At 41.7% G+C, this 137,940-nt stretch overlaps 2 protein-coding genes and 1 long non-coding RNA gene across 5 annotated transcripts; 2 read left to right on the top strand and 1 right to left on the bottom strand.

Moving 5' to 3' along the window:
- The first annotated feature begins 24,460 nt into the window (after positions 1 to 24,460).
- On the top strand, positions 24,461 to 41,238 carry IDO1 (indoleamine 2,3-dioxygenase 1). The gene is made up of 10 exons (XM_057505223.1): positions 24,461 to 24,637; positions 29,462 to 29,557; positions 29,672 to 29,791; positions 34,784 to 34,902; positions 35,844 to 35,858; positions 37,377 to 37,476; positions 38,028 to 38,145; positions 39,194 to 39,245; positions 39,659 to 39,807; positions 40,668 to 41,238. The coding sequence occupies exons 1-10, from the start codon at positions 24,539 to 24,541 to the stop codon at positions 41,009 to 41,011; spliced, it is 1,212 nt and encodes a 403-aa protein (XP_057361206.1). The 5' UTR covers positions 24,461 to 24,538; the 3' UTR covers positions 41,012 to 41,238.
- A 10,030-nt stretch (positions 41,239 to 51,268) lies between these two features.
- Positions 51,269 to 113,093, top strand: IDO2 (indoleamine 2,3-dioxygenase 2). 3 transcript variants are annotated; one of them, XM_036877481.2, is made up of 11 exons: positions 51,269 to 51,479; positions 72,353 to 72,448; positions 72,527 to 72,571; positions 83,544 to 83,663; positions 86,769 to 86,887; positions 92,889 to 92,903; positions 93,130 to 93,229; positions 94,634 to 94,751; positions 105,933 to 105,984; positions 110,680 to 110,828; positions 111,983 to 113,093. In XM_036877481.2, exons 1-11 carry the CDS (start codon positions 51,381 to 51,383, stop codon positions 112,336 to 112,338), a joined length of 1,269 nt encoding a protein of 422 aa, XP_036733376.1. In that variant the 5' UTR covers positions 51,269 to 51,380; the 3' UTR covers positions 112,339 to 113,093. The 3 variants fall into 3 exon arrangements, with proteins under 3 accessions (XP_036733376.1, XP_036733377.1, XP_036733379.1); XM_036877482.2 differs by lacking the exon at positions 72,527 to 72,571; XM_036877484.2 differs by lacking the exons at positions 72,527 to 72,571; positions 83,544 to 83,663.
- Positions 88,651 to 94,626, bottom strand: LOC130684444 (uncharacterized). Its single transcript, XR_008998722.1, has 3 exons — positions 94,106 to 94,626; positions 93,404 to 93,568; positions 88,651 to 90,892 (listed from the first exon to the last, which is right to left on the bottom strand). It is a non-coding gene; the product is annotated as an uncharacterized LOC130684444 (long non-coding RNA).
- Positions 113,094 to 137,940: the final 24,847 nt, after the last annotated feature.

Here is a 137,940-nt window from a genome sequence, read left to right as displayed (position 1 = left end):
CTCCGATCCTTTATAAAAAGTAATGTAAAATGGATCATGTACTTAAATGTAAAATATGAAAACACACATTCTAGATATATCATAGCAGAAAATATTCAGGATTTAAGATTGACAAAGAATTCATACACAGGACCACAAAAGCATGATCCAAGAAGAAAAAAAAATAGACCTTACAAAGTAAGAATTAAAAAAACTTTGGTCTGAGAAAAAAATTTAGACTTGGAGAAGATATGTTCAAGTCACATAACCAACAAAATACATGTGACTTGACTAGAAAACAATAAAAAAATCTGAACTCAACATCTAAAAATACAAACAGTCCAATTAGAAAAAGATAAGAAATGGGCAAAAGACATGAACAGACTTTTCACTGAAGAGAATATAAAGATGCCAAGCTTACATCTTAATGATATGTGGCATAATTACCTATTAGGGGGATGCAAATTAAGACCCAATGAGATATTAATATACACCTAATAGAATGGCTAAAAGAAAATTAGTGGTATCATGAAACATTGGTGAGGATGCCAAAAAACTTGGTGATTCATGTATTATTGGTAGGAATATCAAATGTTACAGCCATTCTGAGCAATAGTTTGGTTTTAAAACTATAAATGGTTTACCATCAACACAGCAACTTCTCTCTTGAGATATTTCCACAGAACTAAAAAATTTACTTTCTTGCAGAATGTTCTGCACAAATGCTAACTGCAGATGTATTCAAGATAGGTAAAATTTGGAAGTGAGAGGCACCAAAATGTCCTTTTAGTGGGTGAATCATTAAATAAATGCTGACACATTCATACAAAGGAATGCAAGTCATCCCTAAAAAAGGAATGAAGTGTTCACACATGCGACAACCTGAGGTGGTTCATGGGGAAATTCTACGAGAGAAAAAAGCCAATCTCCAAGAGATACAAACTGTACAATTCCATTTATCTGATATTCATGAACTAACATAATTAGAAAGATGGGGAGCAGTGCCGCGGTTGTCAGGTGTTAGGAATGGGGGAGAGAGGGATCTGTGCAGCTGTATAAAGGGGTAACATATTAGGGGCCAGATAGTGATGGCACAGTTCATCTGCAAACAGTGACACTTTAACATCTTCTTTACCAATCGTGAAGCCTTTTATTTCTCTGTGTTGTCTGATGGCTGTGGCGAGGACTCCAGAACTATGTTGAATAAAAGTGGAGAGTGGGCATCCTTTTCTTGTTCCCGATCTTAAAGGAAAGGCTTTCAGTTTCTCACTGTCAAGTATGATATTGGCTGTGGGTTTGTCATATATGGCCTTTATTATGTTGAGGTACTTGCCCTCTATACCCATTTTGTTGAGAGTTTTTATCATGAATGGATGCTGAATTTTGTCAAATGCTTTTTCAGCGTCTATGGAGATGATCATGTAGTTTTTGTCCTTTTGTTGATGTGGTGGATGCTGCTGATGGATTTTTGAATGTTGTACCATCCTTGCATCCCTGAGATGAATCACACTTGAATATGGTGTATGATCCTCTTGATGTATTTTTGAATTTGGTTTGCTAATATTTTGTTGAGTATTTTTGCATCTATGTTCATCAGGGATGTTGGTCTGTAATTTTCTTTTTTGTGGTGGTTTGCCTGTTTTTTGGTATTAGAGTGATGCTGGCCTCATAGAATGAGTTTGGAAGTATTCCCTCCTTTTCTACTTTTTGGAAGACGTTATGGCAGGTGAGTATTAGGTCTTCTCTAAATGTCCAATAAAATTTGGTGATGAAGTCATCTGGTCCAGGGATTTTGTTCTTAGGTAGTTTTTTGATTACAAATTCAATTTCATTGCTGGTAATTGGTTCAGATTTTCTGTTTTTTCCTGGGTCAGTCTTGGAAAGTTGCATTTTTCTAGAAAGTTGTCCATTTCTTCTAGGTTATCTAATTTGTTGGCAAATAATTATTCATAGTATTCTCTAATAGTTCTTTGTATTTCTGTGGTGTCCATAGTGATTTTTCCTTTCTCATTTCTGATTCTGTTTATGTCTGTACACTCTTTTTCCTTGGTAAGTCTGCCTAGGGGTTTATCTATTTTGTTTATTTTCTTGAAGAACCAGCTCCTGGTTTCATTGATTCTTTCTGTTGTTTTATTCTTCTTAAGTTTATGTATTTCTGCTCTGATCTTTATTATCTCCTCCCTTCTACTGACTTCAGGCCTCATTTGTTCTTCTTTTTCTAGTTTCCTTAATTGTGAGTTTAAACTGTTCGTTTGGGATTGTTCTTTCTTGAGGTAAGCCTGTATTGCTATATACATTCCTCTTAGAACTGCCTTCACTGAATCCACAGTTTTTAGGGTGGTCGAGTTGTTGTTCTCATTTGTCTCCATATGTTGCTTGATTTTGGTTTTTATCTGGTCACTGACCCATTGATTATTTAGGAGCATGTTCTTAAGCCTCCATATGTTTATGGGCTTTTTTTTGTTTTCTTTGCATAATTTATTTCTAGTTTCATACCTTTGTGGTCTGAGAAGCTGGTTGGCATAATTTCAATCCTTTTTAATTTAATGAGGCTTTTTACATGGCCGAGTATGTGATCTATTCTGGAAAATGTTCTATATACACTTGAGAAGAATGTGTGTCCTGCTGCTTTTGGGTGGAATGTTCTGTAAATGTCCATGAGGTTCACCTGTTCTAATGAGTTGTTCAGTGCCTCTGTCTCCTTACTGATTTTCTGTCTGGTTGATCTTTTGGTGTGAGTGGTGTGTTGAAGTCTCCTAAAATGAATGCATTGCATTCTATTTCCCCCTTCAATTCTGTTAGTATTTGTTTCTCATGTTTACGTTCTCCTATATTAGATACATGTATATTTATAATGGTTATATTCTCTTGTTAGACTGACCCCTTTATCATTATGTAATATCCTTCTTTGTGTTTTTTTACTTTCTTTGTTTTGAAGTCTATTTTGTCTGATACAAGTACTGCAATTCTTGCTTTTTTCTCCTTATTAGTTGCATGAAACATCTTTTTCCATCCCTTCACTTTTAGTCTGTGTATGTGTTTGGGTTTGAAGGGATTCTCTTGTAAACAGCATCTAGATGGATCTTGTTTTTTTATTCATTCTGTGGCTCTATGTCTTTTGATTGGTGCATTAAGTCCATTTACATTTAGGATGATTATCAATAGATATGTACTTATTGCCATTGCAGGCTTTAGATTTGTCATTACCAAAGGTTTAAGGGCAGCTTCTTTACTATCTAACAATCTAACTAAACTCATTTATTATGTTATTTCAAACACAACCTAAGGGTTCTTTTTTTTCTCCTGTCTTCTTCTTCTTCCTCCTCTACTCTTTATATGTTAGGTATCATATTCTGTACTCTTTGTGTATCAGCTGACTCACCTTGTGGGTAGTTGTTTAAATTTTGCATTTGCTTAGTAATTAATTGGTCTACTTCTTTTACTGTAGGTTTATTTTCTCTGGTGACAGCTATTTAGCCTTAGGAGCACTTCCATCTATAGCAGTCCCTCCAAAATATACTGTGGAGATGGTTTGTGGGAGGTAAATTCCCTCAACTTTTGCTTATCTGGAAATTGTTTAATCCCTGCTTCAAATTCAAATGATAATCTTGTCAGGTAGAGTATTCTTGGTTTGAGGCCCCTGTTTCATTGCATTAAATACATCATGTCACTCCCTTTTGGCCTGTAATGTTTCTGCTGAGAAGTCTGCTTTTAGCTTGATAAGCTTTCCTTTATAAGTGATCTTTTTTCTCTCCCTGACTGTTTTTAATACTCTCTCCTGTCCTTGATTTTGCCATTTTAATTATTATGCAATATTTATACATAAACCAAATAATTGCTTTTTTTTTTTCAGTTTGTAAAAGGAAACCAAATAGAAAAATGGGTAGGACTAGTCTTTCCCTTTAAAAAAAGTATTCTTTTTTTCATGCTTTTTCTAATTCATAGTGTCTATTTATCAAGAAAATATTTATACAAGTAACAAAGGGTAACAGAAGAAAATGTAATTCAAAATAGCCAATTCTTTTTATTTCACCAACATATTTATAGCCTAACAGTTTTGCTTTGTTGTGATGACTGTTGTATACCATATTTACTTAATTTATTTAAATATTTCCATACATCTTAAAGTTAGTAGTTTTATCTTCTTTGCCAAATTATATGGAAATTGATGGTATTAACTATATCAGGATTAATAACGTTGCTTTTAAAGTAAAATGCCTTCCTGATTGTCTATAACCTGATAAAATTTGTGAAGTCTAATATATGTCACAGAGGCATGATAAATATTAAGTGGTTGTTTATAGTTCCACTAAAAATATCTGCTGCTCAGTCAAGTAACCAAATGGGGAAATACATATTTATTATTTAAATTCATTACTGTATTTGCATTGTTGATATTGACAGCTCAGTTTGAATGACTTATAGGTAGTCAAATCATTTGTATTTTCCTCAACAACTATTTTTCACATATTTACTACAAGCCGGGAACTAGGCAGATTTCAAAATATGTGTGACAGCATCCCTGTTTCCAAATGAATCACAAACTAACAGAAAACTGCACATGTACAAGAGATGCCATAGCTAGAAATGAAAAACTCTTTGTTGGTGGGATGTTCAAAGTTCTCTAGGAATGCAGCTAGGAGAATTTCATTTTCTCTACAGATAAGAAGTGAGGCTGAAGAGTAGCTATGACATTGCAGATCTGAGCCATGTTTGGGTAAGTGAAAGTCACACAATGTTAGTGCATGTTAGGACTTTATTCTTAAATGACTTAAAATCTCCTGAGAACATTAGTGCACATAAGTGTTGGATTTTTGTGTGAGAACGGTAACTTGTAATATTCTGGGGGTGGCAGGATTGAGATGATAAGGGCTGGAAGCAGTAAGTGTGTGAAGGGGACTTTTTCATCATGTGGGCCAGAATTGTCCACCTCCTCAGGATTAGAGAGTGGGAAGGAAAATAAAAGCAGTAAGGCCATCTGAGAGATATTCATGAAGAAAAATAGTTTTGTTGAATAACTGGATATGGAGGGTGATGAAATGGTTAAGATGACCAAGCCACTGGGGCCAGGGAGGCACCAATTTTAGGAGAGGCAGATGGAACAGAGAGTGGGAATAGAGTTCAGTTAAAGATCTGGTGAGTCGGAGGTACTTGAGGAACAGCAGGTATAGACAGTGGATGGGCACTGGGAAATATGAGTCTGATGCCCCACAGTGTGAGTTGAAATATAGAGATCTTTGAACACATAAGAAAAGAACCTGAGATAACAGTGAATAAAATCATCTAAAAGAAACGTGTGGAAAGAAAAGGAGGTCCAAAACAAAATTATGGGCTGTACAGATGTTTGGGGGATTCAGAGAAAAGACTCCAGATAGAAAATGGAAGTAACAAAGATTAAGGACTGTAAGAGTTAGAAGATGGCGATATTGTGGTGGCTACACGTAAAATAAAATAGCATGTCAGAGTGGAATATTAGCAGCAGCTTCCAAGGCTACTTGGAGATCAAGTAACATGAGAACAGGAGAGGTGATTACTGCATTTCCGGTAATACGTCAGTAACGAATGTCGCCGTGTGTTCTCCAGGAAGCAGATGCTGAGGTAGACTGAGAGCGGAATATTTTGTAGGGAGTGATATCCTTGAAAGAAAGGAGGCAGCAGAATTGGGTAAAGAGAACATAGGACCATAATAAAGCTCTTATAGTTTCTGCCAATCTAGAAGGGTTGCTCCAGAGCGAAGACTGAGAAGGACCAGAGCAGAGATTGCCCAACAAAGGAGACAAAGGTTAGGTCTTCATTTGGGTGGCTTGCTCAGTACCTGAACTTGCGTCCCCCAAAAGGTCATGCAGTGGGCACAGCAGCTAAGCGTTTGAGGTTGCCAGCTAGCCACACTCCTTCCTTGGGTAGCAAATCCTTCCTTGAAGGGGGTTTTGAACTGTGCATTTTTCTGTTAGCCAAATAGACCTTGCTAGAAGCTGGCAGAATAGCAGGGACAAAAGCCATCATGCAGAAAAGAAGGAAGGAAAGTGAGGTGAGGTGATGCAGATATTAGAAGAAGTAGCCTCTATTTTTAGCAGGGCCAAATACTTCAGAAATATTTTAGCATATATTTTTAAAAGGTCCAGTTAGGAAAGAAGAAACTTAGCAAGGGTGAAGGTGGATGAGAAGGAGTGTTTAGAAAATAAAATATGAAAGTACAAAGAAAATTAAATCACACTTTGAAAGAGGCATGATTTAAACAGTATATTAATAATCTATTACTATTTTTTGAAAAATAAGGGACAGAAGAACATTATGCCAAAAGATTTAAGATTTAAAGCATAATAAATGTAGCTTCCCAAATGTTAGAGAGGCAGTGTCTGTTGTGGGAACACAGAATATGGTAAATATAGTAACATTTTCCTAATTAGAATGCAATCTGCACTGTACGGGACAGCTGTATATTTTTTTAATGTCTACTTTTCTCACCATGCCTAGAACAATGTCTAGCATGTAGCAAGTACTCCACAACAACATGATGATTTAAAAACTCTTTGTTGATTTATTATACAGTTTGTTAAACTGTAATACATGCAAGGGGGGAAGAAAACATAGTTTGAGATAAATACTAAGAGTGGAATGAACCACAGTGCCATGACATATGCTGTAACAATTTCCCAACAATTTTCAATGGTTGATAAATGAAAACATTGCTATGGATTTGAGGCAAGAAGAAAAAAGATGCTAATGTGAAGGCAGTTTGCAATTTACAGGAAAAAAGGTGTATGTTCTCCTTGGTTTCCACCTATCTTCTTGATAGCAAATGTAAAGAGAAATTTGAATGCTCTGAAGACAAGCTATGTGAGGGCAGGAGCTGTGGATGATAGAGCAGAGTGCACCTGGACGTATAGTGACCCTCAATCTCTTCCAAGGTACAGAAATGATGGAATCAAGAGATTCTCAGAGACATAAATTATAAGCTATTATGTCAGATCATAAATATGTGATACCTCATTTAATACAGAAACTGGCTTCCCTATGACACAGGTGAATTCATTAAGATAGCTAAAGAAATTCTAGCGACACATATCCTGCAATGTGGAGAATGATATATTCTGGAAAAATTATTCTGGTACAAAATAAATGAAAATATTTGGTAAAATTACAATTATTTAAATATATGCATATAGACTCATTAAAAAAATTATAATCTCAAATGCATGCACTCATATGAAAAAGAAATCATCAACAGCAAAAACTGGAGACGTATAAATCTAAATGGTAAGTGGGCATTAAATTTTGAGATAACTAGATATTTTGCCTATTACTTTCTTTTCTTATAGGTTTATTTAGGCATAATCAATAGGGAACACCTTTCTTTGTATCTGTAAGATGACTTTGCCAGATAAAGCATTCTTGGTTGGCAAATTTCCCCTTGAATATGTTATGTTATTTCACTCCCTCCTGGACTGTAGACTTGTTAAGAAATCTCTTGAGAGCCTAATGGGGGCTCTTTGTACATTACTTTCTTTTCTTCCCTTGCTGTCTTTAAAATTCTTTTTTTATCATTGATTTCTGATAGTCTCGTGATGATGTGTCGTAGAGAAAGTCTTTTTGCATCGAGATAATAAGGTGTTCTATTAGCTTCATGAACTTGTATGTCCAATTCTTATCCCAGATTTAGGAAGGTCTCAGCTATTATATCTTTAAATAAACTCCCTGGTTCCTTCTCCCTTTCTCCTCCAATTATTCTGATAGACCAAGTATTCTTACCTATGTTCTCTATCCTCTTCTAACCGAATTATGTCTCTGTTCTTAACCTCCAAGTCATTTATTCTGTCTTCCACCTGGTCTTCTTTGTTACCTAAGCTTTCTATTGCATGTTTCATCTCATTCACTGAGTTCTTCAGTTCCAGAATTTCTGTTTGGTTCTTTTTTATTATTTCAGTCTCTTAGGTAAAGAACTCCTTCTGTTCATTCATTTTGTTCCTGACTTCCTTGAATTGCCCTTCTGAATTTTCTCATTGCTCACTGAATTGTTTCATAACAGCTATTTTGAATTCTTTATCAGTTAAGTCTCAGGGCTCCATGCCTCTGAGTTTGGTTGTTAGAGACTTACCATTTTGTTTTTATGATGCCATGTTTCCCTGATTCTTCATGTTGTTTGATGATACATGCTTCTGCTTTTGCATTTGAAGTAGAAGACACCTTCCAGCCTTAAGAATTTATGTCTACTTTGGTCCTTATGATTCAACAGGCTGGCAATTAGAAATCTTACTTTCCTATTCCAGGAGGTGGTGCCATAGGTCAAGTTGTGGTTTCTCCTGCTAGGGTTGGCTCTCTGGAATGCAACCAGGAGAATGCACAAGGAGCTGGCACCAGAATGGGAGAAGGTTGGGCTTAGCACGGGGGGCTGTGGGTATGTCCACAGGTCTGGTGGGAGGCTTTTTGACTGGGGCATTCCCAGAGGTCTCTGTGGATCTCCTGATGCAACTGCAAAACAGGCAGCAATAAACCTCTTCCCTCAGTGCTCATTAATCTTGTCTGCCTCCTTTCTTTTCCTCTCCTTCCTCTCAGTCACAGACATCCCTCCTAAGAAATCTGGGTGCTGCTGGAGAAAAACAAGTCCCTCCATCAGCAACGTGAACACTAGGGGGCCGGTTGGTCCCTCGCTGCTCTGCCTTCCACCTCACCTGCCAGGAGAGGTTGCCTTTCACTCTGCCATAAGCCCTGTGCCTTTCAGTACCCCCTGGGGAAGGAGACCAACTTGGCAAGTCCCTCCATCTCCTCTATCCTACTCAAATGGCATCTGGATTCTCCTGTCAGGCAGGCTGGGCCTCCACATAATCTCTGCAGCCATCTGCCCAGGTTTGTACCCTCCAGGTTCTCTTTGTCTTGATTGCAGTGAGTGGGGGTGAGGCAGGCTTATCCACCCTGTTGGAGCCACAGTCCCCACTGAGGTTCTGTCTGCCCACTTCTGGTTGCACAGGTGGGTAGACACCTCCTGGGTGTCCTGCGGTAATGTGCAGAGGCGCTCAGTTTAGGCTATGCATGTCTAGCTATTAAATTGAAGGGGAGAGGAAAAGGAATGCCTCATTCTACCACGATGCCAAAATCCTTATCAGTTAGCTTTTATAAATGCAGCTGTGAAAGCAGAGCCTACAGAAAGAAACAGAACATTACCATCGCATCTGGAATCCTACCATTATACTCATGTCTATTCATTACGCAGAAGTAACTATTATTTTGAATTCCATCACTATGTATTAGTTTGTCTTTTGCTGTTCCTTACATAACAAGATGAAACTGTATCTATCTTTTTGTATCTGGCACTCCTGCTCAACATATTTTTTTATCCATTCATTCATTTATGGACATTTGGTTAATTTCTTGTGGAGAGCTGCAATAAATAGTGACACATTGAGAACATTCCGGTTCATGTCTTTTGGTGAATATTTACATGCATTTCTGTTGGGAATATACAAAGGAATGAAATTGATGGGTCACAGAGTATGTATCAGTTAACTGTAGTACTACAAAACTCAGAAACACTCATTAATGTTTTGTTCCTGTTTCCTGCGAGGATCCTAAGTCAGGCTGCAGACCTGAGGATCATCTAGGTGGGCTTTGTGCCTAATGCCTTGCGCATTAGGGGTTCATCATTGGGGACTTAGTAGCTGCCCAAGTTAGAGTCTTTTCCTGGAGATGATTAACGTTTCAGAGGCCCGACTGTGAAAGCACATTTTAAAACTCTGACAGCATCACTACAGGTACATCTCAACAGTCAAAGCAAGTTTCATGGCAGAACCCAAAGTCAGGGAGCAAGGAAGTAAGTACATAACCACCACGAGGCCATAGAAAAGGGTAGTGGAGATTTTGAGATGATAATTTTATCTAAAACTGTATGCATTTGATGGAGGAAAGTAATGTCTGCAAAATGGTGAAATAGCAGTGTCCTACCATCATCACCACTGAACATCACTTCGGACGATCACCCACAGTTGAGAGTACCTTTGTGGGATTCCAGTGCAGTGGGAAAGTTCCAGCACTGCTGGAGCAATAGATTCTGAGAATGGGTGTATAAAAGAGAGTAAGAAAAACTGTTTCACTTTGTGCACATGATCCCCCCTGCCCAAGACACCACAGACCAGTGTCAAGAGAGACCCTCCTGGGCCCATGATTTCTCCTATGAAGAGGAGTGAGAGTGTGTGAGTGAACCTGGCTTCCCCAGTCATGCAGGACACTAAGAGACCCCATTCTTTCCTGGCCCTCTCAGTACTGAGGTGACCCGCATGGCTGAGGGGATGGGAGAAGCTGAGAGGACAGCAGTCAGGGCACAGAACTCATCAATGGGATGTGGGTCCTACTAAGCACTGTGTGAACTCCATTAGGAAGCCCACCCATGAGCTGTTGAGGTTGCCTTATCTGTGGACTCCTGCAACAAGCCCATAGGTATCCCCAAAGTCCATGCACCTCACTTACCCTGCCCCCATGGCTGGTGAGTACCAGTCTTGGCACATGACCAGAGAGCACATCTGGAAAGCTGGTCTGACTATGTAGCATTGGGAGAAGGCACACAAATGAGTATTTCAGGGCACCGGCTTAGGGAAAACACCCAGGAAGCTCTCAGCACTCTGCCTCACTGTGTAAGACTGAGAGAAAGCTTGAGAATTACCCCTCCAGAGGGAACAAATGTGGAGTAAGCACATCCACAGGAAAGGCCTGAGACCTTCAGAACCCCAAGCCAGATTCCCCAGGTCAGGGCTCCGTACTACAAGACTGCCCTCCACCCTCCACTCCAGACCCAAGCCGCAGGCCCCAGGCATTTACCCGTGCTTCTGACCTACCGGCTAAGACTGGCAGTTCCAAGGACCTCCTGCCTAGGTTCTATTAACTTGCTGGAGCAACTCACAGAACCAGGAAAGCACATGTACCAGTTTAATAATGAATACCACAAAGGATACAAGTTAACAGCAGATGAAGAGAGACATGGCAAGGTCCCCAATAAATGAGCTTCTGTCCTCGTGGGGCTGGGGGCTCACTGGAAGGTGGAGGCATTCTGGCTCTCCAAGCGTGGAAGCTCCCTCCACAGAGAAGCAGGGTCCAAGAGCATGAGAGGCTCTTCTCCAGGGCTTTTGTGAGGGCTTCATTGCATGGTCATGATTGACTAAATCATTGGCCGTTGGCTGATTCTACCTCGAGCTCCTGCCCTTGGGTGGGGGTCTAAAAGTTTCTCATTCACATGACAAGACACCCATTTTACTGTTAAGTCTCCGGACTGTGGACGAACACCATCCACAGGAAATGTGGGTGAAGACCAAATATACCTGGGAGGTACGCATTTGGTCATCTGAATGACCAAATATGTATTTTTTATGACTCATTATATTGCAGTGAGTCTCTAGATCCTATTAAAATCCTCTAGAGAATGCTGATTTTTTGTTTGTTAGTTTTAGCAGGCAATCATGCTGGTTAGGTTCAGACCTTGAATTCTATCTCACCTTCTGTGCAAAATAGTTTCAAAGTCAGTTCAAAGCCTTTTGTATGCTCTTTGGGCCTGCTGGGTGCATATAACACGCAAGGTTTAGTCTGTAATTTAGGCAGTCATTTATATTCAGTTCTTGAAAAGTTTACTATACTTCTTTGGATCTGTTCTGTGCATGCATAGCTCAGGGACAGTCCAGAACTTCTGTCAGCTCATACTAGAATAAGTGCATGCCATTTTTTAGCTCTTCTCTTTATGATTCCACCTATACTCTTGGATGCTGGGTCTAACTCCAGAGGGGAAAATCCCAGAGTAAACCACCTTTGAAACCAATATCAGCGTCTCTCCCTACCCGGCTGCAGAAGAAGAGGCCCCACCCAGCCTCTCCGGTCCCCCTTGTAATTACTTATTGATATAGAAATGGCCTACTTCTCTCCACCCCTGGAAACACCTACTGAGGTGGAGATGCACTAAGGCCAGGCAAGAGACTCTGGAAATATTGCAATTTTACCAACAGGCCCCCAGGCATCAGAGTTTTCCAGGTTCCCTCAGCTCTCCAAATGGGCAAAACAGCAGCCAGTCCCTGGCAGCCACTCAGAAAGCCCAGATTTTGGAGGCACACTCTGCTCGTTCCCTTCCTGGGGAGAAGCTGGGGTTGGGGAGTTGTCACCTGCTGGGCTCTGTGCTGACCCAGGGGAAGCAGTGATGCTGTTCAAACTGTCCACTTTCTTCTCAGTGTTCCTTAATCTGGGCCCTTTCCCATCAGTAGTCAGATTTAGTCAAGACAGAAACCAGTCCCTGGGCAGCCCCCCAGGTAGTCTGAATTTTGGACATATGGCTAGTCCTCTCCTTCCATCCTCAGAGAGAAGCTGGGAGCTGTGGGTTCCCCACCGATGGTGCGGCCCTGAGCAGGGGAGAGATTATACCATGAATTTTCCTCGTCTTCAATTCAGCTCTTTGTTTCCCCTGGGCCCCTGTGGCAATAGCATCTCAAGGGGTTTCTGGATCTGGTCCTGCTGCCGAATCAGTGTGTCTGTGAGGGTCTAGGGACCCCGGACAGGTGCCCTCAAATGTGCCACTTTGGCATCTTGATCACTTTGAACTGGCACAATTGGAGAAACAGCAGAAGCAGCAGGATTCTCTGACCCTGCTCTGTCCCCCTCAGCTTGAAACCAGGAAATAAATCTCCCCTGTGAAGGGTGCCCTTCCTGCCCGGGACCACAGGAGGCATGCTTATCACTGGAAGCAGGGAATTCAGAGCCGAGAAGGCTGCATAAACACACCTTGTTACTTTTTTTACTAATTTACTACCAGCCCAAATGCTATTTAGGATTCCTTACTAACTGATGCTCCCAAGCATGTTTTCTTTGTCTTGTCAATTCCTCCCAGATTTATGTTTCTTGGTGTAAAATGCATAAAAACTGCCTGCCTTGGTCATTTCTCTGGGTCTCAATTATATCACTGTGCCTCCACCTGTACGTAATTAAACTTAAATTTTTTTCTTCTGTTAATCTACCTCATGTCAGTTTGACTCTTAGACGAGCTAGAAGAACCTCAAGGGGTAGCAGAAATGTCTTCCTCCCCAGGGGCAGGTATAGTTGGTTGGGGACCTTAACTCCGTGGGGAGGGCTCGTCCCGAGGCTGCTGCAGCTGAAAGATTCGGGGACACGTGATGGCTGCGGGCAGAAGGTAAGATTTTGTATCATGCCAGTGCCCCGGAATCTCTGTCTGTGGGTCTAGGGATTTAATCTTTAAATTAGATTAGCAGGAGAAAATACTGGTGGGACGAGTTCCTTGGGCTTGGTTTCTCTTAGCAAGTGTGGTCGATCGCTCTTGGGTTTTTACTGATCCATTTCCTCCTGGAGAGGGTCTTTGTTTTCTTTGTGTCTTTTGTGTAATTTGTAAATGTGCACAGGAGGTCAAGGCTGTTGCTAAGGACAACTTGGAAGGCAGAGCTGCAGAATTTCTAGGCACTGGGCGAGCAGTTCAGAGCTGTTAGAGAGCTTGCCACCCCAAGAAGACCCCCGTGATGGGATGAGATGGTCAGGGCACGGGTTAGATAGATGCTACGTCGCCTGAAAACCTCAAGAAAATTTCTGTGCAATGAGGCACATTATAAAACACCATGCAGTCCCCGCCCCCATGGCATGTCCCTTCTAGGTATCAGTATGGCTTCTGAGAAGGCCCAAGGCTTAGCTAAGGCTGATCAGGTGCATAGAGGATGAAGTTTCCCTCCGTCTTGTTGCGTGTCTTGAGAGCCCGGCTTTGTGACCCATGAGAGTGCTCTCTCTGGTCTCTGACCCCCGAGGCTCCACGTACCTGCCACACCAGCTGGGCAGCCCCAGAGGCTGTGGATCTGAAACTTGTTCTTTGTCTGACTGCCAGCTCTCAGGGGAGTTTGTCATAAGAGGTTCCAGCCTATAAGGAGCCTTTGTAATCCCAACTTGGGTTGCTTATTGTTGCTGGAAAAGACCCATTCCAGTATCACCTGCCCGGTGTCACAAATTAGTGGGTCTGTGACATTTGTGAGAGACCGGAGACACATTCCCATTGCACCATCCTTACATCTTTACAAGGAAGGCCTCTACTCTCTCAGATTATGGGATCAACTTTTTAGATCGTCATCTACAGCCTCTAGGGACCCCTCCTGCATCCCTGGTTCAGGCCTGGAAGTTCCCTCTGGGTCTTGCCACAAAAAGGTTTATTGGATTGAGTCTCTATTAAGATCCTACTCATCATGGCCAGATGATGGATCCTTTAAATTGGCCATATTTCAAAGAAACATTCCTTATGGAAGAGCTCTCATTTGTACTAGTATAATGTCTATAAGGATTCCCTCGACAAGGTAAAAGAATGGAAATTAGACTTAGAACAAACATGAATGTCTGTCTCCAACATAAATTACCTTTGAAATCCAGCCCCATCTGTCTGTTCTAACTTCCTTTCCATAGAGACTTATAAGAATACTCTGACCTAATCTCTTGACCCAAAGAATACAGGTTACTCATGTAAATGCCAAAAGCCAGAAAATATATTTGACAGAAGCACCAGAGATTGACAGTAAGGCTTGCTTTGCTCACACCTTCCAGAGCTCTATAATCAGGCCCTGTTAACTTCAGGCATTCCTATACAGTGTTCTGAGCAAATGTATCTTAGACTCCCTACCAAAAAAAAAAAAGAAAGAAAGAAAGAAAGAAAAAATTCATGTTCCTTGAATAGAAGATCTTTTAAATTAAATTGTAAAGCCCTTCTACCTCCACTTTCAGAAGATCCTACTGAGTTTAGAGAGGAATTAGAAAGATAAATGGCTATTCCTGACTCCACATATAGAGACCTTGACTGGCTGCTGAGGGAAGTCCTTCTAGCCCATGGTTATTAAGGTAGAGGGCCTCTCCTGGACCCCCTCCCCAGCCCTTTACACACACACACAACCAGATAACCAAAATTTTTCCTAGGACCTCCTACAAATGATCTATGAAAGGACAATATTCAGGGGCTAGTAGAAGCCACATTTGAATTATATACTTTGAAAGGAGGCTTTTGTTAAAATGCTTTATACAGACTTTACAAAAGCATAAATCCTTTGATTCCCATCCTAGTTGAAATTCTCCCTAAAATAAAGAAGCAAATTCAGTTAAAAAGGTGGGCTAGTCCCTTGCCATTAAGACTGTAATTCAGTTCTTTGGGGGAAATTGTAAACAATTGTCTTTGTCTCATGTTATCTCTACAAAAAGAGGGATGTGACTTTATAAAAACGCATCAAAGCCCATATGCCCCCTTACCAATCCCCCATTGCCTGTACTTCTCAGAATGCTTGTAGATATTATAATAGATCAGGATGTTGAAACAGAATTGTCCTGTACTTAAGAAAAGGAAGAACATTTTAAATAGCAATTATCTCAAAACTCTTAGAAAAAAACAAAACACACTTGTGTTCTTTCTTCTGAAGTTGTAAATCTTATCAGGTCTTTAGAATATAAACACAGCTCACCATTGTCTGGGACTGAAGAAGAAAAAGAGGAGAGAAAGGCCTTTTTAAAAATACAAATAAGAGAGCTATTATGCCCAGACTTTAGCACCTCTGATAACAGACAAATATGCCTCCGCCACAAAATCAACAACCTTGCTAAAACTTGGATACTTTCTCTGTGTGTTCGTAATACACATTTTCTAACCCCATCTTCTCTAAACCTAAGAGTTATTCTTTGAGATGCAAACTTTAGAAAGAAGTTTCTCATCAGAAGGAAAAAGTAGAGAGAGAGGGAGGTATTCAGAAATTGGGTCTATTGTCCTCTCAACAAATATTAGTAAAATAAGAGCTATAAAATCTTTGTTTGCATTTGCCTATATGTTTCTCTGTGTGTGTCAATGTTGTCAATATGGAACATTTTTCTACCCCTGGATGGTATCACTAAAATTAATTTATAAAAGAGTTCTACTTAATTGTCATAAAACAATAAAAGCTTATATCAATTGACTATTCATGAAACTAACCCAAATGTTTTTCAAGTTCAGATGATTTGAAAATAATATTCAATATTAAAGCTAATTTAAGATTGATGGCTTATTTAAAATAGACACATCTTTAAAGTTATCAGCATTAAAATTAAAACTTTTATTCTAGTCTAGGCTTACTTAAAATCAAGTAGATGTTATCTCTGTTACAAAATGTTTTTAAAAAAAGGCTTGGGAGAAGGACTGGCTTTGGTCTCTTTCATGACATTTTTAAGGGTTATTTGAACATAATTGTTAAAAACAAATAAATCAAATATTAATAAGATAAAAAGGTTTGTAGGTTAACTTTTAAGTAGTTTTCTCAAATCTTTTTGATAATCTAAAACCTTAAAGTTTTCCTGAGGTGAGTGATAAATTAAGTTAAATTCATTAAATATCTGGATCATTTCCAAATAAGATAAAATAATGAAACATCAAGTATTAAATATAGGTTCATCCACTTCGGGTTTCCTTCTTACAGAGAAACTGAAGATAAATTTGGGTCTGTATATAAAGATGTTTTATGCTCTATTGAAAGATTGCACTATGAAGAAGAATATTTCTAGAAATTATGAAATGTATTCATAAATTTGCCAATCTAAAGAATACTGGTGTAACAGTTCAATTGCTTACTTTATAGTTTTCACTGGGAATTAAAGCCTCTAAGCATTTAAAATTCTAATTAGTAAGTGTAATTTAGACTACTGGAAATAAGATGGGAAACATTCCCATATGCAAGAAAGGTAGAATATATGCTTTAGGTAAAAGAAGGTGTGAGGAATGGAAAGGCATTTTTGTTGAAGGAAAGTAAGTAATTTTGTCATAAAGGAAAGCTGGTTATTTATAGAAGAAAAAGAGGACAAAGTCAGGAAGTAAAAAGAAAGCTGTAAATGAGTTACGGAAAAGGAAACTTCAAAATAATCTTCAAATGATGGAGTTGGATAAGAATGAATGCATTTGTTATAAGGGTTTTAAAATAAACTTTAATATTATAAATGTACTTAATGTAAAACTGGAACTTAATTCCCTTTCATCTACTAAAAGAGCAAAATTTTCTTGGACTATTAGTCTGCTCTTGATAGTAAGAGACAGTGAAGTGTTTTTCCTTGCTCTTAATTGTTTTATGAAAATAATTTCTTATGCTTTGTGTTGTCTCAGTTAGGTCTTTGATTACTTAAGACCATCGAATCTTCTCAATATTAGAAGAGCTAATGTTTGCTAACAACCATGTAACCTTCAGTATTTGTCTTTTGAAAATTTAAATTTTCTCTTTGGTTAAATGAAAAAGTACTGATTTGTAATTATCTGTGATCCTATTTAATCAAGTGGTCCAACAGTTTGGTATTTTTGACAACTTGCCAAATAAAATTCTAAATGCCCTTTTAACCTCTAACTAACTCTGAAATTTTTCAGACGGCCCCTGAAACATGCCAGGAGATTTTTCTTCTCATACGAGAGATAGTAAGCTAATTAGGCCTATTCGGTATGTTGAATTACATGGAAACCATTGTCAAATGAATAAGGCTCAAACTTGGTATTTGTGCAGCTATAAGTTATTAAAATAAGTGTTCCCAAAATTGTATGAAACTGCTAGAAATCTCATATGTCCTGGTATGTTATTAACTAAAAATGCTATGTGTCAATAGAAATAACCACATTTTTTGCATTATAATGAAATCTCATCAGATCTTTAACCCCTGCCATTTTTAAGTCTTCTGTCATTTATAGATATTTATTATTTTACTCAGATGCGTTTACAGAAGTGTCCCAACAAGGGACCTTCATCTTGAAGGAGACTGATAGAAAGGACTTCTGACAAATACAGGTTTCTGATAGCCTCAAGATCCTAGTGTGAATGGGTGGGAATTTCTAGAGCTAGTGGAAGGCTGGATTCAAGCAGAACAAGAATGAATAACATGGGACTGAAAGAGCTGAGGGAGATGATTATAATTTTTATGACTCCTGTTTGAAACATTGCTGGTTCTCTGATGTTTGCTCTTCCAGCTTTAAGGAAGCTTTTCCTTAAGCCTTTCATGACTTACAGTTTCTTGGTGTACCTTTGTAAACAAATATGGAAACTCTCAGTGAGTATTTTATATTTTTATGGCATATTTGTTTGCGTAAGCTCAGTAAGAAACCTGTTCTCCTTGTAGCACTGGTTATATTACCAGTGCTTTGACTGTGATGTCATATCTGAAAAAAAGATATATAGACGTAGACATGAGAACATGACACTCCAGTTTTAAGGAACTAAGGTTGACTTTACAGAGCCAATAGAGCCCCTTGAAAATAGTGGCCTGATACCTTGCTTACAGAGTTCTGAGCAGCCTTACCAGGTGAGGAAAGAAGGTCACTTTCTGCCAGGACATTCCAGAGACCTCCAGAAGAGACGACTTAACCCAAATCTGTAGGTATTCTAGGTGAAATTGGATGGCAAATATTTGGCTTCACTTCTGGCCTTGAGAGGTTTCAAAAGTTCAGTCCTTCTGAGAAGTTCCAGAAAGCACATTTAAAAGAGACTATATGATCCATTGTTACTCTTGCTGTACTTTTGTAAACAATCAGGCCAAGTTTTTAAAAGCTAAATTTATTTTACAAACAGATTAGTGTTAGTTTGGTTACCTCTGAAAAAAGTGAGGATGATTGTACAGAGAAAAATTATGTTTCCATAGCACACCTTTGGGGACATTAGATCCTAATGCTCTTCATTGCAAACTAGACTAGATCCTCAATTCTAGTTTCCTCCGATGTCTGGCTCCAACTCTCCAAACTAATGTTTGCAATGTTTCTCCCATCCTTCTGACTTGGAATCACTGAGAACTAAAACCGGCCTTTTTCCTGTGCAAACCAAATGTGAATGTCTTTAGAGAAATCACCCCAAGAGCCCATGTTTAGACAATCTTTGTGCCTGGTGCTGTTTGGACAACCCAAAAGGATCACCAGAGACATTTGAACTAAAAACCAGGAAAATCTGCCAGATTGCCACCACTCTGCCTGAAGATGTTTCAAGCCTGGAATCTAGAAATCTTCTCACTGGCAGCCCTCAGGCCTCAGACGCTGGGTTTAGAATTTGCACCAACCATCGGCTTTTTCTTCCTTCTTCCCTTTCCATAGAGATGTCTCTTTAATACCTGATCAACCTCACCCTAGGCCTAACTTTGGAAACAGGCCTGCATCACTGCCTTCAGCAATGAGTTCAGTAGGATTGACTTAATTTCAGAACTCTAGAGGCTGATTCAATGAGGCAGAATAACACTTCCATTTTTAATGTGAAACTTCCAGTGAAGTTTTGGAGGAGGGAACTGTGGGGACCGCGGTCAGGCTGCCCCCACATGTGCCACTTCGGCATATCAATTACTTTGAGTTGAAACAACTGGAGAAACAGCAGGGGCAGAAGGGGCTGTCTGACCCTCCTCTGTCCTTTTCACCCAGGAAATAAACCTTCCATGGGAAGGGTGCTGCCCCCCCTGCCCTGGGACCATAGAAGGCATCCTTCATCTGAGACAGGGATTGCAGAGCAGAGAAGGCTACATAAGCAAATCTAGTTACTTTTTTACTTATTTACCACCCCAGCCCATGCTGTTTACAATTCTTTACAAACGGAAGCTCCCAAGCGTAAGTTTTCTTTGTCCTGTCAATTCCTCCCAGATTTATGTTTGTTTGTGCAAACTGCATAATAGCTGCCTGCCTTGGTCACTTCTTTGGAGTCTCAGTTTCATTATTGAGTTTCTGTACGTATGTAATTAAACTTTGTTTTTTTCTCCTGTAATTGTTTTTTACTCTGATTCTTAGACCAGCTAGAAGAACCTTGAGAGAGAGGGGAAATTTCTTCCTCTGCCACGAGGACAAGGAGGGTCCCAGACTTCCTTTTCTGCCTCTTGCTGATTCCGATACCGTAACGTGGAGGACAGATTTAAATTTCTTGAAAAAATACGACTTTCCAAAACTGACCCAAGAATATATGTAAAATTGGAGTAGTTATAATTAGTTAAAGAAGTTGAAACCATAATTTAAAACTCCTACACGAAAGAGACTCCTAGCCCCATATTGCTTAGTCAGTACATTCTATGAAAAATTTCAAGTAAAATGTAATCAATTTTACCCAAACTCCTTCAGGGAATAAAGGAACAGGAAATACTTCCAACTCATTTTTCTGAAGACCAGTGTAATCCTAATATCAAAATCTGGCAAGGACAATACAAAACAAAAAACTTATTAAAAATGAAAGAAAGAAAACTAGGATCCAATATCCCTCCAGAACATAGATTTTTAAATAATCAACAAAACATTAGCAGATAGACTCTAACAATATATAAAAAAAATGATATATTATGACCAAGAGAGATTTAGTTTAAGAATCGAAGATGGCTGTAACATTAAAAAAATCTATCATTATAATTAAATGAATTATGTAGAAAAGCTATATAGCATTTCATGATTTCAAAATGTGCTCAATAATGTTAAAACCAATTTTTATTTTTAAAAAATTTCATCAACCCACAATAGAAAAAAAAAGCTTCCTCAAGTAACTAAAGAGTATCCACATGGAATATATATATATATATACAATCTATATAATACATATATATGTATTTTTTTCTGATACTCAGTGGTGAAATACTGAACCTTTTTGTTACTGGCTCAGATGCCATTTTTCCCAGGATCGTGCCTTGGAGGTGACGAAGAATGCAGCCAGCAGACGAGAGTTTGGAGCAACCAGCAAAGTTTTGAATGAGTGAAAAGGAAAGAATAAAAGACTCCCTGTAAACAGGAGGGCCTTCCAAGAGTGGAGGCCATTAGAGTGGCAGTGTCTAGGGTTTATAAACCAAAAAGAAGAAAGTTCTTGGGGCTGGCGGGCGCTTGTTGCTAGGAAGACCCCTTTGTGTTTTGGGCTGAATTCTTCCTGTGTTCAGGAGGTGGCGCCTTGTTTCTCATGCTGATTTCTCTAGATGTCCAGGATGTGGCTTCTTGTTTACTGTGAAGCCTTGGCCCTAGTTCCCTCCTGACTTCCCCTTACCAGGGCCATAAATGCTAAGGCTGCCTATGTCCCACCCTAGGTCAAAAACAAGGCAAGAATATGTACTCTTATCTATTTGTATTGGAGGAACTAATCATTGCACCAAGATTGTAAATTAGATGACAGGAGGAAATAAAACTGTATTTGCATAAGATGTCATTATTTACGCAGAACATCCAAAAGTATATACAAATAACCAACTAGAACAATTAAGTGTATCTGAAAAAGTCAAGTGACAATATACAAATATCAATTGTACTTACATACTAGAAAAAAGTTAAAAGATAAATTTAAGAGAAATTACTATTTATAGAAACATTACATACTTAGGCACAATTTTCAACACTACCACAGTGACTATTAACCAAAATTTTCAAGAGAACTTGAACAGATAATTAAATTGATAGAGCTATATTTATATTCATGGATCAAAGACTCAGTATTGTTAAGATATAAATTCTCCCTAAATTGATTTGAAGATTCAATGCAATGACAATCAATAACCAAGAAGGCTTTTGATTCTAGGTTAAAGAAATGAAATGTTGAGGATAGAGAATAGCACCCCCATTCCCCCCAAAAAAACTATAAAAGAGGAGTCATTTTAACTAATGGTGCTGGAACAATGGAATATTAATATAGTGAAAAAAATTAAAGAAATGGAAGAAGGAAAGGAATGGAAAGAAATGGAAAAGATTTTAACTTCAACAATATAAAAATTAATTGAAGATGAATCATAGACCTAAGTGTGAAATCTGTAACTACAAAGTTTTCTAGCAGAAAATATAGGAGTCTTCATGAACTTGGAGCAGGCAACATTTTCTTGGATATAACTCTGTAATTCCCCAAACATTAAAAAAAGGTCATATATTGGTCTTTAAAATGAAAGACTCCTCATCAAAATACATCATTAAGAAAGTAAAAAAACAAGCCAGAGAATTGGAGAAAATATTCTCCATACACATATCTGAAACAGTATGTGTACCCAGAATGAATTCACAACTGCGAATCAATCATAAAAAGAAAATCAAATTAAGTAAAAAGAGTTTACCAAGACTTGAATAGGCACACCATTAAAGATATCTGAGTGCTAAATAAGCATTCATCAAAAGTGCTCAATATTATTAGCCATAAGGGAAATGAAAATTGAATCCACATTACAATACCTCTTGTGTTTACTAAAGTGCTGAGGAAACATTGTTGGTGAGAATGTGGGGCTACAAATTTCATAATGTTGATGGAAATATAGAATGGAAAGCCACTTTGGAAAATTGTTTAGCTACATTACTATACAATAATCCTACTCTTAGCCAGGGACCTAAACACAATGAGTTCAGATATCCACACAAAGACTTGGATCAGAATGTTCACTGAACCTTTACTCATAATAATTTCCAAAAGCTGGAAACAAATGAAATATCCATTAATGGTTAAAGAGAACCATTAATGGTTAAAGAGAATGGTTAAACAATGCAACTGATGTATTCATATAATGGAAAGTTTCTGAGCAATAAGAAAAAGAACAAATCATCAATACATGTAACATGGATGAATCCCTGAAACATTATGTGGTGCTAAAGAGGCCAGACCCTGCAAATACATATTGTATGATTCCATTTATACTAAGTTCAAGACCAGACACACAGCAAATCTATAGTGATAAAAATCGGACTAGTGTTTGACCATGTTGGAAAGACCATTGAAGACTCCATGAGGGGGATTTTCTCCTCCATTTCCAACACAGCTGTGGTGACAGGGGATTATAAAGAGACAAAGGGTGCATTTTCAGATGATGGGAATATTCTCTGTCCTAATCTATGGGACAGTGTAATTTAATCTTGCCATGTTAAACTGTTATTTGTTGCCTCAATGACTCCTTGAGTGCCAGCAGTCACCCTCCAGCTCTGATTTTTATCTGATTATTTCCCATTTCTGGGTGCTCATCCCTAACGTGTGTTGAAGCAATAAATCTCAGGATGTCATCCCCATTTCGCCCCTTTTCTCTCTTCCACATTGATCTAGTTCCATTCGTGTAGTTCAAAGCCAGTGCTTCCATTACTACAAACTACCCCACCCAAGACCCTCACTAAAGGGGCTTGCCCACAGGTCCTCGCTCTGCTGTGACCAAAGTGAGGTCATGTGGCTCTTCGGGCCTGTTGTGCCTCCCTTTCTAGGACCTATGTGTATAATCAATTCTTTAATTGTATTTGCTTTTCAGAAGCCACGTTGGAAAGATCCTTGAAGACTCCAAGAGGGGGATTCACTCCTCTATTTCCAACACGAATTTCCAACTCTTAAAATTTATATAGCTTACTGTATATAAATATGTATCTATAAATGACGATTTCCACATGAAATTTAGATGTTGATAAAAAATAGTGTCCCAGTGTTCTTATTTTTGTGTTTGTTTTTTTCCCCCTTGGCCTGGTTTCAAAAGTATCAACCTCCTGAATCACTCCTTTTAAGGATGTTCAGTCATGGTTGTGTCTTTTCTGTGTAATTGTAGTTTCAGTTTTGCATCCTTTTATGGGACAGAAAAGATGTTCTTGTAAGACTACATCTTTAGGAAAAAAAGCTGTGATACAATAGGGAAGAAAAGAGTAGTATGAGAACTATTCTAGAAGGAAGCCAAAGCCATGGACCGTTAAAGTTTATTTGAAGTACTGATAAGCTGGATGACAAAATTGCATTATCTTTGAATGTACCAAGCACCACCTCCTTCTCTTTTTTGCTTTTAATCATCAAAAGGAACGATATGGTTTCTGCTTTGGCTTCAGCTTTGTTAGACTGAACAACACCTGCAACTGATCACGGACCTGCATGCACTCTGAAAACCTTTACCAAATACCATTTCTACCTCCTGCAAGAAACATTTTCAAGGCATTGTAACCTTTTTTTTTCTCCAACTTTTAATATATTACAAAGCTTCAGCAGTCCTAGCAGTCAGATATATAGTAGGGATGCAGGAAAATCTTTCTGAAAATGACTTACTAGGAACATAGAGAAGAACTGTGTCATTGTGAACCCAGGTAAAAGACTGCATAAGAAAAATGGGCAGGGGTAGAGGTCAGAATCTTTCTAAATTCCTCATGTGCTTCCATTTTTTCCTACTAATAGTTCACCAACCCACAGGCTGCATTTCATGACTACTACAAACAAGAGTTCCAAGAATCCTCGAAGCTTAAAAGAAAACTACATGATAGCTTAGAAATCTAGCTTTGGTCAAATTCATTATTTTAATTAGAAGATTTAGAAGTTTCCATACAATAAAAATGTTCTTTTCTGGTGACTTATTTTCCTGGTCTCTGTTATTTCAAGCAGGCCCTTCCTGACCTCACTAATGGCAGTAAGCAAATGATATGCTCAGTGATAAATATTTGATATGGAATATAAACTTTCAGTTTCTTCTTATGATGGATAATTATGCTCCTGTGGTTTTATTGTTTAGCAAATTCCAAATAAAGAAAATGAAACTACTCCAAAAGTGGAAGTCATTTCTCATTGTGGTCATTGGCTATGGCCACCTCTGTAATAAATAGATGTTCTGAAACTGCTCAGAGGCTGAGAGGACCACAGGAGAGGACTGGAAGATGGCATGTGATAAGGCATCTCTTATGGAAGATCCTCAGAAGATTTTTAAAGAATACGAAATAGATGAAGGTGTGGGATTCGCTCTGCCAAATCCACTGGTAAGAGAGGGAACCAAAATATGGGCAAAAACATTTTCTTGACCATTACTTACCTGGGCAAATTAACTTCTGTTGAACAGATTTGGTTCAGTAATTTCTATCTGAAGAAGACTGAAGCAGGATAAAGTGGAGCCAAAATTGGAGCAGAGCTTTGATAGATCACTTAATTTTCTTGAAATTTTCTGTCTAGAAAGGGAGACTTTGATATACTCCTTACTTATTTAACACAGATACAGAAAGCAATGAGATAAGGAAACTATAGGAGTGTTCTGGCTTAATAAAATTTTCATTTTTAGAAGGCATTTTGAAAAAAAAACAAAGTAAGAAATGATCCATGCATCAGAGGAACCCCCTTTCTTGGCTGATACACCTTAAATTGTATGAAGTATATGTTCCTACTTGAATTAGGGTTTGAGATGACACATTAGGCAATTTTGTGTTATATTAATATTCCTTGTTATTAAGCATAAGATTCAAGTGAGACTCTCAGCTACTATTTTTTTCTTCTGTTACAAGTTTTTCCTACAGAGTGTGAGACATGTAGAGTAAATGTTTACCCTAAATCCTACATTTCTCTACATTGTCTTCCAAAGAATACCATGAAAACCATCTAACCTTCAATTTTAATTATCAAACATTCATATGGTGTTTTCAACAACTTACAATATTAACTCATTGTATCTTCACAACCATCCTAAAAGATATGTATGGTATTAACCTCATTTTCCTGATGAGACATGTAAGCTGTGCAGAATTCAAGTGATTTTCCGAACTCACACAGCTAACTGGCAGAGAGGATGTGAGCTTAACTAGTCTGGCTCCAGACGGCATGACTTTAAAACCAGTATGCTATGCTGCCTCTCTGAAGAGAAGAGATCACAAGACATACCCACTCCCCCTCAGGCCTAATAAAGTGCATGAGATTTCAGGAGGGGGTTTCTAAGGAGCCAAATTAACATGTTGTGACAATCCTATATACCAGTGTATCTCTATTTGTGGATTAGTTAGAGTCCACACTCCAGAGAGTACCTTTAAGTGCAGCAAATTTATTTTAAATCAGAAACTACAACCTAACTGTACTTAGAAATACCATCCTTGTGTAATACCTTGTGTAAGACAGGCAAATCTAAAGCAACTTCTTCCTCCCCATCTACTTTTCCTCTTCTAATACTAAGTTAAGAAAAAGAATTAAACACTGTAATTGTATTGCTAAAAGCACCTAGTTTGCTTTATATTTGCAAGTTAGTTATTATTCAGACTTGCTCGGGCTCTGAATAAGCACACTGAGTTGCCAGAATTGGGTGGTTTTGATGTACTTATCAAATGTACAAGAAAAAAATATTTTTCAGAAACTAGAAACCTCCTATCAAGTCTATTCCTTTTTTTTCTTTTTCTTTTTCCAGGTTCAGTTCTCTTAGACACTGCAACAGTTTTAATCATGCAGACTTCTAGAACAGATTTCCAGGCCTAATGCAAAGCGCCCAAACAAAAGCAAAACAACTTTTCCTGAGCTACTTAAAAAAAAAAAGTACTGCTACTTGAAATGCTTAGGGAATTAGATTCAGTGTCCTGAAACAAGAAAAAAAAATGGGGACCTACTTTTATTTCTTCATGGAAGATCTTGCCTAGATATTACGAGCTCAAAAATGTCCATTCTGCCTTTTATAACCTGTCAGCTTTCTATTCCAAAGGAAAGTAATGTGTCTTCTGATCCCATATAGGTGCCCAAATGCTTCCTCTAACCTGGCAGAAAGTTGACTGGCCCTCTGTTACTCTTCACTAACTCATATCATACCATTTAGGCATCCTCTGAACCAAAAATATATTATTGATTGAATTTAATATTTGTTCGAAGTTCTGTCAGATAGGAACTAATCATGACATGTAACAACAAAAAGGTATTTATTATTTTGGGGAAAATAGCGACAACCCCAAATTTGGGTGTGCTACATAGTGAGGCACATAACAAAATAAATATATAGTGGTTTACTTGAAACACGAGCCCACAGCATTTGAGTGGCTAGGGAGAAAAATTTGGAGCACACAAGAAAGGTGACTGACTAGTGAATATAATTCCTGGATGTTTCATTGCTAAAAATCTGCCCTAACAGTTTTAGACTGTCCAGTTATCTGCAGCCCCTCAACATGTTTGAATTTTATGCTTTATTAATTTGTCTTCTTGTTTTATAACTTACCTCATATTAACTTTGTTTTGAAGCTTAAAACCTCGCCCTTGTTGGTTTGAGTTAATCTCTTGATTTGCACCCCATTCCTATCATTCAGTATTAATGACCCAAGGTGTGTCTGAAATGAAGCTTAATGAAGGAGGCTTGGGGAAAGGGCATATGGGGGTTATTCAGGGATTTGAATCTCATTTCAGGGTATTGCCTAGGTCTTTTGTGTTTATGTTTTCCTTTGGGGTGAGATTATAAATATGTTAAGATCCAGGGAGGCACTTTTATTTGGATTCCATTTGCACTTACTGGGCAAAAATAAGCCTATAGTACCAACCCAGGAGGTAATTGCCATGTATATGTGTACATCATCTCCTACCTGTCTAGTACTACACCAGGTCCTGTAAGAAACAGAGAATTTAAAGCATGATAAAATCCTTGCCATTGGGTAGTGAGATACAAAAAGGGCATTGATTTTTTGCAAGTTGGAAGCATTTATGATTAAATCATGATAAACTATACAAAGCAGGTTATGTAAACTGAGCCTTGCTTTTCTTATTTAGGATATGGAGATAATCATCAGCTTTTTAGGTCCTTATAATAGTTAAAATGAGAAATTATTGAGGAAAGAGTCTAGTCTACTACTGACATCTTATAAATGTCATTTTTCTTCCATTCCAAAAAAATTAAAATCTAGCCAAGGAGGAAGAAAAAAGCAGATAACAATAAATTACTTAATGTGGAAAGGTATAATCCACAGTGAGATAGGGCAGGGACATGGGATAAGCATCATGATTAACTTTCCCTGCCTACGATGAAACATGCTGAGATATAAACAATATAGTAAGAACAGGAGGGACCCCATCTTAAGGCTAACAATCCATTTTAAAAACCAGAGAATTAGTAGGTAAGATTCCTAACATATTTTTTGGTAATCAGACAATAACCCACCCTATGTTAAGGCAGGGCAAGCAGTCTCAATCAGTATGTTCCCAGTGCTTGAGGGTAACGACTACCTTAGAGAAGAACCAGATCAGTAAACTTCTGGTGTTGAGTTTTTCTTACACAATTACCTAGAGGACTGACCGTGGATGAGGATGCAGTATTCTCCACTGGAGAGACATCATGAGACCACAAGTCAAGCCTACACCCAGCACCCCCCACCACTGCCCTTTGCTCCATTCTTGGAAGCCTCAAACGACAGAATCCCCAACTTTTCAGCACACCTCCTCTCTGAGGATGCCAGCACTTTCTTTTAAGTGCTTACTTTTAAATAAAGCTTTCTCACTGCTCAAATTATTGCATTTTGTCTCTTTACTATTTCATTTTATTTCCAAGCCTTCACTCTGTCTCTGCTTTACTCCTGATACTCGGGGAGGGGCTGCTGAGCACTCTGAACGTGAGCCTGTGAGTTCCCACCCCCTGGGGGACCGGGACGGAACTGCAGCTGTGCAATCTGCTCTCAGGAGCCTGCCTGTAGGTTTGTGCTCCCAGAGCCCATCTCCAGGGCTGTTTGTTCAGCAGTCTCAGGCCTTCACCTCTTCCCCACTCCATTTCTCTCTCTCCCCACTGGTGAGCTGGGGTGGGGGAAGGGCTTGGGTCTCGCCAGATGGTGGCTTTGCTGCTTTAGCCTTTTCCGTGAGATCTTCTCTTTTCCCCACATGTACACAGTCTACCAGATGTAGTAAGTGGTCTTACCTGTCACTCTTTCAGGGTTAGTTGTATTTGCTATATTTTCATATAATATGTAGTTTTGGGAGGAGGTTTCTGTCTCACTTCTCACACCACCGTCTTTAATCCCATGAACCAGTAGCCTGCCTGAAAGTCTCCTTTTGTTGGGAAGGTCTCAGAACATCACGTCACTCCAACCTGTGCTCCACCACTCCCCCAAGCCCTAAGGTGGTAGGGGATAGTCCCCATGCTGTGCAGGTCCACGTGGACACCCGATGCCAGGTGACCCTGGCTTCAAGGGTTGGCAAGGGAACCTGCCCTAGGCTGAGAACTTTCTCTCTGCACTTTTCCAGTTCTCTGGTGCCTGCAAGGCCACTGCCCTTCCCTGCTGCTCTCATTTCAATGAATTCCTTTCTCACCTACTCAAGAATTCTTTCTCCTTCACAGTCAAGAACCCTCCCCTGTCCAGGCTGAGGCTTCACCTGGCATGCAGGGAGAGGCCTCCCCAGATGCAGCTGCCTGGCAACAAGAGGACTCGTAATTGGGGATGAGTGTAGACTGGGGTAATCAGTTGGATTTTAGTGGAAGTTTTGAGGTGAACTTTGAAAAAGAAGAAGATGAGAATGCTTTGGGGGAGGACCACAGAGATGGTCCTGTGCTCTGAATATGCAGGGGACAGTGCACGGGCTGGTGTCACTAGACAGCTAAGTGTGTGTCAGGACAGTGTTGCACAAAACTGATTTAGAGGCAAGATAGACAATCAATGGGGGGCTAAACTATTTTACAAAAACTTCCTCTAGTAAATAAAAGTCCTATTGCTTTTAAAAAAATTATTTTTATATTGACATACAGACAATAAAATGTACAGCTTGATGAATTTTAACATGTGTATATACTCATGTACCCATGACTCAGATCAAAATATTGAACATTCTCACTACATTTTTTTCCTCTTCAATTCTTTCTTTTTTTTTTCAAGGAGGAGCTACCTAAGCCTTATGATGCCTGGATTCTCATTGCCAAAAATCTGACGGAAGTGATTGAGACTGGCCAACTACGTGCAAGAGTTGAGGAGGTTTGAAGAAACTATTCCATTTGTCTTCTTCTAGGATAGTTTCTTAGCATTTTAAATTTGGTTTTGAAGCTATAATGTCACCCATGTTAAGTCAACCTGTCCTTTTACTCTCAGTTACCTATGCTCAGCATTGATGGCCTCCAAGGGTACAAGTCTCAGCGCCTTGCCCATCTGGTGCTGGGGTACATCACCATGGCATATGTGTGGAATCAAGGAGATGGAGATATTCGGAAGGTTTGCAGATTTTCCAGTATTTCTTACACTACTTGGATGTACGTCCAATTTACATTTAACCTAAAAGAATTCTTAAAGTACAATAGCTGCATTTTGTGAAGCTTGAGTAACAGGAAGAAAGGTAAAGGAAAACAATAAATCACTGACTTAACATGTCAACTCTTTCACTACTGGATTTTTAATCTTTTATTTCTGTAACACCTTTGCTCTGTCCTGTGTATATGCATGCATGTCCTGCTTCTTTCACTGAAAATATATTGTAATCACTTTTTAGTTACTGCACAGTGTTAAAAAAGCAAAATTAAGCTGAGTGCTTGAAGATCGAAAAGGCTTTATGGATTGGTTCATGAATCAGGCAGCTCCCCAGGTAGCAAGCAGACAAATGCTTCAGGGAGTTGTTTGAAATGGAGGGTTTCTACGGGAAAGAGGAGGTGGGTGCAGAGGGGGCAAGAAGTTATTAGCAAAAGAAAAGAAGGGATTGTTTCAGGCAAGGTCCCTTTCCCTTAGGGGAAGGAACAGGGGTTTCATGCAGATTAACTCACTTGTGGCGATTAGGGAATTCCAGATTGATTAGTTTAAAATTCCATTCCTTGGAGGGGCTGAAACTGTAATCCGGTTTAGCACGAAGTTCCAGCTTGGTGACCTGGCACTGCACTCTCTCTGGGACCTGGGGCTTCTAACAAAACCATCCCAGTCATCATTTGAAATCACTTTATAATTTTTTTCATTGAGTTCCTGAACTCTATCCAATACTTTATTGATAAATGTTCTGCTTGCTTTTAATATTTTACCATTGTAAATGACACTATAGTCAATATATTTGAATATGAAAGATTTCTCTCTGTTTATGACTTTGGGAGATAGGAACATTTTATGGCTCTTCTTAATGCTCATCTCACCCCATCAACATAGAAGAATATAGTGGTTTCACACCGCTCTCAGCAACAGCGGATAACTTTAGATTTAAAATACCGTCTTGTATTTTATCTGGCAACTCTAATCACATGAAACCAATATAAATTATAATAACCTTTAAAACACAAAGTGATAAAATAGATTCTGTAAGCACCTTCTGCCATTTAGTGAAAGGTTTTTTTTTTTCTTTTTGGACACATATAAAGGTTTTATTTTTCACACCTTGTTTAAAGATGTAACTGTTCGGGCAGAAAAATAGATATGAGCAGAGTGGAGGGAGAATAAGGCCAGTAAAGCCCACTAGAAGGGACTCAAAGAGTTAACCAGATAAAACTAGAGAGCCAGAAAAGATCACAGAGTTGATGAGTTTATCAGTTAAAGCTCCAAAGACCAGGAGCAACTTGGAATGTCAGGATCTTACCCAGATAAAGGAAAGTATCTGAGCAGCCCGAGTCTTCATTGTGTCAGTCAGAGCTAAGATTCACTTCAGCCTGCTGAAAGACCCAGCTTATTCTTTCACTTAACTTGTACGCTGTTTTTTCCTCCTCCTCCACCCCCTCATCAAGTAATTTGTAACCAGGACAGGAGACAAGCTTCAGGATTAATTTTCAAAAAAATCCAAAGATAAACAGTTATAGTAAGAACAGGAGGAATTCCACTCTAAAAACCAGGGAGTTAAGAAGTAAGGTTCCTAATGTATTCTTTAGTAAACAGACAGTACCTCTCAACCGACCTTAAAGCAAGGCCAACAGGCGTAACTGACATATCCGCAGAGAAAAGTCACCATCCTGGGGAGGATCCGGATCTTGGGTGAAGTTTATTTAGTAGAATCAGCTGGAGGACTGATAACGGAGTAGAGGAGATGTGGTGTCTCTCACCAGAGATAAGATTTTGAGACCATGTGACAAGTCTGTACCCCCTAGCCCTTTGTCACATTCCTGAGAAGTGCTTAAAAGACAGAAACCCCAGCCTTTCAGTGTACCTCCTCTCTCAAGACTCCCACACTTTTTCTTCTCTCTCTAAGTGTGTAACTAACTTTTAAGTAAATCTTTCTTGCCCTTCAACTTATAATATTTTGTCTCTGGGCTCTTCCAGCGGTGTCTTTGTTCCTTTGCTATTTCATTCTAACCCTCCAGACTTAACACCTTCACTCTCGGTCCTATTTCAGGTAAATAGGGAGGGGCTGCTGAGTGCTCTGCATTCGGCTTGCAAGTTCATGCTCCTTGGTAGCCTGCCCTTGTCTATCTTGACCTTGGCCCACTCCTCCCTGGGAGTGTAATCAAATAAACCTGCCGTATTTACCTACCATGGCTCAGGCCCGCTCCTCCCTGGGAGTGCATTCAAATAAAACTTTTACGCTGCTTCACCACTGTGTCTCTGCCCTTCAATTCTTTGTTGCAGCAGGAACAGGAATGAAGAAGACAAACTCAACCCTCCCGCAACAGAACAGCACATATAGTTTTCCTGTGTGATGACTCACTCTTAGAGAAGTTGCTTTGCACGATCATGGGAACACCTTGTCCCGTAGTTCCTTATGTTGGGGGTTGAGTTCATTCTCCTTGGTAACAAAGAAATTAAAGGCAGAGACACAGTAGTAAAGCAGAATGAAAGTTTTATTTGAATACAACCCAAAGAGGAGCAGGCCAGAGTCAAAGTAGATAAAGGCAGGTTTATTTGATTACTCTTGAAGGGAGGAGTGGGCCAGGGTCAAGGCAGACAAGGCAAGTTTGCTTACATTCCAAGGGAGGAAGAGGCCAGAGTCAAGGTAGGCAAAGGTAGGCTACTGTGAGGGTTCTTTTATGGGATTTTTGGCAGGGCACAGAAGTCCCTGATTGACATTCTTTGACCTTGGGGGCTTGATCTGATTGGAGTATAGAAGACATGGGCTGTGCGCTGACATTTTTATCTGGGGAATTTTTGTCATCTGGGGGGTTGCCTGTACTCTGAGGTTCCTTATCTGGGGAGTGTCTGTGCATTCAAGTCACTCTTGGTCCCTGTGGCTTTAATTAATCCTCTGAGTTATCTTTGGCTCTCTGGCTTTATCTGATCAACAACCTGAATTCTTGGTGGGCCTCACCCTCTTTTGATCCTGCTCAAGTCTGTCTTTCTGCCTAACACTTGCAGTCATTAAGGGTTTTGTCTAGATTCTGCGATGACATAAAAAGTTAAGATTAGTTATGGTCTTTACACCTAGCTTAGACTCTAGCTAAGCACACAGTCTGACTAGACTTCCTAGGATCTGAGACTAGCTAAGTGCACAGGCATTGTGCATCAATAATGACAGCAGGAGAGAACAGCTACATGATCATGGAAAGCTTCAGGGAAGAAGTGGGGCTGGAATTATTTCTTGGAAGATTGGTTGGGCTTATCCAAAGAGGAGAGGAGTAGAAAAGAAAGAGAAAGAGGACTAGCAAAAATGTGGAGACCAGATGTACATGGGATAATCAAAAGATAATTTGTCAGACTTAAGATCAGAATTATAAAATAAAACATGAAAATGTATTTTTAAAATTTATCCAGTTTTTGTATGCCACTTCATCTTGAAAAGGATTTTAGAAACTGGCAATAAAAATACATATAAAAAAATAAAAATATTTAAGTGACAGATTTGTAGGAAAGAGAAAAGAAATGGATAACAAATAAGATACCTCAATGAAGGCACATTTTGCTTGAGAATGGGCAAGAAATTAGCCTCTGATCTTCATAGTAGCCACATGAATGAATATAATACATTAAGATGTGTTTGAACCTTTCTTCATTTCTCTTAAGTCATTTCAATTAATTTTTCAATTAAACTTCCTCCCTTTTCATTTCCCTTTGATCTATCCCTAAATCAGAGAGGGCCAAATTTTATTTCCCTGTGAAACACACATAAATTATTTGCCAGCCAAAATGTTTTAATTCTCGGAGGCATAAGCTCTTCCATGGGAAGCCCACTTTCAGGTGCTACTTAGATAGTCAGTTATTTTATTCTTATATTTTGTTCTCCTGGTTAAAACCTCATCTGAAGTAGATGAAGCTAATCTGAAGTGACTTGGGTTGTAGCTCGCACGATTTTCACAGAACTGTGGAGCGGTTCTCTACCACTCAAGTCCTACCTCCCACTGCCCCGTTGGGGCCACACATCCCTGTCCTTTGCCCAGTTAGGTAAACTCCAATCATAGGCTCTGATGACAAGGACGATCTTAATAATGATTACATGGGATCATTTGATTAAAAACAAAATGATAGTTACATGAAGAAGTCAGGCAGATAAAGAATAAAATGCCAACTTCATGACAATAGAGCAGTTAGAGAACACAGCTTGGGTACACAAAGTGCACTTTCCCATCAGGATTGCCTGTGGGGTTTGGGGCGCCTTTTACTACGTGGAGTACAAATAACTCATAGGACCTTAGGAAGTCCAGGCTTCATCTTCTTTCTCTCTATGACCAATTTATGTCCACATCAACACAAATCTAAACTATAAACATTCAACAATTACTGGGATTAAGTTAAAGAATGAGGAAGAGAAACTTCCATTTGTTTTGTCTGTTAAGAACAAAACTGAACAGATTAAATTTGAAGATCTAATTGTCTTTATTAAACAATTCATGAATTGGGCAGTATGCCATCTAGTAAGTAGAGAGATGCTCCCAAGAACTGTATACAACACGGAAGGTTTTTACAGAAAAGGCGTGGGGGTGGGGAGTGGGTGGGGGGCAAGAAGTTATTAGCAAAAGAAAAGGTGTTTCATGAAAGGTTACCCTCGCGTAGGGAGAAGTAGGGGGTCTTAAGCAGATGACTTCTTCTTTTTTGAGGGGGAGGAGGATTGGAGAAGGCTCATGTGATGGATTACCTCCCTGGTGCTGACCAGAAAATTCCTGATTGACTGTTAGGGCTACTTTTCTGAGGGAGGTTGATAATTGTAATTAGGCTAAACCCTGGCTCAGCACAGGTGAATCACTCTTGGCCAGAGGCTTTCTCTTCAACAAATTTCAAGTGTTCATAGAACGGCTATTGTTTTGGCACTCAGAAAGCAGAAGAAAATGTGTAACATGCTTCAAAGGTTAACACTAAGTATTGTGTTTTAATTAGGTCCTGCCAAGAAACATTGCTATTCCTTACTGTGAACTCTCTAAGAAGCTGGGGCTGCCTCCCATTCTGGTTTATGCAGACTGTGTCTTGGCAAACTGGAAGAAAAAGGATCCCAGTGGGTGTGTACTCTGTAATTATTATGGGAATTACAGGACTGTATGCTATTTAAATCAGAAGGGAGTTAGTGGTTTAATTTGGGGCAGCACAGCTTTCCTCTGTGTTTTTGGGGTACAGTTTCTTTGGTATATTTATAACCACAAATGCATTGAACATGTATGAGAGAGATGTATATAAGTAACACCAATGAAATGCACCAATCTTAAGTGTTCATTTTGATGAATATGACTATTAGATACACATGTGTAACTGTAAACAAGATAAGAATATTTCTATCACTTCAGAAAATTCTTCCGTGGCTCTTTCCTTTCAGTTCTCTTCCCTACCCCCAGGCTAATATATTCTGACCTGTCATATCAAAAATTAGTTTTTTCTGTTATTAGATTTCATTGAAATCCTAGAGTATGTACTCTTTTGTGTCTGGCTTCCCTCTGCTTAGTTTTTGAGATTCTACACATTTAATTTTTAACTATCCAGTTGAGTTTAAGTGTCAGCACATCTTCAGCCATAGAGATGGCTACCTCTGGGCTTTCACACGAGCCTGCTGAGAATCTAGGCCCTGCACAATAAAGGGTCAAGAGAGTTGTGGTCTCCCAGGGCTCTCTCTGGGTGGGCATCTGTACAAGAGTATTCTAGACATGAGAATGCCACAAAACAAAAGGATTTTATCTAGAACAGTTTCTTATTAGTAACAACTAACTTTGACTATGCACATGTGTTCCTTGAGTATTTAATTTGTTAGTTCACTTATAAAGCCCTAAATAAAGTGTCTGAGATACCTACTTGAAAAATGTAAATAAATCTTTTTTTCCTCAGTCTGTCATGTCTTTTCATAGATCAGTAACATTCCATTGAACAACAGTAACTTAAAACCATTTGTTTTTAAATTGATTTTCTTTCTCTTCTTCCAACTGGTCCATTGCTTCACGACTACTTTCATAAGGCCCATGACTTATGAGTAAGTATTTGTTTCTCATTATATTCTAAGAATTGTTATTTAAGGTGAAAATAGATTTAAGTGTACTTTTTGAAAGACCAATTGAATTCAGGCAAGGAGAAATTCAAGTAATTGTTTAAAGAATAAAAAATCCCAGTCCTTAATTATATCTATGACTATGATATGACTGTATCTGTTGATATTATACTACAGATATATACAAAAATAGTTGCATATGTAAAATTCAAATTAATATGCATAAATATGAAATGCACATACATCTGTGTGTCTATGGTTTAGTGACCTCAGAAACGTAAATCTGTTCTTTTTGACCCAATCTGTACTATTTTGATCTGTATGCTAAGCAGAGGCTAAGAGCTAGGGAAACCAAGATAAATTTCATAGGCATAAGCCTGCCCTGGTGAAACCAGACTAATGGGGGGAAAAGCAGATATATGAAAGTTATGTAAATTGCTAGGTGGTTAAGAGAAGGTGTGAGAAGATAAACTACTAGAAATTCTAACCAAATGAAAGGGATGAAGGAGGAATCCTGTAGCAAGTTATTTAAGCTGAGTTCAGAAGAGTGAGTAGGCAATAGCTCGAAGGAGAAGACGACAGTGTTGACACTGGAAGCAGCAGCAAGGAGGAGGGCCTTTAGGTGGCAAATGCCCTGGTGCGTTAGGGAACTGAAGGAAGGCTAGTGTTGCTGATAAATCGTGAATGATGAAAAGAACAGCGTAGGAAAGGGATGAAGAAATAAACGTATGGAAAAAAGGTTATGTCGGACTTGGGCTATGATAAGGGATTTAACTATTTGTCTTGAAATACATGGAAAGCTATGGGTGGTTTTTCAATGCAAGAGTACTATCATCAGTCCCACTTTACAGATGGGTACACCGAGGCAGAAACCTCAAATTTCTTGTTCAATGTCACACAGCAAGCTACAGAAGTGGTCTGGCTTCAGAGACCTGAATTAACCACCATGAAACTCATAGATACACAGATACCATGTCTGCATCAATGCAAAATGTAAATAGCAAAAAAAATTGGGGCTAAGCAGCTCTTTCATTTCCTGGTCAATTCCTTTGTAAGGCAGATAAACCACTGAGAAACTGAATCAGGTTCACAGATAAAATTATAGATATGAATATATTTATTTAAGCAGACTACTCTTAAATTGAAACCTTTCACATGTCTTGATAAAGATTGAATATCTGCATATAAATATGGCAATATATATGTATGTGAAAAATTAATGAGGTAAAAGAAACAGAAAAAGTCTTGGAATTTCAAGGTCCAAGATCCAGAATGGAATCTCAAGTTCCAGTTTAACCTATTATTAATTATATTATCTTAGACAACGGGCCTAACATTAATATTCCCAGCTACATAATGGGGGTAGTAAAACCTGCCATACTTATCTCACAAGATTAGTTTGAAAATAAAATAGGATAAATAAAAATGCTTGAAAACTATAAAGTACTCAAAAGTGTACCAACATTTTTGCTAAATTCTTGACTCCCTTGACTAATTTTTTAGGAACATGGACATTCTGTTCTCACTTCCTGGCGGGGATTGCAGTAAGGGATTCTTCCTGGTTTCCCTGTTGGTGGAAATAGCAGCTGCTTCTGCAATCAAAGTATGTCCATCCCTACTGAAAATGTACATCTTGATACACATAAGCAGAGCAATCACTGAGTAACTAAGCTGTATCACACTTGAAATAACTTTATCCTGACTAAATACAGCATTTGCTTATTTAATTGGAGGTAAAGGATCATCTGGTAGAAATATTTTATTTATTTTTGTGGATCACCTAGAATACAAAATGTAAGAGCCATGAATTTAGAATCTTGAAATTAGAATCATGAATTTAGAACTTGAAACCCCAGTAAGAGAGAAATATTTTCAATGCAATTTGGCATGGAACTATATCACATATTGATATAAATCTAATAGTTTTGATTAGAAATAGAAATAAATCAAACTATATAAACTTATCTCTAGTAAATGAATAAAGACAACCCAAGCTCATTAATATAAGGAAATTCATCCAACTATCAGATACCCATCCCAAGAAAGAAAGAAATCCCAAATTTAGGGATTAAGATTTGGAGAATTTTATTCTACGCCAGTGTTTAGTGCCAGGAAATCTTAAGTGTTTGTCTTTTGTCTTTTTGATTTTTAAAGGTAATTCCTGCTATATTCAGTGCAATAAAACATGAGGACCATGGTATTTTGGAGAAGGCACTGCTTGAGATAACTTCTTGTCTGCGCAAAGCCCTTAAAGAGTTTCACCAAATGCATGGTAAGTATTGTATGACAGTCAAAGGTTTCTGATTATCTGAAACATAGAGTTGTTGAGAAATGGAAGCTAAACCAACTCTCATTTGGTGGGTATGTTTTCACCTGATCTATTTTATCTCTCTAAATCATTACACTCTCCTGTGGTAGGTTTTATTCAGTCCATTTTATTGATAAGAGAATTTAAGTTTGGAGTGACAAGATAGGTGACCTAATATTACATAAGTAATACCTTGGAGAAGCCAGAATTCCAAGATAGGTCTATTCATCTTTAAGAAATATCTTTGTCACCCACTAAAAACCATGGAGAAACTTGCCAAAGGTACTCACTTAATAGGTACATTTTTAAGTTGTGACGATTTTTGGCTCAGCTTGATAGGAGCTCTGCAAATTCTGCTTTACCACTAGTTCACTAGAAAACATATAGAAAACCAATTGAGCTCAAAAGTGTTTGCACAATTAGCAGCTAAAAAACACCAATAATGAAAAGAGTGAATAAACAAAAATGTGTAAAAGGAGATGTGTGCCACTTGACAGCCCCAACAAGTGTGTGCCTTGTGTGTTGCTGGGCTCTGCATTTCTGCTCTTCAGTACTTGGCAAGATTTATCTTCCAATCAAAGATGTTAGCAAGCTTTGGGGAAGGAGAGACCCAGGTATGTGGTCCGTAGGGAAACTGGGGTTTTTCTTTATGTTTTTGTTTAGGTTTGTTTCTTCCCTTAGGTATGTAGTTTCTCTGTTATATCAGTAAGCACATGAAGGGGCCTTAAAGAAACTGAAAGTTGAATTGACCTCGTGAGGGTGAGTGGTGGGAGGACTCAGGTGCTTTGACTCAAGCTGTTGGTTAGCCTTGTGGAAGACCCTGTGAAGTGGACACGGGCTCCCCTGGGAGAGGACAGATGAGTGAGAGCTTGTCCTCAGGACTTTATCTGCAGAGTGACCTAATGCCTCCCCTGCACCCTGTGCTAAAATCCCAAATTTGTTGTTTACAAGGGCTTGATTTCCTCTGATATCACTGATGCTGCTTAATTAAACACATTCTATCTCTTCACAGAATACGTGGACCCAAACCAGTTCTTCAATGTTCTTCGCATATACTTGTCTGGGTATGTGGTTTTACATGTGAAATTTGTTTTCTCTTAAACAATTAACATACAGCACACACCAAGTTCCCACTGATGGTCCTCCACTTGGGTTTAGGAAACAATTGGTAACCTAAAATCCACGCTGTAGAGAAAGAATAGACTATTCTGTCTGTTATTACTTGGCCAGACATATGCACTGGGGGATCTTCACTAGTGTAAAGATAAGGTTCCATTCACAGAATCCTTAGGCCAGATTTGCTCAGAACCATGTTCTTTATTATTCTCATGCATAAGGATGAGAGGAAGAGGGAGTGTGGAAGAATTTCGTGTCTCCTTCTATCTCTTGTCTCCTTCCATTCATCCTCTACTGCAAGATTTTATACCTGAAAATTTGGCAATTAATCCAAATGATTCTTCTTTCCTTCCTGGCCTAGCTGGAAAGGCAACCCCCTGCTGTCGGAGGGGCTGCTGTATGAAGGCGTCGAGAACACCCCACAGATGTTTGCAGGGGGCAGTGCAGCCCAAAGCAGCATCTTTCAGTGCTTCGACGTCCTGCTGGGCATCCAGCAGAACTCTGGTAAAAGTGAGTGGATAACAACAAATAATAATCATCTTGTACGTTAATGCAATAATATTTTATATATATAAAAAGTCCTTTCCATCAGCATCTCCTCTGAGCTCATCTGATGCTTTCAGGAGAATCAGGAAAGTAGAGACTTTATTGCCGTCATTCCATTTCATAGATCAAGCAGCAGAAATTTAAAGGAGAGAGGTGACTGGCTGCCTGTTAACCAGCTAGAAAGCAGGGAAGCCAGAACTCGAATGCAAGTTCATCACCCTCTCAGTCTTGATACTTGAATATGTACATAAGTTCTGATCAACTGTGGTAGAGCCAGAAGCACTTGTCTGAAAATGCACAGCAGATTTAGAAGGAGAAAGTCACCTGCAAATGAGATAGGACAGGGAGTTGAATTGGGAAATGGAGACCTCGGCATCAAGGAGAGGCTTAGCACTGCTCTCGTTCAGCCATCCTGCTGCCTGGACAGTCCCGTTCTTTCTGTTTTTGCTTTTTTAAGTACCACCCTTCATTGCAATTTTGGATAGTTCCTTCTAATCTTTTGTTTACTTCATGGATTTTAAGTGCTTCCATACAAATATGTCTGAACAAAAAACAGAAGGAAAGTGAGAAAGGAAGAGCTAGCAAAAGTCTTAGCATGAAAGAATGAGTTGAGCTCACATGGTTTTCAGAATTAACTATATTTTACAATGATTACCTTACTGGTAGCAAGATGAGAGTCTTCTAATAGGACTGCTTTGAATGCATTGCCTCATGCTGTGCTTTGGGCCTGTGATCTCTCACCAGCTGACCTCATTCTGCCCTTCTCCCTGGACTGGGGAATGCTTCAGCCTCCCTGCTAACTCATCTTTCTCTTGTTCCTTCAGAATCTGATGCTGAATTCCTTCAGGATATGAGAAAATATATGCCACCAGCTCACCAGAAATTTCTTGTCTCATTGGAGTCAGGCCTCTCAGTCCGTCAGTTTGTTCTTTTGAAAGGTGATGCCAGCCTGAAGGCGTCTTACAATAAGTGTGTCAAAGCTATGGTCTCCCTGAGAGAGTACCACCTGAAGATAGTAGAGAAGTACATTGTGAATCCTGCAAAGTCAGCCAAGAAGAACCAAACATCTGAAGAGCCATCGGAAATGGAAAATAAGGGAACTGGAGGCACTGATGTCATGGCTTTCCTAGGGAATGTAAAACAAACAACTGAAAGATTCCTATTGTAGGGGAATTAGTGTAACCCAAACAAGGGTACGTTTTGTCCAGACAAAGATGTTTATATATGTTAATGTCACTGTTCATTATATAAGCTCCATGAATGAAATGCAACAACTACTTAACAGTGTATTATAAAAGAATTCAAAATATCTTTTCTGATTCCTGCTCAGGCCCTGTATGAGAACACCAAGAGGTGATTCCATTAAAAACATTATCATCTATATTCTCTAATTACAATGTAATGTTGAAATTCAATAAAAGTTAGTAAAATCTCTAAAAGTTGCCTTATTCATAACTATAATCAACTATTCCTCCAGATGAGACCTACTCTGTACTGCTACACTTCAGCGAGTCTAATAGATTGCTGTACTTCCCCTGTAATAGAATCACATTTTTTTTTTTTTTTTTTTTTTGGTTTTCCAGTACATGTAAAAGTTATATTTACACTATACTGTATATAGTCCATTAAATGTGCAATAGCATTATGTCTAAAAAACATGTATGTACCTTAATTTAAAAATACTTCATTGCTAAAAAATGCTAGCCATAATCTGAACTTTTAGCCAGTTGTAATCTTTTTGCTGGTAGAGGGTCTCATCTCAACGTTGAGGACTGCTGACTAATCAGGATGATTGTGGCTGAAGGTTGGGGTGGCCTTTGGCTAGAATCACATTTTTTATGATTACCTGTTTACTTGTCTGTACTCTTGATACATGATGCCAGGGACACTCCGTACCGGTGACCAGACCCAGGTACCTCCAGTCTTTAGAAAATACTTAGCAAATATCTGTTGAGTGAATATACATAGAAGATTGAGTGAATTTATGAATAAATTAACCTGGGCTAACAAGAAGAGGTCACTTTTCTCTGGTCAGTTTCTCCTGGGAAGTCAAGGTTATCAGGCACTCACATTCTGGCACAAAGGTATTTAATGATGGAATGTAAGAAAGCTAGGTCTGGAGAGGAAATCATATGAGCCAGAGTCATTTTAAAGATGACAAAGTTGAGGCTCAGAGGAGGGAAGCAATGTACTTAGGGTCACATGATTAGGTAAAAATGGGAGAAGAATGTTATGGGTTTTGACAACTCTTTTTCACTTGACTTAGAATGGGTTAGAGAGGAAGGGAATTTTGGAAAGGGGATGGAGAGAAAAGGAGATGACTGACAGGATCTCATGAGATGCTAGATGCTCAGCCAGAACTTGGATGTGCTATTAAAGATGAGAAGAGACAAAAAGCAGAATGGCTGTCCAGGTGCAGGATCAGCAAGTCTCAAATCACAAAAAGCCCAGCGATAAGGAACTGCGTTGAGTGCACACAAGCATAGCTGAGGAAGGAAATATAGTCACATACTTATAAAGTCAAACTTCTGAAAACTGTTTGGACATTTTATTTCTCAAATACACCCTCACCCAATGATATCAAGTGAAATCTCTCTGCTCAGAACAAAATTTCACTTGATTCCTCGGAAAATACACCAAATGACAATAGTAAGAGTTTTTAGGGACACATTTTCTTCTTTATTCTCCTACCAATGTTGCTGCAATGAGCATATATAAAGTTAAAATGAAAAAAGTATGCATACATGCATACATACATCCCAAACACATATGTGTATGTGCACATGTGTACAATTCTTGAGGGATGGCCCAGAAGATAGATCATCATGCCACAGGGTTTGCTGCAGTTTAGAAAGCATTAAATTCAGTCAGGAGACCAAGGTCATGGATTCCACTTTGGACATCTATCAGCTTAGTGACCTTAGACAAGTCACTTGGTATTTGTGTAAGAAGGGCATGGTATGTGTCCTGCCTCATCACAAGTTTGCTATGAGGACTGAATGAAAGTTAATGCTGAAGTGTTAGGAACCTATAAAGTAATACTAGAACATAAGTGAGTAAATTGCTGAAGATTTATTGGTGCCAAGATTTTTTTCTGCCCTGTCGGCCTTACTGGTCAGTCTGACTCCACAACTACACAACACAGGGCTATCTCAGGCATTTCTCCCCCAGAGCCGGTTGCACCTAGTAGGTGTGGAATTGCCTGGAGATGCAGAGCATCTATGGCTCCCTCAGCAAGACCCTGCGCATGCACCTCCTCCTTTACATCACAGCTGCCTGACCTGAAGGAGGAGACATAGGCAGAAAGATCGCTGCTGACACTGCTCTATTGTTATACAGGTAATAGACTGAGTGAAATTGGCTCCAAGCTCTCCACAGAGAGTGTGGACACTTGTTCCTCAGTCTGTTATCTTCTGTATGTCCAAATACTAGATATTTGATGTTCCACTAACTAACTAACTATCTCTGGACGAGAAGAGGCTCAACAAAACACTGGGTATGTCTCTACAGAAGGCCTGCTACTGCTGCACTGCAGGCCATGTGGTCTCTGCTCATCCCAGTGGGTGCTGCTCTGCAGGGCCCGCGGAGGGGAGGGGAGTCTCCCACACTCCGAGGTTTTAGCTAGATGTAATGAGTTTGTAGCAACATGGATCCTGTGTGAATGGAATTAACGAGAATCCATTCCAGTCTATGTCCTTGTACAATTCGACACTTTCAGTTGTTTTCTCTAAGTGAGTAGAATTTAGCTTAAACTATGTATATTTTTAATATCTAGGGTTCAGAAAATGAGGTATTCTTTATCCCCTTCCTTCTATGATTAGCTTGCGCACAATTAATGACAAGTTTCTTATGTATAACTTATAACCCAGTTTTCTCACTCTAATACACAGAATATAATACTACATGGCACAGAGAGAATATTGTTCAATTCACATTGCCCTGAACTCCTCACATCCTCCTATACTCCTATAAGACCTGGTGCAAAGAGGCATACAGTCATTGTTGGTCAGCCATGAGCTGAAGATAGAAATGAGCTCATTTCCATGGAATTGTTTTATATTACAATAAACAATTGAAAAGTTAGAAATTTGGCATAGAAATATGCACTCAATGGTCTCGAAGATTCTTGCCAACTCAGTCACAATGGCCTATACAGCGCATGACTCCTTTTCCAAAGCCTCTGAAAATACAGCAAACTCTTATACACAGCTAATACATACCCATTCACTAGTCATTTCAGTGAGCCTTTGAGATAAGTACTACTACTTTTAAGAAATTGAGACCTGATGGAATTCAGCAGCTTTCAAAAGCTACACAGCTAGTATACGGCCTTAAATCCTTAGGCCAGATTTGCTATAAATATATGTATATGGTCATATAAGTATATGGTACATAAGTAGCAGATTAAACCCAGGCAATCTGACTCCAGCAAATGTCAAACTACCACACACTACAACCTCCCTGAAAGAAAAGTTTTCCTCACAAGGGGTGGTAAAAACCTGCTTTTGTTCCCATTGCTGCCCTGTGGGGCAACCAGCCCAAGCTGGTTTTTTTAAATGAGAGCTCGGCGGCTGCATACTCCTGGCCTGCAGATGCCCTGGAGACCTTTTTTTCTGGTTGTGCTTTTGCCACAGGAGTCACAGTCATGGAGGCTGAGCTTAATGGGGGCCTACCAGGCACTGAACCGGTGCCTGGAAATACGGCGACCTGGGTGGGAGAGAAGATGGGAAATTGGAAAGCTAGAACCTGCTCAGAAGAGGATCATTTGCTGGTGGCTACAGAGCTGAGTTCATTCACACTGGCTTGGAAGTTGCAGTCAAAATAATAGATAAGAAATTTTGGAGTGGTATAGAGTCCACACATTACCAAATGGAAGATCCTTCTACTTTGGTGCTTTATAACTATTTGGAAGATAGCGATGATGTGTACCTCATACTAGAAATGCACCATAATAGCAAAAGGAACACCTATCTAAAGAACAGGAATGAAAAGCCTTTTCAAAACGCAAAGCTTAAACTTCATGCACCAGATTGTCACAAGAATGTTGTATTTTTAGTTTCATGACATATTATATCAGAAACTGGTCTCTTACTTATGAATAATGGCCAAGTTTGGGCTATTAACTCAGTTGAAAATGCCATGTAAAAAGCACTCTATTTTATACAGAAGTCTTAATTACACACTCACCCCAGAAATTGCAACTCAAAGTGCACATGGACTTGGATAATGTTTGGTCTATTGGCTACATGCTTTATTTATTGGGAGGCTCCCTTTGGACACTGACACAGTAAAAAATGCATTCAATAAAGAGGTATTGGCAGATTATGAAATGCTAATTATTTTTTGCAGGATAAAGCAAAACCTGATGTGTAGAGCCTCCGTTAGATTATCAGAAATGTACTTTGTGAGCCATTACATCTCCTTTAACTATTTACATGTAAAATCAATCAGACTAAGAACCAAATGAAGTGGTGAATGTACTACAGTCGGAGAAGGTGTGTGCCAAGTTTCTAAAGCCATTGTTTGTGCACCTAGGGATGGAAATGTGATTAGCATTTATTACCCAGATGATAGAAAAGGCTTTCTCTTGCTGGTAGAATGTGGTCATCTACTGGAAACATCAGGAGGTACAATGCTTGACAATTCACCAGAAAATTATTGGAAGAAATAGGACTATGTTACCAGATTTGTTCAGCTTGTTAAATTTCAAGTCTCTAAAAAATCATCTCTTTTACAAGGTACTGTTAATGAATTTTTATGGAAAATTACCTTGGTGCTGATTTTGAGGTTTGGTTTTATGATGCGGCAAAAGTACCTAAAAGATAGTCAGTGACTCTGTAACATCTTTCTGTGTTGACAGATTGTAAATACACCAGTTGAGGTGAGGATTTAATAACATAGATAACTGTTGAATCACTGTCGTATACTTGAAACCAATATAATATTGTATATCATCTAACTTCAATTAAGGAAAAAAGTACCCAAAGGAGAAGATTTAAGTCAGATGGTTGAAAAAACTGAGAAATCTTATACCTTAACAGGAGAAAGTAAAGCTTATAGCTTGAAAGAGGACATAAAATATATGTGAGAGTATATAAACATATATTATATATTCCAAGGTAATGAGATTTTGATATAATAACTGTGTGTATGCACATATATATATATATATATATATATATATAAAGTTTACAAAGTGTTTTCACTCAGTGGCATTGTTTTAATTCTTTAACCCTTAACCCTGCCAGTTAGTCAGAAGAGGAGCTCTTTTTCTTGTTTTGTGGTGATTTACAAGTCTTGGAGGCAGTAGGAATGAGGAAGACAATACCAGAATAACCTGTCTTTGAGGAGAGTGGCTTTTGGAGAATACACAAACCAGATCCTCTAATTCTCCAGGTCAAGTCAAAGCCCCACGGACCTGGGAAGCGCCACAGTGATATGGCCGTGCTGCTACAACCGCCCGCCACCTGTCATTTCTATTTGGAAACCACTCTTCCAGGCCATTGTTCAAACCCAACTGAAGGATTAATTTGTGAAGAATTATCTCTCAGCTGTGTTCCCAGAGATTATTTTTTTCTCTTTTAGTATGTCATTTTTGCTCTCATGTAATGATTATGGCTGTGTGTGTGTGTGTGTGTGTGTGTGTGTTTATTTCTCTTGCCAATTTGTCAGTTCCCTATAGGTAGGATTCATGGCTTTTTCATCTCTGCATCATACACACACAGCACTGCGTTTTAAATATTGGCTGTTAAGAGAAGAAATATATGAATACTGTGTTGACTCAAGTATTGTTTCCCTAATGGGGTTAAAACTAACCCTACAAACATCAGAGTCTCTACCCTAATTACTCATTTGTTCAATAACCATTTAATAAGCAACCATACTATTCTAGTTTCTGCACTACACAGTAGAGATAGAAAGACTGAGGGTACCAGCCCTACCTTTAAGGAGCTCACTAGTGGGGAAATGGTCACATGGATTATCTCAACACAATGGAATAAGAGCCAAAAATATAAAGAGAGAGTCCAAGGGCATACAGCGGTTCTTTCTGACTCCGACTAAGGGGTGGGAGAGGGAAAATGGGGCTTTCCATGGACACAACAGGGATGGAGAGGGCAACATCGCAAAGAGTGTGTGGTAAGAATAGACTTTCCTAGATGAGTAGTATGCGAGATGAGTTTTAAAGGGTGATTAGTATATATGCAAATGAAATAAAATTCAGAAAATTCCAGGTAGAGAACGAAGGATGTGAAAACAACGGCAGCTCATGGTGGTCTCTTTGAGGAAGTACACGTGTTTCCACATGGTTGAACGGTAAAAGAACAAGGTTGACAGGTCAGGGAAGCTAAACTGTTCCTGACTTCAAGGGCTGTGCACTGAAGTAGTTTCAATTTATCCTGAAAACAAAGGGAAAGATTTTAAGCAGAAAAAGGACTTTATTATATTTGCCTATTCAAATCATATTTAAATGAAGAGATTTAATAAATAAATAAATATTTAAATGACTGGTAATAGAAAAATCATAGGGGTGGGATAAAGGCAGGGTGACAAACTTGGAGACTGTAAAAGTCATCCAAGTCTGAAAAGATGGGAAAGCATTTTGGGGTTAGATTTGAGGCAGAGATCAGTTAGGGGTTTATTATGATATAATATTCTAATAGTAAATGGCAAGGGATGGAAAACAATGGTGTTGGGATCGGGGATAAAGGGAAACATGGGAAATATTAGGTCAGGAGAACTGGCAAGATTGGAGCTCTGTTGGATGCAAGGTGCACATGCTTCCCAGGTCTCTAACTGGTCAGCTGTGGCCACAGAGGTATTAGGGCCAGCTTCATGGGCACTCAACTTATGCAGTCATGTAGGGACTTGCAGAAGGTCCCCACACTTGGCTTAGGGCCCTACTATCAGTGTCTTAAAATTCTGAATAATTTTGAACAAGGGTTCTTAGGTCTTCATTCTTCACTGGGCCCCTCAAACTGAGAGACACCACTCCCCAAGACACGGACAAGATGAGGAAGATGGGCATTTTTCTAATGAAGAGGGAATGAGTGTTAAGTATAGCAGGAGACTGGCCACTAGGCAGCAGGATCTCTGCTCAAGCCCTTGAGCTGGGCGCTGGGGGTTTTATAAGCCTTTGCTCTTCCGGTAACGGGGAAGGTACCTATTATATGGTTGATGTGTCAAGATATTTCAGAGGGAGCTCTGTAGAGCAGTCAAGTGAAGATGTCTAGGAGATGGTAGGAGAAATCCAACTAGAGACAAAACGTTGGGAGTCATTGGAGATGACAGCTGAAGTCTCTGAGTAGATGTGATCACCCAGGAAAGGGAACAAATTGGGAAGAGAGGGAGTTAGGACCGGAACTGTAGAGACCACCAACAGTAAACTGATGTCAAAAAGAGAAGGAAAAAAAAAGGGAGGCAAAATGCCAGATGCCTGAAAGTTGACCAGAAGAGACTGGGAAGTCCCACGGAATTTATGAACAAAGAAGTAATTACTGGGCAATACAAGGATAGTCTCAGTGTTCTAGCGTCATCTGGGCTGACTGCTTCTGACTTTTCAGATTTTGGATTTTGTCAGTTTGAAACTGAAGCTAAATCTATCTGAAAGTGCCATCCAGTAAACATGTAAATGACCTCTTAAAAATTTCCGTTGGGAATTTTTTTCTCCTTTTTGTGAATACTGCCTGCTCCATTTCCAAAGGCCCTGGCAGCCAGTCTAAAACAAACAACCTTTCTTAAGTACTGATACTCCTGCAAGTCATGTGCAAGCTAATCATAAAACCCAGGACTCTGAAACTCTGAGCCTGACTGGTAAGACAGGAAGTTTCTAGGCATGCTTATGTTTAACCACCTTCCTCTTGATAAACAAGATGCCAAGCAGAGCTTCCTGGAGTGTGTGGCCGCTGTGCTCCATACTGAAGAGTAAGTCTCTGGGGCTGGGCTGACAGTAGTACAACAGAGATGAGCACACACTATTACTGGCTTGAAGCCCCCAGTTCTAAAAATATAGTCCACAGTGAGACTGTGAGAGGTCATTCATATAACAAGCATTTCTTGAGCACCAGACCCTGGCTTGCTGCTAAAGAAAAATACAAAATTGGGTTCGATGTGGATTCTTCAAGGGGCTTACAATTTAACAGAAAGGATGAGACAAGGGTATGGGTAATAGTCAAAGCAGCTAGAACTTGAAACGTGAGGTGAAAGAGTCCAAGGTGACTGCAGAATTTTGCACAGCTAGAAAGGTGCTTGGGGTCAGGTATGGACATCTTTGAATGCCAGGCCAAGGATATTTGAACTTTTTTTACTTTACAGTGAGAAGCTCTTGAAAGACTTTTTATGGCAGGACCCAAGGTGTCTGCTGACCCACAGGTACCATGCATCTAAACCTTGGCAACAAAAAAAGTCAAGACTGAATATGCAAACTTGGGAAACTGGGCATAGAATTGATGGTTAAGATCAGGGAGAAATACATAAGAACACAGAGGTAGAAAAATGTTTATAATAACACCGCAAATATCTATATGTTCAGGGCTGAAATATAAATAGGAGACAGCAACTGACATAAAAAAGATATTATAACCAGAATGATAGAAAAGAAAACCAGAAAAACATGATATTAAAAAAGGATTTTCAGAATTTAGCAAAAAGAGCAGGAGAAAAATAACATTTACTGTTGTCTAACCAGTGCTTCACTTTTGATTTCTCATTTATTCATCACAAAATGTCCCCGAGACGAACATTATTATTCCAGATGTGGAAATAAGCTTGCAATTTTAAACCACATCTGTTAAAAAGCCACGTAGCTGATAGGTGATAGAGCAGAGATTCGTCTGTGGGCAGTCCTGGCTAAGTTAACAGTGAGAGTACTGACTGGGCTGTGACGCAGGAAGTCAAAATTCTAGTCCAGTTCTGATGCGAACTGCTGGGGTGACATTTGAGAAGTCATTTCACTTTCAAAAGTCTCAGCTTTTCCCTGTATTTAATTAGGGTGTCGAATGAGATCTTTTACTAAAATGTTTCTTTCAGTTCTGACGGTTTATATTCTATGCTTTTATAATGTTACAGTAAATTCTTGAGAGGGTGCAGAGGGAATGGAGGAAAGTGACATGACAGCATAAACAAAAATAACTGGGCCATCTTTTCATCTGACATTCATGGAAAGAACAAGAAGATGATAGCAAGTTTGAGAAATTACATTTAGGAGGCATAAGACACTGATCTCTGAGCTGGTTGGATACTGAGTGGGGGGAGCGGGATTACCGAGGATTGTGCAAGTGCCTGCAGAGCCATAAACCAGTTAGGCTACTTTTGACATACAACCTTCAAAGCTGAACCCTCGGGGGGAATTGTTAATGAATTATCAGATCACTTCCCACGTTTAGCTTTCACATTTATCTTAGAAAACGGGTGAGAATAGAGCAGTTAGTTTTCAAATAAATTTGTTTTCAACCTATGACTAAATTCAGGCGCCACTAGAAAAGGCAAAGCCTGAAGAATTTGCCCAGTGCAGATCTCCAAGCTGGGACCTGTCACTGGCTCCGTGCGAAGTGAATTCAAACCATCACGGTACTTCTGGCAAAGAGCCTGGCAGCCCGATGGACAGAGCAATGGCTTGGAAATCAAGCTACCTCGCCTCCAGTCCTCACTTGGCTGATAATCAGTGGACAATGGATGGCAGTGGATGAAGACAATGACCATATTCACGTGTGTGTGCCTCAGATTATTAACCTGCCAAATTAGTAAGAGTGGTATCTACTTCTAGGTAAAATCACCCACCTTACTGGTAGGTTCCCAAAAGATGTTGGATGAAAGAAGAGGGGTAAATCAAATGATCTGATCTGTTTAGGCTCTTCTCAAGTTTGTTATCCACTACCTCATTGGCTAAACTTAAAAAAATATATACATATCCTCCTTTAACGCAATTGGAGATTTGAAAAAGTGATTATAAGTATTATTTCTTTAAGTAGATCAAAGCACTCATAACCTTGAAATATGTTTTTCCAACTACGTGCAGACACCTGACTTATGGAGAGAGTTGGAGTTGGTCTTCCGCCCCACTCTACTGTACACCCATTCAGAATATCTGTTTAAATGTAAGTAACTTCTAGTTGTAATGGTTCACTCCTTTGGGATAAATTTGTCAAATTTCATTGTGGACCAGATTCCTGGCAGGGCATTCGGGATCAGTCACAACTTAAGGTCTGGGTCATTTCCCTTTTCTGAGGTAGAATTTTATCTCTGCATTTAAAACCAGTCTTTTTATATACAAGTGTAGGACAAAAATGGAGGGATTCTTTTCTGAGGTGCTTTGGCTGGCCTGTTTGTTTTAATCAGCTGTCGAATTGTTTACTCAGCCTTGCATCAGAGTCTGCTCTGATGGAGGGTCAACCTCGGTCCAAAGTTCCCCCCATTGCTGAGACACAGTTTGACTAACTACAATGAAAATATGCCTTTCAAGCTCCCTTGACTGAGGTCTTCAGTGCATTTGGAGCAGCTCTCTCAGTAGCCACTTCAGTGCCGATACTTCGAAGAAAATTATGGAGCTTCCAAGTCAGAATTTGAAGACACCACTGTTATTGACTTTAGGAAGATTTCACATTTCTGAAGATTACGGCTTTCTTCTTCCAAATCCTCTGGTAAGGATAAAGTCTCGGATCAGGTCAGAATAGGTTCCTTGAACTGCTGATTTGTTTGTTTGTTTAATTTATGTAATCATTAAGAGACATGTCATATAAAAGCATGGAAAAGGAGCTTCAAAGAGCTCTGTGTGACTAACAAAAGAGAAGTGGTGGTAACAGCAGAGGAGTGTTTAGTAGAATGTTCTAATATCAGTTATTTAAAAACACAAAATAGATTGTTGATTGGCTCAGTAAACTTCTGAGAAAACTGAAGTCATCCAGAAAAAGACAGAACTTCAATAGAGAGCAATAATCTGAGCAAATCAGTTTATCATGACTTGTTAGGGGGAGAAAAGAGTGAACACAATATGCCTGGGGTGCTTTCAGGGCCTGGGAGGAGGAATTAGGTGTTTTCAGAAATTGTTCAGAAGAGAAAGGAACGCTTGAGAACAAACAGTACTTATTTCTTAATTCTACTGAGGCTCATCTGGTAATGCCATTCTGTTCCATCAGTTAACCCTTATCAACACTTTACCCTTTGAATGTAAACATTAAAACTTAGGAGTCCTTAGAAACGTAGGAGTCCTTAGAAACCATCTGGGCCCTTTAACTTTGGGGCCAGCTGAAGTCGCGAGGAAGTAGGCTTGTCCAAAGTCTACTTTATTTGGGACTAGTATTTGGGACTCTTGACATCTATTTTTCCACTACACCATAAACAAGGGCCAGGACTACCTGGCTAAGGGCCCAGGGATCTAAGATTGTAGTCCCTGCCAGAACTTACTAGATCCAATTTTTCCCTCCTAAGCCTAATTTGCCAGTTAACGGTGATCAAAGAATGGCCTGGAATTTGGTGAGCTTTGATTGAATACCTTCTCCAGTGTTTCTTCACCTCTGAGCGTTAATACGAACACGAGTGAAGGTCTGACCTGTTTGCTGACCCCCATGGTTTCCCAGAGAACTGTTGGTTGTGAGATCTGCAGGTCCATTGAGTCTCGAAAAGAATGACTTCAGGGTGTCATGTGGAGTCGAGTTGTAGCCCCTGTACTGGACTGTGTTCTCTGACACTGCCACCAGCCTGACCAAGGGTCTCCATTTGCTGGACCACAGGGGTCCCCAATGAAAGGAAAGGAGCGACACACAGCAGCAATTCACCAGAGAATTCTGCTTTATTAGGGAAAGGTGCTGGGTTATATAGGAAGGGGCATGGGGTGATTGTGGTGTCACTTCTACGGGGCTGGTGGCTATTGGTTAGGTGCTGGGATTAGGGGGGTGAGGGGTGATTGGGCTTCAGGTGGCGCTGGCGGGAACCGAGGACCCGGAAGAGAAGCAGGAATTTCGCCATCTTATGGGTGGGGGCCATTCATTCCCCCCTTTCTCCTCTAGGGGGTTGTGGACTTTGCTTTCTCTCTGACTGCTTCCTGCTGAACGGGGGCAGAGAAGGGAGTGAGGGCTTGAGGACTGGGAGGAAAGGGTTGATAGGACTCCCCACAGTAAGGATGAGTAGATGTGGACTTCTTCAGGTTGGAAATCAATGAAGGTTCCCTGTAACCATAGGTCGAGGACTTGTTGATTCTAATGGTGCCAAGAGGATACGGGTGCCAGAAGCCAGGCATCTGCGGCCATTGTTTCTAGGAACAGTTTCCAGCAGAGAGAGGGGTCCTTCTCAGCGTGTGGTGAGGAGGTTACGTGAGGGTGAGGGATCTTCCGTGGCTAAAAGCTGGTAGTTCCTGAGTAAAAGCTGGTTGAACATTTGATTAGAGATTTTACCAACTTGGGATCTGATAAACTTTATAAGGCAGGAAGAGACAGGCGAGGAGAATGATTATTATAGGGCCTGCAATGGGCCAAAGCCAGGTAAGGAAAGGGTTTGTTAGTATTGAAGAGAATGGGTTGGAGGAGTAATACTGTGGGTACTGGGAGTTACCCATGTAGTGAATGGTGTAAGACCAGTAGGGACATCCCTGTAGGTGTCTGGCCATCGCCTGCAACAGGCTTGTTTTTGGTCATAGAGGAGGCAGAGGTATGGAGAATAAAGGTAGCTGCTAGTGAACACTTCGGTGGAGGGAGGAAAGTGGAGGTATAAAGGCTCGGAGCAGCCTTTCAGAGGGCAGTCTGCTGTGGCAATGAGGGCAGTAATTTTTGTTTGATGCTGTGTGTAAGTCTGTCTGACTTTGAATCGCCATACAAAGGAGGCTGGGGTGGCGGGGAAGACAATAGGAATGAGGAAAAAAAGCGAGAGAGCAGTAAAGGAGGAAAAAGTCATGATTCGGGTATGGATGGCAAAGGGGGTGAACGGGAGATGCGGAGTTTCAAGGGATCAGAGGGATGAAGCGTGGTAGAGTAGACAGCATCTTGGGCTGTATCCGAAGGACTCTGGATTGTGACCAATGGGTCTTGGGTGTCCAGAGAAGGTGGGTCCTGGGTGTTTGGTTTCAACCTGGAGATATGAATCCAAGGGGTGACAGAGTTATCAGGCAGTAAGAGCTTGGCGGCTGAGGGGGTGCAGAGAATAACTGGGTGTGGGCCTTCCCATTTTGGGGTGAGAGAGGGCTGTAAGACAGGAGGATTTTGGGAGGTGGATGGATCAGGAAGGAGCCAATCCTGATATTTCCACAATTCAGTGCGGAGGAGAGAGAGCTGCGGAAGGGCCATATTGGGAGGAATCGGTCCTTTGTGGAAAGGGAGCCCTGGGGGTAGAATTGGGCGGCCGTACATGATCTCAAAGGGTGACAAGAAGGAAGGTTTCTTTGGGAGGGCCTGAATGCGGAGTAGAGCTAAGGGAAGTAGGAGAACCCACTCAAGGTGTAGTTCTAGAGATAGTTTGGTCAGGATGTCTTTTAGAGTCCTATTGGCTCTTTCTACTTTTCCCGAAGCCTGTGGTCGATAAGGACAGTGTAGATGCCAGGGGAGTGAGAGCGACTTGGAGAGGTTCTGAATGATTTTGGGCAGTGAACTCAGGGCCGTTATCTGATTGGAGGGAAGTGGGCATCCCGAACCTAGGAAGGATCTGGGTGAGGAGGATAGAGGCAACCGCGGACGATCATTTGTTAGTGGTGGGGAAAGCCTCGACCCATCCTGAAAATGTATCTACTAACACGAGTAGGTATCTGGTATGCCGTACGGGAGGCATGTTAGTGAAGTCTATTTGCCAATCTGCGGCGGGGACATTACCCCATGCTTGATGAGCCGGGAAGGGTCAGGCCTTGAGGGGGGTATTAGGGTTAATGCATTGGCAAATGGTGCACCTGCAGGTGATTTGGTCAAGTAGGGTTTTGTCTTCAGGAGAGAGATAAAAAAAGGATTGTAAAAAATGGATTAAGGATTGGGGGCTAGGATGGAACAGATCGTGTAAGAGGCGGAAGAGAGACTCTCTGTCCTGGGAACAGAGGGTGTCTTGTGATAAGGCTAAAACCGCAGGGGCAGACGGATCGCTGTCCGGTGCTTCTTCTGATAGGGCAACCGACCGGACTACTCTGTCAGCTTCATTGTTACCTCTTGTAATGGGAGAGTCGTCCTTTTGATGTGATTTGCAGTGGACTATGCCCAGTCGGTGTGGGAGTTGTGAAGCCTCTAGAAGTTTAGAAATTAAGGCTGAATTAGTGATGGAATTTCCTTTTGTGGTGAGGAGGCCTCATTCTTTCCATACTGCCACGTGAGACAAGAGAATGTGGAATACGTATTTGGAGTCAGTGTACAGTGCGAGAGACGTGTCCCGGGCCAGAGTGCAAGCTCTGGTGGCTGCAATGAGTTCGGCCTGTTGATTGGTTGTACCGGGGGGTAGGGCTCGTGCCTCGATGATGTCTTCGAGGGAGACTACTGCGTATCCTGCGTAATGGGTGCCCTCATGTTTAAAGGAGGACCCATCAGTAAACCAGATGAGGTCGGAGTGTGAGAGGGCTCCTTTGGAGATCGTGGAGTGGCACGGAAGGAAGTTGTGAAGGGCCTCCAGGCAATCATGCAAGGGAGTATGAGGAGAGTACGGTAGAGGAAGAAGAGTGGCCAGATTCAGGGGCGGGCAGGGGAGGAAAGAAATGTCTGGATTTTGGAGTAAAGAGGACAGTAAGGTCAAAAGTCTGGAGGGAGGGAGAGTCTGTAAACTTTTGTAGGTTAAGAGGTCTTTTAGGTGATGTGGGGACAGACTGGTAAGGGGCACCCCGAATGTCAGTTTATGAGCTTCCTTCTGCAAGAGCTGTCCAGCAACTACTGTCCGTAGGCAGGGGGCCCATCCCCGAACTGTGGGGTCTAATTGCTTGGAAAGATAAGCTACTGGGGCAAAGGATGGGCCATAATATTGGCCTAGGACCCCTAGAGCTTGACTGGACCTCTCATGAATGTATAATGAGAAGGGTTTCGACAAATCAGGAAGATGGAGAGCTGGGGCTTCCACAAGGGCTCGACGGAGCTTAATGAAGGAGTGTCGGGGTGAGGAGGATAATGGTTCTTCAGGGGGGCCCTTGCTGAGGTCGTATAGGGGTCTTACCAACAGGGAGAATTTAGGGATCCACGCTCTAAAATACCCAGCCAGGCCTAGAAAGGAAAGGATTTCTGTCTTGGTTTTGGGAATGGGCAGGTCAGAGAGGAGCTGTTTTCTGTCTAAGGTAATGGACTTTCTTTGTTGAGATAGAAGAAATCCGAGGTAAGTGACAGAAGGGGAAGAGATTTGAGCTTTGACAGGGGATACCCCGTAACCTCTGGAAGCTAGAAGGTTAAGTAGGGAGGCAGTGTCAAGTTGAGACTGTTCCCATGAGGGACTGCAGAGTAGAAGATCGTCCACGTATTGTAATAAGGTGGACTCGGAGTGATCATGATGCAACTGTTTGAGGTCCTGAGATAGGACCTGTCCAAAAATATGGGGACTATCTCGGAAGCCTTGTGGCAAAACTGTTCAAGTGAGTTGTTCAGAATGTCTTGTGTATGGGTCCGTCCAGGTGAAGGTGAAAAAATCTTAGGAGGAGGGGTCTAGAGGGATAGCAAAAAATGCACCCTTGAGATCTAGGACTGGGAAGTGGGAGGCCGAGGCAGGGATCTGCGATAAAAGGGTGTATGGATTTGGGACTAAGGGATGGATAGGGACGATGGCCATGTTGATGAGGCGAAAGTCTTGGACGAGGAGGAAAGATCCGTTGGTTTTTTTAACAGCTAATATGGGGGTATTAAACGGGGAGTGAGTGGGTCTGAGGCAATTTTTGTTTAAAAGATCTTGAATGATGGGTTGAAGGCCTATGAGGGCTGAAGTGGTTAGGGGGTATTGGGCCTGACAGATATACTGAGAGGGGTCACGTAATTTGATAGAGGCAGGAGGACATAGAGCCACGGAGGGGCTTGTAATGTCCCAAACTTTGGAATTTACAGGATGTATGAGGGCAGAACTGGAGCTTTCATTGGGTAGAGGGGGGTCATCAGCTAAGAGGGCCATTAGAAAGGGTGTACTGGGGGCTGTGGGAGTGGATATAGTTATGGAAACATGGAGGAGAGAAAGGATGTCCCGTCCTAGTAAGGGGATGGGACACTGGGGCATAACCAGGAAGGAGTGGGAGAAAGGTATGGGATTGTCTTGGATTGTGCATAAAAAGGGGAGTATTTAACGGGAAAATCTGTTTACCTCTTACCCTGACTATAGGAGTAATGGCAGGCGTGGTAGGGCCCCGGTATTCCCGCAAGACTGAGAAGGTGGCTCCTGTATCTAGGAGGAAGGAGATGGGGCGACCGTCTACTATTAAAGTAACCCTGGGCTCCTGGTTGGTGATGGAAATGGTCGGGCAAGAAGCCCCTGGGCCCCGTCAATCTTCTTCTGCCAGCCCCACTACGGAGGGCTTAGGATGGGGGTTGTTCGTCCAGCCTCCCCTTCGGGTGGCTGGGCAATCAGACCCCCCAGTGGCCCTTTTTGTGGCATTTGGGGCATGGGGTGGTAGGAGATCTGGGGGAGGGGCATGCCCTTGACCAATGTCCTTCTTTTCCACACTTGAAACAAGCTCCTGGTGGGGGCTTGTTTGTGGAGGGGAGCCCAGGTTGTGGTTTTATCAGCTGGGCCAACATTTGGAAATTGGCCTGATCAGCCTTTTGTTTACGGCGTTCTTTCTCCTCCTCCCGGTTATGGAAGACTTTAAAGGCCACTGTTAGGATCTCAGTCTGTGGGGTAGCGGGGCCCTGTTCTAACTTTTTGAGTTTAGCTTTAATGTCGGGGTAGCTTTGAGCCAGGAAGTATGTCATAAGGACATGTCTCCCGTCAGGCGTTTCTGGGTCCAGGCTGGTAACTGTAATAGGGCTTGAGTGAGTCTGTCTAAGAACTCGGAGGGAGTCTCCTCCCTCCTTTGAATTATGTCTTGGAGCTTTTGAAAATTGACTACTTTACGAGCTGCGTTTTTCAGACCTGCTATTAAGCAGCAGGTGAAGATATCTCGAGAGCGGAGACCCACGGCGGTGGGGGACTGAAGGTTTCTGGCTCAGTCTGTGGGGGAGAAACAGGTGATTAGGGCAAAGATGGAGGAGGGTCCTGGGACTTAGAGGGGGGCTGAAAGGCTCAGGCTTGATCTGCAGGGGGTGTGAGGTGGGGGAGGAGATGGTGGTGGAGGAAGGGGGAGGGGCTGTTGTAGGAGAGGAGGGGGAAGGGAGTGAGAGGGAGGCTTCTGCTGGGGAGACGGCTTGCAGGCTAGGAGAATTTGGGTGAAGGCGGGGGGAGGAGGCGGAAAGCTTCGGTATAGGGAATCTCCTTCCATTTTTTCAGGCACTGGCAGTAGTTAAAGAGATCGCGAGTGATGTTAGGATCAAGAGCCCCCCCTGTGGGCCATTGGTTGTTATTGTCTAGGGGGTATGTCGGCCAATCTTGGGAGCAGTATTTATGGAGAAGTTTTGGTTTTATATCAGGCGTCAGGGAGAGGGTGGCTAGATACTTGAGCAGGCATTCAAGAGGTGAACTTTCAAGGAAGGGATGAGGAGGCTCCCATGGCTAAAGGACAGAGAAGGAGACAAACAGGGGAAGACGAACGGAGATCCTCGGACTGGGAACAGACCGCAAGGAGACAAAGGGCGACCCCGATGATCCTTGGTGGTCTGCGGAAACTCGTATACGAGTCGGTTTCTTAGGAAGTGTGGGTCGTCACCCAGGCTTCTCTAAGAAGGCAGAGCGCCGGAGTCCGAGGTACCTGTACTAGGAGTTTTCGGCGGAAGGAATTTTCGGCAGAAGGAACGGAAGGAAGAGGTTGGGGGAGAAGGGAGCGTTCTTATCCGCAAAGGAGTCACCTCGTTTATGGCTGTTGGAGGAGGGGCTTGAGGGTCCGCCACAGCCGTGAAGGCCTAAGGCGGGGAGAGTTCCCTCCTCGTTGGGGAAGAGTGGCCCACTCCGGGGGAAAACTTACCCAAAGGCCAGAGAGGAGTGGTGAGTGTGAGGAGCCAGCGCCAGAAAAAGAGGACGAGGGCAAGCTGCTGCTGGTGTCGGGGGGAAGATGGGTCCCAGTTGGGGTGTCCCGTCTCCCGGGTTTCGGCACCAATGAAAGGAAAGGAGCAACACACAGCAGCAATTCACTGGAGAATTCCGCTTTATTAGGGAAAGGTGCTGGGTTATATAGGAAGGGGCATGGGGTGATTGTGGTGTCACTTCTACGGGGCTGGTGGCTATTGGCTAGGTGCTGGGACTAGGGGTGCGAGGGGTGATTGGGGTTCAGGTGACGCCAGCGGGAACCAAGGACCCGGAAGAGAAGCAGGAATTTCGCCATCTTATGGGTGGGGGCCCTTCACCCAAGATGTGGGATTTTTCAGTGCCAAACCGGGAAAGTTCTGGGCAAACCAGATTCTGTCAGTCACCCTAACTGGGACTTAGTAAGTCTTGTGGCCCTGAGTGAATCACAAGCATCGAATGGGGATCTGGTGCCATCTCTGCTGGATTGCTATTGGGGCATGAAGCGCTTTGATAAATCCAGTGTAGGGACTAGAATGCAGTTCTGTGAACTCAATCCAGTGCTCATTAAAAACTCCACTCTGTATGTAATTGGATTCAGGAATATTCCCACCATGGTTCACAAGGGGAAAAAAAGGCCAATAGTTCAACACACTGTTTTGGGGATTAACTATGTACACCTACATGAGGAAAAATCCCATTGTGAGGTGCGTGAACCCTGGGTAGGGCCACAAGCAGAGTTCCCCTCTTTGTTGTTTCCTCTGTTGAGAAACAACAGTGCTTATGACATTCGGAGCCTCTTCAATCTGTCCTGTGATTCAGTAGATGGAGACCCCATAGACATTTCCATTCCTGAGCTGATATAAAAAATCCCCTAGTAAACTGGATTTCCTGCATCATAAGTGTATGTCAGACTGGAAAAATGTAGTTTCACTTTTAGTTTTCTTTCATTTGGGTGAAAACTGTAAACATCTCCATTTCTGAGAAAAGGTGGGAGAAGGAATTTTTCCCCAGGATGTTTCCAAGCTGCTCCCCTCCTCAGGGGAGAGGCTGTCAGCACATCACCAGACAACAGCATTGCAACCGCTGCCCAGGAGGGTAACCATCTGTCACTGACATTGCTCAGGGCGTGAATAAGCTGTGCTTTCTGCTAAAGCCCAAGTGATGGAAGGGTGTGTGCTTCCACATCAGCCAGCACAAAGCTGCTCCTTCAGTAAATTTAGTTGCTTACTATAAATATTAGTTTTAAAATCTCTCTGAAGAAAACACAGTGAGCTAATGAAGAAACAAACATTCTGGTTTGGGGGAGGGGCTGACTTGGTTTCAAATACTCTAGCCCTGCCCCGTTTCTATCAACATTTCTTGAATCCAGCGTTTCAGCGTGGAAAATATAAACCTTTCAGACTTATGTCTGTAAATACGCCAAAAAAGTCCTTTGGTCGATTGTTATGTTGTGTGCGTGTGTGCATTTGTGTTTGGGTGGGAGAGGGTCATTTTTCTTTAGACGTAAAGAATACAAGGAAATTAGCTTGGCAGGAAAGGAGATATCAAGGTAGATTATAGCAAGAGATTAGACTGGGGAAGAATTGAGACCTCGAATGGGAGGCTCAGGAATTTGGATTTCACGCATCTGGGAGAAACGTGTTGCAATTGGCATCTGAGTGATTTCCAGAATGTTAAGTGCAGGGTGGGTTAGAGCTCTGGCTTCTGGACTGCACACCCAAATCACTTGGAAAGCTTTCAACCATGTTCATGCCAGAGACCAACTTCCAACAGTTAACTCTAGAAGGCTCAGTACTTGAAAATCACAGAATACACAGAGGACAGGGCAGGACCAAGGGAGAGAAGAGAGGCTACATTTCATAGACTGCTCTGGAAATAAAGGTGCATGGCTGTGACAAACTCCCAGAAGAGCTTAGAGGTAGTTTAAACGAGAAAAGAAAGGAAGTGGAGATTGGAAATGCGCCAGAATGGAGCAGAGGAAAAGGACTAGTGCAAATAGTCAGGGAAGGTTAGGAAGTTTATTCTGTGTAGTGATCAAGCAACCATTTAGGAAAAATAAATACATATGTACTATGCTGGGGAAATTCAAAGTACAGCAGTGGACTCCTGATGCTTACAAGGAGAAGAAGAAAAATAGCTGTTGAAGGAGGCTGAGGTTTGCAGATATAAGTCGTAAGGAGGAGAATTCAGGTATTTCCTTGAGAAACTGCCATCTCTGCTAGGATCTGGGGCATGCTTATTATGTTGAGTGGGGATTTGAGGCCACGATGGGGAAGTAGTAGAGAGACACAAAGAGATCAGATGTCATCTTAGTTCATGGAGATCAACAAAGCAGAGTGTGTTTGACTTTGCTGAGGAGGTTAGGTGGGGTGTGGATTTCTGTGCCAAAATTAAAGATAGAAAGAATGGTTAGCAGAGCCTAAGGGAAATGGACAGAAGAGTAAAGGAAGTGAGATCAAGGAGAGAGCCCAAGCAGTCCTCTGGAAATGGAGATTTTAAACAGTGAAGCGACTTTGAGTTTTCTCCCTAAGAGGAACTCAAAACAACCCTGGCGGAGGTGAGCTGACAGATCCTAAGAACCGATGCAAAACCCAGGCCCTGGAAAACACCTATTGGCTGTTTTCAGGCAAAATGAGGTTCAAGGGAGTGTATTCGTTTCCTCCGGGAGCTGTAATAAATTACCCCAGTTTTGAGGGGCTCAAACAACAGAAATGTGTTCTCTCAGAGTTCTGGAGGTCAGAAGTCTGAAATCAGGGTGTGGGCAGGCCCACTCCTCCGAAGGCTCAGTGCGGGAGTCCCTCCCCTCCTCTCCCATCTCCTCGAGGCCCCAGGTGTTCCGTGCTTGTGGTAGGATGAGTCCACTCGGCTCGTAGCCTCCTCCTCTGCCTCTGTCTCTCCCCTCCGGTCCAAGTCTTCGCTGATAAGTTCCGCTCTCACCGGATCCACCCGCATCCCGGATGACCTCATCTTTAACTAAATTACATCAGTGAAGACCCTTTTTCCAAAGAAGGTCACATTCACAGTTTCCAAGTGGACATATATATATATATATATATTTTTTTTTTTTGAGGGATTGGGGCACCGTTGAATCTGCTCCTGGGAATGAGGAGGGGAAAGAATAAAAGGTTAAAGAGAGGGAGGGACCTGGAGAACCAGAATGAAAACACTGTCTAGTCCTGAGATTCCCAAACCGGACCATGACGGTGTTGGTGGGGGAAAGACAGTGAAAAGTAAGGATGCAAAATATCAAATGATCTAGGAGACACCCGGACAGTGCAATATCACTGACTGGTTTTGCCAGCATAACGTTAACTCACATGCACCACTATGATCTCAGTATTCCAGAGAAGAGTCATCTCCTAAGCTGCAAAATTGTAGTTTTCGGGTCCAAGGAAAACTCACCTGAATACGAGAAAACATCGTGTGGGCAAAGGGTAGGCCACCGAGCCCACCTGAGCTCCAGCTCCAGCCTTGCGTTTTCTATGTGAGCACGGGAATCAGGTGACCGCAGCTGCATGGGAAAGGAGTCGTTTCTCCTGCACAAAGTTGAAAGGGTAAACCGGAATCATGTTTCCCACTCTGTGGCCCATGGAGTGGGGAAAAGGAAGAGGAGCAGGGGTATTATTGGTTCAGCATAAATACTGAAGACATTTAATTTTGTGTTTTTACTGTCTGACTAGGTAGAAAAACAAAATTTTGTGTGTTGCCATGACAACTTGCAATTGAAGACATTTCCCTGAAATAAGATTTTTAGTTTCTTTCTTCCTTTTTTTCCAGCTGAGGTTTTCGGATCCTTGGGAAATTATTCTCTGGGATTCATGAATATTTTTACTTTATGACAGTTCTATTCATTACTCTAAATAGTAGGTAGTCAGTATGACAAGTTGTGATTAATGGCACAGACTCTTCAACAGTCATACTGTTTGAGTTTGAATTCTGGCTAAATTTCTTACCAGTTTTAAAACTAACAAGTCATATTGAATTTCTTTGAATCTATTTTCCATGGGTATGCTATGAGGATCAAGTTAAGAAATAAAGGTTAGATATTACTACTAAGTAAAGCCCCTCGAAATTCTGACACTCTGGTTTGAGCACAGAACTAAATACTAGGACTGCCCAGCTCTGGATCTTAGTGACGGTAGGAGAAGTCAGGGCCATAGAGACCAGATTTCTTAAGTCATGACCAGTTTGAAATAGAACATTTCATCCCATAATTAGGCCAAGATCTATCAACTATACATCTTAATTTAATTTTGAAACATTTGATTACCCTAAATAGCTCTCAAGTGCTTTTAATAACATTTGGTGGCTTTATTATTGACAAAAATCTTTCAGTGCTGTATAACCTCATGTTAATGAGTCCCATAAGTTAACCATCCACTCTTGGAAATTTTCTTTCACATTTCTTTTTAGTGTTTATTTTATTACTAATCTTTAGAAGCTGGCAGAATAGTGAAGTATGGCAGTTCATTAGTCCTAATATTTTTATGAAAAAGTACTCTAAGTGTGGTTATTTTATTACTAAACTTATAAAAGTACATTAAACAAAAATTGGAAAATGTTAAGAAGTATGAAACTGATCATTTACAGCTCCACCACAGAATCAAAATACCTCTGGTGTTTGGGGTAATTTATCTAAGAGTGTGTACATCTGTGTGTGTGTGTGTTCAAAAAGTTGTGAAGTTGTAATCCTATTGCATATCCAAATCTGTTTTCTGCATTTTAACTCAAAACTATAAAATAAACCTTTCCCTGAAATTAATCAGTCTTACTGTAATTTCCATGGTTGCATCAAATCTCTGTGCATGATATAACACTGAAATTTAAGTAGCATTGACATTTTGGTTCACTTCAATTTCCTCTCTTTATAAATAAAACTGAGATGCGAAACTTTTATGGCTCTTCACCCTTGATGTTTTAATTCAAACCAAACCACTTACACAGAAATTCCCTATCTTGTTCATAAAATTAACTTGTAATCATTAACTAATTTTGAAGGTGAAGGGTTAGAACCCTTCCCATCCTTCATGCTAATAATTTTGCTCTATTTTTCTCTAGTGTGAAAATAATGGTCTCCTTGGATTGACTACTCTTTCAATTATTTTATGGCACTTTACACTGCTTCAGTTTAGTGAATGTTTTTGCCCTATTTTCTATGTTTGAAGACCTTAAGATACAGGCATGAAGGTGACCAGTGTGAACTCTGTACTCCCAGACTGAAGAAACTTCTGGTAGACTAGGAGGCCAGAACCAAAGACTTGGGCACTCCAGGCAGACTAATTAATTTGGTGCTAATTATAAGGTATAGTCTTTAATATCCAGTGTTTAATGGGAGGAATGGCTGAGTTCTCCTCCACATGGAAAGAGAAGCAGGGAAGGTGAAATTTCATCTGTGGAAGCTACTCTGCAGCTGTTGAGCTTCGGTCCCAAATCTGTTTACCCATCCTTCAAGGAAAAAAAAAAAAAATCTATCATCAAGTCCTGTCTCCTTAGAAGGCATTTTAGCAATCATTTATTTTACTGCATTAGGTCCTTAAGGAGCGTATCAAAACCTTCCCTCCAAACTTTTTTAGGTTTTCCTGATTTATAATAACAACCTTTTAATGTTAAACTAGACTCACAGTAATGATCAAAATGGATGGTCTTTTAACACAGCATTAAATTCAATTTGAAGGGACTTTATTTAAGAGTTACCCTTTTGTACTCATACGTAACGGTAGTGCTATCATTTCGAGGGTTAGTTCTAAGGTTACGTCACCTTCACTAGGTCCATGAAATGCTCTCTCATCTTTTTCTATGCTCGGGAACAGAACAGAGATCATAATTCTTGAGATTAGAGAAATTTTAGGTGTTCAGTTTTTATTTACATTTTCTCTCTGTTTATTGGTCTGTTGAGGTTGACTACTTCTAGATGGAAAAAAATATCGATCTTTTACAATTTTCTAAATGGAGATTCAATTCAGAATTTCAAATGTATCAGCAAAATGTGTTTATGCCATTCTCTTATATTTCCTTAAGAATGGAGTTTTCATTTCCTATTATGGCCCCATTATTGTATATAATAGTATAATTACAGTAATTACTATTTAGTAAATGCTGACTTGGAACTTGTGTTAACCTGAACTACATTTTTTCCATCAAGCCTCACCATTATCTTCAGTATTCACAAATGAGTCACTTGATAATGAATGAAATCAGCCCTTGCTCTGAAACGTGTCTCCTAGCTGGTCACCTTTCTCTATTTCCACCCGAGTTCAGTCCACCGTCATTTCTCCCCCAGACTATGGCTCCTCCTCTGCCTAGTCTCCACTCTTGCCCAACTAGAAAACACTCTGCACCCCAGTCAGAGGGACTCTTGAACACGAAAATCCCACCATGTCACTCTGCTCTTAAACTCTCCAACTGTGCTTTAGAACAAAACCGGGCATTTAGGAGGCTTCATGCTGCTTGCCCGTCTCTTCAGTCACCTACTACCACTTTCTCCTCCCTTTACTTTGCTGCAATGCCACAGAGGCCTCTTCCCATTGAAAACCAGCTGCTTCGAATTCTAATCTTCCTGAGATTTCAGTTTTAACTTTTATATTAATATTGTCAGCCAACTTTGTTGATATTTGCCTGGTTTATTTTTACTTAAACTTTTATTTTATTGACTTATTTTTTTATTTACTTGGTTTATTTACTCATTTATTTCTTTAACTTTCTGGGCTACTTTTTATATACTTTTTTATTGAAGTATAGTTGATATACCATATTATATTGGTTTTCAAGTATACAACACAGTGATTTGACAGTTATATGTGTTACTAAATCCTCACCCCAGCTAAGGTAGTAACTGCCTGTCAACATAGAAAGATGTTACAGAATTATTGACTATATTCTCTATGCTGTACTTCATCCCCATGTCTAATTTATGTTATGATTGAGATTTTGTGCCTCTTTATCTCCTTTACCTATTTTACCCACCGACCCCAAGCTGTCCCCCATGATAATTCACTGAACCAAAGTGTTAATCTAACAGAGTTTATTATTTCTGTAGGATACTTTATTTATATTTATTAATATAAGTCTATTCTGTTTTAGATTACAAATGTGTTAAGAAAAATTATCCGGAATAAAGCAACAGGATGGCTGTGTGTTCATTCAGTACCACCCCGGAGCACTGTCTTACTCTAGGGTTATTTAATTACCTAAAGAATGTCCCCTTGTTTGACATGCTACTTATTATTGATTATGGCCCAACCTTTGAAGTTACATATTACCTTGTAAATTTATGTACAAAAGAGTTGCAAACGGTTTCTGTGGAGTAGAAGGTATAACCCTAAAGCTTATGATTGTACTGCCCTATTGGACATTAGCTGATGATAGCTAATATTTAACTTAGTAATTTGAGTTCAACTTTTTTTTTCAAAACTCTGTAAACCCCCCCGTTGCTTATGGATAAGTTTACCACCCTGTAGATTTCCTCAGTGATGAACTAAATTTGTTTTGAATGTATGTTTTATATTTGTATGAGTCATTTAAAAAATGTTTGAAAATTATACTTTGACAGACATTAAAGTCTAGAAAAAAAATAATGTCAAATAAGAAAATTGGCTTTTATGATGAAAGGGTGGCCAAAGGTGTTATTATTTCTGTCCATCCCACTTCTGGGTCTTCCAATTATTGGAATGGGGGGGAGGAAACATGCACAGTTTCTTTCAGTTTCCTGTCCCCTTGGCACCAGCCTTTCATTCCCCTTGCGCCAGCCCTCTGTCCTCTCTTACATCCTCTCATCCCCACTATTTTCCACCTGTTGATTCTGAGGAGGTTTTTGGAGTGTACACTGAACTTTGAATCAGAATAGGTTTGACCTGGCCACCGATCAGGTGTGTAACCTCATGAAAGTCTCCAACCCTTCAACTTGGTCTGTTTCAAAATGGAAATTATGAGCTAATATGTCCTAACTCATAGCATGTACCACACAAATGTGTATGGATTAAAGGTGTAAACATCAGCATTTAAACTAGAACTACTCTAAAACAAATGATGTTGGCATGGAAAGAACTTCCTAAGCATCATTTAAAACCCAGTGGCATAAATGAAAAAACACCAATTTGTGGGACTGCCTTGTGCATGGCTATTTCACAGGCCCACAAAATGCAATGATCAAAGCTGATGAGATATTTGAACACAATAATAATCACAGAAATTAAAATTTAGACAGTAGCATGATAGCATATAAAATTTCTGAAAAATTATACAAGAAACTTCAAGATTTGTCACTGTTAGACAGGAAGATGGAAATGAGACTACTTCTACTTTCCAACTTATAAATTCTGTGCTTTTTTGACTGTCTTGCCATAAACTTGATTATTTTTTACAAATAATTACATTATTTTCCATAATTATTTTTAATCATCCCTTTCTGAGAAAGGTATATTTCGTGGAGAGTTAGTTTAATAAGTTTATGAAATATTAGAATAACTATAGAATTTTAAAGCAAATAATACAATACATATCCTATCCTAAAAACATAATGAAACAAAAGATGTTTGGTAACCCTCTGCATTGCTAGAATCATACACATAGAAGGCATTTCCATTATATATCATAAACTCTAAATGCAATCACAAATCCATGTAATTTTTCTGGAAGAAAAATTAAGAAGTAGCTTCTAGTCTTTCCATGTACAGAATCTTTAATCCAAGACAAATTTTAGAAAATATTCCTAATAATAATTACATGTATAATTCATAATAATACATGTATAAGAATGATTGTTGCAGATTTGTTAATAAGAATGAAAAATTATAAGCAATTAGCAAAATTCATTAGTAGTATATTGGCATACTGGACAAATTTTAAAACAGACATAACACATAAGTATGAACCAGCACCAAGAGAGGGGCTATGTAGTGAAAATATCATCAGCTAATCCCTTCTCCCACACTGTAATTAAAAAAAAAAGTCTGGAAATCCAAAAATAACATAATTTGATACTTCAGTTTCTAGAGGAAAAGCCAAAAGGAAGGGTACATTTTTAATGGATTGTGAAACATCTTTAAAATCTTTTTTTCCCTTTGTGATCACTCTCAAGGTGCTCACATTTAAACTTTGGGTACAGGGTTTGCTAGACAGACACACTGCTGGGCCCCAACCCAGCGCCTCTGACTCGGCAGGCTGGGGAGCACGCAGTAATTTGCATTTATAACAAGTTCCGCCGCTGCTGGGCCAGTCACTGCACTTTAAGAGCACAGAACATCTGGAAACATGGTTTTCTTGTGTTTGTGGGTGATACAGAAGTCCAAAGAGAACTTTTTAAACAAGGGAGAGGATGAGGTAGAGGAGGAAGGGAAGATTCCTGTAGTCATCTAAGGGGAAAGAAAAAGCGAATATTAGAGTGCAGCCTAGATTCAGGCAAAAACATAGTATTTAAGGATTTCCGTGTGAGCCAGGAACCAGAAATCCAGAATGTTTTAATTCTCACAATAGGATCCCCTATGTAGACATCCAAGAAGGAAGGGCCAGTGTGAGGATTTGCTTACAACTTCCTTTCTTAAGCCCATTTTAGAAGGGCCTCCTGAAAACCATGGCCTGACCTCTTTGAATTTATTTTATGAAGATTATATTCCATTGCCTCTAGACCTGCACTCAACTTTTGTTCATAAAACCTATGCACCACCTAGACGAGATGAAAAACAACTTTCCAGTCCACAGTCTGTTTACCATAAATCTCTTTATTCTTGCTGGCATTCTCAACTCTGCCACCATTCTGTAAATCCCCCAAATGTGGGTCAATTTCATTACCAACTTTCTTCAATTATGTACCTACTGTTGAGCATTGTTGAGAGAATTAGACCACCATGCTTATAAAGATTTTTCTCCCTGTGAGAAGAGAAAGGATAGCAGAGTGGACGGCCTCCCAGGAGCTGCGGCGCCGAGTGAAGAAGAAGATGGGCAAGAGCAGGGTGGCATTCCCTCCCTATGAACACCCATTCTAGGGCAAAGATAAAGCTTATCATGTCTGGTGTAATTTAATTTGTTGAGAAAGCTAGTAAAGGGTGCCTGGGGTGTCCTGAATTGACTCAGGGCCAAAGACTGGGATGAAAGGATTAAATAAGGTCTATCATTTTCAGAGATGATGGGCTGGATACTAGATTCACTCTGGTTGTGAATAAAGCAGGGGCCTGAACCCAGTTTTATCTCAGATTTTGAGACAGAGGGCCACCTGTCTCAGAAGTGATTTATGGGTGATTTACAGACCTATACTTATCCAAACTTATACTTTTTGAACTTCCCTGCTTGTTCTACATTATCAAAGTATAGTAAAATAATACATACTACACATTTAATATGTTGTTTATATATGTACTTTTATGTTTTATTTCCTGTTCCTTTTCCTTCTACAATTAATTTAACACCCACTCCTCTCAAGTCATGTAACCTGATTGGCACTCCCGTTTGCTGAGAAATTGAGTTCATAAAAAGTGGATTCCCTCAATTCCAGACTTTTTCTTTCTGTCATTTCAAAGCCAGATGCCCCCTTTGGGTTCTCACTCTCCTTCTTTCCTTCCTCCAATGTATTTTTCCTTTAATTACTCTCTTCTCGCCATTGTCTTCAACCTCTTCCAGTAGCAGGCTCAACCATTCAACTTTCTCATTCTTAAACAGAGAAAGCTCTCAAACACAAATGTCTGCTTTGCAAGTGCCTTATGGCTCTGCTAAAAAAAGTAATTTGTATGTTTGGTTTTTGATGTGTTTTCCTTCCTATATAACAAAAATGTTCTTTTATACACAGCAATAGTATACAGCAGTATAACAGTATAACTCCTTTCAGGTTCCTGGACCTGATTCTAACGTGTGTGGAGTGGGGAGGGGGGAGGGGGTGGAGTCTTTCTATGCACAACACTAAGCAATTCTCGAATATCAGCAGGGAATCTGATAATTCAACTCAATTCTGATGCTATCTGCCCAGAGACAGCACCAGATTTCCCAGGTTAAGGGCTTCATCCTACAAGACTGCCCCCCACCCTCAACTCCAGATGCTGGTCACAAGACCCAGGCAGTTAGTTCCCTGTGCTTTGGACCTACCGGCTACAGATTGAAGGTTCCCACGACCTCCCCCTTAGGTTTGATTAATTTGCTGAGCAGCTCACAGAACTCAGGAACCTAACATTTACATTTACCAGTTTAATAAAGGACACCATAAAGGATACAAGATGACAACCAGGTGAAGAGAGACATGGGGCAAGGTCCCAAATAAAGGTGCTACTATCATCATGGAGCTTGGGGCCTGGCTCGGTGGCACGTGGAGGTGTCCTGATTCTCCAAGTGTAGAATCTCTCTCTGACAGAGAACAAGGATCCAAGAGAATGATAAGCTCTTCTCCAGAGTTTTTGTGAGGGCTTCATCACACAGTCATGATTGACTGAATTATTAACCATTGGCTGATTCAACCTTGAACCCCTGCCCTTGGTGGGGTCCAAAAGTCTCTCATTAACATGAAAAGACATCTATTTCACCTTAAAGATTCTAACAGGTTTTCAGGAACTGTGGACAAAGACCAAATACACCTGGAAAATATATAGTAGGTCATCTGAATGACCAGCTATGTATTTTTTATGACTCATTATCTCTCAGTCTCCACTTTCTTACCTCCCCAACACACTCAAATTTGAACTCTGCTTCCATGGCCCTGACCTAAATTTCTATGCTGTGTATATAAAAACTGATATATATATTGGCAGCTTCTTAGCTTCTGGTCCTCTTTTCAAAGGGGACAATCTTACTTCAACTTTCTAATGACGTCATTGATCTTCTGATGAGTCCCAACTTCTGTGAAATCCTATAGTGTCTTGACTTCTGTCAGGTGACACTCTTTGGCTCCCTGAAACTCTAGAAATGTCCTGCTTGCTGATATGTATTGCTAGATTCAGTTCCTCTGCCTACCTTGTAAATATTTCCCAGTGTGCTATTCCAGGCTTTCTTCTCCTTTCAGTTTTACAGCTTCTCCTGAATGACTTTATGTACTCTGTGGTTTAACTATGTGTGGAGTTTTTACTACGGTTATGACTCCTAATTGCATATTTCTAGTATTCTCTCCTGAACTTCAAACTGTATATGCAGCTGCCCAGCATATAGCCAGATCTTGACATTCCACAGATATTAAAAATAAATTCAATATTTTTATGCCCTGTCTTTGACCTCTTCCCACTTTTCTATTTCAATCTGTGTTCCCACCAGTTCATCCAGTTGCCTAATTGATACACACAGAAATCATCCTTACCTCCTTTCCTTCTTAGCCCTGATACACAACACTGAGTCATGCAGATTGTACTCTGAAAAAGGAGGCCCAGACTATGGGGACAGAGCAGGAGTTGGCAAACTTTTTCTGTAAAGGGCTCGATGGTAAATAAATACTTTAAGCTTTGCATGCTACTTGTTTTCTGTTGAAAATACCCAACTGTGTGGCTATAATGCAAAACCAGTCACAGACAATATGAAAACAAATGAGTGTGGCTGAGTTGTAATAAAACTATTTACAGCAATAGGTGTACTTTGCCTTCCTGGGATAGAGTCAGGGTTGCAGAAATCTGGCTCATGTTCTTGGCTAAATCATGGGCCCAGACCAGGCACATAAAAGGTGCTATTGGACTAGGAATCATCTTGCCTTTAGTACCCTTGCCTGTAAATTTAAGCATCACATCATTTCAATTTTAATATCTCTTGGCTGCATGCCTTCACCTTTCCAAAATCACTACCATTGCCTAGGATTGGTCCTTGAACAGTATTTCACAGGCTTCCTAAACTGACTTTATAACAAAGTCCTACAAGCAAAGTTATCTTCCTAAAATTCAACTTAAACCATGTCACCAACTTACATAAAAAGAAAATTCTTATGTTTTCTACAGAAAGCACATTTGATCTGATTTTTCTAGTCACATCTACCATCATCCTTTCTATTGAGCTTTATGTTCTAGTAATACTGCATCACTTGCAGCCCAGGGAGTATGGTTATCTCTATTTATGCCCCCAACCCTTCTGTGGCACTGTCTTCCTGTTTTCAAATGTCTACCTAGAAGAGTCACTTTAAAACTGTGAAACTGGCACAAATTCATATTTTGACAAATAGTTCCCTTTAATTCCCCACAACAGTTGACACAATTAACCACTTCCTCTTCTGCGTAAGTTCTTAAGCTTATACACACACATTGATAATTGAACACATTATTCTACATTGGGATATATCTGACTATGTTTTTTTCCATCTTAGGTATGTTTCTTGAGTGCAATGGCTATATTTTAGTCATCTCTGTTTACAGGGTCTTGCCTAGGACCCAGCATAGAGTGAATTCTTGATATCTGTTGAACTGAATTGACCTGAAATTTACCTTAAGTTCTTAAGACACGAATCAGTCCTTAAGATTGAAATCTGAAGCCAGTTACTTCCTCAAAGCTGCTTCCTCAATAGGTCTAAGGTCTAAAATACTGAGCTGTTCCTTTTTTGAATATGCAGAAAGAACTTCCAGATCACTATAGGCCTTGGATGGAAATCGTGAACGAACTTCCTCACTTGATTGAGATTCACCAGCTCCGCACTCAAGTGAACAAGGTATATCTTTTTAAAAGTCCTCTCTTCGACCTCTGCTCACCACCTTATTTTCATTCTCATGCCACTTTGCATTCTCAGCATTGTGGAACTAGACCAGTTGACCTGGGGCACCAGTCATTGCCGGTGAGTTCCGAACAGAGTTTTCTTAACCTTCCTGACCTGTAGAATGACTGTTTCCTGTTATGATATGCTTCCCTAAAATTCTCAGAGCCTGTGCAAACAATACCCGGAAGGTATAAAACGCTCAACAAGTGTTTAAAGAAGGTAGACAGTCTGGTTGGGAATTATAAGCAAGCTAGTAGATAAGCTCTAAATAGGGAAGGAAAAGCATAGCAGTTCACGGTGTCCTCATTCCAGGTCTCACGGCTGGTGTCCTCTGCCTCTGAGTGAGGCGTCTACACTGATTTCACCATGGTGGTCTCATAGAGTAGCTGAGTCAAGAGAATGTCTGAGTTAGAAAGTCAGGGTGGGCAGGTTCTTCAGAAATAATTGGTAAGTCTGTAGATACCACACATGAGATAAGATGAATAGGGTTTCCCAAGAGTAGGTAGGGGACAGTGAAACTTCCTAGTCCCAGGAGAACTGGCATCACCCACAGGAATAGTTAGAATGTGTAACAGGAAGACCATAGATTTTGATTAAGGAAGACCTGAGTTTGAATCTTGGTTTTATCACTTAGTAGCTACATAACTTTGAACAAGTTACTTAATCCTTGTAATACTGCTCTCTTATTCATAACATGGGAGAATTTTTGTGAGGACTTTCGAAATAGCCCTTTCATATTTCCTACCATATAGTAATGTTCAATACATATTTATTCTTCCCTCCAATCTCTTCTCTATGTGTCTGAATCTCACCAGTTCAGAGCACCATGTGATTTCAGAGATGTAAGAAATGTTTTCCACCCTCCAAAATTTTCCTCCGCTACAGAAACCCCGTAAGAGATGCAGGAGATGTATAGATCGCCAGAGTCTATAAAGGTAGAAAACGAAACCTAAGAATTTATGTTCCTGTTGCATAAAGTCTCATTGACATGACCAAAGAAATACAAAAAGAAAAAGAAAGAAAAACAGCTGTAAGTGCAGGAAAACAAGAGAAAGCACAGCAGTGGGAAAAAATCTAAAGGATTTTTTGTGTCCTATTAAGCAGACTAGATCAGATTCACAAATGAGTCTGTAAAGCCAAACCAAACATTCAACCAAAGCAGCAAGAAGACCCCCTGGAGACTGTCTCCCCCACCTCTGACGAGCAGGGCATAGAAGCAAAGGGGGAGCCTGGGCAGTTTGCAGGAAGGCAGATTAAGGTTCCGTTTGTGACACACACTGTCCTCTGTACCAGGTTTTCTTCAGCCTTATTTGATTCAATCGTAGTGAGTAGAGGGAAGAACTTCCTGAGCTGGTGTTCTCCGTGTGTTAAACATCAGTGAAACAAAGCCCAGCTGACTTCTGGTCGCTGAAAACATGGGATATGCAGAGACAGCATAGTATGGAGAGAAATTAAGCCCCTGAAACATCTCCAGGGTTGAATAGTGCCCCAACCCTGAGAAACCAAATCCACTCAGAATCTGTGAATGAGACCTTATTTGGAAAGAGGGTCTTTACTGATGTGATCAGGGTAAATGAGGTCATACTGCATCAGGGTCCATTTTAAATGCAATATGACTGGTGTCCTTATAAGAAGAAGGCAGTTTGCACACAGATACACAGGAAAGAACCACCTGAAGATACAGGCAGAGATTGGAGTGAAGTGATGGTGAGGGAGATGGGGCCTTTGGAAGGTGTATTAGGGTTCTCTGGAGAAACGGAACCAATAGGATATTTGGAGTATATAGAAAGAAATTTGTTATGAGGGATGGGTCACTTGATGAAGGAGGCTGAGAAGTCCCATAAGCTGCTGCCTGCAAGTTGGAAACCCTGGAAAACTGAGAACCAGAGGAGCCAATGGTGTAGGTCCTGGGCTGAGTCCAGAGGTCCAAGAACCAGGAGCGCTGATGTCTGAGGCTGGGAGAAGATGGCTGTCCAAGCTCAGGCAGAGAGCACACTGACCCGTCCTCCACTTTTCTCTTCTATTCAGGCCCTAAATGGATTGGACGATGCCCTCCCAAACTGGTGAGGGTGCATTTTCTTTATTCAATCAACTGATTCAAATGTCAATTTCTTCCAGAACACCCTCATAGACACACCCAGAAATAACATTTTACCATCTACCTGAGCATCCCTTAGCCTAGTCAAGCTGATTTGTAAAATTGACAAAAAGAAGGCAGTTAGGTTCTGAGGATGGATGTCTCATGATAAGATGAGTGCCCTTATGAAAGTGTCCCCAAAGTTCCCTCTGGCCCTCTTTTGCTATCATGTGAAGATACAACAAGAAGAAAGTGTTTGCAACCTAGAAGAGGGCTCTCATCAGAACCTAACCCTGCAGGCACCCTGATCTCCATCTTCCAGCTTCCCAAACTGTAAGAAGTAAATTTCCATGGTCTCTAAGTCACCTAAGCTATGGTACTTTGTTGTAGCAGCCTGAACTGATTTCAGTGAGTTGTAGCCATATGATACAATGGTATTCAGTGACAAAAATGAACGAGCTATTGATTTAGTCAGCACAGATAAACTGTAAATACATTTTGCTAAATTAAACATGTCAGACTCAAAAGGCTGCATGTTGTATGATTTCTTTCACATGACTTTCTGGAAAAGGCAAAACTATAAGAACAGAAAACAGATGAATGTTTACTAAGAATTGAGGCGGAACAAGTGGTTGACCACGCTCATCTCTTTTAGGATGGTGTAACTGCTCTGTGTGGTAATCAGGTGGCAGGCACATGATTCTAGACCTTTATGAAACCCGTAGCATTGTACACAAAGAGTGAGTTGCATCCAAATTAAAAAATTAACCAGAATGCTGAGGGATCCTTAGGTGGAATGCAGATTACGGTAAATGAACCTAACTGTACTATAGATGTATGACATGACTTCATGGAAGAGGGTGGGGGTTAAAGCAGTGACCTAAGTTACTATGGAAAATGACGTTGTGAGTGGAATCTATAAGACTGAATTAAAAAGGAACTTTACATAATCACTGTTTCTAGTTGGTTCATTTGTGTTTCATGGGGTACAGGTTAACAATTCTGAAATTGCTTTGTATATCATTAGGTTGAACAGGTAAGTAAATGGATGGTATGTGAAATTTCACTTTCAGAGAGAAAAGTTACAAATTAGCAAGAGGGGAAGATTAGATTCAACATGTGATGTGGATTAGAGTTAGAGACATCAGTATGAAGTCATGTTTATCATTATATGTATATATGGATATATACATGGATGAATAGATAAATGTGGATATATAAATATTTTATGTGTATATACATATATATATATATATATATATATATATATATATATAACACATGTATACACACACATACACATACACACACACACACATTTCCTAGTTTTGGCCACTGTGAGGATCTAGAAGCAGTGGAACCCAATAGCAATAAGCAAACACAGTAGAAATGAGCTAATATGGCTGTGAAATGAGAAAGGATTTCTTAAATAATGTGTGCATGCATGTGTGTGTAGGAACACATTTTTGTGGCCAAAGTATGTCAATTTGATGGAGCTAAAAATTCCCTATTTTGCTTTAACAAAATGTACTTGTGTGGAAGTTGTAAAAGTAAAATCAAGTTTAGTTTACTATACTAAAAAAGTTAGATCGTTCAACATCTTGATCTGGGTCATAGTTACATGAGTGTGTAGACATATCAAAATTCATTGAACTATACACTCAAAAATATTTGTGCATTTTGTTGTATCTGCCTCAATTAAAAAAGTAAGTAAGCAGGAGCAGTAAAACAAATGAACAGCAACAAAAAATGTATGTTTAAGAGAAAATTAAGGAAATTTGTTTTACAAATCAAATAAAAACAAAAATATATATTTAAGAGCAAGTTAAGTAAATTTGCCTTATTGGTTGTCATGACATATTATAAAACTATAAAAATTGAGATCAAATTATAGTGGGGCAGCAATAAATAAAGAGAAACAAAAACCTCAATATAGAACCTATATACAGACCCAAGTATATATGGAATCTTAATATATAACAGAGATGACATGACAGATCAGAAGGGAACATAATGGTTCTAGAATGACTGATTATGTACACACATAGCATGTATCTAGCAAAATCAAGCAAAGAGAGGCAGACATGGGGGCTGTAAAGGTTTTGGTAAATTTCTACTTCTTAAGCTGGATGATGGGTAAAAATAAGTGTCTATTTGTGTATATTCTTTAAGCTGTAGATAGCTAGTTCGTGTATTTAATTTTTATGCATGTGATTATCCTTTTCATAATTAAAAAAATCATAAGATGCTCTTCAAAGTGTTCAGTGGAAAAATATAGTACAAACACATTGCTCCGCATTGTGCTGTAGATTCTAAAGAGATGTTCACACTGTGTCTGAGGAGCTCCTCAATCAATATTTTTGCTCTAAGAAGGAAAATCACATACTTGTCTCTCCCAACATATCTGAGGCTGGAAACTGTCTAAATGCTGGCTGACATCACTGAGAAAGGTTAAGTGTTCAATCGGTAGATGGCCTTTCCAATGCAACAGAGCCCACAGATTTAGTTTTTCTATTTTTAGTCCAACTTTATTTACACTAATTCATGAGTTGTTAATACTCCTGTCAGAAGGGTCACATAATTATGTGCTTATGTTTCCAAAGTCATTCACAATGCAGAACAAATTGGCTTAGGAATAAAATGTGGTTATATTTTTATCCATTTGTGAAAAAGTTATTAATAATATATCTGTGTAATATATCTAATCAAAATAAAAATGTTCATTATTTTCAAAATAAAATATTAAAAGACAATGATAAACTCAGGAACTAATTTAGAATATTTTTGCCAGACAAAGATCAGGATTGTAATATGAAATTGTGTTCCATCAGATCAATAAGATGATCAATGGGAAAAAACAGGTCAAGGATACGAATAGTGAAGATATGGAGAAAGATATTTGAATTGGTAATAAACATGCAAAGAAACTCAATCTCAAGAATTAAAAAAAAATGCACCTTAATGAAATATCTGTTTGGGGTTATCAGTTTAGCAACAAATCAAAAATCCCATTAACATAGTGTTAGTCAAAAAGTGGAGGAACAATTTATCTTGCAGAAATACTCACATAAGGGGGCAAAGATGCATAAAGAAAGGTGTTAATTCAGCAATTATAATAGCAAAATAAACCAAGAATAAACAAGCTAACAAAATATATAAACCTTTAAATAACTATTAATGAATGGATTTGTCAAATAAATAGAGAACTGTAGCCATTAAATGACAATGTATATGGGCGTTTCTTTCCTCTCTCTTGCTGTGTGTGTGTGTGTGTGTGTGTGCATAGTTGTGTGTAGTTTACTAAAAAAAAAGATGTATAACAGTATAAAACTGTATTTGATGTATACAAATGCATAACTAATATGATGATATCAAATGTACCTAAATATGTGTACAATAACAATATATATTTAATATATAATTTCAATATTTAACATAGTTTAAATATGACGGTATAATTAAAATTTATAGATAGAAAGGTAGAAGTAGAGAGACTAACTTTTAATGGAGGTTACGTCTGTAGAGTGATACTGAGGCTAGTAAAAACCATTTTCTACTCTATATTACATGTATGTATTTGTGTACATATGTATATTATATTTGTGTATTTATATATGTAGGCATTTGGTTTTTTTTATAGTGACATTCCATTACTTGTGTACACATTTTAAAAATACATTTTTCAAAAGACATCAAAAGCTACACTCTCATCAGACAATAAAAGGGCTAACGGTAGCACTTTTTAAATACTTTAATGTTGGCACCAGTGAAGTAATGGGCGACTAATGAAGCCGTCATTCAGCGAGGCCAATGCTGGCCAGAGGAGGCTTACTGAGACCAAACTGGGGATATACGGACTCCTCCTCTTGCATAATAACTGAAGTGTTCTCAAACCAGTCTCCTTCATGTTTGCCCCAACCAAGATTAGAACGAGTATTAAGAAATCAGAAAATATGCCAGCTCACTGTTGTGAAGTGCAAAAGACAACTATTACGTCAAGATGAAATCAAACTGAGCTGGTTCTGCAAAGTGTTCCATTATAAGGTGGAGCGTAAACACTTTGCAGAACCAGTTCAGTTTGATTTCATCTTGACCTAATAGTTGTCTTTTGCACGAAACCAAGTTGACTACCTTATGGAGGGAAATAATATGTTTACGATACTCTCTCCCTAACCATTTCATCTACTTTTTGGAGAAAAAAAATCCCGAATACTTTGTTTTGTCTTTTGCTCAAAGTTCTTTTTTCTTTTTTTGTAATTTGTATACTTGCATGGAGGGCAGAGCCCAGGGACTCTAGAAATGTGCAAGGAGTTTCCAGAAAAACCTTTAGCCTAGAGGGACATTCTCTCTCAACTTGGACATTATTCCTTTACCTTAAGGCTCCATTGTTCTTAGCTGGTAGCCACTGGTGGTTGTTGAGCTCTTGAAATTTGGCTAGGAAAAACTGAGATGGAAGATACTCTATTTTGAAGACACACTATTGTTGGTGAGGAAGAAATTTCCTCTGACCCCCAAGATTCTTCGAGCTGGTCTAAGAATTAAATTGACATGAGGCAGATGAACAGGAGAAAAAAGCCAAAGTTTAATTGCATATGCACAGGGCAGCCACAGATACGGGCCCAAAGACAGTCAGGAAGAATGAGGAATATCGGTCATTCTGAACCAAGGAGAAGGCGGTAGGGGCCTGAGACTTCCAAGGGAAAGGGAGGGAATTCACAGGAATATGAAAAGCATAAACGGTTGATAAACAAAATACTTGATGAGCCACACAGAAACAAATGGTGCACAGAGAGAATTTTTAACAGACTCAGCCACACCCTCCCTGTCTGCTCTCCCCAGCTGGCATTCTAGGAGAGCTAAGGCGGTGGCCCTCATCCTGAAGCAGTTCCACTATCTGGATTCTTTTATGCAGTTGGGCCGGTGGGTGGTAAAAGTTTCGGAGTCTTTTGGACCTTGATGGTATTCAGCTCAGAATAATCTGGGTGCTGCTATGGCCCATCCTGGGGTGGTGTCTCACCTGAGAGTTTCAGCACCTGGGTAACTTCACTGTGGATATAGTGAGACTGATAAAAGACAACGGAACATTTTGGGTAAAAAGGGGATCTTGCCAAGCTTTACTCTCGCGGTGGCAGGTCAAACGCTAGAAGCACATGTGCCTCTGCCCCACCAAGCCTAAGTCTCTGCTCTCTGCTCTTCTCTAGGCTCTGCTCTCCCACGTCCCTCTGCCCTCAGCACCAGGCAGAACTCTTCATTACAGCAATACCGGCAGCGATGGCTTATTACTAAGGGGTATGCAAGCATGAGCTTGTGCAGTAGGCTAAGTGTTACCTCATTGCACGTACACAATGGGTATCAGGCAAGGATCCTGGCCACGAAACTTCCATTTCCCTTTGTCATCGGTCCCTACGTTATAAAAAAAGACTATAAAATACCTCAATATTTTTCACATTGACTATGTATTGATAATAATGTAGGCATATTGATCTAGATGAAATATGTCATTAAAACAAATTTCACCTATTTCTTTTTACTATTTTTTAAAAATGTGGCTGCTTGGAAAATTTAAATTATACATGTGACTCTCATATTCCTAAGAGGTAGTGCTCACTTGAAAGAGCAAGATTGTGGTCTGTGGAACTGGAGTAGCACCCTGGCTCTGTGACCCTGGGCAAATATCTTACCCTCTCTGTCCATCCTGACTGGAAAGTTTTTAGCCTTTGTGCCTAGGACATTTTTTAGTAAGAGCCTTATAACACATACTTCATAAATAACTATTGTTAAAAAAGCAACAAGCCCTGATGGAGTCATTCGTCCACCAAACCAAGACCAGTTCTAGGAATGTGACCTTTTAAAAGTCAATCAGGTATTCTTCTGGTCATCACCCTTGAGATAATATATCACATGGGTCTACTTGATGCCAGGGTACTTGTTTGTGGAGTCAAACAATGAACTTCACAAACACTCAAGGGAGGAAAGCCAGGGGGAGGCTTTATTTAGAGATAAAGTGAGAGGAAAGAGCTCCTGGTGCACCTCAGGAGGGGACTAGGGTGTCTGTGGTTGTGCACTACTTAGGGGATTTATAAATGGTTGGGGATTTTCAGGAATGTGGTAAAGGGCTAGGGGTGCAGACTTGCTAAGTGGTCCCCCAAATATTCATCTTTGATGAAACATTACGACTTTTCTATTTCAGATAATTTTGCAAATTAACTTAACACAATAAATTTACTGCTCTGATTCCTTCCTGGGTAGCAGCTTCCCTCTGGGAGCTTATCAATCAAGACCACCTGCCCTGCCCCTACTGTGGGCTGAGTTATTGTCTCTTTGCTGAATAATAAGTTAAGAATCTTACTTGTTAATTTCCTGGGTTTTAAAATACAGTCTTAGCTTTAAGGTGGAATCCTTTCTGCTTTTCCGATGTTGTTTATGGCTAGGCTTACTCACTAAATTAACTGCCCAGTTTGCAAATTACTTAATTAGGGGATGGAGGAGGAAAAATAGCATATAGTTGAAGTTAAAAAAAATAAGCTGGACCTTTTAGCAGGCTAAAGTGAATCTTACAATGACATGATTTAATTGACACAATAAAGACATGGGCTATGCTGAGTGTGGAGAAGTTGGGGTTCCTATGGCCAGGATCCTCACTGAACTTGAACCACGTGATGATGTAACTGGCCTGTTGCTAGGCTACCGCTTCCACACCTTTAGGCAATAAGCTATTATTGCGCTATATAGAGAGCTCAGCCTAGTGCTCTGGGCGGAGGTAGAGACGCTAGAGCTCAACCTACCTCCTGGAGAACAAACCGGGTAATAAACCCTTTCACCCCAAAGAACGTTTTGCTGTCAATTTCTTTGGTCACATTGAATCCACTGCGAACTTGCCCGGGGCTGAAACCCGAACTTGCCCAGGGCTGAAACCCGTTGACAAAACATGAGATACTTTCCTTTATCTGGGGAATATTCAAACATTCCACGCCAAGTTATTCCTGGCTTTTTGGGCTTTAACTGATCTCACTGAAGAATGCCTATATTCCTAGTTTGATATTTTTACCCTAGAGAATTAATGTGACTCTGACTTTGCTTAATGTTTAACGCAGAGTTTTGGAGAGGTTTCTTTGCACATTGTTACATTGTTCTGACTGTGATTAACTTGCTTTGCTTCTTTTCCGGAGGCCCTCACCCTACTCTGTCTAAAGCCAGGGCCTTTGTCTCACTCTCCATCCACCTCCCCCAACAAAGAAAGCTAAGAAGCCCGGGATCTCTGCATGATAAGACTCCCTCCTTTCGCCCTAAGGGAAAGTGACCCTGCCTGAAACAATCATTTTCTTTTGCCGGTAACTTTCTGCTTTCCCACCCCTTCCTATAAAAACCTCGATTTTGTACAACTCCTTGGAGCATGTCTATACTTGTGTGGGGAAAATGGAAGTTCATATGGCTGGGATCCTCACCTGAACCTAAACTACTTGATGATGTAATTGACCTCCTGCTAGGCTACTGCTTCCGCACCTATAGGCAATGAGCTACTACTGACTGAGTCATTTTATAGGAGCCTCTAGGCGGAGGCAGAGATGGAGGTGGATTACAGACCTGCAGACTGATGGATGCAGTTGTGATTCTAGTGCTCCAGGAGAATAAAACCAGGTTTCAACCTTTTTACCCCAAGAGCGTTCCATTGTCATTTCTCTGGCTCCCTGAATCCATAGTGAACTTGCCTGGGGCTGAAACTCATTGGCAAGACAACTTGCTACATGGGATGCTGCCTGATTCATGAGTCACTTAGTAAAGACAATTAGATCTCCAAATTTACTCTTTTGAATTTTGCTCTCTAACACTACTGTTATAATTCTCAGGCTGGTTCCTGTTATAGTGCAACATCTCAGCAGCCCACCCCTCCCTTCCCCAGGTCTCAGGCCTAGGGCACATTGCGTTTGCCATTATATCTCTGGGCATTTTGGGGAGAAAGGGACGTGTTGGCTGGCATGGAGCTGACCGATATGGAGAGGGTGCCCCCTAGCGGAGAGTGGAGGAAGGCTTCCCTGACACAGGCTCCAGGTGTGGGTCCTCAGAATCCAGGGCTGGAGGAGTGGCAGGTCTGAGCCCCACGGGCACTTCCTGGAGCTTAAAGGGATACACAGGATGCTCACCTCCCCCTCTGGCTCTTGGGACTCAGGAAGTGGCACCTGGAAAGAGAAACCAGGCTGTGCCTAGAGCTGGGGAAGCAAAGGGAGGAGCAGGGAGAACCGTGTGCCTGGAAGTGGCAGCCAGGACAGGCAGGGCCAACACAGGCAACACTGAGGAACTGGCAATATTTTGGAGGTCAGATTGTCAACAACGATTAACTTATGTCCAGGATGCTGCCTTTCGATGAGAACACCATCTTTAAGCCCCCTGATGACACATTTGAGGAAACAGGCATGAAGAGGCAGAGAGACCTCTCCAGGGTCGGTGTTCACTCCAGCGGGGAGCAAGCGGTTGGCCGGCTCAGCTGCCTCCCTCCGGGCCTTGGTCAAATTGTTCACTCCACTGGCCTGACTGTAACTTAGGAATTAAGTGGAGAGAGGAACCACAGCATAGGGCTGTTTTTAGGATCAAATGGTACCAAGTTAAGCAGAGGTGCTTTGATAAGACAGGATTGTAAAAGTTGCCCTGCGAGACCCCATTCGATAAATGCTCTCTGTCTGGGGAGTCAGTTATTCCAGAGCACTCCAACCGAGCTGTCACTTCAGTGATGGTGAGCAGCCATGGGGACAGGTTGGGGGCTGAGGTGGGACAGTTGGGTACTTCCTGAGCAACGCCATCCGAAACACCGCTGCTGCTGCAGGATCCCGGGATCGGGACAGCTGGGTGTACACAGACGCTTTCAGCTCTGTCACCAAAACGGAGCCCATCCTTACACCCAGGGAACCCTTCACATCACAGAGCTGTTGCCCACCCCCACCCTGGCTACTGATAATTTCTGGACATTCTCTTGAACAGATGCCCCTTCTGAACTGCCAGTTCCTTAAGGGTTACCGGGAACAGCGCCTCGCCCACTTGGTCTTGAGCTTTATTACCATGGGCTATGTCTGGCAGGAAGGAGAGACACAGCCCGGAGAGGTAAGGGACACAGGGATGACTGTTTTGTCATCTGGCATGTTTGCTGGCCTGCAATACACTCTGCTTGGCATTGCAATGTGTTCCTGGAAAACGGGTCCTATCTTGTTCTTTCCTGTGGATATCAGTTGAAGGGAGGCAAGAACCCAACTAAATGAGAGACTTTTTTCTCCCCCTGATTAGGAGATTAATTTTCTTTAGCATCTGTAGCCTTCTCTCCCTTTTACTACCTTTCAGATCAATTTTTTTCTGGCACTTTCTTCCAAAGATGTTTGAAGAGAGCTCATAAAAATCATGACGATAGTGTTGTCAGGAAATCTAATCTGGGGACATCTCCTTGCATGCTAGGTAAGACCTCAGCCCGGCAGAGGGCTCTTGACTCTGAATTCTTGAAAAGGAATTCACAAGCAGGTGGGGCAGGTACAGGCACAGAGCCATGTAGTAAGGAAAAAGGACACATTCACCGGGGGAGTGTGGCCACGTGCACAGGTGGGCGGCATGGGCAGTTTTTGGGCGGTGTCTCCTAGCTGGAGTTGAAGCAGAGGTGAAATATTCTTCGGGGTAGGTGGGGTTTCTTGGAGTAGAGAGGGGATTTCCAGGTTTCGGGTGACACCCTCCTTTTGTCGCTAGATGGTCGGCCTCGACTGTCATGGGGCCAAAGGGCATGATTTTTAGTATGCTAATGAGCATATAAGGTATTTAGAAGTGAAGTAAGGGTCAACCTCTCTTCCATGTTGGAACCACTCAGTTTTACCAGGTCTGTTATCTGTACCTTCCCTCCCCAGGTCCTAGAGAATAGTTTACAAGGAATCTTTAGAATATAAACAAGCATCTAACTGAATGTAAACACCAGCCAAAGTCCCCAACCCCTTCCTTGTTCATGTCTGGCTATCTACCGGTTATGACAATAGCTTACATTTCACAGCATTTTGTACGCCCGCACACCTAAGTTATCTCACTAGATTTTCACAATCCTGTAAAGTAAATTTAGTCTCTCTGTGCCCATTTTACAGACAGCTGAGAACTACAGAAATTAAATTCCTTGTCCAAGGTCAGAATGCCTGTTAGTGGAAAATCTAATGCCAGATCCAGACCTTCTGACTTCATGAATGTAACCTTCTTTCCCCAGAGGCACCAGTTAACATTTACAACACTAATCTTTTTTTTGTAATAGTTTTTTCCTTCTACCAATTATTGGTCTGTCTCTTAATAATTTACTTAAATATCTTCTGAGTCTTTGCATAACTTCTTATAGTTTCAACCTGAAACTTGAGACATGAAATCTCTGAGTTTCACTAGCTGCAGTATGAATGACTACTCGCCTTCATTTTTTATAAATGTACCTTTTCCAGAATCAGGGAGGTACCCCTGTTTTCATACTCCCTGATTAACTGGCACCCCATGCCTATTTTGTTTGCCCACTGAACCTTCTTCTGGACCTTTTGAGTAAACATGGGAGATTCCTCATGAGAAAAGGAAAAGACAGTAAGAAAGGAAAGAAAAAGAAAATACAGAACTGATTCAGACTTTTTAAATGTCAGCATCTAACTTTAAAAAATAGTGTATCTGCTGTGGGGAAGTTTGAAATCTAGGCATGCCACAGAGCGTCTCCCTGGGCCTCCCTCCCCCTCCGGCTCTCTGAACCAGAACCCTCAGTGGGGAAGGGGGAGGCAAGGGTGCCAGGGGAGGCGGCCTCCAGCTGCGAGGTGTGTCCTTGCACTTCCCAGCCTCCGGTGATCAGCTCTTACTTTCTTTGTACCTCCTTCTTTATTTGTTCAGCTAAGTAGACACCTCACTGCTACACAGCCCTGCTGATTTGCTGCCTCCTGAGGAAAGCTAGCCTTCAGTGTGAATTTTAAAACACTCTGAAGCTCATTGCTTTCTACCTAAAAAACAGGCTGTCCTGAGTCAACCTAAAAATCCAAGGGAAAGCAGAAGCAGAAGCAGGTCTTCCTGAATAGATGCTTCTGTCTTGGGGGGAAGTAGAAATGGAAGTGAGAGAGAGGGAGCATTCGATCTAGATGAATTCAACCTTGTTCACAGACAGAGACTGCCCCTCCTCCCAGTGGCTCTGAGAAGCTTTTCTGGGTTTGTGGGCAGAAAAGCCTTTTCAGAGTGTTTCTCAGACAACACAGGGGTGAATGGGGGCTGTCTTGAGGTGACTTACTTGAAGTGAACCTATGGGGCGAGTGACAGATTTGGCTGCCAGACAGGTTGCAGTGTCCTCTCTCCCATCCCTCTCCCCATGTACACATGAATGTATGTGTGTGTATACATTCACATACACACTCATAAATATATGCTTTTAGTTTTATACAAACATACACACATGTCTACATAGCTCCGTGTATACACTTAACCCTGAACAACTTGGGTTTGAACTGCACAGGTCCACTTACACATGGATTTGTTTCATTTATATTGGAAACTGTCTCGGAGATTTGCAACCATTTGAAAAAACTCACAGATGAACTGTGAAGCCTAGGAACATTAAAAACATTAAGAAAAAGGTATGTTATGAATGCATGAAATATGTGTAGATACTAGTCTATCATGTCATTTGCCACCTTAAAATCAACTGTAGGCTATTAGTAGTTAAGTTGAAAGTTATATGAGGACAGGGGTCAGCATCCCTAATCCTGTGTTGTTCAAGGGTTGACTGTATACCTTTGTATAGATAAGTAGATAGATACAGAGAGAGAGAGACAATTTTTTTTTCCCTGCTGCTCATCACTTCAGCCATCAATTTATGCTTAAACATTTGGTAATGCCCTTCTTTGCATAGTCAATTTTCAGGGATTATTTTATACTATATGTGTACGTATGTGTTCCAGTTTTGTAACTGAATTCACACATATGTACAATTTAAGGTGTAATTTAAGTTTAACGTGTATCTTTCATACTGTACTCATAAACAATATAACCATTAGGTTGCTGACAGGAAGAACATAGGAGAGGAGGTGGGCGTATATGGGCCTTCAGCTCATCCCAGTTTTATCCCCAGGCCATTTCTCTACCACAGAAATCTGGAATGAAAGACAGCCATGATTACTTCCTCCACTGCATTCTTTCTAGAATATTCTAATTGTCTGGCTTTATATCTGAAAGGTTCTGCCCAGAAGTCTTGCCCTTCCCTTTGTGGAAGTCTCCAGGCAGCTGGGGCTCCCTCCTATCCTGGTCCACTCGGACTTGGTGCTGACAAACTGGATGACTAGGAATCCTGAAAGGTAAGGCCGGGAGACAGAGCTTAGGATCCGAGCAGATTGAAACCGAGTCAAGGGCTGTCTTGTGGCTTTTACTCTCCCAACACCAAAGGCCCATTGATTAGAGATCAGAGACAGATCAAGCCTGTCTTCTGCTTTATGGTTCCAAAGAAGGGATAAACTTGAACCCAAGCAAAAAATCAAGTTCTCAGAGGTTTCCTGTCAGCCCACCCTGAAGATATGGGTGCAGGCTACTTTTTCTTGTTGCTTCTGTATCAAATCTGAATTTCTCAGACTGACCTGCAAGCTCCTACATCAACATACTCTTTCTTTCTCAGCACACTGTATCCTATTCCATAAGACACCCTCTGCTCAAGTCAATTTAGGACCAGGGACTTCGAAAAAGTCGTTTTACATAGTGATTGTGAATGAATGACCATGGATGAAGTAAGAGTAGGTGCCCTAGGTACATCGGATAGAGAATTTGATTAATAATGCTGCTTATTTCACCCACCTGGCATCATTCCTTCCGCAAGTGGAGTGGGAGCATGGGCATTTGTCTAAAGAAGAAACAGCATGAGTTTTTGACAAACAAGAAATGCCAGTAAAGCCAGAATGGGGGTGAAAGAGGTGAAGTGTTCCCTTTGGACTTCATTATTGCAGCCAAATTTTCAGATTGTGGATGTGAGAGATAATATTTTTGTGATTTATTAAATTGGCTAAAGGGAAATTTAGGTTAGAGGAGAGGAGGAACTTCCTCACCATCAGGGCTGTGGGGAGCCACCAGTTTTGCCAGAGACGATGGGAATCTACTTTAAAGGATTAGGCACTTAACAGGCAACGTAGCTTTTAGGACTCACATGCCCCTTGGAGGAAGTGAGATGACGTTAGCTCGTCTCTCTAAGAACCTATGAGCCCTGGAATTTTACATTTTCTATAATTATTAATTATGACTGATTCTGCTTTAGTAACAAAATTGGTGACCAATATTCTCATGGAAAGCTGCTGAATCTGGCTCAGAATTTGGATGGGAAGATATGGTAAATATCTGTGCAGAAATTATTCTGATCAAGGCATTCAATGTTGAATAAGCTGGATTTCTGGGTCAAAGAGAGAGGAGCAGAGGAGGGTGAGGTATGGCTGGCCTGGGATGGTGAAGTCAAGAATACAACAAAAAGCTAGTTTCTTCTTGAATGAGAGTACAGGATAGTTTGATCCCAGAGACATGGACGCTGTCCCGGGGCTCAGCAATTAATCGGCTTGGTAATTATTTTTTGGAGTTTTTAAATATTTCTAGCACAGGGCCAAGCACTGAAGAAATGAAATGGAAACTAAGTGCACCCAGAATGTTTAAATAGTAAGAAAAAGCAGTGATGAAAAATATCAGAGTGACACAAACAATAAGCCCTTGAGAATGTCAAAGAAATTCCATCAATGCAGGCTTTCACAATTGGCAAACAGAATTGATGAGGGGGCGGAACTTGATCTGAGGTAGGTGCTAAAAGGTGAACAGAAAGTCATGGCAACAATGTGAGTTTGTGGTAATTACAAATATATAAAAGCAGGAGATAATTTGTCGTGATGGCCAGAGGCCATCTGTGGGCCTCGTGTATGAGCTGAGATCTGACTCACTCTGCCACAGTGGCCTGTAAGTGTGGAAAACTTCCCTCCTTCTTTTCTACATTCTTTGGTTGGTCTGATAATTTAACATAAAACAGACTAACAGGAGAAAAACAAAGTTAATTTTGTACATATAGGAGCACGTGAAAACATAAGATCCAAAGAAGTGACCAGAAAAGGCAGTTTTTATCCCTTTTAGACAGGAAAACAAATCTGTGAAGCACTGACAAGACAAAGGGATTTGGACTTAGGGTAGTGAGCTGGTGAAGCAGTAATAAGGTTCGTTGATGCCCCACGTCTGGTGATTAAGATGCCTTCTACCCTCCTGGTTCAGGGAGAACACGTTTCACACGGGGAACTCAATTCCTGCTTTCAGAGGCTCCAAGAAAGTCCGTGTTCTTACACTGGGTATTTCTTAAGTAACTTTAATTCAAATTAATCAGTATGCCAGAGGGGCATATTTTGGGGTGCTATATTCTGTTCCCCTTTAGTCTTGCCTGTGAAACTGTAAAAAGTGTCATACTCCATAAGCCAAGTCAGTAGATTGATTCATTATTTCATTGAATTAATTTCATAATCTTGAAAACAGGTTAGTTCAGTTAAACAGTTGTATCTCGTTATAGTAAGTTGTAATGCAGTTGGCTCTGAAAGTTAGGCCTATATTGTGCAAGAAATCAGGTATGTAATGTGGCATTCCTGTAGAAACAAACAAAAGACCAAGGCTAATGCATGACTGGAGCAAATTATAAACTGGTGTCTGAGCCCAGGAGGCCGCCAGCTAAGATTTCTGGAAGTCAAGGCTGAAGCATCTTTTGCAGTTTGAGTGTCTCTGATGATGCCATTGGGTGTTTAAGCAAACTGACCGGCCCACAGGGAAACAGGCATGAAGATCATCTAGCCATGAGTTATGATGTCCCTGAAGGTTATGCCAACTCATTTACATGCAGGCATAGGGCTGCAGGGCAAAGACCAGCTTTTGTTTTTAGTGGGTCCTAGTTCAACGTGGGAGAAAATTGCAAATATTAGTATAAAGAGATGTAGCCAAATATTGGGGGAAGCTAGAAGAACTCAGAATCCAGCTAGTTTACAGGTAGAAAAGAAACCTCAAAGACAAATAACAGCCCTAGAATCTGATATTCACAAGGGTGCATCATAGCTTTACATGAAACATATTTTTTCCTACAGTTATCTCCATTTCCCTCAAAGGTAATCAAAGCAATACTAATTTGTTTCCAAATGAACTCTAGTCTCATTAAAATTAGTCTGTTTATTTACAAAGTATAGCAAGAATAGCAGTTGACCATGTAGGCTATTTTATTTTAATTTTTTTATTGAGATACAATAAAATGCACAAATCTTAGTGTACAGCTTGATGAGCTTTGATGTGTGTATATAGGCTCTCTTATGTCTGTTTTGCTGCAAAGCCTCTTGTGGTCAGGAAGCCAACCCAAGGACCCATCATTTACATCAACGCAATAACTATAGATTTGTTATAAGGAGAAAGGATTCCTATTGAATTTATGTAAATATCTGTATTGCAATTGGTAAAGAACAAAAATTCAACGAGGTAAATATGAAGATCTGACTGGTTTTATTAATCCATTCATGAACCAGGCAGAATACCATCTAAAGAAGTAGAGAGATGCTCTTGAGCAGCTGTACAGAATGGAAGGTTTTTATAGGAAGGAGGGTGGAGCAAGAAAGTTATTAGCAAAAGAAAAGAAAGGTTTGTTTTAGGCAAAGTCGCCCTCCCTGGTGGGGAACAGCAGGAGGTATTATGGTGCAGACGACCTCACCATCTTTTGGGGAATGGAGGGGGTCCATGTGGCACATGACCTTGCTGATGTTGGCCAGAAAACTCCTGATTGATGGGTAAAGACCACATTCCAGGGGGGTCAGGCCTAAACTGCAGTCAGGTTAGATATTGAGCCCCAGTTTGGTGACTTGGCCTAGCATAACGGATTCCATTTTGGACAATCATTTTCATATTGTCAAGTGTGTTTTTCTTCTTGACAATATGAAAATAAGGATATTTTGCTAAGAGTTTTGGAATTCTGGAGGCATCAAGTAGGGAGAAAAAGATAAATGTTTCACTCTTGTTGACAAAGGTGTATTTTACTGATGGCCAATAAAACTTTAAAGAAAAGAGAAAAAGGTTTCTTCTGGAAAAACAAAAGAACCAATACAATTTCAAATAAAATATAAAAATTATAAATATCCTTATCGGTTTGTTCAGTCCCATGTAATTAATTATCATTGATCTTGATATTTTGTTGGATGTTTTATGAAGCTGTCAGTTTCTCCATTAGAGTTCTGTAAATTCTTAACCAGTTCACTGGTGTGATCTGAAAGTTAGAATCCTGTGTTGGTGTAGTCCTTTCCATGAATCTCTAGGAAGACGAAGTACTTCTGCAAAAGCATCAGAGTAAAACAATAATCTCTGAAAATGACAAAAAAACTTAAAAAATGGCCATAGCTAAAGATCTGATGAGAGGTCATTATTGACAAGGAAATTTGGTTGTTTCTGTGACACAAAACATTTTAAGATCATAACTAGAATTATGACCAATAGCATTATACTAGGATTTATCAGAACTTTAGGAATTTTATCAAATTTCTGGAGCACTTACATCAATAGTGTACATCCACACAAATCTAACATAAAGAGGTTTAACATTACTTATTTGCTCCCCATGTAATTTAACATATGAAATAAACCTAGTTTAGTGTAATGTCTCTTTTTCCTAAGGAGAGAACAAATCTTCTGAGATGGTCCTAGGGCTCCGTGGAAAACCCCAAGTTACTGCCAGATCAATAAACTTTGCTTAGAATTTGATTTGGGAAACTTTCTCAAAACTATCAAAAGATTTGGATACTTGGCTAAATAGAAGCCTATTGTTATGAACACAATACTTAATTGTCTATTTAACTAAAGTGGCAAAAGATTTTAAAGGCAAACATAGGTTACACAGTTTTAAGCAAAACTTAGCTCTTAATACGAAGTCTCAGTTAAGTAAGGACCTGATCAAGACAACATGAAGTACAGGAAATTATTTTACTAGAACATGAAATCTTTGTGATCTGGGCAGATAACTTAAAAGGTAAAGAAAGACCTCTTACAATATTCTATCAAGAGCAGACCAATAGTCCGAGAAAACTCTGTCCTTTTGGCAGATGAAAGAATAGCACAGAGACAAACTTTTGATATTAAAGCTTATTTTTTAAAAACCTTATAGCTATATTCAATTTTTATCCAGTCTGACTACACAAGGTCAAATTCCCCCCACCCTCAACTTTCTATAAACATTTGGTTTGTCCCTCATTTTTTTCCTTCCCATTCTGAAATAATCAGTTTTTACTTTAGGAAACAGATTTGCTTTCTTTCCCCTTAACAAAAATACATCTCCACACCTCATACCTTTCTTACCCCAAAACATATCCTACTTTCCTTGCAAAGAGAGTTGTTTCTCTTATTTCTAGTAGCTTTAATTATATGTATTCACTAGAATTTCTTAACCCTTATAAACTTTAATTTCTAGTGAAAACTATGAAATAAGCATGGGTGAACTGTTACACCAGCATTCTTTAACTTGGCAAATTTATGAATACATTTCGTAATTTCTAGAAACATATGCTTTTTGATGGTGTGGACTTTCAGTGTGGCACAGGACATGATTACTAACAGACACAAATATCTAGTTTTTCTGTAATAGGAAGCCCAAAGTAGATAAATCTGTGTCCAGTAATTAATGTCTCAGGATTTTATCTTATCTAGAAATGATCTAGATAGTTAATAAGTACCCATTATTTAACTTAAGTTAATGAAACTCCAAGGCTTCAAGTTACCAAAAATATTTGGTAAATATAATTACTGCTGAAAAGTTCACCTATGGGCTTTTAACCCATCTATAGCTATTGGAGTCACTTGTTCCTAATGATTATGTTTAGACTGTGCATAAAACTTCAGGAGACTTTAGACAAACTCAGCCATCATCCCAAACTATTTTCCTTGCTGACAAATTTTGTAAGAGATAATATGAACTTATTTGACTCACCACATGTCTGCATTATATTTAATGCTGATAACTCTGAAGGCACTTATATTTTAATTAAACCAACAAAGCCAAACTAGCTTTTATTTACCATAGATGATTCCAGATAACCAATATGCCAAGGTGGCTTATTTTGGGGTGGCATATTCTGCTCCCCTTCAGGCCCATAGTCGAGTCTGAACCTGTGGCATCCCAAGTGAGAATGGATGTGTGTGTGTCTGCACGTGCATTTGCCCACGAGTGTGCATGCCCCTGTACATGTGAGCCCTGAAAGCCATATCTGGTTTACAAACTGATTTGTTCTTTTCTTTTCTTTTTCTCTCTGTGGTTGTCCATAACTGAAATTTAATTAGAACCCTGGATATCAGGTAAGTTATCAGAAATCCTTCACTCGCTTGAGAATGCATGCTAACTTCAAAAGCTTAGAGTAAAACAAAAGAAGCCCAAATTGTATGGTAGCATTTAAACTACATAATCAATGCATAAAAAAAAGAAAAGACTAGAAAGAAAGAGTCAAAAATGAGCAGCGGCAGCCTGTGGGCCTCACACACTCAGCGTAAACCTTCCTAACAGTGTGCTCATCTCCCTCCCTAGCAACTTGGACACCATCGTGTCGTTTCCTGGGGGGGAAAGCCTGCGTGGTTTCATCCTGGTGACTGTTTTGGTGGAGAAAGCGGCCGTACCTGGGATTAAGGTAGCATCTCACTCATGGCACTTCCTTTCTTTCCAAAATGAGAAATCAGTTGGAGTGTTTCGTTCCACCCACAACCTTTTCCTGCAGTGAATTAATCAACATAGATGAGCACAGGCCTTGTCCTACTGGGTTACGCCTAAGGAGATCTAAGTTCTCACACGCAGAGATACTGACCTTTACCAACTTCTATAAAACCTGGAGTTGGCCCTTCATCCCTCCAGCACATGTGCATTGTTCTAGGCAAGGGGATACCTGGGAAGACAGGCAGGCATTGTTCCTGTCCCCACAGAAGCTCACGATCCAGTGGAGGAAGATGACCGGTTGATGTACCGTGAAACACTGAAAAACAGCAGTGGTTCATGAAAAGATGTGTGAAACCTAAGCCAGGCTTGAACGATCAGGATCAGGGAAAACTTCTCAGGGAAAATGACAGCTGAAGTTAAAACCTGAGTGATGTATAGGAATAAGAGAGAGAGAGAGAGAGAGAGAGAGAGAGAGAGAGAGAGAGAGAGAGAGAGAGAGAGAGAGAGAGCATCTGATTCCTGGCAGAGAGAAATGCAAAGGCTCAGAGGAAAGTGAACTGTCGCTGAGACTGAGATTACCTGGCCCTTGGGGGCTGCAGACTTGATTTCCTTGGGGGATCAGGGAGGTAAAGAAAGTCAGGTGTAAGACAAAAGGTGGTGGAGGCAAAGTGATCAGCTAGAGAATTTCGGTCTTGCCTAAAGATATTTGAGCTAGAGTTTTGTCTTTTCTCGCCACCTTCCCTGGTAAAGCGTATTTTGAGTGCTTACTCTGACCTCGTAGGGTGATCAGGAGGGAACATAATTATTATGGCCGGCCCTTGCACTCTCAAAAGTGAAACTATGGTCCGCTTACCTCGCATCTGTGTGCTTGGTCCACTGAAGATAGAGAATAAAATATTTTGGTCTTCCAAATGCAGCCCAGGGAGTGTAGAGACCGCCAGGGACAAGGAAGGCTTTGCTGGAGGGGGCCCTGGAGCAGAGCGCGCCATAGGAATCTTAGTTTATGTAAGATAGAGCTCCGGAGGAAGGGTGCCTTAGCTCAGGATGCAGAAGTAGAATGATCACCATGTACGGTAAGCCCAGAGGAAGGAAGGACCAAATTGATAGAGCGGGGCGCCTGGGAGGTACGGCAGCAGCAGTCGGGGGGAAGAGCTGGAGACACCTAACCGGGTCTGTCTGGGAGGTGCCCGGAGAGATTCCTGCTCTCAGGCCCACCTCCCAGCACATGCCGGTCAGGAGCACGTCCAGGAGGGGCTTGTCAAACAGCCCAGCAGGCAGGCCGCGCCCTTCCTTCCTGGATGGCCAGAGCTCTGCTGCACCCGCCACCTCCCTGGGCTTTCAGTGAACGCGAATGAATTGAGTGCGTGAATCTCCTTCCCAGGCACTTACTCAGGGAGTGAACGCCATCTTGCAGCGCAGCCAGAACTCCCTGCTCCAAGCCCTGCAGCAGCTGAGACTCTCCATTCAGGATGTCACCAGAACCTTAGGACAAATGCACGGTACGAGGCTCCTGAAGGCTAGGCGCTCCGCCTGAGGACAGCGGGCCTGCAGGTTGGGCAGCGTGCACGAGATGGCGCTGCTGTATTAGTCTTGTTTTAAGGAAGCCGGTTGTGCAGACTTTGGAAAATGACCTCTGTTTGCACGGTTGGTTTTGTGGGTTTGTTCCTTATGTTCTCTTGGGATTAGGGTGCTTTCGTCTCTTTGATGGCCACATATTTCTGTGCATGTTGAGGTCTTGCATGAGGCGTGGGAGGAAGGGATGGGCGCACGACACTGGTGCGCTCCACCCGGCAATGTTAGCTCCTGCTGGGCAGAATCGTAATGAGGCAAGCCTTGGACTCTCTTTAAAGCCCCCTTTATTCCTTTTTCTCGTGGGGGTCCTAAGATAACTGCCTAGGATGTAGGTCTAGTCCGGTGACCTTCCCCGTGGCTCGAGCAGGGGTGCGTTGTCGTACGTGCGGGCCTTCCTGCTATTGGTTACATCTTATTCTCATGACTACATTCTACATTCGTCTCTAGCATCTGGGCAGCCCTTCAACTTCTATCAGAATAATCCAGAAAATGTATCTGGTGTGAGTTTAAGAAAGGTGTTAAGAAAGGTGGGGAGAAGGGTGTCATCTGTTGAACCAGGTTAGAGCATCTGAGCATCAGATGTCTGAAATCCTGCTTCACCCGAAGAAAAAGGGATTCTAGTGGGGGCGTTCACAGGAGACCCGACAGGAGGGAGAGGGGGCCAGGTGGTGCCCAGTTTACTCGCCTCTTATTAAAAAAGTACATTTATTTGCCATCCCAGGCTCTGTAGCAGAAGTCCATCTGAAGCCACAGTTAGGTTCCCTGTTTTACGTTTCCCTGTTTTACATTCCTTTCTCCATTTCCCTAAATTTTGATTTTAAAGCCCCCCTGATCCCCTCCGGAGGTAGGTCTCCTGCCGAACAAGCTCTCCAAACCTAGTGAGGTGGATTTTAGCTTTGCCAAGACACGCTGAGCTTGTTCCTCAGGATACCAAGTCCATTAGAGGTACATCGCCAGCGTCTTCAGACCAGAGCGTGTGCGGGAGCAGGACAGCATGGCCATGTGTCTGCCACCCGCTTTCCTAGCGCTCGTTTCCAGAATCACGTCAGTCCAGGACAGCCCTGAGGCTCCCATGAGCACCCTTGCAGGAGGTCTGATGGCCTTTGGGAGGTGTCAGGGCTACTGCAGACTTTTCTCCAAAGTCAAATTTTCCTACATGGACATAATTTATTTCAAAATTTTTGCTCGTAGTCTCTGCAGTAAAATCGATGAATGTATCAGCCTGCATTTTCCAAAGATAGCCACCACATCTTCCATCCCAAGGTCTCCTTTATAACATGACCATGACATGCCTTTCTCGAGGGGTGGAGTCTCCTTGCTTGTGATTTAGGTGGGCTTGCGACATGCTTACAGTCAATTGGATGCAAACGCATCAGAAGTGACAGGGCATAGCGCTGAGGCAAGGCTAGAAAAGGGAGTTGCTCTGAGGCCTCCAGGCTGCGAGTGAGGATGCCGCGCCTGACTCCCCAAAGGGCAGATGTCCCGACCAGCCTGCACGGATCAGCCACGCCCACCTCAGCGCGCCTCGCCTGCTGCGTGACAGCGTCGCGCACCTGCAGGATCCGTGCCAGCGTTTCTTTTCTCGCCGGTTTTAGAGAGCTCCACCAGTTCTGAGCACTGCTCCCTCAGGAGGCTGAAGTACGTTCTGATTTTCAAGCATCCAGATTATACAGGCATGTCTTTTGGCATATTTGTTAACAGGTCTTGTTCTCTAAGAATTCGTTTTCTCTCACAGCAAAGCCGAGGGCTAGTTTTTTCTCCAAAAAGCCATGGAAATTTTTGGCTTGCCTTTTGTTCCACATCAACACAATTTCCAGCTTATGCTTGACCTCTGGGTAGCTGCAAGAATTTTTCTTTTAATAGTAACAAGGAGTCAAAATATTTCCTTTTAACAATTTGGTATGTTGGTTACATCAGGCTTTTTAAATGGGTGAATTGGAACTGAACTGTCCTGTGAACTTCTGCTAGCCTCCCCTTCTGATTGGTGCACTTAATTCTATGTCAGGAATTTTCCTTCTTAATCTGTGAGCTTAGTTTGTCTATACCCAACTGGAAAATAATTAACACTGAAATTCTTCTCTACTGAATACCACGTGGTCTCTAACCATGTTTATATTTCTAAAGTTGGCTTCATTCATGGATTATTTACACATAGTAATCTGACTATACCTAAATTATCTGAGCAACCGTCTCTCACCTTTAATTCAACTTCATCACATCCACCCATCCAGTTCAGAAGCATGTGCTCCCATACATACACAAAACCAATTTTGATTTCATAGGGAAGTAAGGAAACATGAACACTGCATATCATCCATCATAGACATCTAAAAATCTACAATGATTGTCACTGTTTTAAAACAGTTAAGATTCCCTCAGGTTTGCTTACAAATTTATAACCTTTGCTTTTTATTCCTTTATACACATTTCTTCTGCCTGTAAGATTTCCTTTAGTGAGGGTCTGCAGCTGACAAACTCATCTGACAAGTTGCCATATTTCATTCCAGTTCCTGAAGGACATTTTTGCGAGCAACTATATTCTTTTCATTGTTGAATAAATCAGTACCATATCTTCTGGCTTCCATAGTCACCGTTCAGGAGTTAGCTGTCAGTCAAACTTTCCCTTGTTTGGAGGCCATCTACCTTTGTCCTGTCTGCATGTAAGGGTTTCTCTCTGTATTTCATGTTGTTCAGTTTATTATGTTTAGGCTTCATTATGCTTCTCTAATTGATGTGATTCATCACTCTGGGAAGTCCCATCATTAAACCCTCACAAATCCTCTATGCCCTATTATCTTCTTCTCTCTTGGAACTTTGATTGAATGTTAGACTTTCCCACCTTGTCCTCCATTCCCTTACGGTCTTGCTGCTACTTTCCATCTCCTTATTTCTCTGTGCTGCATTCTGGATTCATCCTTCTGATCTAATTAATTGACTTTCACCTGCTTCCAGTCTGCTGCTAAACAGATACACTGAGTAGATTATTTTTTTCATTTGCATAAATTATATTTTATTATTTTCTAATCTGCTACTTCATTTTGTATAACTTTCTGTTCCTTATAGATATTTTCAAGCTTGCTTTTGGCTTTCTTAAACATAATAAGTATGGCTGTTTTAGAATCTGTAGCTGATAATTACAGTATTTGAAACCTATGTCTGTTTCCGTGTTTTTTCATTGTTCCTTCTTTGCTGTTGGGCCTCATGGCTGGTTGTCATGCTTTGGTGTGCTTGATTGTTTTGCATTCTCATTAAAACATTTTTTTTTTTGATATGTAATACTCATTGTCCTTGAAACATCTTTTGTAGGCAGTCTTTCTGTGACTAGGGTAAAGAAATATTTGCGTTTGGTTCTTCTGGTCCTTATGGACATTAAAATTTTGGACCATCTTAAATGAAGGTTGGTAAGTGAAGGCCCAAGGACCAATCAGGCAGTTGAACTGGGTTGACATGTGCCAAAAAAGGGTCACAGCTTTTCAGGGACAGATTTTTCTTATTACCATTTGGCTCAGTGCCAAGGTAACATTAATTTTGTCTCCTGTGGCAAGTAGTTTGGAGTCGCACTGAAATTGAGGATCTAAGTACTTGGGATGCTCCAAGTTAATATGAGGAGGGCACCATGAAACAATTCCTCACCGTGGCTGGGACCAGGGCCTAACTTACAGGCCCCACCCAACAGAGGGGCCACTGAAACCAGGGCCCAGGTTTTCCTGGATTGGCAGATGCCTCCAGGGAAAGGTGGCTTTGCCTCTCTAGTTTGCCGCTTCCCTCTCTGCGTTCCCACTTTCTATTACGTTTTTGCTTGGTGGTTCTGTGCTGTCTTTTTCAGTGCTTTGCTGCCTTTAGGAGATTTTCATATTTTATCCAGCTTTTTTGGTTGTTCTTAGTGGAACGATTGGTACAAGTAAAAAACACTCCATCGCCACAAATGGAAGACTTTTTCTGGAATATCATCTATGTCTCCGCACTCCCTGTTCCTTCCATTACTTACTCTGGACCTGGCTCTTATCATAACTTGCCAGGATGCCTGCAATAACCTTCCGAGTCCTGTCCCTCATCTGCCCTTCATCTAATCTAATTCATTCTCTATGCAGACCCGGAATAAACTTTTAAATGTGTAAACCAGGTTGCATCATTTTTGCCCTTAAAGTTTCTTTCCTGGCACAATGCAGTGTGGTAGCCTACAGCCACACATGGCTATTGACTACGGGAAATGTGGCTGGTGTGACTGGAGAACTAAATTTTTAATTGTGTTTAATTTTAATGAACTGTAGTCAAGATTTTTAAAAATGGAATCAGTGTAAAATAGTTTTCCGTTAAACCTGCCTTTATTACTGAATAGGCTACATTTCACTTAATTGTTGAAAATTAAACATCAAAATGAAATACCTTTGAAGTACAAAATAAAATTTAAGGTCTGTAAGGATTTCAAAACTTATTTTAAAAAACTCATTAAGTTTTATTTTGATTACCTGCTGAAACGACAATACTTTGGACATAGGTATTAAATAAAATATAATAATGATATTAATTTTGCCAATTTTTTTACCTTTTGAAATATGACTGCTAGAAAATTTAAAATTATGTATGTCCATCACGTTATATTTCTACTGAGCAAGATAGCTTACCCATTATTCTAAGGATAGGGTCAAAATCCTTAAGCTGTTCTGCAAGACCCAGCATGATGTGACTACAGGCTATTTCAATTTTAATTTAGCTTCATTTGATGCCATGTGTCCCTCCACTCATTCTCTCTGACACTATATTTCAGTTCCTGAAGAGAAACGTCTTCCATTTCAAGTCTTGTGCATGCACTGTGCTTCTGCTTCTAACGTTCTTCCCTTCATACCCTCTGCCTCGTTAACCCTTCCTTCAGATTTAAGTCACTTCCAATTGAAGCGCTGGTTTCATCCAGGCACATACAGCTGCTTAAACCCTCCCAACAAGGCTACCAAACCTGGGGAGAGGAGAAGGGACTGGAGCAGGGACAGCAACGGAAGACATGAACAAGGGACATCAAGGAAAGGACTGAGGGTTGGTAGACTTAGGCGTGCTCAGAGGCAGAAGGCGGTGTCATGGATGTCTGTATGATTTCAAAGCTGGTTAAAGAAAAACTGTGATGCCTCAGGCAGAGATCTGACAGCAGGAAGATTGAATCAAGTTCTGCTTGGTTTGTGGATTGGTTTACAAAACAGGGAATACAGGGGAAGCATGATGACATTGCTTTGAAATAGGTCACAAACGATGACATATTTAAAGCAATGGTGAAATACCTGGCTTTGAAAGTTGGAATTAGGTGAAAAAGAGACAGTTTGGCAGTCGTGACCATTAGGTGTGCAGTCCGATTACTCTGTCCTAGGTGTTGGTAACAGAGCACTGGCTGTGTTACCTCCCCGAGCGGCACTGTGATGCACGTTAATGATGTGATGTGAGCACCGTGCAATACTGCAGGCTCTGTGGTTTTACAGCTCTGGCCCAGAGCAAGGATTTGCTGAGTTTTGCTTGTTTAAAGGCCACTTATCAGTATAAAAGCAAGTTTCCCGAGGTTTTTCCAAATAAAACAGAAATAATTCTTATGACATAAAAGTTTCATGAGTGCCAACTAATGAAAAACAGACGTTCTATTTTTCTTGAAATCTACTTGGATTTAAGAGAAAGGTTCTTGAACAACGTTTTGAGTTTTGTGGAACAACAGAAACATTGGAAGACAGCTCACCTGGTGCTGAATGGACCAGGCTTGGCCATCTGGGCAGAAGCTGCCCTCATTTTCCTCCTGGGCACCGTTTCCCCCTCCGTTAGGGAGCCACGTGGGAGGAGAGGAGGAGGCCTACCTCAGGTGTGTTCTTAGGTGCATCACTGGCTTTTAGCAACCACCCTTCTTAGCCAAAAATATACAGACATTAGATCCAGAAGCCAGGGTGCTTCTGTGGCTCCCTAACCTCACCATGTTAACTGGGGAGGATGCTCACTACTTAGCATCCTGAACAGTGTTTAGAGTTGCTTCCCAAAATATATTCCCTGCTAGCCTGTGGGAGATTCCTCCCTGAAAACTCAGCTTGGGGAAATGAGAAGAATACTGGATTCCAGATCGGAAGAGTGGAGTCTAGCTTTGACTGTACTGATAGCCACGTAGCCGTACTATCCTGGGCCCTAGATTCTTTTCTTTTTCTAATAAAGTAGTGAATGTAGATACATATAGAATCTGTAAGTTGAATCTATGGAAAAATTGTAAAATAAACACTCTCATGCCCAGCTTTCAACTTAACAGACCATCACCAAAATCTTTGAAGCCTTCTGTGTGTTTCTTTTGCCCTCGTCCCCCTGAACGTGTCTTCCAGTTACCATCATCCTGATTATGACACTAATCACACACTTTCACTTTGCAATAATTACCCTATCTGAGGATTATTCCTAAACAGCGTATTATTTTGTTTTGAGTGTTTTTGAATTTTCTGTGCAAGGAATTAAAATGTATGTTTTCTTCCTGTCACTTGCCTATTTCACCAAGACACTATCAATATGGGTCATATAGACAAAGTACATTTTCACTACTATATAGCATTTTTGGGGGGTGTACTTTTACTATAATTTATTTCCCTGCTTATTTCTGGGTTTCTTTTTTTGGTGTTTTGTTTGGTTTTGGTTTTGCTATTACAAGCAGCACTGCTACAAATATTCAAGCATAGAGCTCCTGTAGAGCTTGGTTGAAATGCACATGTATCATCAGTTTTACTGACTGGCACGAAGCTGGTCTCCAAGTGTTTGTACTCACTTGAAGTCCCCCCTTACCAGTCCTTAATATTGTCAGCTTTATTCATTCATTCAGTTACTCACTGACTGACTGATTATGAATCTGGTATATGTACTCACCTTTTTTAATACTACAGTGCTTCCCCCCACCCCCCAGCTTTACTGAGATATAATTGACATATAACAGTGGGTATAAGTGTTGCAGTGCATGATAATGCGATGATTTGATACATGTTTATACACTGGGAGATAATTGCCGTGATAAGGTCAATTGACACATCCGTCCCCTCACGTAATTGCTTTTTGTCACTGTTTTTGTGGTGAGAACATTTCATATCTACTCTCTTAGCAACTCTTGAGTATACAGTGTGGTGATGTGACTGTAACTGTACAATGTGGTGCCATTAACTACAGTCACCAAGCTGTACATCAGCTCCCCAGACCTTATTCTTCTTTTAACTGCAAATCTGTATCCGTAGACCAACATTCTATCTTCATTTTCTCCACTGTTCAGCGTAGACTCTGCAACCACCAGCCTACTCTGCTTCTGAGTTTGTTTTTCCTCTTTTTTGTCGAGTCCACGTATACCTGGGACAGGCTTCAGTGCGTCTTTGCTGACTGGGTTCATTCGACAGCCCTGCTAGGGTCCTGAGGCTTCCTGCGACCGTCTGTGGAGGCGCTTGCTGCACGCTTCTTGCTCCCCCTTGTGGCAACTGTCCTAGTTGCATACGCCTCCTCTCGGTCCTGCAAACCAGGCGCTCCCAGGCATCCCATGGGTTTCCCCAGGGGCAGCGCTGAACGCTCCTGCGTGCGCGCTCCCCCAGCCCCACAGTCAGCCACCGGCTGCACGTGCGCCCTAACTCCGCCAGGACTCACCCGTGCGGCTCTCAGGAGGGGCACAGGAGCTGGCTACGGCTGGCGTGGGGGGTGCCAACATGGGTCCCCGAGCACCAGGTTGCCTGTGGGCCAGCTGGGGGATCGGCAGGTGTGGCATTCCAGGGGCTCTTGGAAGGGTTTCTGGATGGAGTCTGTGAGGTGGTGAGTAGGGCTCTCGGCCTTTAATCCCCTCCGGCAGCCCATCCGGCACTCCTCGCCCAGCCACCCCCACCCCAGGCCCCGGTGCGCTGCCAACCTCCGCGTCCTGGGCGGGCTGGAGGGAAGCGGGTCTCTGGCAGCGCCCCTGCGGCGGCGGAGGCAGCCGCTCGCTCACGGGCGGGCACCGCCTTCGCAGGAGGAGTCGCGGGCCAGCAAGGCCTCGGCGCACCTGGCTTCGCCACCTCGTGGGAGGGGCCATGTGGGTGATGGGAGACGTTCTGGCCCTTTCCAGGGCACCTGAGCTTGGGTTTTTTCCTCCAGCGGTTTCTGGAACTTCCCTGCTGGATCCTGGACCTCGCCATCCCTTGTCCCTATGAGGTCATCTAAATCAGTGTTCTTTGGGCGAAAGACAGAAAACTCGTCTACCATCGTGATGATGACGTCACGCCTGCGTTCCTGGATTTCCAAACCCTCTTCTTCTCTCATTTCTTCCTGCGGCTCTGGAGGCTCAGTTTTGTTAGTTGTACATGTTGCAAATGTTTTGGTTTGTCTACTTGTGCCGTTTGAAGGCAGACGTTCTTAATTTAAATGCAGGCCAAATATCTGTCATTTCTTTTGTAAAAGTCTCTCTGTGTTAGGAGGTCTTGCCTAAGGTATTATTTCATAATCACACGTCACAAACATATTTTCCTCTGAAAGTGTTGTTCTGTCTTTCACAATTCACTCCTTTGTTCACATATCATTAGTAGCTATATGTAGATTGACAGAGGAAATACGTCGTTTCCCTTCTGTGATCGTTGCTCTGTGGGATTAGCGCGGTCTGACACCAGGTTTTCTTTAATGGCTGATCTGTTTGTAGGCTCTTTGTTCTGTTTCTTGTTTGTTTTGCCCTATGTCCACATCATCTGCCTTAATAACTGCAGCTTCCTAAGTATTTCTCCTGTTGAGGTAGAGAAAACCCCCTCACTGTGCTCTTCTTTTTCAGAGGAGGTACCTGTACTGTTTGACCCTTTGCCTTTCATTTAAACAGTTGGAATCAGCTTGTCAAATTCCATGAAAAAAACCTCTGTTAGGAATTGTGTTTGAATTGCATTAAATCTATACATAAATTTGGAAAAAGTGATAGGATTTTGATGTTATATCTAGTCTTTCTGTCTTAGGATCAAGGCAGGTGGAGAAGTAGAGAATAGCATAAAAACATTAACTAAGGTTCCTGGACAAGTTACCTCAAAGGATGTGTTCCTGGGTATTCTCTTGTCACACGGTCTGAAATTTGTCCAGATAGAAAATTCTTCTTTAGATACATTTATTCTCTTAGATTTTGATGCCATGTTTTCTTGTCCTGAACATAGACACACACTTTTAATTTTTAAAAATTTATTTCAAGGTAAGACACAGATATCTTCTGCTATATTCAGTAACTTTATATTTTTATTTCTGGTGAATATGGTGTCTTTTGATGTAACTAACTCCCAACTGTGGCTGGTTTATAGAATGAAATTGAAGTTAGAATATCAACCTTGAATCTAACATCTTGATAAACACTTACTAATTCTAATAATTATCTGCAGATTATGTGGGGTGTCAGGGTTTTCTATGTAGAAATCATATCATTTGAGTATATTGTTTTGTTTCTTCATATATGATACTTATAGCTTTAATATCTTAAACATTTTTTTCTTATCCTTCTGGCTAGTCTAATAGAGTGTTGAATAGATCCTTGTTTTATCTCACATTTTAAAAGAGTTACTTTTTAGTATTTTAGCACTGAATATAATAAATATGGTAGGTTTTCTGTGGGTAAAATTGCAGCGTTTCCAGAATCTCTCTCCTGGCTTTAGTGCATCTCCGTACAATGGGTGTTTCTAGGGCGTGGAGAAGGGTAGTCTATCTCCATATCAGTGGGTAATTATAAGGACAAGTGAGGGTTTATCTGGACCAAAGAGGCTGGGTGGGGCTTCTTCTGCAGCCCGGTCATGAGAGACACGGGGGAGCAGAAGTGGATGACTGCTTGTAAGAAATAAAAGGGTTTCTCCCACTTTATTTCTCCCTTTGACTGATTTTGGTTTCAAAGGTATTTGCCCTGGGATTTTCCCCCAGAGTTACAATTCCTTATATCAGTTCCAGGATGTACCCTCCTATCCCAAATTAACTAACATTTTTTTTGGTTTTAATTATTAATGGATTTTCTTTATATCGACATTTTTTTACATCAAAATTATCTAACATCTATTACAATGATCATTTGACATTTCCTCTTTCCATCTGGTAAGTTGAGTAAAATAATAAATTATTTCCATTTCTTACTGCTCCAGCAAAAATTTGTACATAATACTTGGCATTTTTGTGGGACCTGAGTGCCAAGTGGGAAAGACCCAGAAATAAGGCCCAAAGGGAAGTCCAGCCCCTGGGGCATCATCACAGAAGAGCAGAGAGAATGTGGCCACCCAGGAGCATTGGGAAACCCTCGGTCTAGAGGGAGACATGTGTTACCTGAGCCCCTGGGGTGTCAGAGCAAACGAGGTGGAGGTCCAGAGACCAGGTGTGATGGTAGAAAAGGGCAACTGGGGGTATGGAAATGCCATGATTTAGGTCTGATGGAACAGATGTCTCTTTTTCTCTCAGAAACAGAGAGACATAGACAGAAATAAATGAAACATGTCAGGTCACAGAGGGGTCCCATTATGTGAACTTCAGGAGTAGATGAAAAGAAATACAGGACAAAAGTGGGGACATGCTTCCTTACATGTAAGTTAATAAACGAATGGGATCTGTTATCCCCGATCATTGGCTTAGATTCAAAAATAGCTGCACAGATGAATGAATCCAGACAAGCAGGGAGCTAAATGAACCTGCATCTGATCTGGGCTGGCAAACCCTGAACAAGAGACCACCCCCCAGGCCCCTGGTCCCCGCTGACTGCCCACAAGTGTGCTGGGGCTTTGACGACTTTAGTTTCCTCTCCTGTGAAAGCCTTTCTGCTTTCCTCCTTCCTGCTTCCCACAGTCTCTCCAACATTGCGTCTGTGTAAAATATTAATTTTTTAAAGATGGCCTTGATCTCTCATTTTGTTGTTGTTAGTAAGCTCAGAAAAGGGAAATACCGCAAATCGGAAAGGGCAGCATTTGGAATAGTTTAAAAGTCCTGCAAGCGCCCACAAGGGGGGACGACAGAAGAGAACATTCTGCCCCCCTCTCGCAGCTGCTTCCATCCCAGTGTCCGTGTGCCTCAGATGGGGGCAGCCCAGGAGAGCAGCAGGGCCCCAGCACATGTAAGCAATTGTTTTGTTGCCTGTAGTAAAGTTCACATTTTGATTGCTCCTCCAGATTATGTAGATCCAGACATATTTTATGCAGTCATCCGGATCTTTCTCTCTGGGTAAGTATAGTTCAACTGTTTTCTTGCATGAGGCCTCTGTAGCGTTTTCCAAATATATAAGGGGAGGGACAGACGGATGCTTCCTAGAGGAGGAAACACACCTAGTGACCCTCACCAGCAAAGTAATTCCCTGGAGCCACCCTTAGAGGAAGAAGTAGAGTACCCTCTGCATGGCAAATGGCATTGGAAGCTTAATATTTATATCCTTAGGATCATATTAGATCCATTTGTTTTTGCCTAAGAACCCCACCTCAAAGACAGGGAAAATAAAAAGCCCTGTGTGTCACCAGGAAGCTCTATCCTTTCTCTCTCCCCTTGTTATGAAGGCAGATGGTGGAACAGACAGGACCTTCACTTTGCTTTCTAAATTTGTATTGTTTTTCCACTGTTACATAATGAATCACCCCAAATTTAACAACTTAAAACAGCACACGTTTATTATCTCACATTTCTGTAGGTCAGGAATCTAGGTGAGCTCAGTTTGGCTCTCTGTGTTGGCTCTCCAGAGAATGAAGTCAGGATACCTGTTTGGCTGAGCCCTTAGCTGGAGAATCTGGGGACTAATTCACTTCTAAACTCATTCAGGCTTCTGGTACAATCCAATTTATTTGTTGTTTGGAACTGAGGTCTCTGTTTCCTTGCTGGGTGTCACCCAAGATCTGTCCTCAGCTTCTAGAGGCTTCCTGCATCTCTTATCATGCAGTTTCCTACAACTCAGCAATGGCCCTTCCAAGCCTTCTAGTATTTCAGATCTCTCTGATTGCTCCTTCTGTCACTAGCCAAAGAAAATGCTCTGCTTTTAAGGTCTTATGTGATTGGATTCCGCTCACCTAGGTAATTCAGGATAACTCCTTATATTAAGGTCAACTGATTAGTAACCTTAATTATATCTGCCACATCATCTATTAGATTGACAGTCATGATATCTCATAATATTAACAATTCTAGAAAATAGAATGGGAATCTTAGGGTGATATTTTTAGAATTCTACCTACCATGATTAGATGGGCACCAGAGGGTGACTTTGTTTTTATTAAATAAGTTCTGGGCCAGTGATACATTTTATCTATGATCTACATAAATGTCTCCCTTCTGTTTCTGATCCTCAAAAGTATTTCCCATATAGCTAAACTACCAAATCCTAAATGTATTGGTAAGTGTTAATGTCCAAAACTCTGGATTATTGAGAATTCCCAATAGGGTTACCTTAAAAGTCTAAATTTTCTCCTGTGTTCCTGATTTGTCCTATGTTTTGCTTATTATATGTATTTACTTTATAAAAACATTTTTACTTAAGAGAGTTGACAGATTTCATCTGTAGATGAAACATACTCCTTTTATTTCCCAATCTCATAAAGTTTCTCAAGGAAGTTATCAGCCCCTGTGGAAAAAAAAGTCATTTCTAAGCTTCCCCCCCTTTTTTTTTTTGCTAGAAACATGCTATGAGAAAGGCTATAAATAACTTTGTCTACAGAGATTTGAAAAGAAAATAATTCCATTCCTTCACAAACAGCAGTTTGGGCCTAAGAAAACATGGGAGCAGGCCTTGGCTCTCTAGAGAAACCCAATTTCCCTTCCCCAATCTCATCATAGGTGGAGAACATGGTCTTCAAAGTAGGTGTCTTCTTCTATCCTTTTTTACTTTCATGTGGTTCCCACACATCCTCCTCAGATTGAGATGTGGATGGAAATTAAATGATGTCTCTTGGCCGTTTGAGCATCTCATGGCCAGTTCCTTTCAAGAAATGCACCTGGGCCTACATATTCTAGATGTATACAATTATAGAATACTATTTTAAATTCATTCATTCATAAAATATTTAATGGGTGCTGGGAATGGAGCTGTAAACCAAAACAGCCACTTCATTCCCGTGGAGCTTATGTTTCAATGATGGGAGACAGATAATGAATAAATGAATGAGATATGAGTAAGTGTCATAGGATATGTATTATGAAGATAAGTGATATGGGGAAATGTAAAGTCGGATACATGTTTTTGGAGATTTAAGTGTGTGGTGGCCAAAGTTTCTTATTTATTGCGACCTGAGAATGCCACACTTCTAAGTGACATTTAAGCAGATACCTGGAGGAAGTGAGGAACAAGCCATTTAAGCCGATACCTGCTCCAAGCAAAAGGAACAGAAATTACAATGGCCCTGAGGCTGGATCATGCTTGTCATGGGTGAAGAGTTGCAAGGAAGCCAGCAGTACTTGGATGGAGTGAATGTGGGCCGGATAGAAAGGATACAAATGATAGCAGGAGGCAAGATCATGCAGGGGCTCACGGGCTGCTTTTCTGAGTGGGGAGGGCGACAGTGGTGGGCTTTGAGAAGAGCAGCATGATCTGTCTTAAGTCTCAAATCATCATTCTGTTTTCTTAGTGGAAAACAGACTATTTGAGAATAAGAATGGAAGCCCGCAGAGTATTTAAGAAGGCATCACTACACGCAGAGGCATGGAGACACATTTCTGCATATGGAGTGCAGACAGGATGCACTCTCAGAGCATGAGAATGGAAGAGAAAGAACCCAGCTGAAGATGATTCTAAGGTTTTTCACCTGTTTCACTGAAAGAGTAGAGTCTCCCTTTTCTCTGATGGGGAATATTATGGGAGGGATAAGTTTGGCAAAAGGGAGAGGAAACTGGGAGCCCGGATGTGTTCACTCCTGTGGGGCTGTCTAACTGAGTGTTTGAGTCTGGAATACAGGGGACAGGTTCAGGTATAGGTGCAAAATGGCAAAAAGTCATAATATAGTCCTAATAAATCCATGTGACTAGATAAGATGGTGCAGGAAGTGAGAGACGGGAGAATTCCAAGGACTGAGCCCTGGGAGAGTCCTGCACTTAGATGTGGTCACGATGGGAAGGAACTGGGAACTAGTGAAGGAGCCCCAAACGGCTCTGTGACATCATTTACACATTATCAAATATCAAATGCTTAATATGTTCCAGACATCAAGCAGGTATGATTTTGATTAGTTCTTACAACACCCCAATAAGGTGCATACTAATACAACTCGCAAGCCGAGGCCCGGAGAGGTTAATTAACTAAGCCATGGCTCATAGTTAATAAATGTCAAAGTTGAGATTAAATTTCATATCTGTCTGAAAGAGAGCTCTCTCTCCTAACAGCTGCAACAGGTTAGGATCTTAAAAATAAGAATCTTTCCTCTGCTACTCCCACTTGTGCCCTCCCTTCCTGCTGCCCCTCATCTCTGTCCAGCTGTAAAGGCCACTCTGACATTCACCCGGTGAAAACTACAGACCAGCCACCCCCAGCCAGCCCCTGAAGAAAACAGCCCAGCTCTTCATTGCATTTCTTACGTCAGAGAAGTATTTGAAAAAGGTCACGCACAGCAAGCTGAGCAGTCTGTCTCTAGCTTTTGTATGTGTGCGATGCGTATGTTTCCCTTCTGTTGAGCAAAACGACTTTGATAATTATAGGAAGAAGGTGAGACATCAGTGTGAGCCTGTTCTTTAAACAGTTAACAGCAGGGATGGCAGCTTGTTCTTGCCAACAGGAGAAAAAGATTCTATTCCTTAGTGAAAATTGAAATCCACATGGGTAGGGGGTGTCTTGAGACAATGAAAGTAGAAAATTACAAGTTTGAGATTGAAGTTCTGGTTCCCCAATTTTCTAACCATGTGGCCCTGGAGATTTCACTGCTTTGAGTCTTTGTTTCTTTAGCTGTAAAATGGGTTTAAAAATACCTCCCTTGATCTACTCAAAAGAGGTTAAATGTGAAGATGGATGTGAAGGTGCTTCATAAACTGTGAAGCATTGTTGATGCAAAGAGAGCATGTTCTTGGTGCTATTTGTCTCAGTATGGAGTCACCCACATATACTCTGTAATTGTTCAAAAATCTTATACAAATCAGACAAGAAACTGGGTAAAATAGTAAAATACAGGTAGAAAGAGGAGGACTTGAAATAAGAAGATGAAGAAATGGAACCTAGGAGTAGAAGAGGAGAAGGAATGAGAGACAGACAGAGACAGAGACAGAGAGGAAGGGTGAGGCAAAGTCCCTTCTCTGGGCCTCACTCCCTGACACTGTCCATGCCCATGACTTTAGAGTTGGTACCTGCGGGGCTGTTTGTGTTCTCTCTGTTGCTGCCCCCATCACCAGTATCTACGACCAACAAAGTACTTGATAAAGGCATTCCCACAAACCAGGTAGTGTTTATAAGTGCTGGTTTCATGTGATAACTGTTATAAGTGTTTCAGGGAAACACAAAGGTGTGTGTGTGTGTGTGTGCGCGTGTGTGTGCGCTTATTTTCCGAGCTCTACATGTGGAGTCACAGGTATCAAGTCATCGAGGCTGAGAGAAGCAGAGGCACTGGAAACGATTCTAGAGCCCTGTGTTGTTACTGTTGATCATCACTGATGTCAACTTTATAATTGAATTTTTCCCAATGAATATGTCCTGGGACCAATGCCAAAGATTCCTTTCTAAATACCCTTTATTTCTCCAGAACAATCCTTTAAATGAGGAAAGAGAAGGGCTGAGTCTATGGCCTGTTTTGAGGTTGAGGTCAAGATGATGCTTAAGTGTGTATTTTACAATGATGTCCAGCGTATGGGCCTAAAATTCCCCGTTCAAATCATGTTTGCCTCCTTGCTGTTTCCATATCCGAGCACATACTCTTAACTCCTGGCGCCCACTTCTTCTCTCTGACTTTTACTCTTGCTTAGTTGGAAAGATAACCCAGCGCTGCCTGCAGGGTTGATCTATGAAGGAGTCTCTGGAGAGCCGCTGAAATACTCTGGAGGGAGTGCGGCTCAGAGCTCAGTGCTCCACGCCTTTGATGCGTTCTTAGGTGTCCATCATAGCAAGGGAAGTGGTAAGTTAGACATTTTTCTTCTTTTTTTTCTTCCTTAACAGGGAAGAAGAACAGAGGTGTTGTTACCAATGGATAAAACCAAGGGTAAATTAAAATGTCGTGAACTCTCTATTTCCCCAAATCAACCAGGAAGCTCTGTGCTTGCCAAATGTTATTGTGTCAAGTCAATTAACATCACAGCTCAGCAGGATATTGGATTTCCTTTCCAAAGCTTAAAACATCGCTCTATTTCCAGCTGTTCCCCGTAATTTTGTTTGCATCCTTAGGCAGTAGCTTCCTGTGGCACGAAGTTGCTGAGTCTGGCTGGAGCTGGGGATGGGCTGAGCTCTGGGGCTACAGCATTTCCCGGGAAGGTCAGGCACCTCAAGCCGCATGGACTTAGACCAGAAGAGGGCGGACCATTTCCCGAGCTTGAAAGTCCTCATTTCCTTGCCTGCCAGCATCAAGCCAAATGCCCAACAGCTGTACAAAGGCATTTCATAGCGCAGAGTTTTCAAATTAGATCAGAAAAAGAATGACTGGAACTTGATGCCATGGGGTCCAGTTCTCTAGAATTTTAATAATTTTTCATGGATTTTTGGTTTGGTGATGTTAGCAGTTCACTTACTGTGAATAATTTTAATCCTATAAACAATCTACTGTATTTCCTATAAATATCTACTGATTGAGTTTTAAACACGTTGGTTCAAGAGGCCACTACTAAAACAGTTGCTTGTTCTTTATTCTCGTGCCCTTATAAACGCTATTACTTTGCTCTTCCTTAGCACTCCCTCTAGAACAAAGAACCCAGGAAGCAAAATTCAGTATTTAGCTCATGGGTCGAAGGGTTCATGCCTCACATTTGTGAATCTCCCTCCCAGTTGCCAGCAGGAATCTTTGCCCACACTTGGTATGTGATGAATATTTACACACTGACTGATAGCTATATCCAGCCCTGTTATCCGAGATGTCCTAGCTTCTTTTTTCCTTCCCTGTGTCCTGTCAACAGTCAGGAATGTGCATATGAGTTTTTGAAGTCTACCAGCAAAAGAGCCAGAGAAGTAGACTGGACCGCAAGGGCGACAGTTTTTGTGGCACTGATGTCTGCAGAAGCAGGCAGGCTCTCTTACCTTTCCACATGGGGCCACAGCATTGTCCTGGGTTGTTTCTTTCAGTTGAGTTTCTGCACAGAATGCGGGACTACATGCCTCCCTCTCATAAGGCCTTCATAGAAGAAATCCACTTAGCTCCTTCACTGAGGGACCACATCCTGGCCTCTGGAGACGGACAACTTCTGGCAGCCTATAACCAGTGTCTGGAGGCCCTGGCTGAGCTGCGCAGCTATCACCTCACCGTGGTGACCAAATACATTGTCACAGCGGCAGCCAAAGCAAAGGGCAAGAGACCGAGCCACCTCCCAGGGCCACCCCGGGCCCTAGAAGGGACAGGCACAGGGGGTACCATGGTTCTGAGCTTCCTCAAGAGTGTCAGAGATAAGACCTTAGAGGCAGTTCTCCACCAAAGTGATTAAGAGGCTGCCGTCCTCCCAGCAATGCAAACCCAGCAAGTACACCCTCCTGACAAGTCTCCCCATTGGGAGGCAGGTGGGCCTGGGGATCGAGGCTGAAGAGTCCTGTCTGGGATGATCCCAAGGGACTTCAGCCCCATCCATGCACCTGCTCGGTAGAACACCATCTTCTCCTTTGGTGAGAGCGGTTAGTGTTCACAGAAGGAAGGTTTTCATGACCTGAAACTCCCCTTTCCCTGCCGGATTGCTGGTTCATAGCAAACCACTTTGGAAATTCCCTCAGTGAGAACCCCACAGAGGAGGAGTGTACCCTTATTCGATTTGCAAAGTAACAGAAAACCAATCTGAATTTCAAAAACCAAATAAAACTGACTGTGGACAGATCACCATGTTGATTTCTTGGAAAAACAAATGAAATATTTATGCATGCTTTCTTTCACTTAAAAACATGTGAAGTTCCTCCTGAGTTTGGGAGGAGGGATCAGAGCGGAGCATTTTGTCACCTTTGTCCCTGTGGGAGTTTGGAAATGCTCCTGGGGCAACGCGGAGGGTGGAGGCCAACAGGAAGGCTTGGAAGTCACCAGGATGAAGCGGGGACAGAGGGGACCTCCATGCGGCTCAGAAGTTTGCATCTTGTATTTTAGTTTCCTTCTTTATTTTCAGAAGAAGGACTCTTTTCCTTCCACTGAAAGTTTGTATTGGTGAAATGAATTAAATGACTTTTTGGAAATGAGCAAAATGGCAATAAATAGTAAAATGACATGTAGCATGCAAATAATTTTTTTATTGACTTAGTTTCTCTTTCAAGGTCTCATTCCACCTAACAGCAGAGAGCTAGAAAACATTCATCTTGCCAATTTAGGATAAACTCCATGAATTTAGGCTCACCCCCACTGTGCACACACATGTGTGCACGCTTACACACACACACACACATACACACACACACACATCTGCACTAATATCTAAATCCCAGAGGGCTCATCAGCATCATGGTACCAGGGAGCAGTGTCTGATCATTAGGAGCAGATTCTGCGCAGCGTAGCGCCTGCTAAGCAGTCCCTCCCCCCAACCATGTGGGTACTGATCAGGTAGAGCTCGCAGCACGTCTCATCCTGTGTAAGAGGCCTTTCAGATTGCTCAACCCTCAAGGCCCTTTAGTCACGCCACTTGGAAAAACATTTGACTATTTCCCATGTCCCCTGGGAAGCAGCCGCCCCCACTCCCCCGTGCCGTGGTCGTGTGCGGGTGTGGGGTGGGCAGGAGCGGATTCTGGGCTCTTGTGAACACTCAGCGTCCTTGGTAAGAAGTCATGGACCAGTGTCTTCCACTTGGGGTACCAGAAGGGCTCCTGCTGTCCCATAGTCCCCCAAGGACTTGGTCTAGCTAGAAATGGGGAGGTTGGGCATGACAGGGCCAAGACCACCTAGTCTGGGCGCCCCAAGTACAACCCTGAGTCGGACCTGTCCTCTCTGCCTACAGCTTATGTCAGACCTCAGCTCAGAAGACTGGGGCTCTCGTAACTCAAAAAGCCATTTCTCTCCACAAGCCACCCTGGTCTTGGAAAAGTCTCGTAAAAAATGACCAAGGATCTATTTACTTATCTTTGATCTGCTTTTCTAACTGGGCTACCTCAGTATCCGTGAACATGAATGCCTTCCCTTCCTGAGCTGGGCATGTGCCAGGGGCCAAAGAAGTGGACTGAGGCGTGGACACAACAGGGACGCACGTTGGCTAATGAATGATTCGAAACCATATTGAGTGGAGTGGAAAGAGAAATTCATAAAGTTTCATCTTGCAAAGCTTTCAAAATGTGTGTTTTCATTGTCATTGCACAAAGATGACATAAACGCAAACATAAGTGGTTTATTTGCCAGATCCTGATTCATGTGTCGAGGTCTGATTTTTGGGGGCTTGGGAGTTCTGTTTCTAGCTTATGGTGTAATCGTGAAAGTAAAGCACAGAGAGAACGCATTTTTCTCAAAATTTCTCAAAATTTCTAGGGATAAAGGGCATCCACACCAGTGAAAAATGTCTATCTGGTAGAAATAATTTTATTATTATTAATTATCATTATAATTATTTGAGGATGCTCCTGCAAGTTTGAAGAAATGACAGACGTGTAGGCTGAGAAACAAGAGAAAGTCAGTTTTGAACCTTTACTCTGCTGTTTACTTATAACATGAGCCATTCACCTTGATTAACATTTCTGAGTTATGACAATCACGTGTGTGATTGAGGATACTAATAGCTACCTTGCAACGTTTTGGTGAAAAGTAAAGCTGGTATATATTTGTTAGCGAGCAAGCTCTGAGCAAATGGTATTATTACTGTGATGATGTTTTATGTTGTGTGTGTGTGTATATATATATGTGTGTGTGTGTGTGTGTGTGTGTGTGTATGTATACACACATTGGAGGAGGGAGAGAGGGAGAGAGACATTGCTTTATTTTAAGGAATTGGCCCATGAGGTTATGGAGCTGACCATTTCCAAATCTGCAAGGTAGACTAGCAGGCTGGAGACCCCGGGGAAAACCAGGGCTGCGGTTCAGGGCCAAAGGCTGAGTGGTGGCAGGATTCCTTCTTGCTCCGGTAAGGTCAGTCTTGTTCTCTCCAGGTCTTTAACGGATTACAAGGAGCCCACCCACAGTATGAAGAGCAGTCTGCTTCATTCAAAGTCCACCAGTTTAAGTGCTCATCTCATCCAAATGAAACACCCTCACAGAAACATCCAGAATAATTTCTGACCAAGTGTCTTGCCATGGTGACAAACGCAATGAGCCATCCCAAGCCTCCCTGAGAAGAACCTGAATTAGGGTAAGTGATGGTATTGGGCCTACTCTCTGAGCCCTCTCTATTAGAGAAGAATCTCCCTTTGCAATGATGGAGAGGAGGTGAAAAAATGGCACAGAGTATAGCTATCCCCTAAAAGATGCCAGGAAAGGAGGCAGCAGTGGATTGGACAGAAGTCACCAGAGAGAAGGAAGGAATTTCATCCAGAAAAATCTGACTCAGTTTACAAGTGAAGGCTGTCCATGCTGGTGATCCACATGGAACGAAATCATGGTCCCTCTTAATGAAATCAACAGCCCGTTGCTGAGGTTGAGACTGACGTAAAGCACATTTTCACCTGGGAGGAAGAACAAGGCCTTGAAGTCCTCACCCCCATGCGTAAGACCCACCTTCCCCGTGGCTGCCCTACCACCTCCCGCGGCAGGTGACCAGGAGCACGGATTCCTTTCCCTCTTGTGCGACTCCCATTGGTAGTTTGAGCATTTTTAGGAGACTTAGTAAAGACTCAGGGATGATTTTAAAAGCAAGCAAACAAAAAAAAAATCAAGGGAATACCAGCTAGATATCCTGGCTAATAAGTAATGCTCACTCTGTGGGGCTCACAGGCCCCATGCCATCCTGATTCCCAGGCTGCCTGTACCCACAAACTTGGGCCCAAAGATGTCCCCACTCAGAGCATCACATCAAGGCAGCAAGGATCGGAAACTGAGTCCTCCTTCTCATTGACAGTCTGAAATTTGTTTTTTTGTTGTCTTGATACAACCTATACAAGGTTAATATAAAAATAAAACTAAACAACAGCAACCAAGAAATGCTTAAAACCTGTAAGATCCTATCCAATTTAAGATCCAGGACACACAAATTTCAGTACCTACAAACCAATGATTCCTTCCACAATAATGGATTTTACCCACCCAATTCTGTCTTGCATTTTCTTGTGCACAGATGTCCTATTTGCTTTGCTAATGGAAGAAATGCTCTTCTCTTTCTCTGCTCACTTAACAGTAAACTTAATAAAAAGTCAGATATCATTGCTTTCTGAAATGCAATCGCTAGTTAATTTTTGCAGTTTAGCATCTGCTTCCAGGAACATTAAAATACTGGGTTCTTGAAAGCAAGCATCATCAAAAATAAATGAATTTTGTTCTGCAAACTAATTTCCTTTGCAAGTTCACAAATCTATTGGCCTACATGGTTCAGTGGCAGCTACATAGATTTCAAACCAAACTTGATTATATATTTGCCTTTAATTGCCCATAACGAGTTTTCTTTTCTCTCCTAAAGGTATCAATCAGAGCTTTGACCTGCACTGTACATTGGGAGCCATTTGCAGTTGGCCCTTAGACCCCATTCTGACCCTCCACAAGTTAAGGAGTAGTGGGGTCGGTAGGGCTTGCCTTTAGGATGACCAGCATTTTGGAGAACCAAATGGGGATACAACTATACCAGCCAAAATAATAATGACAGGGATGATGATGGTAATAAATACAAATCATTGGCACATATGTGTTATTTTATCATTAAATTAATTAACTAAATTATTTGATAACTAACTCATGAGTAAACTAAATAATTACCATTAACATATGAAAAGTATCCATTTGAAATTGCTACACTCAGCATTACTTTTCTGTCGCATAAATGCTATTATTGAAATAAAATGGCTAGTTAACAGTGGCAATTACTAGTAATTAATAGTAGGACTAATTAGACAAATAGCATGAAATTGTCCTCATTTTAATATTTAAACTTCTCAAAAGAATTTAGGAAACACGATCACGATATTTACAATGTGAAAAATCAAACTTGAGTGTGTGGGGAGGGGAGGGCTCTTTGCAGAAATGTGGATGAGCTTAGCCCCCTGGCTGGGGTGGCTCAGGCACGGCGGAGCAATCCCTGCAGTCATGCCAAGGAGCACGGCTGGGAGCAGTTAGGCCAGACCCGAGGCCCTGGGTCCCTGTATATCCACGTTATCTATGGAATTTAAGGAGTCAGACTTTTAACCTGAATATGGGCTTCCAGGTCATTTTGAAAATATTTTTTTCTATGTAGGATGATCGAACGCCTTTTATTTAGTGACTTTATATCTTGACTAACTTTTAAATATGTGAATAAATGGCATGTGGATATATTTGAACTGGTACATACCCCAATCCCTGGCAAGCATCTGCAGGGGATTGCCCTTCTCCACTGGGTGCTTGCTTTGAGCCCTGCCTGTAGGTGTGACCTGTGGCCACCAGAGAGCAATAGCGAGCCACAGTACTCAGCACCGAGCTCCCAGCCCCGTGCGGATTCCCAGCCCTCTCACTTGGCCAAAGATTTTTCCTGTTTTCTAGAAGAATCTCTTACTGCACAGTAATAGGAGCGGTGAGAGGTTATCACGAAGGCCCTGCCTCCAAACAGGACCACACTAAATCTCTCCAGATAGATGTTTCTGTGTCCGAAAGTGAATCTTATATGATTTATTTGTGAATTTTAATAGGGCTATTCTGCGTTGGTAAACCTGGGGGGTAATTTGTACCCCTCTTTTAATATTTTCCTTTATTAAAAAGAAAAACATGAATGCATTTTTTTTTTTAAGCTGGAGAGGAATTCTTCATCCCACCTCAGTGACCAGTGTTATCCGAGAATCTTTACTTTTAGGGAAGTTTAAATGCTGCCAAATTGTGAAAAGCAGATCAGTAACAGGACTAAGCATTATAAAGATCACATAAATACTGCAACAGGAAAAGCCACAGAACTGCCTTGGGCTTAGAAGAAGATTAGTTGGGGTTTTGTCTGTAAGAAAAGACAAATACCATCACTGAAGAAATATTTCTGTCCTCATCGTCCCTGCATCCCATGCCTGTCCCAGCTCTGCTGCATTGAGCCATGTGCGACTAGTGTGTATTGCCTACGATCTTAAGAGCTCAGTGACGTGGTCTGCACACGCAGATGGGCAGTCCTCTTCAAGGCCCTGGTGTGGCAAACACTGACTTCGCATCCCAACTCCAGAGGAAAAAGTGTGGACCCCCTGAGGCACTGGATGGACCGGGCAGTGTGACATCTAGCTCATCTGCTTGTCACCAAGTTCAACCTTCTTTTAAAATACAAAACAAACATAATAGAAAGCACACTTAAAGGGTCCTTGTGCATCATCTCCCATGTCCATTAATTACCAATGATAAATAAAGGTTGGATTTTTAAATAACAACTATGAAATTTTATAATTATAAAAAGAAAGTCATATTCTAATATGAAACTAATGTAAACAACAAATTTGGACTATGCACCACACAATCTCCCTCAGACAAAGTAAGCATAAATTCGGGATTAGTGACCTCAATACAGAGTATGAAGCCCACACAAATCTACTCATAATATCGTTCCTTTCTATGTCATCTGCCTGGGTACAAGTTCCAGTTTCTCTATTCAATATATTTGTAACGTCTATGTGTGTTGTTGTCAATTTCAGGGTATGAACAACACTTACATCGTAGGTTATGATGATTAAATGAGTTCATATATGTGAAGCATTTGGACCAGTGTCTCTGCAGAGCAAATGTTACATAACTGTTTGCTCTATTATTATTGCTATTTGGGTTTCATCCAGAAGTGGAAATTCAGGATCCAAGAACCCCAAAGAAAGGCCTTTGGAAAAATTGAGAAATTTCCATGGTATTGCATTTCCATCTTTTTAGGGAATTAATCTTTGTGGCGCTGATGAATGTCATATTCACTGTGTAAGAACTTCTCCAATCCCGCTCCCAAATTCTTAATGAAATAAACTCAAACGAGAATCATGTCAATATTGTTTTGATATCTTACAATAGTCTGATAGAAGTGGAGATACTATAGCTTTTGAAAAAACTTTAACTAGGATTTACAGAGATAAAAACTCATAAGCATTGTGGCAGTGGGGGAGCTAATTTTCTGGGAAAAATAATGCAATATTGTACTGCCTGACAATATTGGCTAAGCTGTAACACAAGGGAAGTTTAGCTTCCACATGTCTAACCTCCTCTTTCTGTGCTGCCAACCCCAACTTGGTGACATCTCTTCTATCAGGAAATGTTGTATTTTATATTATTAAAATAAATCCCAAGTGTAGAAATTTGTTTCTCTCTTATGTTTTAAAATAAACAGGGATGGAATAGTGATCATAGAGTCATTAGTGACTCAAGTTGCCCTCTCTCTGCTCTGACATCTTCAGGAGGCTTCTTCTACCTCATGTTTGAAGATGGCTGCTGGAGCTCCAGCCTTTATACCTGCTTCCAGGTCATGAGAAGAAAAAGGGAAAGAAGGACATTTTTCTCTTTTTTTTTTTTATTTTGAGGATACTTCCAAGAAGTCCCTTATATATGTTTTACTTTCTTACTGACTCTATCTTAGTCTCACAGCCTTCCTGGGTACAATGGAGACTGGAAAATGGAATCCTTTAACAGAAAAGGCACCAACCCAGAAGACAATAGGGTTCTGTTATACAAGGAAGAAGGAGAATGAACACATGTTGAGGTAGGCAACAAAACCCATTTACATTATCCATTCCTAAAATAGTCCAATTTTCTCAGTGTCCCAGGTGTTCCACCAAACTCTTCCTCAGAAAATAATCTTAGACTTCCTCCATCACATAAGAGATTGGCACAGGATGAAGTATTAACCTCACTGAAGGAACCTGAGTTGTAAGAGGATTAAAGCCTTAAGTATAGTTATTAAACAGTGCGAGCAAATTTTCAAGGGAGAGAGAAGGGAGTAACAGGAGTTTGCAGCCTTTGATGGGAACAGGGAATGAAATCAGGGCCCAGGACAGCCCACACCTCCCTGAGGGCCAAGAACTTGCTCTCCAAGTTATAATATCACCTTCAACTTGCTGCTACACTGATACAGAAAAGGCTTTGCCTGTGTAACCAGCTGCTCTCACATTGGAAGAAACTCTACCTGTTCCCTAGCCAGGAATGCTTTCTTCAGATGGACTGCACTCTGTACGTTTCCAGTAGCCTAGGTCTGAAACTTTAGCCCTACATCAGAATTGCCTGGAACTTGGTAGAACACACAGATTGCATGACCACTCCCCGAGTTTCTGAGGCATGAGGTTTGGGGTTCAGCCTGAGCATTTGCTTGTCTAACAGGTTCTCAGGTGATGGTATTCCTAGGTCAAGTTTGCAGACTGCTGGTCTATGGTGTTTCCTCTTTTCCTTGTTATCAAGAGCACCATGAACCACTACCTATAATTCATCGCACATTTAACGAAAGAGAGTTTTGCTTTCTGAAAGGGGAAACCTTCAGTTCTCTATAATCATCTGAATATGAAGCATAAGACGCCTACAAAAATCATCGTTTTGGTGACCCACATTGCCATCCTTCTCCAAAAACATGGAGAAAAGTGTTTGCATGTATCATAAAAGGAAATATTTCCTTTTGATCACTCTCCTGCACCATTAAGCTTCAACAGAAATAGAAAACAAATTCAGGTCTCAGGAAAACACCAATACTGTTGTGAAATGACAGCCATTTAAAAAAATAATCAGGACAGCTCAGACCAAAGATGCAGGAAAGGCAACGGTTTCCTCCAAACGACAAAATCCCAAATCAATTCCTGACTGATTGTGATTTTATCAGAGGGAAGACTGGCCCTGGGCCTTGACACTAGTTTGGTGTGTTTCCTAAGTGATGCTAAAATTAATAGACAAACTATCTCTTCACAAGTTAGAATAGGCAGTGCTGGAAAATGTTTAATACAAATCAGGATATTTTGCAAATAAATGTGCACAGCCAGGCTAAATGATTTTATGACGCCCTCTGCTGGCGCATCCTAGGCACACTGCCACTCCTCATCAAGGCTCAGTTTCTTCAGCTGCCAGGTGGTGGGCTGAACAGGTTGATCAGCAAGGCCTCTCTTTGTAACATTCAGTGATTCTGTCATAATCGTGGGAGATGCAGGTGCTGGGTGCATTTATAATATCAATCAGGAACTCTTCTAAGCCTGAGTTGCTTCACTGCCTTTTAGGCTGTACTCTGCCTGTTTGCATTAAACAAGGCAACGTTAGTGATAAACAGGATGATACATAATTGACCAATTAGTCATGCTTTTTTAACAGTGAAATTTACCAGACAAATCCATCCTCTCCCTTACCTGAAATGCCCACCCTGCAGCTACCAGCCCCGTTGAACAAGCCCTGTGTATTCCATGGACATCTGTTCCTTCCAAACAATACCGCTGAACCTTTGAGTGACTACTGCTACTTTAAATCATATTATGATTTATGATAGGTAATGAGTCCATCTATTCCATGTAGGGAGAGGCTGGAATCCTGAGCACCTACCTCTTCTGTTTACAAATCCCTAGAGACTCCATTCAGGCCCTTCCTGCACCCGTCCATGCCCCATCCCTGCCCACCTGTGTGCTGACACCATGGGCTTGCCTCTGTTGCTGGATTTACCTCATGCGACAAGTGTAATTATCTGCTAATAACAATCTGCTAAGGACGTTGTCTCCATTCAGCTAGGAGTTCCATGAAGTCACTTCCGTGCCCTTCATGCCTATCATAGGCAGTACTTCGTAAACATTCTTTGAGTGAAGGGAAGTATGAGTAGACTCTGGGGTGTGTGAGGAGAGCCCATTTGCAGTAGATTACAGCCAGCAGCGTAAACACTACTACAGCCTTGGGTACAAGGGAAAAGCTACCTTTCCGGGGAAATGGGAGCCTCCTTACTGCTCTGCAGCCTGGGGTGGATGGCTCTGCAAGGCATTCCCTCACCACACTGTCATACTAGCAAAATCTTGTTTGAATTTACATCAGACCAAGTTCTGGATGCTGAGAGACTGAGAGCATCAGGAATAGCTTAGAAGTGTTCAGGGTATAAACTAATAAGTGTATGATTTATGAAATGCTTTTTCAAATATGATTCCATTTAATTTTTAACCACAGCCTGGTAGGATGGCTGCTATTATTATCCCCCTTGGTGGGTCAAGAAAATGCAGCTCAAAGGTGTTAGGTGGCCACCCACTCTAAGCACCAGAGCTGGAGCTACACTGAGATTTTTTTGACTCCAAAGGCGATGGTCTCTGTGTTGTACTTTTGGGAGAAGTACTTGTCAAAGGAGAAGACATCTCAAACCCTGGGTGCCCGTTGTCTGTGAAGAGAGAAAGGAGTGTGTGATATATTAGCCTGTCTCTGTCTCTCTTGAATGGAACAACAGGGGAATGGTTCCATTAGCCTCAGCTCTTAACAGCTTCTCTCTTGTCCCAGGGCTTTGTCTCTTAGCCACCTGGCAGCTGAATCCCAGAGACACAGGATCGCATGGCCCTAGTTGGCGAATGTACACTAATGGCTTTGCGTAGAGATTTTCGCCAGTGAGTCACTCTTCGTTGCCAGGCCACTCAGCTCTAGTCTTTAATTCATGCTCCATAAAGAGTTCCATGTACTTTAGAAGGCTTTCATTTAAGACAGGGGCGTGGGCAAGAAGTCCCCTCACACAGAGCAGAGGGAGAGGAAAATAAACGCAGATGTCCCATTTTGTCTCAACAGAAGTCACTCCTTACACAGCCTCTCCTCATCCACTGCCACCCAGGTGGCCACCGCCAGGGCTCCTCAGGGCCGGGCAGGAGTGTGTGTTTGCCATCTGTCCTCCTAGCGTTGGGATCCATCCAGAGTCCGGGTCGCTGTGAAAGCCCCTTCATTGCAGTGGTGATAGAGGAATTCCACACGTGTGGCTTTGAATTATTCTCCCCGGCTGCCAACGGGGCCTCCCTGGCTGGGGAAAGCAGGATAAGATTTGGTCAGGTGGTTTTTGATGCCCATCTCTGAAGCCCTAATGATACTGCAAAGCTATACACCTGGATTTCTCTGTTCAAAGAGGAAAAGAAGGCTTGGATTATCATCCCAGGCATAGGGGAATAGATCCTAGATGGAGATTCTCAGCGACCCCATTAAAGGGCTGCCTGATGTGGGTGCTGCTTACAACTCTGGGGCTGAATCCCTGTCAGGATATAAGCTTTTATATATTAGCATACAAATAGAATTTAGTGGTTGTAGAAGGAGAAAAACAACAGAGACTAGATTTTATGCTTCTAAACCAAGGGTGTGTTTCAGATGTCTAATCCTCAGAACATTCATTTCTATACCATCAAAAACATAATTTTTGGAGAACCTTTTGTAGGCCAGGCACTAGATAAAATAGGTAGGTAGATACATAGATGATAGATAGATAGATAGATAGATAGATAGATAGATGATAGGTGGATGGATAGATAGAGATAGATAGATAGATAGATAGATAGATAGATAGATAGATAGATAGATAGATGATAGTTAGGTGGATGGATAGATAGAGATAGATAGATAGATAGATAGATAGATAGATAGATAGATAGATAGATAGATAGATAGTCTATGTAGGTCTCACATATACACTGGCCTCAAGACATGTCTTCAATGGGCTTTTAGTCTATCCAGAAAGTCAGATAAAAAGTTCACATTACTAGTGTTTTGAGGCACCTTTCCAAACCAGAACTAACTCTGCTTTGTGGGTACCAAGAGACCACAAAACTCTGATACAAAATGACACAGGACCGTTTGGTGTGGCTACCAGGTAAAAGGCGTCTGAACCCCTGCCCAGCCAGTCCCTGAGCCTCAAGGGTCTCAACAGGACTTGCTGTATACGCTGTATTCCTGGCCGGATCCTATGCTCACTCATTCCTGCAACCAGAAGCTCTCCTGGGTCCAGATTTTCAGTTTCTTCACCTCTAGGCTGAGGAGGATACCAGGCTGGCCTATCACAGTCTGTTTCTCATTTCTTCCTGAGACAGAAGACTTCTTACTCCACAAAACCAAACCCTGGGGGTAGCTATGATATCCAGGGACAGCCCTGTGTGGTCCCTGGGAAATTCAGACCTCCTATTTGTCCTCCTTTGACCTTCTGTGTAACTATCCCAATGTAGTATGTCCATGTCACAATTGTTCCATGTATAGCTGCCATCATCTTTCCTGACAACATGCTGAGGCTAAATGTTTTCCTGTCTGCTGCACCCTCCTTCATCCATGTTTCCTATTATGCAGCCCTCTCAAACATTCTAATGCTTTCACACCCAAGTCCTACCTCCCCAGGTGCCTCGCTCTGTCTTACCAGCAAGAACACCCTCCCTCTCCCTTTAGTACGTCAGGGTCAAGGTGAGAATGGCTTGTTTTCCGCTGGATGTATTTCCAATGGAATGCATGGGGCCAGTTCCTATTCTCCTGCCCACAGGTGTGGGCAGGTGACTGGACCACATCTGAACAGAGCGCTCTGTCACCCAGGCCCCGGGGCTGGGCATGTGGCCCAAAGAGGGCCAGTCAGACTCTTCTCCGACTTGGGGTATCTGCATGCTGGGAGAGGTTCCCAAGACTGTGGATTTGGAGCTGACAATGGGAAGGGCTTGTGTGAGGACAAACTCCCAAAAAACTGGGAGGTAGAGTCAAGAGGGGCAGCGGGAGAGAGCTTAGAAGAGATGCTCCAAGCCACTGTAATGAAGCCCGTTCTGCCCTCGGACTTTCTAGCTACCTAAGTCAATAAATAATATTAAATTAAAAAGAAAACAAAACCCAGACACAACGACCTGCTCTCTACAATGACTTGTCCGCACTGTGAACGTGTCCTGGAATCTGCACCTGGCTTCCTTGTCTAACTCTGCTGGATGCGACCTCAAAGATATTAACAGAAGCTCATGCGCATAGATTCCTGGGTAGGGTTTTATATTCTCCCAGGCACTAAGTAAGTTTGTCAGGCTGGCCACGCCCCTGGATCTGTGTTTGCTTTATAAGCAAGTTATAGGGTCTCCCTCCTGGCCTCCCCGCCGCCCGCCCACTGCGGTTCACCCGGCTCTCTCCGCATCTCATTCCACTCTCTGTTCTCTTCGCCCTTCCCACTTGGCCTAAAAGGGCGCAGCGACTCTACCTGCTCACACAGCTGAGATGGGAAAGCCATTCAGAACATCAGGAAGCTCTTGAAAAGAAAATACCTTAGCTGAAGAAGTATGTCCGTATTAGTACTTCAGGTGCACTTCCGTGTTTTGAAACCAAAGACATGTTAACAGAAAAGGAATGCAAATGAGATACAGGCAGTGCAGCAGGCCTGCGGGTCTGGAGCTTCCCCAGCGTTCTTCCAGCAGAGCCACGCTCCTGGGGAGGATCCTTCCCTGCTCCGCCCACATGCCCTTCTAAGGAAATCCGCTCTATGTCTAAGCCCTGCTCCTTAGTGAGCCAGGTTTCGTACTGTGTCACCCTGTCCTCTTGGGACCCAGGGTCAAGCAGGTGACAGTGGAGAAGAAAGAAACACCTGCATTTTGAATATTTAGCTCACACTGAAGGAGGATCACCATAAGAGTTTAAAGAAATTCTGTGAATAACCACTTTGACTGAAAAAAAAAAAGGAAAAACAATAGCACAGGATCCTTGCCTCACTACTTGGACGATGAGGCAGAACTGATGTCATGAAGGTGCGACGTCTCACGGTGGTGTATAAGGACTCCTGCAAGCTCACAGCTTGCATGCGGGCAAAGACATGACAGACACCGAAAACAATCCAGATCTAGAAAAAGTGTTTGTGTCGGTAAAATCAAGTCTCTGCCCTCTTAAACATGAAAGGGCCTGAGGTGAGACGTTTGCTGTCTTCATGCTTCATTCTCTTAACAACAAGTGGGGCCAAACTGGGTGCTCGGCAGAGGGGCCTCCTGGGAAGTCAGTGGCGGTCAGTCGCACGCCGGCCGTGGTGAGGGGATGTCCTGAGGCTGAGCTGATGCACAGGCTCCATGCCTGCTGACACGGCTGCTTTGATCACCGGTGTGTTGAGCAAACTCTGGGGTGACCACTAAAGGAACTTCATATAAAACAAGTCTCTCCACCTGATTACAAAGATCCCCTTTTGCAGTGGTGAACTGTTGGTGATAATTTATATGCAAGTGTTGATCTTACTCAGGGCATCAAACCGTCTAGCTAAAAAGCTGTGCTTCCCAGTCACCATTGTATCTCAGTGTAGCCATGAAGCCGAGTTCTGGAAGAGGAGATGGAAATGGAGACAGTGTATGGAATTTCCAGGAAGACTGCTTAAAAGAGGCTGACTCAACTGGGAGATACCTGCTCCCATTTCTGCTTTTCTCCCCTCCCCTCCAGTGCCTAGACCATAATTTGGTGCAGTTCCAGCAGACGACTTAAAGTGACCATGCTGACCAGGGAGTGGTTATGTCAGTCCTGGATCCCCACCTACAATATATTTTATGTGAGAATAGAAAGCAAACCAAAGCAACAAAATGTGACTTTCCATTTTGTCTGGTTACTGTTTTCTAGGGATTTCTGGGGGTAGTGAGCAGAAAGCAATCCTAAACAATATAGGGCCCATTCTTTAAGGTGTGTCTATCTACCTCCTCCCCAAACTTCCTTGTCACCAGTTCCCTATTCAGACTCCTTCCCAGCTCCTCATCATCTGACCAGACTATTGGTCACGCCCATGATTGAGTGAGGACCTTATCTTAGACCATCTCTCCTAAGCAATGTTGATAAAATGTACTCTCCAAAATCCGGCTCACGGAAGGATTTCCTTTCTTTATTATGCTTCAGGGCTATGCCTGAGTGATGGTCTAGTGATGTAAGAATCACACGAATAACCTCACAACTGGGGATTTTGATGGAAAAGAAGTGAGACTCATACATTCTAATCATATCTTCTCTACCTGTGTCAGACCATCAAGATTCAGCTTCCTGGAAAAAAAAAAAAAAGAGTATTCCAATGGTCAAATTTAAGTCATCTGCTTGCATCTCAATCCACCTGAGTTGATGGGAGATAAAATCTGGTCTTTCCGGGTTCTTCAGTTAAAGGTAGGAACGTGGATTCACTATCCCAACAACGGTATATACACAAGAAGATTATCGACCACTGCCCCAGCAAAAACTAAAGTGCAAAATCAAGGTGTTGAGAAGGAGGGGGGAGTGAATGTTGTGCACATAAAAAATGGTAAATGTCTATTATAGATACTTGGGTAATTTCCACCTTACTAGACACGGTAGGGTTATGGGCATGCTGATAGAGCTTCAAGGTCAGACAGAGCTGGTCTAGGTCACAGCTCTACTATTGAGCTGCTGTGGTCTATAGAAAACCACATGACCTTTAGGAGCTCAAATTTTCTCATCTATATAAAGGGGCCATAGTACCTAATTTATTAGGTGCATAGTCTAAATATTAAATGAGACAACTTACATAATATAACATAATATACTTAACACGGCATCTGATGATAGCTGTTGTTATTCCAGGTCCACTTTTTAAAATGACTGTCCTAATTTTAACCTTCTGTAAAATGTTTCTGCACGTGTACTAGTAAACTAATTAAGATCCAAGAATTTTGAATCAGGCTATTATTTATCAGCTATGATACTGATCAAATTACTTACCTCTCTAAATTTCCATTTCCTCATATGCAAACTGAAAATAATAATAAATGGCTCAAAAACATCCAAGTACAAAATTAACACATCCAAAGGACAAATAAGGTTATGCATATAAAGCATGAGGACAGAGTCCAACACATAGTAAATACTCAAAAATGGCAGCTGCTATCAGTATTATCATTATGTTTAACTATAATAAATGCTGACTCAACGTAGGCTATTCATGCAACTTTCTGGAAATAAGGCTATATGAAAGTAGAAAAACAAATTATCTTAACTCTATAGCATCCTTGTAAAGTGAAAAGAGGAAGCTGTATTTGCTATGGCACTCTGAAACAGCTTTAAATGGATAAAGATAACCATGAGTGATTGTACCTATTACGTTATTATGGCTTTATAAAATGTATTGCATGCCCACAGTGTACTATAGATAACATAACTAGAATTTCCCCTTGGGGACTAATTGCTTTCACTTAAGACCACAGACCAACTCTTATTCAATTAAGAGATTTGTCTGGAACCTAATTATAGTCCTGGTCTCCCCCTCCTTTCTAACCCTGCCTAGATGCCTCCAAAGACTTTTACAAGACAGGATAGGAGAAAAAGACATATGCTGAAATAAAAAACCCAACGAGAACGATGCCCTACCAATCTCAGCTGGGCAAACTATTGCAAGAATCACTCATATGAGATTATAACCCCTCAGTGGGTATGACATGTGATTCACCAACAGCAAAGTGAGGATATAGACAGAGGCCTCCATCATAATTTATTCTCTGCAAAGCCCTTTAGGCACATCAAGGATCCACTAATTCACATTTATTGAGCACCCACTATACACAGAGCTAATTATTCAGGAAATATATTCATAGTGCAAGCCTCAGTCCTTCAAGCTGAAAGAATAATGCATACACTCATTAATACATCCATGCGCACATCCAAGGACTCAACAAATATTTAACGAGCATCTGCTAAATGCCAGACACTCTGCATAGGAATGGGATACGAGGATAAATAAGACAAAAGTTACTGAAGTGCCCAAAGTTTGATTAAAGGTAACCCACTGCCTGTGAAACACAGGTGCCTCCTTGCACCTGTGACATCTTCCTGCAAGGGCTGAGCAGTCACCAGGTTAGGAAAACAAGAAGATGGAGCCCAGATGGTGCCAAGCAGGTAGCCGCCCCCCATCCCCCAGGGAGAGGGGGAAGGGAGACGCACACTATGTGGTGGAGGTGGCGTTGACATGCGTCAACTACGTTGACCTTTGGAGTTTAGAGAAATGCCCCTTGAACAAACAAATGTGTCAGCTGCTCTGTGGAAACTGGTTTCAGAAACCTGCTGTGCAATAGTTGACGCAGGGCTTTCGGGGAGCTGCTCCTTCGCATTCTGTGGCGTGGCTGTGTTTTCTCCGGCGCCTCCCCAGCCTTTTCCGGGGACTGGCTAAAACTAAATGTGCATGTCTGCCAGTTCATGCTCTTCCTTGCCACTGGCTTTGTCTGCTGCAGCTAATAGAGTGTAGATAGCCACGTCTGTCCTCCCGTTAGGATTCTAGTCAGTAATTCCAGCCAGCTTTGATAAACAGGACACGGGGAACTGGCACAGAGGCTGGAGATTGCTCGCTCTGTGCCAGTTGCCAGCTGGCCGCAGGTCAGTGCCCTGAGGGTATCTGTGCAGCTGGAGGAAGACCACATTAGAAGAACAATCATGTCCAAGCTTGGCATTTGATGAACAAGTGTAGCCCAGAGTAGAGTGAGTGAACTCTCAGAGATAGAAGAGGCCCCGAAAGATCAGCTGGTGGCAGGGCAGGTGAAGAATATGGCAGCAGTATGTCTTCCAGGGACACTGACTTAGCCGTGGAGAGACGGCCGTGTTCTTTTCCTTGTCTTTCTTACTTGCACGAATTTCTTAATATCTAGGGTTGGATTTCTCCAAAAGAAGTTCCTGAGAAAAAGACGTGGGTGTCAGTAACGTATTGGTGAGGAAATCTCTATAAGCACAAATGAAAGCTTGATAATACTCAGGGCAGGAGAAAGTCCACTGAAGGGTGTGTTAGTGTGGGCGCTGAGCTCTGCAGGCAACCGGGGTCCGTCCTGATGGAGCCCCTGGAAAAGACCGAGGAGGGAGCGACCTCAGAACCATCCCTCCAGGGAGTGTGGTGGCTGCTTTTTGCCCAGTGACTTCCACCCCATTGACTGGGGGTTGTCCCCAAGGGCATCACACGTCTGGGTTGCCCCGGTCTACAGGGAGCAAGGGCAGGTGGTGCTGAGGAAGACCCTCAGGTAAGGTGAGGAGGAACATAAGCTCTTGAGATGGAAAGTTCTCAACATTCAGGAAACTGTCTCCCACCACCAGCAGGTGAACCCAGAGGCGGGCTGTGGGAATGCGGGTGGGAGGCAACCCTTACGGGTCTGCTATAATCAGCAGACAAACAGGCCCTTTGCATTTGGAGAGAAACAAATCAAGAGATACCTACAGAACAGGAATCTTCCTTACGTGAAATCAGAAGCCAAGACTTGAGGTATGTGATGTAAACAGAGGCCCTAACATGTGTCCCTCCGCTATTTTCTATCCATGTGACCTTCCACTGTTGCCCTGATTTTTTTTAGACCTCACTTCCCACGTCTCCAAAAGGAGAGCTCTAAGATCTATTCAATCCTTGTGGCAGAATTTTTAAGAGGACAAAATAAGAAAGTGCTTGTGTAGATATTTGCATAAAATTAAACATGATTCTAACTGAAGTTATTTATTCAGCTGATACTATTGAATGCCTGTTCTCCACATGTCAGGCACTGTGCTATGCATTACAGAGAAGACAGTAATAAAACCTATAAAGTCTTTATTCTCACCGAGCTTGTAGTCTTTTGGGGGACGAAGAGCAAAAAAAAGAATGCTTAGTGAAGTATAGTCAGTGCTGTGATGGAGGAAGTCTAGGTACTATTGCTGTGCACTTTGCTCAGGCTTGGGCAGACTCCATACAAGTTTCCTGGTGGGGGTGAGGCCCCCTGAGTCCTGAAGGATTGCAAAGAGCTAGCCAGGTGATCGGGGAGAGAAGAGGGTCCAGCAAGGGCAGGTGGGACAGAGGGGACCGCATGGAGTACGTAAAGGCCCAGAACCTAAGGGAAAGTAGATATCTAAGGGTCTGAAAGCTGTTCAGGAAAGGTTGGGGCTCCAGATGTGAGGAGTGGACAAGGTGGGAGAAGGGCGGGGACCTGGGGGTCGGGGGTTCAGTTCACCAAAGGCCTTGGACTACATTAGAGGGTTTTGAGTTATCTGGAGGGTAAGAGGAGTCAATGAAATGTTTTAGAAAGTAAAGATGTTTGTACCACAGAAAAATCACCCCGGCTTCAGCAAAAGGAAAGGATGGCTGGGAATCTGACTATTCTGGGCGATGGCTCTGTACAAGGCTGCTCCTGGGAGGGGGGAGCACACACCAGCGCCCGCCCCTCCCAGGGCCTCTTTTGCCCTGGTGCTTCCCTCAGCCACGGCTCCCACAGCCTTGGCACCAGCCAAGAGCTTTGTCTTCGCTGTGTGGTCCCAGATACTTCGTGAAATTACGGTGAAGTACACAGAACATCAAACTTACCACCTTGACCCTGTTTGGTGCACAGGCCTGCAGCATGAGGCACGTTCACGGGGTGGTGCCGATGTCCCCAGCGTCGCCCATAGACCTCTTCTCATCCTGTACAACTGAAACTCCACCCATGAAACAGTAACTCCCCAGTTCGCCTGCCCCAGCCCCTGGAAGCTACGGCTCCACATTCTGCCTCTGTGTGCTAACTCGGAGCACCTCACGTCCATGAAGTCCGACAGTGTTTGTGTTCCATGACTGGCATCACGTCAGGGTTCATCTGTGTTGTAGTGCATGTCAGGATTTCCTTCCTTTTTAAGGCTAAAGAACCCATGGTGTCTAGACCCCGTTTGGCCTCTCCCTTCATTCCTTCAAGGACTTGTAGGCTGCTTGGCCTTTTGGTACTGAGAATAACCATGCTACGAACGGTGGGTGTACAAATATCTCTTCAATTCCCTGCTTTCAATTCTGAAACATTTTCATCTATTGCCATATGTCATTTTTGACCAGTTTCATAAATACCCATCTTTTGTTCTTTATTAGAGAACATGGAGAATATGGTAGGAGATACAGAGCTTTCGTTTTGGCAGGTATTCATCCACACCCTCGCCAATACTGTTTTCCTTGCAGGCAATGTGGAAAAAAGGCAGCAAAGACTCTAAAACAAAACCTGGGATCCGAGTTCTAACACGTCCGCTTCTTAGCCGTGTGATGTTCAGTGAATCATTTTACCTCATTAAGGCTCAGCTCCCTCTTCTCTAAGATGCAGGGAGTATAACTAATCTTACAGATGATTATACACTGTGGTAATTATATAATGTGTTATATAACCACAGTCGTTTAGGAACTCAGCACATAAAAGTGATGCTTAAAAAATAGGGATTATTAATCTTGTAGGCACTTACTAAGCTCTTTTGCATTGACATGTGTGTGAGTCAGAAAGGGAGTAAGTAGAGCTGCTAGAATGTCAGGCCTGGACCTGTGGGGGGCATCCTGAGTCCTGGGCCCCCCTGACCAGAGGCAGAGAAAACACTGCTGAGTCAGGGATCTTCCTGACCCCCCGGGCCTGGGTGGCTCAGGACCCACGTGATGCCTTTTCACGCAGGCTACCAAAGGCGACCCATTAGCTCTGGACACGAACCAGTGGGGAGAAGAAGAGGTAGGAAAGGGGAAACCTTCCCAGCGTCCAGCCACAATGCAGCCGACCCTGGTTTGGGGAGGGCTTTTGCTGCCTGGTTCCTGTTCAGGTTTTTTCAGCCAAGACATGCTCCCCACCTCCATAACCCATGAGGCTATTCTCTTAACTCTCCCTCCAAGCTCCATTTTATAATCCAATCAAAATTTTCCCTTGCAGTTTTGCAGGCTGACTCTAATCTTTTGGGTAGTGAGACACAACGCAATACTAGTATTCACTGGGGAGTCAGAATATAAAATATAGTGTTTGAGTTGGAGACAGACATCCCACAAAGGCAATACTGTTAGAGTTAAAAAAAGTACGTCCAGACTCTCAAAAATATTATTCTAATTTCTGTCAATGTGTCATGAAACCAGACATCACCATAATACTCCCAAAATGTGTGGGTGATGGAGTCTCTTGTAACGTCATCAAATCTCAGTCTGTGAGGTAGGGAGGATGTTGCAAGGGCCATCGTACCACTCATTAGAAATGACTTTGCAAAACAGAAACATCTGGTCACTTGGTCACTCAGATTCTAACATAAAAAAGGAAATCAAAACCCCCAAGAGGTCAGGCTACCAGGAATTGTAGCAGGTCTTTATAGAGTATTTAGCTCAAGGCATATTTTCTTCAAAGTTTCTGGAGCAAGCGGTCTCCAAAACAAACAGCAGTGGGTTTTGCATATGAAGGTCCTTGTCTACAGGCATTTCCTTTTAGAAAGTTCTAATCAGCAGGTGACTCAGCCTGCAACTCCTCACAATGGAGTGCCTTTCGCTTCAGGAAGGGCTAAGTGACTCCGTGACTTTGGTTGGGAGAAGCCCGGGGCTTTTTATTCCCAGACGCAGTAGAGGAACTCAGAAAGGGAAAAGGAATGTCAGATATTTTCCTCAATAGACTCAAATAGGCAAATGCCCCTTCCGTCAAGGTCCCCTTTCCTGAGCACAGAATGGTAATGTGTAGCCACAGAAGGGGGGCCTGCACTGAGGTCCGACAGCTTTGGGCTCTGAGGATGGGAGAGGTGAGAAGGGAAAAGGGGCATTAAGATTTGGACATCACTCTTGCCCTCCCGTAACTCTGGAGGGGGCTTCTTTCAGCCACGGATTGGCGAATCATGACAGAGGGCTTATTCTTCCTCTGTTTTCAGCCAGTTTTAGGTGCTTATTGTGCATACTCCATGTGTGAATGTGTGGTCCGCTGGGGCAGGACCTGCAGAGAGAAGGCTGCAGGGTGTCCTCACATCAAGAGTTAGGATCACTCGGGTGGGACTCTCGCCAAGGAATCTGCTGTGCTGGTGCTCAGAGCTCTCACCTGGCGGGAATAGTGTGGGACTACTTTACTCATTTTCCAGATGTGGACACTGAAAACAGTAACATCCACCAGAGTATTCAACTCAAAGCTGAAGTAAATGAATGCAGTGAAATGACACATGTGAATGCAATTGTATGTGAAATGACTGGTCTTTGGGAAGCGTTTGTATACATGGAAACATCACTACCTGCAGTAGTAGAAGCGGCAGTGTGGTCCCCCTGGGCTCCCTGATCTGAAGCACGTTCATTGTGATCTTGCCCTAACGAGATCTTTTTGGTTTTGTAATGTGATTCCCACCTGGTGAGCACTAGAGTCTCAGAATCAGGAAATCACCCAACAGCCTCCTCTGGGGGCTGTCTCTAGGATAAAGCATGGCAGGATGACACAGAATAAGAATTATTTCTGGTGTACATTTCCCAGACTATCATTAAAGGTCAAGGCAGCAGATTCAAAAGTAACCATAGTCAGAGAGAAAGCATGATTTCTAAGAAAGAAGCATTTGAGAGTCAGTAGATTAATGGTTCAGCCTGGCTTAGAAGTCAGCTATCTGTGTTTATCAGCTTATTCTGAAATTCATCTGGACACATATACTCATTAATTACCTTCTGTAGGTTAGGCCCTGATTACATAATGGTGGACAAAGTGGATCATAGCTCTAATGAATGAGACTGATGTTGAAAAAAGGAAACAAGCACATAATTCCCCATTGTGTTGAGTGCAATGAGGGGGGATGTGGGTGCTGAGAGAGAAAACAAGGGAGATGTTTTATAGTTGGGCAGGTTGGAGATGGCCTCTCTGAGGAAGTTCAGCACAGCTGAGATTAGAGGCATAGGTGGGAGTTAGCCAGGCGAAGAGCAGGGAGGCAGGCATTCCAGACGCAGGAAGCCACGTGCTGAGGACTTCAAGGTCACCTCACACTCAGCAGTGCGACACCCTGAAAGGTCAGAGGGTCTTGAGCCAGCAGCATCGCAGTGAATGGGGGCGGTGGAGAAGCCTCAGGAGACAGGAATGCTGGGCCCTTGGGTCATGGTCCAGAGTTTGAATAAACAAATCACTGACATGATTTGAAGTATATTTTGCAAATAATGCTCAGCCCTGTGGATGCTGGGTATGGGAGGGGCATAAGTGAGCATGGAAAGACCAGCTAAGAGGTGATTCTTAGCTCCTCCTCCTCTTCTGCTTCCCTTCCCCTTCCCTTCTCTTCCCTGCCACCTCTTCCATTTAATTCCCTTCCTTTTCCTTCGTATCACTTCCTTTCTGTGGTCTGTATTTCCCTCCACTCTCTTCCCTTCTGGAACAATTCAGTGCACAGGTCATTAAGAGGAGCTAAATCAGGTAGGTGTCTGACCAGGGTGGTATGCCCCAAGGTGGTGCTGAGCAGTACATCAGAGCCCTGACCAGGTAAAGAAGGCCCTGTGGCTGGGGCACTGGGGGTGGGCACACAGAGAGTGTCATGTCCCCAAGGAGGGTAAGGAGGGCACCCTTGCGAGAGGGCAGCCTGGCATGAGATGTCACAGCGGAAGTGAATAAAGGAGGCATGCATGTCAAAGGCTGTAGAAGCCAGCTTGAGCAAGGTCCCCCCAGGCAAATAAGGAACAATTTGGGCATCAAAATAAATAATGATAGTAACAGATTGTAACTCACTGAATAAAATAGGAAATCATGAGCCTTAGTCTGATATAAATAAATGAATGAATAAATCAAATATTTTACTTGAAATGGAATATGTACATAATGTCAAAGTAACTACCCACAACTTACTGGTTCACTTCAAATGAGGAAAGAGTAAATTTACAGGGAAAAGTCCTGGCAGACACCACCTCAGGAGTTTATGTTCATGGATCTCCACTTGTCTTTCTGTCTTGAGTACACTTGACAGACAATATTTACTTTTTCATCACGCTTTTGAAACCACTGCCATCAAGGCCGACATGCCCCCCACAGTGTCACATCTGATGGTCAGTGCTTGATCACCTTACCTGACCTCTCAGGTGCCCATTACACAAATGCCCACACAGTCCTTCTTAAGACTTTTATACATGACTTCCACACTGCCATACCAGTCTGGTCCCCATTCTAGCACACTGCTCTTTCTTACTCTCTTCTGCTGGGTGCTTTTTCCTTCCCAACCATTAAATGTTGTGTCTCAAGGCTCTTTCCTGGAACGTCTTTTCTCTTAAATATTTGTTCACTCCTTAGGTCATCTCAGCCAAGTGCACCATTGGTTCCCAATTTGTACCCATTAACTGTTCCTCCCACAAGACTCCTTTATCCAGATGCCCACGCAACATCCAACCCCTACTTAAATGTCTGAAGGAAATTGCAGACTTACTAAGTGTAAAGCTGAGTTGATTCCATTCTCTCCACCAAAACTCACTGGCCTCTCAATGTTTCTTAGTTGGGTCAGGGCTGCCACTATCCATCCTGTTGCTTGAACCAAAAACATGAGAAGTACCCTCAATTGCACTCTTTCTTTCTTATTCCACATTCAGTAAGAAGGGTTAATGCTCATGTAGTGTTTACCGAGTGCTAGGCGCAGTTGCAATGCTTTGCATGCTTTTCTTAATCATTTTACAAAAAAATTAATGAAATAGGCTATTTTTACTTCTATTTTGCTGATAAGGAAGCACAAAGACAGAGGTTTTCCTTTTCAAAAGGTCATAGCTTATGCCCAAGAAGGGACTTTACACTTCAAAAGCCTGTCTCCAGAAGACTTTGGTCTTAACACCATTCTACACTGCCAGATTATCATAAGAATCTTCTAATTTAGTCCTTTCTACTGACTCTTGTTCCCTACAGCAAATTTTCCATGTAACATGAGAATCATTCCTTTAAATCCAAAGTCAACTAACTTGACTATTCTGCTTTAAAATGCTCTTCACATTTTCTATTGCATAAAGAATAAACTTAACCTGCTTTCTTAATGACCTATAAGGACCTGTTGATCTAGCCCATGTGGTCCTATATCTAATGTTTATAAGGCCTAGGCCACAACTATAAAAGGAGGCTCGCATACCATGTGTCTAAATATTAAAGTTTATAAATAAAAGCATTGACTTTGGGGTCTTACAACATGGCATGTTGAGGTATGTGCCTACCTTTTTGCTGCCAATACATGGCAGTGTCTGGTAATATGTAAACAAAAACATTTTAATATATATTTGATCTAAAAAGAAAGAAGATAAAGTTTCTAGATGCCAGACACAAAGAAAGATCTTAAAGTCAGAAAGGCATGCTCATGAGTGTAGCCCAGGAGGGAACAGAATCCCCATGAGGCTTAACTTCCAGGGGGCCAGGGCAACGTGCCTCTGAAGAGGTGGGATTCATGACTTCAGGTGCATTTGAAAAAGCAATACGTAATTCAGATATCTGCATAAAATTCCGAACTGGGGATGGTTGGTCTGTGAGTAAAAGGATAATTAAAATACACCCATCTGTTGCCTGGCAGATGCATCTGGGGAGGTCTCTCCCTGCTCACTAGTGAAACCTCAACCTGGACAGGGAGGGTACTTAACTCTGATTGAGAAAGAATTCATGAACAGGTCAGATGAATGTAGGTAAGAAAGGAATTCATTAAAGCAAGCGTGAAGCTGTGCAGTTAGTAGAGAGCAAGGAAGAGTGGGGGAGGAAAGGGAAGTCCACTGAACTCCTGCCTGGTGTTGGGCAGATGCCTTGCCAACTTCTGAAGCCAGGGTCGCCTGGTGTCCAGTGCCTGCCTGGATCTGCATGGTGTGGGAACTGAGCCCCTACCACCCCAGGATTTAGGGGAGCTAAGGAGCACTGGAAGGAGTGAAATCATATTCTGATAACTTTCCAAGGGCAAAGAAAGGAGATTTGGGGGCAGGCTACTGAAGTGCCTGATCTTACAGCGGCAGTCCCATCTGGGTCACCCAGGCAGCAGGAACTTGGAAGCCCAAATCAGAGATCTTAGCTCTTCCCCTACTTGTCTGAAGGAGAACAGAGAGAGTAAAAACTTGTGCTTAAGTCTAGAAAATTGAATGAAATAGTGTAGTAACAAAGATGCTTACCACAGAGAAAATGGGTCTCTTATTAACCTCCCAAGGGGTTTGGAAGAATGCAGAGACAAAATGTAGTAAATTGAGCAGCAAGAAGGCCTTATTTAAGGCAAAGTACACACTTAAAGGGGAGTGTGGGCAGCCTCAGAGAGGAGGCATGCTCAAAGGCTTAATAATCTGTCTCTTAAGGTTTTCAAGAGAGGGGCAAAGGGCCAGGGAGGGGATTTTGGGGGTGCGTGGGCTTGACATGTGGTCTCATGATGTCTGTCTCCAGTGAGAGACATTCTGTCATTATCCAAGTCAGTCCTCTAGATATTCTGTAAGATAAACTTAACACAAGGTATC

The sequence above is a fragment of the Manis pentadactyla genome, chromosome 7 (assembly GCF_030020395.1).
Source record: "Manis pentadactyla isolate mManPen7 chromosome 7, mManPen7.hap1, whole genome shotgun sequence".
NCBI lineage: Eukaryota > Metazoa > Chordata > Mammalia > Pholidota > Manidae > Manis > Manis pentadactyla.
Note: the sequence above shows the minus strand (reverse complement) of the source record. Positions and strands in the feature narration are given on the sequence as shown.

Bases quoted from the DNA above. Each gene is read 5' to 3' on its own strand.
- IDO2 (XM_036877481.2), top strand. From the start codon at position 51,381: ATGGAGCTTCCAAGTCAGAATTTGAAGACACCACTGTTATTGACTTTA. The intron at 72,572-83,543 runs GTGAGTTCCGAA...TCTCTTGAACAG, and splicing joins TGGGGCACCAGTCATTGCCG to ATGCCCCTTCTGAACTGCCA. The intron at 83,664-86,768 runs GTAAGGGACACA...TATATCTGAAAG, and splicing joins GAGAGACACAGCCCGGAGAG to GTTCTGCCCAGAAGTCTTGC.
- IDO1 (XM_057505223.1), top strand. From the start codon at position 24,539: ATGGCATGTGATAAGGCATCTCTTATGGAAGATCCTCAGAAGATTTTT. The intron at 37,477-38,027 runs GTATGTCCATCC...TGATTTTTAAAG, and splicing joins CAGCTGCTTCTGCAATCAAA to GTAATTCCTGCTATATTCAG. The intron at 38,146-39,193 runs GTAAGTATTGTA...ATCTCTTCACAG, and splicing joins AGAGTTTCACCAAATGCATG to AATACGTGGACCCAAACCAG.